General features: G+C 41.6%; 1 protein-coding gene across 7 annotated transcripts; it reads left to right on the forward strand.

Annotated features, from left to right (window-relative positions):
- Positions 1 to 24209: 24209 nt before the first annotated feature.
- Positions 24210 to 121693, forward strand: SHTN1 (shootin 1). 7 transcript variants are annotated; one of them, XM_080822963.1, is made up of 17 exons: positions 24210 to 24407; positions 38776 to 38828; positions 48983 to 49043; positions 55575 to 55669; positions 61068 to 61236; positions 63345 to 63442; positions 65716 to 65797; positions 68939 to 69033; positions 74750 to 74896; positions 77749 to 77902; positions 80063 to 80162; positions 85368 to 85450; positions 92145 to 92254; positions 95347 to 95400; positions 100653 to 100773; positions 104880 to 105072; positions 119901 to 121693. In XM_080822963.1, exons 1-17 carry the CDS (start codon positions 24350 to 24352, stop codon positions 120121 to 120123), a joined length of 1896 nt encoding a protein of 631 aa, XP_080679089.1. In that variant the 5' UTR covers positions 24210 to 24349; the 3' UTR covers positions 120124 to 121693. The 7 variants fall into 7 exon arrangements, with proteins under 7 accessions (XP_080679089.1, XP_080679095.1, XP_080679092.1 ...); XM_080822964.1 differs by having other exon boundaries at positions 24295 to 24407; positions 55593 to 55669; XM_080822967.1 differs by lacking the exon at positions 24210 to 24407 and adding an exon at positions 24961 to 25074.
- The last annotated feature ends 203 nt before the right edge of the window (positions 121694 to 121896 follow it).

A 121896-nucleotide genomic window follows, 5' to 3' on the forward strand; every position in this document is an offset into this window, starting at 1 on the left:
AAGTGCGCATACTATCTCCCTAGCTACCAAGGGTGTGGGCCCCGCCTTTTGGGGGGGCCAATTCTCACCAAGGTGATAGGCTAGTGCAAATGTCTACTATGGGGTGAATTGTAGTTCAATTGACCACCCGTGTGTGACCTAGCATGACTGTGCAGCTTTCTCTGTGTATTGCAATCTCACTGGCCACCTGTGTGTGGCCAGGCTCAACCACATGGCCTTTGCTCTATAAAAGTTAGTCTGTGAGGCAGGGAGGGGTCGCGCTCTCTGTAAGAGGTGTGGCCCCGGCCCTTGGGTTTGATTCTCCATGCTTGGCAAGAAATAAAGCTTTGCTTGACCTTCACTTTGTATCAGTCTCCCTCCTTTAATCACGGACCCATTATTGGGGGACCCAACATTGGGGAGCCAACACATGTAACTCAGCGATCCATTTTGAGTTAATTTTTGCATAACATTTGAGGTTTAGATTGAGGTGGTTTTTTTTTGGTTTTTGTTTTTTGGTTTTGCCTATGGATGCCAGTTACTCCAGCACCATTTGCTGAAAAGGTGATCTTTCCACCATTGTATTGTTTTTGCACTTATGTCAAATATCAGTGGACAAATTTGCATGGGTTTATTTCTGTGTTCTCTGTTCTTTTCTGTTGATCTATGTTTCTGTCCCTCCATCAATGCTTCCTGTCTTGATTACTAAATCCATATCATAGGTCTTCATATAAGATGGAGTGGTTCCTTTTGCTTTATTCTTCGTTTTTAAGATTATTTTAGTTAATCTAGGACTTGTGCCTTTTCCATTTTAAATTTAAATTTTACAGTGAGTTTTCCTATGTCTACAAAAACCCTTGCTGAGGTTTCAACAGGAATTGCATTGAACTCATATATCAATGTGGGGAGAACTGATATGTTGGGTTTTTTTTAAAGATTTTATTTATTTATTTGACAGAGAGACCACAAATAGGCAGAGAGAGAGGAGGAAGCAGGCTCCCTGCTGAGCAGAGAGCCCGACGTGGGGCTCTATCCCAAGACCCTGGGATCATGACCTGAGCCGAGGGCAGAGGCTTAACCCACTGAGCCACCCAGGCGCCCCGTGGGAGAACTGATATGCCTGCTCTGTGGAGTCTTCCAATCCATAGACATGGAACATCTCCATTTATTTAGGTCTTTGATTTCTTTTGTCAGCTTTTACTAATTCTCAGGATACAGATCATGTATGTGTTTCATTAAATTTATACCTAACTAATTCATTTTCTTTGGAGTGATTGTAGATTGTGTTGAGCTTTTAATTTTGGTCTTACATGTTTATTGTTATATGGAATTGATCTTTGTGTGTTCATCTTATTTCCTGCTACATTTTTGAATCCACTTATTAGTCCTAGATTTTTTTGGGGGGGTGGTCGAGTCCTGCCTTTTGGAGGATATTTTTTGGTAGTTTTATTTCTTCTTTTCCAGTTGGTCTGCCTTTTCTCTTTTTCTTGCCTCACTGCAGTGGCTACAACTTTCATTTCAGTATTTAACTGCAGTGGTGAGACAGAATCTTCACTTTGTTTCCAAATTTGTTACCAAATTCAGTCTTTCACCATTCAGAATAATATTAGCTGTGGGATTTTTTTTTCTTTTTCTTTTTTCTTTCTTTCTTTTTTTTTTTCTAAATGAAAATTGCTTGATTCGTCTTGCTGATCAACTCTGCAAGGGTGTCCATAGTGAACCCAGGTGGAGTTTGATTTTGTGCTGGATCATTTTCTTTACTTTAAATTTTATTTATTTTAACTGGATTTCTAAAAAGTTTTTATCATGGAATATTTCATAGATGTACACAAACAAACAGGATAGTTGAAGACATTTCATATACCCATCACCCAGTTTCAAAATATGTCAACACATGACTATATTCTTCCCTTCTTCAGTCATCATGAAACAAATCCCAGACACTGTGCCCCCTTATTCAAAAATATTTCAGTGTGTATCTCTAAAAAATAAGAACTCTTAAAATACATGACCATAATGCCATTATCATACCAAAATGTAATAGTATTATCAGTAATATCATCAAATATTCAGCTCACAAATTCCCCTAATTATCTCATATGTTTTTTGTTTTAGTTTATTTTATTTTTACAGCTCATTTATTTGAATAAAGAGAATAGTATGATGAATTGATACATCTCTTGAGTCTCTTTTTGGCTGTTAGTTTCCTTCTTTGTAATTTTTTTTTTTTTAAGAATTTACTTCTTTAGAGCAATTTTAGGTTCACAGGAAAATTGAGGGATGATTCAGAGAGACCCCTCATCCCCCGCTATATATAGCCTTCTCATCTCCCACCAGATGTCAATCTCCCACCAGAGCGGGACATTTATTATACATCATAATTATCCAAAGTCCATGGTTTATATGATCCTTTACACTTGGTATTGTATATTCTGTGGCTTTGGACAAATACATAATGTCATGTCTCCATCAATCCAGTAACCTATAGATGCAGCCACTGCCCCCCAAACACTCTGTGCTCCATCTACTTAATTCCCTGCTTCCCACCCCTGGCAACCACCGCTCTTTTTACCATCTCCATATTTTTGCCTATTCCAGAACATCAGAGAGTTGGAATCATACAGTATGTAGTCTTTTCAGATCAGCTTCTTTCACTTAGTAATATGCATTTGTTCATTCTATGTCTTTTCATGGCTTACAACTCAGTTATTTTTAGTGCATAGTAATATTCCAGTGTCTGGGTATACCTCAGTATTTTTCCATTCACCTACTAAGTGGTATCTTGGTTGCTTTCAAGTTTTGGCAATTATGAATAAAGTTGCTGTAAACATCTGCGTGCAGGTTTTGTTTGGATGTTAATTCCTTTGGGTGATTGCTGGATCTTATGGTAAGAGTATGTTCAGTTTTGTAAGAAGGCACCAAAATATCTTCCAGAGTAGCTGTACAGCTTTTCATCCCACCAGCAGTGAATGAGAGCTCCTGTTGCTCCACACCTTTGTCAGCATTTGGTGTTGTCGGTGTTCTGGACTTTGGCCATTTTAATAGGTGTCTAGTGATATCTCACTTTGATTTGCATTTCCCTGGGGACATGTGATTTAGGTGATTTAGGATTTTTGTAGATAATCTTTAACAAAGTGAGGCTTTCCTTCTTTGTTCCTATTTTGCCAAGAGTATTGGGTTTGGGTATTGGATTTCGTCAAGTGATTTTTCTGCATTGACTGACATGATCCTATGATATTTCTTCTTTAACCCTTTGATAGAGTGAGACATTACATTGATTGATTGGGGGGGGGCATTCATTTATTTATTTATTCCTTAAAATTTTTTTTTGTTTTATTTAAATTCAAGTTAGTTAAAATATAGTGTATTATTAATTACAGGGTAGCATTTAGTGATTCATCAGTTGCATATAATACCCAGTGCTCATTATATCAAGTGCCCTTCTTAATCTCCTTAATGCCTATTACCCAATTATCCCTCCCACCCACCTCTCCTACATTGATTTTTGGATGTTGAAACAATCTTACATACTTGGAAAAATTCCACTTGATCATGGTATATAAATCTTTTTATACATTGCTTGATTCATTTACCAATATTTTGCTGAAGATCTTTGCATCTATGTTTATGAAAGATATTGTTCTGAAATTTTTTTTTCTTTCTTTCTCCTTTCTTCTTAATTTTTAAAATTAATTTTTTTGCATTATCTTTGGTTTGGGTATCAGGGCAATACTGGCCTCATAAAGTGAGTCAGGAAGTATTTCTTTGTGTTAATTTTTTTTCATATGTTTGGTAGGATTATCCAGTGAAACTATCTGAGCCTGATGATTATTTTTTCAGAAACTTTTCAACTAGAAGTTCAATTTCTTTGATGGTTATAGGACTTACTCAGGTTGTCTGTTTCAACACAATTGAATTTTGGTAGCTTATGGCATTTAAGGATTTGATCTATTTCTTCTAAGTTGTCAACTTTATGAACATGAAGTTGTTCACAGTGTTCTTTTATTGTATTATTATTGTTGTTATTATTATGGTAAAATACACACAACATAAAATTTACCATTTTAACCATTTTATTTATCTTTTTAAAACAATTTTTATTTATTTATTTGAGAAAGAGAGAGAGAGAACACGAGCAGGGAGGGAGGAGCAGAGGTAGAAGCAGAGTCCCTGCTGAACAGAAAGCCTGACGCAAGGCTTGATCGCAGGACCCTGAGATCATGATCAGAGCTAAAGGCAGCCACTTTAACTGACTGAGCCACCCAGGTTTCCCCATTTCAACCATTTTAAAGGATACAATTTAGTGGCATTCAGTACATTCACAATGTTGTACATTCATCACTGGTATTTAGTTCCAGAACATCTCATGTCAAAATGAAACACATACCCATTTAGCAAGTACTTCCCATATCCTTTGTCCCCTTAGACTCTGGGAACCACTAATCTGCTTTCTGTCTGTACGATTTTCTCTTCTGCATGTGTCATAAAGATGGACCATGTCAGGCTTCATTCACTCAGTATAAATTCCAAGTTTCATCCATGTTGTAGCAAGTATAATACCCCATTCCTTTTTATGGCTGAATAATATTCCATTGCACGGGTATACAACATTGTAATTATCCATTCATCTGTTGGTGAAAATTTGGGTTATTTGCACCTTTTGACTATTGCGAATATTACTGCTATGACTACTCTTATATTCAAGATTTGTATTCAAGTTTTTGCTTGAACAGCTGTTTTCATTTTTCTTCTGTATATACAGGGAAGTAGAATTGTTGGTTCTTTTAGTAATACTATATTTAAGATTTTGAGGGACTGCCACACCATATTCCTTAGGATCTGCATCATTTTGTATTGTAACCAGCAATAAAAGAGGGTTCCAATTTTTCCACATCTATACCAAAAATGTTATTTTCCACTTTAAAAAAAAATCCTGGTAGGTATGAAGTGGTATCTCATTGTAGTTTGAATTTGAATTTTCCTGATGACTAATGATGTTGAACATCCTTTCATATGCTTATTGGTCATTTGTATCTCCTCTTCGGAGCAAGATCTGTTCAAGTTCTTTTGTCCATTTTTAAATTGGGTTATTTGTCTTTCTGTTGTTTAGTTGTAAAAGTTTTATGCAGTTGATGTACCAGACCCTTATCAGATACTAGATTTATGAAAATTTTTTCTCTATTTTGTGAGTTGTCTTTTCATTCTCTTGATAGTGTTCTTTGAAGCACAAAAGATTTTAATGTTGTCGAGGTTCAATTTATTTTTTTCTTCTGTTGTGTATATATTTGACATCATATTTAAGAAATCATTTCCAATGCTTTCTTCTAAGAGTTTTAGCTCTTACAGTTAGGTATTTGATACATTTTGAGTGAAATGTTGCACATAGTATGAGGTAAGGGTCCAATTTCATTCTTTGCCTGTGGATATCCAATTTTCCCAGGAGCATTTGTTGAAGAGACTTTTCTTTCCTCATTGAACAGTTTTGGCCCCTTCTGAAAATCAGTTAACTATAGATGAATGATTTTATTTCTCAGCTCTTATTTCTGTTTTATTGTTTTGTATATTTATCCTTATGCCAGTACCATATTGATTACTGATTACTGTATTACTTTAATTTTATAGAAAGTTAGGAAACTGGGAAGTGTGAGTTTTCTAATTTCCTTTTTTAAAAATTTTTAATTTCTTTTCAGTGTTCCAGAATTCATTGTTTATGCACCACACCCAGTGCTCCATGCAATATGTGCCCTCCATAATACCCACCACCAGGCTCACCCAACATCCCACCTTAAGATTGTTTTGGCCATTCAGGATCCTTTGCAATTTCATATGAATTTTAGGATAGTTTATCTGTTTCTGCAAAAAAAAAAAAAGCCATTGAGATTTTTTTAAAAATTTTTTATTTATTTTCAGCATAACAGTATTCATTGTTTTTCCACCACACCCAGTGCTCCATGCAATCTGTGCCCTCCCTAATACCCACCACCTGGTTCCCCCACCCTCCTACCCCCGCCCCTTCAAAACCCTCAGGTTGTTTTTCAGAGTCCATAGTCATTGAGATTTTGATCAGGGTTGCATAGTATATGTGTATATATATTTGGGAAACATATACACATATTACATATATATATGTGTATATATATTTGGGAAACTAACAACATTAAATCTTCTAATCTATGCTCATGGGAATTTTCTATTTATTTAGGTCTTTACATTCTTTCAGCAATGTCTTGTCATATTTAGTGTACAAGTCTTACATCTTCTTGGTTAAATTTATAGCTAAATATTTCATTCCTTTTGATGCTACTATAAAAGGAATTGTTTTCTGTATTTTTTCCAATTGTTTATTGATAGTGTATAGAAATACAACAAAACTGATTTTGTATATACAATTTTGCTGAATTTATTTATTAGCTCTAGTAGATTTTTGTGGATTCCTAAGGGTTTTTCTATATTTGTGATCATGTCATCTGGGAGTGGATCATTTTATTTCTTCCTTCTAATTTGGATGTCTTTTATTTATTTTTCTTGCCTAATTACTTTGGCTAGAACTTCCAGTGCAATGTTGAATGTAGGTAGTGAGAGTTATCATCATTGTTGTGTTCTGAAGGGAAATCTTCCAGTGTTTTGCTATTGAGTAGGATGTTAGTTGTCTTTTTTTCCATAAATGCTCTCTAACCTATTGAGGAAGTTTTTCTTCCATCTTTAGTATATTGAATGTTTTTGTCATGAAAGAATGTTGGATTTTGTCAGATGTTTTTTTCTGTGTCTATTAAGATGATTATGTTGTTTTTTCCCCTTCAGTCTATTAATATGGTGTTTTATATTGATGGATTTTCATGTTGAGCCACTCTTGCATTGCTGGGATAAATCTCCTTACATCATGAGGCATCATCCCTTCAATGTGCTGCCGAATTTGGTATCCTAGTATTTTGTTGAGAATTTTTGCTTCTATATTCATAAAGGATATTGGTCTATAGTTTTCTAGTGATGTCTTTGTAGGGCTTGGTATCAAGTTAACACTGGCCTCATGGAATGAGTCAGGAGGTGGTCAATATTCTCCTGTTTCTTTTAAGAGTTTGAGAAGAATTGGTGTTAATTCATTTTTAAAGGTTTGGTAGAATATACCAGTGAAGTCATCTACTCCTTGGCATTTATTTATTGGATGATTTTTTTATTACTGATTTGATCTTCTTAATTGTTAGAGGTTTATTAAGACTTTATATTTCTTCTTAAGTTAGTTTTGGTAGTTTGTGTTTCTAGGAATTTGTCCATTTTACCCTGGTTGCCTAATTTTTTGGTATATAATAGATCATTGTATGTATAATCTTTTTTATTTCTGTAAGTTCAGTAATAATGTCTCCTTATTTTTTGATGTTAGTCGTGGGATCTTCTTCTTTTCTCAGTTATTCTAGCTAAAGTTTGTTAATTTTGTCATTTTTTTCAAAGAATTAACTTTTGGTTTTATTGTTTCTTTCTATTGTTTTTCTAATTGTTTTATTTCTGCTATAATCTTTACTATTCTGTTTGCTAGTTCTGGGGTTCCATTTGCTCTTCTTTTTTAGTTCATTAAGATGTACAGTAAGATTCTGATTTGAGATGTTTTTAATGTAGGCATAGATAGCTCTAAATTTCACTCTGAGCCCTACTTTTGCTATATCTCATATGTTTTGTTATAGTGTACTTTCATTTCTATTCATCTCAAAGTATTTCCAATTACGTTTGTGATTTCTTCTTGAACTTATTGGCCATTTAATCCCGTATTATATTTCTAATGGATGTAGTGATATCCTCTGTTTCATTCCTATTATTGGTGTATCATGTCTTCTCTTTCTTTATCTTTCTCAGTCATTATTAGAAGTTTATCAATATTATTTTTTTAATGAAGCAGCTTTTTGTTTTGTTGATATTCTCTTTTGTTTTTCCTGTTTTCAATTTCATTTATTTCTGCTCCTAATGTCATTATTTACTTCCTTCAGCTTGCTTTGGATTTATCTTGCTCTTCTTTTTATAGTTTCTTAAGGTAGTTATTTTGTATCCTTTTAGATTTTTTAGATTTTAGATCCTTTGTATTTTTTTAGATTTTTGATTTGAGATCTTTGTCCTAATGTAAGCATTTAGCAGTATAAACGTCCCTCTCAGTACTACTTTAGCTGTGTCCCATGTACTTTGGTAAGTTATATTTTTATACTAAACATATTTTAAGATATATCCTGAATGTTTAGCATCCACACTAAAGGGCCCACGTTTCTTTAACTGTAGACCCTCTCCTTTATCCCTAGCTCTCTTAAATCATGGCACCTAGAACACAGTATTCTGGACCTGTCTGGCCATTGAAGAATAGAGCAGAAATGTCTCTTCATTCCTTGGCTCATTTCTTCAATCAACATTTACTGAATTCCTATAGTAGATTTTACGATCAATAGGAATATAGAGATGATTAAGACAGACGTAGTACCTCTTCTCATTACTCTCTATCAGAGAAGACAAAGAATAAAACAAATAATTCAAGGGTGGCCACTATCTCCTATATTGTAGAAATTCTACTGCCATTAACACAAAGCTGAGTTAAAATGCCATTAGGTCCTCCCCAACAAATTCTGTCATTTTCTATCCCATTTCCTTCCTTCCTTCCTTCCTTCCTTCCTTCCTTGACAGAAAGAGAGTGCACTCACACATACAAGCAGGGGTAGGAGCAGAGGGAGAAGGAGAAGCAGATGTCCCGCCAAGCAGAGAGCCTGACATGGGGCTCAATCCCAGGACCCTGGGATCATGACCTGAGCTGAAGGCAGATGCACAATAGACTGAGCCACCTAGGTACCCCTTCTACCCCATTTCATCTCCTTTTATTATCCTCTATGCTCATTTGTTTTGTTTCTTAAATTTCACATATGAGTGAAATGCTATGGTATTTGTGTTTCTCTAACTGAATTATTTTGCTTAGCATAATAGTCTAGCTCCATTTACATCATTGCAAATGGCAAGATTTCATTCTTTTTCATAGCTGAGTAACATTCCATTATATATGTATATATATAGATACACACACACACATACACACACACACACACACACCTATATATCTATATATCTATATCTATATCTCTCCCACATCTTCTTTATCCATTCATCAGTCACTGGACATTTGAGCTCTTTCCATAATTTGGCTATTGTTGATAATGTTGCTAAAACATCGGGGTGCATATATCCCTTTGAGTCAGTATTTTTGTATCCTTTTCTACCCTATTTTCAAAATTCTCTGCTAGGATAATCTAAATAATCTAAAATCTAGGATAATCTAAAACTGGTCTGCACTCTACAGGTTATACCAATTGCTTAAAGCTGACTTCTTTCCAATTAATTGGGGCTGTGGTTAAATATTTTCAGTATCACCCCTGGCTGAATTGGAACTGCAGGTATCTCTATCCGTCCCTTTTCATTGGCCATTCTTTGAGAACAAAATCTGAGTCCATAATAGAGTAGCAACTTAAATTTGGGTGAAATGATCAACTTTTTAAAGTGTTCTCTTGTTGGTTGAGCTTTTGATCTTCACCAAAATCCTGGGCAGATATACACCTCCACTGACAGATGAGGAAATTAAGATTTAGAGAGGTTAAGTGACTTGCTCAGTTGGGAAGGTCGAAAACATATGTAGGTTTCTAGACTCCTACTTAGGCTTTTACTCTTGCCTCAATTTCACTGCCTCTTCATAGCTGACCACTAAATATGCTTTAAAGAGGGCAGAGTCCAATTGTATAATAGATCTGCCTGTCTGAAACATGATTATTAGTGTTAATGGTTGGGTATTACCTGGCATGCATGCGTTGGGTTTACAGTAAAGAATACCTACTTTTTACTAACTGTCCTTTTAGATATATTAGCGACTGTCACACCTGAATTATAACAAAGAAGCACTAGCGAAAATTCAATGTGGGCGGCAAAATTCTTTGAAGAATAACTAGTTATAATTGGGGAGTCTGAACACATTTCAGAGTTGCACGTTTAATATGCAGTATGGTTAATTGCACTGTAATTACAGTGTTTTAGAATGCCATGCTAAGTGTTTAATCCTTTTCAGGTTTGCCCTCCAATCAGTGGTCTGCCTTCATTTTCCAGATTGATGAAGTCTGCCTCAGAGAAGGGGGTAGGTAACAGGATTGTGCTGATGTGGCTAATCAACTGGGAAAGTTGTAAAATGAATCTTTCCTGTCTGGAATTTATATTTAATCATAGTTATGTGCTCCTTATGAATGAGTGTTGATTAGTTAGTTGTCAGAATATGAAAACAATAAGAGCTTTTATTTACCCAGATAAGTTATTCTAGACTCATTATTTGGGTCTGATTGAGCTGATGGGGATATTTACATTACCTTGGCACATAGATCCACTTAGTGTTTTTCATAATGTTAATTACATACTGCAAGAGTTACTGCCATGCCCTTATTTATGGTGTTTACTGTTAGAATTTGTTTATACGTGTGGTGATTGTATGGCTTCCCTCTCTCTCTCTCTGGACTATGTCCTTTTTAAAGCTCCATCAGAGAAACCTGATCTTCAGTGGATGGTTCGTACTGATGACATCTAGTTCAAGGACGGCAGCTCAGTTCTGTTTCAGAGTTGGTTGGGGCTCTACCACTGAGCTGACTTTTAGTGGTCTTTTTAGTAGGCAAATACACCTTCACATGTTTGCATATTTTTATTTTTCAGTATTTGGAGTTTTTCTTTCTGTGCACATCCCCTGTAAAGTGCTATTCATTCTTCAAGACCTGCCTTGAAATTCGAATCCTCAAGGAATCACACCCTAATTCTACCAAGGAGGGTCAGTCGTTGCCTCTGTCTCACTCACTACCGTATCCGAACATTAATACCATCACGACTCCACCACACTGGACTGCAACTGTTATTGGATGTGTTTGCTTTCTTTCCTTAATGGACTGGTTTGTTTGAGAGTGAAGGCCAGATTGTATTCATCTCTCTTATCACCTAAGTCTAACAGTGTCTGGTACACAGTAGGTGCCTAACAACTTCTCAATGTTGAATGTTGTAGGTTGTACTTAAAAAAAAAATCTTTTTCATACTTAAAGACTACATATTAGAACAGTTTTAGGCTCACAGCAAAACTAAGAGGAAGCTGCAAAGATGTCCCATGTACCCTCTGCCCCAACACATGTATAGCCTGCCACCCCTCCCTCGCCCCCACCATTGTCAATAACTTTCACCAGAGTGGTATACTTGTTACAACTGATAAACGTACACTGACACATTGTAATCACCCAAAGTCCATAGTTTATTTAATGTTTCACTCCTGGCCTTGTACATTATATGGGTTTGGTTGCACAAATGTAGAGTGACATGTATCCACCATTATAGTATCATACAGTATCATATTCACTGCCCTACATTTAAAAAAAATATTTTATTTATTTATTTATTTGAGAGAGAGAGAGTGAGCAGGGGGAGGGAGCAGAGGGAGAGGAACAAGTAGACTCTGTGCTGAGCATAAGCCTCATGTGGGGCTCGATCCACAAACCTGAGATTATGACCTGAGTGGAAATCAAGAGTTGGACATTCACCCAACTGAGCTACACTAGGTCACTGCTGCCCTAGATTTTTAAAATTGATATAATATACATATACATGTATATGTACATATCTATCTCACACACATACACATATATAACATTAATTAGTTTCAGGTATACAACATAATGATTTGATATTTATGTATGTTACAAGATGATCACCATAAGTCTAGATAACATCTATTATTATAAATAGTTACAAAATTTTATGATTTTTAATTTTTATGTAATTATTTAACTACTTTCATTGAAGTATAATTAGCACATATTGTTATACTAGATTCATGTGTACAATATAATGATTCAACAATTTTATACATTTCTGTGCTCATCAAGAGTAGGGGTGCTTGGGTGTCTCAGTCATTAAGCATCTGCCGTTGGCTCAGCTCATGATTCCAGCTTCCTGGGATCAAGTCTCATATCGGGCTCCCTGCTCAGTGGGGAGCCTGCTTCTCCCTTTCTAGCTCCCCTGTCTCTCTCTGTCAAATACATAACAAATAAATTCTTTAAAAAAAAGATAAGTGTACTCTTCATCCCCTTTATCTATTTCATCCATCCCCCAACCCAACTCCCCTCTGGCAACTATCCGTTTGTTCTCTGTATTTGAGTTCGTTTTCTGGTCTCTTTTTGTTTGTTTTGTTTCTTAAATTCCACATATGAGTGAAGTCATATGGCATTTGTCTTTCTCTGATTGACTTATTTTACTTAGAATCATACCCTTCAGTTTCACCCATGCTGTTGCAAATGGCAAGATTTTATTCTTTTTTGTGGCTAAGTAATATTCCTGTGTGTGTGTGTGTGTGTGTGTGTGTGTGTGTGTAAATATATGCATCACATCTTTTTTATCCATTCATCTATGGATGGACACTTGAGATGTTTCCATGCCTTACCCATTGGAAAAGCTGCGATAGACATAGGGGTGCATAAATTTTTTTGAAGAATTAGTGTTTTCATTTTCTTTGTATAAATAGTAGGGAAATTGCTGGATTATATGGTAATTTTATTTTTAATTTTTTGAGGAACCTCCATACTGTCTTCTACAGTGGCTGCACCAATTTGCATTTCTGCCAACAGGGCACAAGTGTTCCTTTTTTTCATAACCTCACCAACACTTGTTATTTCTTTCGTTTTTTATTTTAGCCATTCTGACATGTACAATGTATATCTCATTAAGGTCTTAATTGGCATTTCCCTGATGATTAATGATGTTAAGCATCGTTTTATGTGTTGGCCATCCGTATGTCTTCTTGGGAAAAATGTATATTTAGGTTCTCTGCCCATTTTTTTTAAATAAGGCTATTTTGTCTTTTTTTTAAAAAAGATTTTATTTATTTATTTGACATAGAGAGAGAGAGATAGATCACAAGTAGGCAGAGAGGCAGGCGGGGGCAGGGGGGAACAGGCTCCCTGCTTAGCAGAGAGACTGATGTGGGCCTTGATCCCAGGACCCTGGGATCATGACCTGAGCCAGAGGCAGAGGCTTAACCCACTGAGCCACCCAGGTGCCCTTCTCTGTCCATTTAAAAAATTAAAAAAAATTTTTTTTATTAACATATAATGTATTATTAGCTCTAGGGGTACAGGTCTGTGAATCGCCAGATTTACACACTTCACAGCACTCACCATAGCACATACCTTCCCCAATGTCCACATCTCTGCCCATTTTTAATGGGAATTTTTTTGGGGGGTGTTGAGTTGTGTAAGTTCTTTATATATTTTGAGTATTAACCCCTTATTGGATATGTCATTTGCAAATATCTTCTTCCATTTAGTAGGTTGCCTTTTTGTTTCATTGCTGGTTTTCTTCATTGTACAAAAGCTTTTTATTTTGGTGTAGTCCCGACAATTTGACTTCACTTTTGTTTCCCTTGCCTGATGAGACATACCCAGAAAAATGTTTTCAATTATCTTGGGTATATATGTAGGAGTGAAATTCCTGGTTGTACGGTAACTCTCTGTTTCACTTTTTGAGGAGCTGCCAAATTGTTTTCCAAAATGACACTATTTCACATTCCCACTGGCAATGTATGAAGGTTCCCATTTCTCCACATTTTCCCCAACACATGTTATTGTCTGTCTTACTGAATATAGCCATCTCAGAGGGTGTGAAGTGGTATCTCATTGTGATTTTGTATTTACCTAGTGACTAATGATTTTGTGCATCTTTTCATGTGCTTATTGGCTTTTTTTTTCTTAACATTTTTGATATGATATTCCTAATCATGGTATTTATTCTGCTTGATAATTTGTCAGGATCCTTAACTACAATGTGGTGTCTGTCAGTCACTTTGGAAAATTCTCAGTCATGATTATTTCAAACATTTTTATATTGTTTCTTCTCTTTTGGTATTTCCATTACATGCGTATTACACCTTTTATAATTGTGCTGTATTTTTTGGATACAGTGTTTCTTCTTTTTTTTTCCTCTCTCATACTTTCCCCTTTGCTTTTCAATTTGGGAAATTTCTACTGATGTATCTTTAAGCTCATTGATTCTTTCCCCAGTCATACCTAGTTTGTTCATGAGCCCATAAAAGGCAAATTTGATTTATGTTACAATATTTTTGATTTCTAGCATTTCCTTTTGATTCTTTATACAGTTTCTATCTCTCTGCTACATTCCCCATCCATTCTTGCATGTTGTCCACTCTTCATTACATCCCTTCGGATTTCCAGTTTGAAATAGCCAACATTCTGCCATGTCTGATTCTGGTTCTGATGCTTACTCTGTTTCTTTAAGCTATGCTTTTTGTCCTTTAATATGTCTTGTAATGTTTTGTTTAAACCTAGAAAAGATCCACTGGATAAAGAGAATTGAGGCAAAGGGCCTTTACTGTGAGGTTTTATGTTTATGTGGCTAGGAGTTAGCCCGTGTTTGCTCTTTGCTATAGGTGTAGGTGTCAGAGGCTAAATTTTTCTCTGGTGTTTTTGTTTTTGTCTCTTCCATGCCTTTGGCTTTCCCAAAAGAGTTCTTAATGTCTGAGATGTGAGATTCTTTCCATTATAATTCCCTGTTTTTATAGAAATCCTGTGGATGTGGTGGTAATGGCTAAAAGGGAATGGAGCATTCCCTAGTCCTTGATTAGATCTCTGTCTTGTAGTGAGTCTGTATCTTCCCCAGAAGATGTATGATTTTTATTGTGCAATTTTGTGCAGCATGAGGATTTTTAAGAACACATATGTCATGTTGTAGCAGAAGTGACTACAAATTCTTTCTCCAACAGTGACAAACCCACCTCCTGTTACTGACAATTATTCACTTATTTATTCAACCCGAGTATATGTATTGAGGAGTTTCAGAATTGCTAACCCATATTCCAGTGGGAGGCACATTTGTCAACTAGGGTAGTGTTTGTATACAGTTCATTTTATCTTCAGCCATACAGTAGCCAGTCAAAATATTGTTAGCCAAAGGACTTAGGTCAGCTCCTTTTCCCTCTATCCCCTTTAGTGAGATAATGTCATACATTAGTAATACAGTTACACGTATTTAGCTCCTATACTTTGGATTTGATCCATTTTGAGTTCATTTTTAATGTGTTGTAAAATAAGGGTCTAACATCTTTCTTTTGCATGTGGATACCCAGTTTCCCTAGCACCATTTGTTGAAAAGACTGTCCTTTCCATCAACTGACCACATATATGAGGATTATTAGGGGCTCTCCTTTCTATCCCATTTGTTGATGTTTGTCATTATTTCAGTTCCATACTGTTTTATTTACTATAGTTCTGTAGTAAATTTTGACGTGGGAAGTTTCCAATTTTATTTTTATTCTTCAAGATTGTTTTAACTATTTGGGGCTCCTTGCTATTCATACATGTATGAATTTGAGGGTCAGCTCACTCACTGCTACAAAAAAGGATGCTGGAATTGCACTCAGTCTGTAGATTGCTTTGGGAATTACTGATGTCTTAACAATGTTAAGTCTTTCCGTCCATGAACACAGGATAGCTTTCCATTATTTAGGTCTTCTTTATTTTCTTTTAGTAGTATTTGTAGTTTTCCACATACAATTCTTTCACTTCTTTAGTTAGTTATTACTAAGTATTTAATTTTTAAGAAGCTATCATAAATGGAACTGTTTTCTTAATTTTCTTCTCAGGTTGTTCATTGCTGGCGTACAGAAACACAATTGATTCATGCACATTGATATTGTACTTTGCAACTGTGCTGAATTCATTTATTAATTCTTTCCTTGAAGCTTTCTTGTGGGTGTTGTTGTTGTTGTTGTTGTTATTGTTCTATTAATATGATGTATCACATAGATTTTTTCCTTATGTTGAACCATTTGGTATTGTTGTATAACCCTTGCAGTATGCTGTTGGATTAGCTTCACTAGTGTTTTGCTGTGGATTTTGTATCTGTATTTAAAAGTTATTGTTGTAGAATTTTCTTTTCTTGTGGTATCTTTATCTGGCTTTAATATCAAGTAATGTTAGACCCACAGAATGAGTTAGGAAGTGTTCCTTCCTTGTCTATTTTTTTTTTGGAAAGAGTTTGAGAAAGACTGGTGTTAATTGTTCTTTAAATGTTTGATAGAATTCTGGGGTGCCTGGGTGGCTCAGTCATTAGGGGTCTGCCTTTGGCTCGGGTCATGATAGCAGGATCCCGCGATTGAGCCCTACATTGGGCTCCCTGCTTGGCAGGAAGCCTGTTTCACCCTCTCCCACTCCTCCTGCTTGTGTTCCCACTCTTGCTGTCTCTCTCTCTGTGTCAAATAAATAAATAAAATCTTAAGAAAAGAAGTTGGGTAGAATCACCAGTGAAAGGATCCGGTTCTGGAATTTTCTTTGTTGTAACATTTTAAATTACTGATGCAATCTTCTTTCTTGTTATGAGCCTGTTGAGTTTTCCATTTCTTCTTGAGTCAGTTTAGGTAATCTGTGTGTTTCTAGGAATTTGTCCATTTCATTTATATTGCCTAATTTGCTGGTGTACAATTGTTCATATAATTTTCTTATAATCCTTTTTATTTTTGTATTATTGGTAGTAGTGTCTCCATTTTCATTTTTGGTTTTAGTTATTTGCATTGGCTCTTTTTTTGTTATTCTAACTGAAGGTTTGTGAATTTTGTTGATATTTTCAAAGAAATAACTTTTAATTTTATTGATTCTCCTATTGTTTTTCTCTTGTCTTTTATTTTGTTTATCTCTAATCTTCATTATTTCCTTTCTTATGCTAACTTTGGGTTTATTTTGCTCTTCTTTTTTTTTCTCTTCTCAAGGTGCAATGTTAGCCATTTATCACTATAAACTTCCCTCTGAACGCTGCTTTCAATGGATCTCATAAGTTTTGGTATGTTGTATTTTTGTTTTTAATCCTCTCTAGGTATTTTCTGATTTCCCTTGTGATTTCTTCTTTGAACATTTGGTTATTAAAGAGGATATTGTTTAATATCTATGTGAATTTTCTTGATTTCCTTCTATTATAGATTTCTTTTTTTCTTTTCTTTTTTTTTAAAATATTTGATTTATTTCTTTGACAGACAGAGATGATGAGTAGGCAGAGAGACAGGCAGGGAGAGAGGAGGAAGCAGACTCCCTGCTGAGCAGAGAGCCCAATGCAGGTCTTGATCCCAGGACCCTGGGATCGTGACCTGAGCCGAAGGCAGAGGCTTTAACCCACTGAGCCACCCAGGCACCCCTATTATTGATTTTTAACATCATTTCAGTGTGGTCAAAGAAGATAATTTATATGATAATTTTATGATTTCAGACTTTTAAAATTTACTGAGACTAAATTTTTGGCTTAACATAATATTTATCCTGAAAATGTGCCATGTGTACTTGAGAAGAATGTGAATTGTGCTTTTGTTTTCTATATATGTCTGTTTTATATATATATATACTAGTTTTTTAAAAGATTTTATTTATTTATTTGACACAGAGAGAGAGAGAGAGAGAGAGGGAACACAAGCAGCGGGGAGTAGGAGAGGGAGAAGCAGGCTCTTTGCTGAGCAGGGAGCCTGATGTGGGGCTTGATCCCAGGATACTGGGATCACAACCAGAGCTGAAGGCAGGGGCTTAGTCATTGAACCACCCAGGTGTCCCTATGTCTGTTATATTTATTTGGTTTATAGTGTTTAAGCCCTCTCTATCCTTATTGATCTTCTATCTGGATTTTACATTCCCTATGGTAGTCTCTATTATATTTGAACTATTTCTCCCTTTAATTCTACAAATGTTTGCTTCCTGTATTTTGGGAGACATATAAACATATGTCTGCATATGTTTATAATTGTGACGTATTCTTGATAAATTGATCCTCTGTGAATATAAAATGTCCTCTTTTGTCTGACAGTTCTTGACTTAAAGTCTGTTTTGTCTGATATTACTATAACCACCCCAGCTCTCTTTTGGCTACTATTTGCATGGAATATATTTTTCCCACCATTTTACTTTCAACCCATGTGTGTCTTGTATCTAAAGTGAGTCTCTTGTAGAGAGCATAGAGTTGGATTTTTTTTTTTTTCTTTTTCGGTATTTGCATTCTGCCAATCTCTGCTTTTGCTTCAAGAGTTACACATTTACATTTAAAGTAATTACTGATAAGAGGGTGCCTGGGTGGCTCAGTGGGTTAAGCCTTTGCTTTCCGCTCAGGTCATGATCTCAGAGTCCTGGGATGGAGCCCCGCATCGGGCTCTCTGCTTGGCAGGGAGCCTGCTTCCCCTTCTGTCTCTCTGCCTGCCTCTCTGCCTAATTGTTACCTCTCTCTCTCTCTGTCAAATAAATAAATAAAATCTTTTAAAAAAATAAACCTTATTAAGAAAGAAAAAAGTAATTACTGATAAGAAATAAGAAATGACTGACTTCTGTCATTTTGCTACTTGTTATTTATATGCCTTTTATCTTTTTTGCCTCTCATTTCCTACCTACTGCCTTGTTCTGTGTTTAGGATATTTGTGTATGTGTAGTTAACCATTTTGATTTCCTTTTGTATATATACTATTAATCTTTTGTTTGTGGTTACTATGGGGATAATGTTTCACATCCTAAATTTATAACATTCTAATTTGAATTAATGCAATCTTAACTTCAATAACTTTCAAAAATTCTGCTCCTACATAGCTCTGTCCCTGTTATGTTACTGTCAGAAGTTACATCTTTAGGGGCATCTGGGTGGCTCAGTTGGTTAAGCATCTGCCTTTGGCTCAGGTCATGATCCCAAGGTCCTGGGTTCAAGCTCAGTGGAGAGCCTGCTTCTCCCTCTCCCTCTGCTGCTCCCCCTGCTTGTGCATTCATTCTCTCTCTCTGTCAAATAAATAAATAAATAAATAAAAATCTTTAATTAAAAAAAAAATTACATCTTTATACAATGTGTGTCTGATGTCACAGATTTATAATTACTTTTAATGCACGTCTTTTAATAATGTAGGAAATAAAGAGTGAAGTTACAACCAAGAATACAATAATATTGGCTTCTGTATTTGCTCACATAACTACCTTTACCAGAGATGTTTATTTCTTCATATTGGTGTCAGTTACTGTCTAATGCTTTTTCATTTAAACCTGAAGAACTCCCTTTAGCATTCCCTGTAGGACAGGACAGGTCTAGTGGTAATGACTTCCTTTAACTTTTGTTAATTTTGTCAATTTCTTGCTCATTTTTAAAGGACAGTTTTGCTGGATATAGAATTATTGACTGACAGTTTTATTACTTTTAGGGCTTTAGATATGCCATCCTACTTCCTTGGGTTTCCACAGCTTCTTGTCTCTTTTTGTTTTAGATTTATTTATTTGAGAGAGTGCCCACATGAGTGGGAGGGGCAGAGGAAGAGGGAGAGAGAATCTCAAGCAGACTCCATGCTGAGTGCAGAGCCTGAAGCAGGACTTCATCTCATAACCCTGAGATCAGAACCTAAGCCCAAACATAGAGTCAGATGCTCAACTGACTGCACCACGCAGGTGCGCTGGGTTTCCACAATTTCTCATGAGAACTTTGTTGTTAATCATATTGAGGAGTCCTGTATGGAACTTATCACTGAACTTGAACCTGTAAATTCATCTTTCAGCAAATTTGATTTCTTTGTAGCCATGTTTTGTCACATGAAAACTTTTTTCAGGGGCACTTGGATAGCTTAGTTGATTAAGTATCTGCCTTTGGCTCAGGTTGTCATCTCAGGGTCCTGGGATGGTTGCTGTTTCTCCCTCTGCCCCTCTCCCCACTTGTGCTCTCTCTCAAATAAATAAAATCTTTACAAGGAAGCAAAAAACCATATTTTTTAAATATACCATTCTTTCATCTCCCTTCACGTGTGCTCAACTGCTTGATGTTGTATTTCAGATCTATGCTGTTTAATTTGTTCCATGTGTTTTATTTTGTATATGTGTTGCTGAAGCGAGCACCCATGTGTTTTATTTTGGATTGTTACTATTGTTCTGTCTCAAGATCATTGATCTTCTGTATTATCTAATTTGTGGTAAATCCTATCTGATGGGCATAGGGATTTTTAATTTTCTGATACTGTATTATCTTTTGTAGTTCCATTAGAATTTTTTTTAAAACTCCCAGTTTCCTCCCTCTTCTTGTTCATGTCTCCCTTTATAGCTTTGATATATCTTAAACATATTTATAAGACTTACAATATTGCTTATAAGGTTCTTGTCTGCTAATTTCATCATCTCTGTCATCCATGAGACATGAGATGGTTTCTGTTCACTCCCTTCTTATTCTGGGTCATATTTTTCCACTTTGCTTAGTGTAATTTTTAGATGATGAATATTATGAATTTTACATTGTCAAGTGTTGGATATTGTTGGAATCCTTTAATGATTACAACATTAAATAATAAGAAGTCTGTCATCACTCTTATTGTTCTCCTGAATGTAATATGTACCTTTCTTTTGCTGCTTTTAAGACCTGAGTGTTATGTTTACTTTTAACATTTTTGACTATGATAGGCCTTGGCATAGCCCTTATATTTTTGCTGCACTATATATAAAGAGACAAAAATTAGTAACACCTCAAATATCTAAGAGTCTGAGAATGGTTAATTATTCATTGACATAATGCAATGGCATTGAATAAATAAATAGGTAGATTATGTTGGTACAAGATAAAGTATATATGAGAAATAATGTTTAGTAAAACTTGGAACAAACTATTATATACAGTGAGGTTTGAAAAATGAAAAATACTTGTATAAGAAACTTTAGTAGAGGGCACCTGGGTGGCTCAGTGGATTAAAGCCTCTGCCTTCGGCTCAGGTCATGATCTCAGGGTCCTGGGATCGAGCCCTGCATCAGGCTCTCTGTTCAGCAGGGAGCCTGCTTCCCCCTCTCTCTCTGCCTGCCTCTCTGCCCACTTGTGATCTCTGTCTGTCAAATAAATAAATCAAATCTTAAAAAAAAAAAAAGAAACTTTAGTAGAGTTATGTAAGTTGTGTGTAAGTAAAACATTTTGAAGTTTTGAAGTAAAAGAAGTTTTGAAGTGAAACATTTCTTCTCTGAAAATCTGTTTTCATAACAATTTTGAGATGTAATTCACATATCACAAAATTCTCCCATGCGAAGTGTACACTTAAAGTATACAATTCTAATGGTTTTTAATATATTTTAATATATTCAGTATATATTTAATATATTCAATTAATTATATTCACAATTAATTTTAGTAAAATGTCATCACCACAACAAGAAACTCCATACCAAACCACTTCCCAATTTCCCCAGTGCTACCCACTTTTCAATAACCACTATTGAACTTTCTCTCTCTCTGGTTTTTGCCTCTTCTGGACATCCTATATAAATGGAATCATATAATATCTGGTGTTTTCTTATTGGCTTTTTTCACTTAGCATAGTGTTTTCAACGTTTATCCATGCTCTAGCAGGTATAGATACGTCTTTTTATCATTAAATAATATCCAATGTTATCAGTCTTATATAATAATTAATATTATAATAAATAGCTTTAAATATAAAGACTTTGAAGCGAATTCCCTAAAATGGAATTAGTAGATCAAAGAAAATGAACTTTAATTTCCTGAAAATGAAAATGAGCATTAAAGAGAAAATCTTTTGACCAGTGCTCTCTCCCAGTCCACTCCTCACTGCTTGGGCCATTATCCTGAGTTTGGTACCTATCCTTCTAATTCATTTTTTAAAAGTCTGTCCTGTTCCTCTCTCTATTATATATATGTATATGTATATAGATACATATACATATGTATATATATATAAACACCTATTTAAAAAATGCTTTTAATTATATGTTATATGGAGGTTAATAATTCCATTGTGATGCTTGCAATAGAAATCCCTACGTGCATTATTGAACAAAACAAAAACTAATTATATCACTTCAGTCCTCTCCATCAATATTCATATCATATAAATAAACCATAGTGTAATGGGAGATCTGAATCCCAATAATTGGCTCTAATAGCCATCCTAATAATTCATTCCGTGCCCTGAAGATAATACCATATTGTATTTCAGGAGGCTATTTTAATTTCAAGGAAGGTAAACAGGATTGATTTCAAGGGGCTTCAGATTCATCGTGGGACCAAAGCACTCAGTTTGATTATAGATTCGATAATTAATTAACTCATTCTTAAACTCCAAAAGCGATACCTAATCACTGTATATTGGAGTCGATGATTAAATCAGCCATTAAAATAATGGAATTTTGTGAACTAACTCAAATATTTAATAGGCACTGTGCTGATATTTGGTTGAGTATAAGAAAATATTTCTGATCAGTTAGTTTTGGAGGAGGCCTTTGGGCATTGCCCGCCAGTCAGGGTGACCGGTCAGGTTTAACAGGTTTCCTGGCTGCCTTACAAAAAAGCCAGGTGGCCATGGTTTGTTGCCCAAATCTCTTGATTTTTTTTTTTTTCTGGGAAGAAATGATTTCTCTTTATACAAAATCCTGGCAGCAGCACATATCATTCATATTTTGTCATAATTGAATCTGAATTGTCTCACGTTCCTGGCACTTCTTTGAACTCCGCGGATTAACACATAACCTCAGGTAATCTCAGGACAAAGGCCTTTTGGTTAATCTCTTGTGGAACTTCATGATGATAGTTGATCTGCAAATCTTAAACTATTTCATGAAAAACTAGGGAAAGGATTGGATAATAAAACTCAATATACTAATAAACTAATATCAAAATTAGTTTTGAATCTTCAAAATTCTAATTCACTCTAGTTTAAAAAATACTGTGCTGCCCTTTCAGATCATTCTGCCTCTAAATCACCCATCCTAAAATATTATATCACTCTTCTAGGAGAAAGCAAAGCTATTATTTTTTTTAAAGTTTGTTTTGACTTAGAATTTAGTAGGAGTATCAGACAGATACTAGTTACAGCATTTATCTGTTATCCAGTCCCCTCCCCTACCTTTCACAGGGAGACCCACCTGTAGATGGAGTTGGACATTTGCAAGTGAGTATAGAGTAGAAGCCCTGTGCTGGTGTAGTAACCACAGTAGGGGTTTGTTAGTGAGAAAAACCAAGATGTGCAACGAGCCTAATTCATTTTGGATTCTTAATGATCAGTGCAAAAGAACTGTGCCTGTTTTAGCCTAAAATTAGCATCCACAACCGCCTTTTCCTGACCTGTAATCTTAAAAAAAAAAAAAAAAGAACACCTACGGAATGTCAAATTCTAGATTTGGTGCTTTGTATTTTCCTGGAGTAGGTATGGTATTATTCCTATTCTTCAGATGACGTTCAAAGGGGTCAGGAGACTTGACTAAAGACTAACTAGCATCTGGGGCTTGAGGAGAGCCACTTTGAAATCTGACAGGCCTGCCACACCTCTTCGGGTCAGGGTCTAATCCGGACCGGGTTTACACAGCGCAAAGGGCAGTGAGGTGGGCCAAATGGTGGGCTTCTCTCTTGCCAGATCTGTTGCCAGGCAGCTCTGTGGCCTCGGACATTCGGCCAGCAGTGGCAGCCTCCCCAAGGTCAAGGTCCTGACACTGCAGAGCAGATGCTCCTTAAGGCCCAGCGATCCACGTGCTGCAGGACCCACGTCCTGCCCACCTTCCAAACCCCGCGCCGCTGGGGCCCCGGGCACCGTCAACTGACCACCACGCCCTCCTTGGCTCAGGAGGCGTCAATTCAGCGGGCGGGCCTGTTCAGTCCCTGCCTGCGTTCAAAGGTGCAAAACGTGGACACTGAGCTTGCCCCGACGGGCACCTGATTTCCAACACCGCCCCCAGAGTCCACTGGGTGAGAACCGAGTTAAAGCCTCGGTGTTCATGCCCACCACGCCCCGCTCTCCCTTGGTGGCTCGCGAGGGGCGGCCCGCGGCAGCGCTCCAAGTGCGGTCGTCAAGGACGCAGCAGCCCCGAAGCCGACTTTCCTCTCCGATCGCGCGTCGGGGTGTCCCGGGGGTGGGGCGGAGGAGGGCTGCAGGAGCGAGCGGGGCGCACGCCCGCGGGTCCCACGCCCCGGGCCGCCTCGCGCCTCCCGCGGCGCGGGCCTCTGCGGGGGAAGGCGAGGCGCCGCGGCTGCTGCGGGCGGGGCACGGGCTGCGGCCCCCGGGACCGCCACGGCTCCTCCCGCCGCCCCACCTCCTGCCCCGGGCCGCCCGCCCGGCCCGCCCGGCCCGCCCCCGGCCGCCGCGCCGCCCGCAGGTGCAGCCGCCGCGGCCGCCGAGTAGGTGCGTGGGGATGATCTCACTCGCGCGCTCCGCGCCAGGAGGAGGAGGAGCGGGAGCAGACCCAACTTCCGGGTAGTGCCGCCGCACGCCACCGGCATCTTGCTTTTCCTCCCCCTCCCCCCCGCGGCACCCCTCGCCTCTCCCTCCTTTCCTTTATTCCCGGCCCCACCTGCCAAAATGAACAGCTCGGACGAGGAGAAGCAGCTGCAGCTCATCACCAGTCTGAAGGAGCAAGGTAGGCGGGCGCGCGGCCGCCAGGTGCGGGCCGCCGCGGCCCGGGGGCGGGGTCGGCTCCCGGGCGCTGGGTTTGGGCTGCGGCGAGCGGGGCAGGGGGCTGTCGCGGCCGCCGGGCTCACCCCGCAGCCCTGTCCCGCGTGCGGGAGCGTCCTCCGCGCCCCGCGCGCCTCGGGGAGCCCGGGGCCGAGGGTAAAGTGCGCGGGTCAGGGGCGTGGGGCCCGGCAGTGCGGGAAGCGCTCCCCGCACGTTGCCGGCGCTGGCGATCCGGGTTGGGGGAAGGGGCCGGGATTGGGGGCGGACGAGGGCCCGGGGCACCCCCTCCCACGCGGGAGAAGCGTGGTGGGGGGCAGATGGGTCGGGAGGAGGCGGTTCGGGCTGCTCGGCTGGCCCTGCTCCCCAGCCGCGGCCCCACCCTTGCCCAGGCGCGCGGGGAGGCCTGCCGCGCCGCTCCGCAGCCTTTCCCTGCTTTCCAGTCGGCCTCGGTCTAGTTCCCTCTTTTCCTGCCCAGCCACGATTCCGGGCCCTGATGTGTTTTACCGCTTTCCATTTTTAACTGTGTGTGAGCCAGTGAGCCAACACCCTCTCACGGTTGGGCCTCCTCAGTGAAGATTTGGCTCCGGCCTGCAGGAGAGCCAGGCCGTGTCCTCGCGTTGCCAGGCCGCCAGGTAACGGGAGATGACCTCCTGCTCCAGAACTGTTCTGATCAGTCATTTCCATCTCCTCCCGCACTTCTCCACAAAGGCAAATTAGCGATCAAATGGGAGTGCGACGCTCTCTCCGTTGAAAATGACTGTTACTACCCTGGCCAAGGGTGGCCTGAGACTGTGGATCAAGACAGAGAGGAACTACTGCACAGATTTAGGAAGTGAAAATGGGGAGGAACCTGGGCCTTTCTGAGTCACTTGGTGACACGGCCACAGGGCGGAAGGGTCCTTGCTGTTCTCTTGCTCTTTCGCTTCTGTTGACTCAACTTACCAACTTTGGGAACTTGGAAGAGGCTCTTCCCTTCCATGGGTCTTGTGGTTATCAGGCCTTACCGGAATGAAGACGTGGGCTAAACCAGAGGGTTTCATTAGGTCCTGCCGAGTGGTATGACCTGTTGCTCGGGGAAACCACAAACATACCATTTGCAGGGCTGTGTGGACTTCTCTGGAGTTTACATTCCTGGAAACACATCAAAGCAGATTGTTTACCAGCCCTCTTATCTTGCAGAAATTATTACCTCCCTGAAATGGACAGAGCACATGTCTTTGTGGTATCTAGCATTTAGGAAGTGTTGGATAAATGTTAATGGCTTTTGCCTTCCCAGTACCTTGGCTCCTATCCTAGACTAGCCTTAGGTCATAAAGTCACAAGCACCAGTGCATCTAGTAGGTGGGCAGACTGTCCTTACCTGACATTCCTCCAGTAGTTCAGTGAGGGACTAGGTTCTGTCAGCATTTTATTTCTAATAGCCCTCTTCCCCCCAATAACATAAAGATTCTTTATATTCTAGATAGTTAAAGCTTTAGTCATTGATAATATCTGTCAGTGGATACCAGAGCTTTTGATGGATGGTCAGTTTTCAAATAATACAGTTAAAAACTTCACTTCTTTTCATTCTGAATATAATAATGTCAATGGTAGATTAACAATGCAGATAATCCATAAGTTGTTTATATTTCATTTTGGAACACATTCTGTCTCTACGTTGGATTTGAGAACTGAGAAGAAAGGAGGAGTCTTAAGTTATTGGGTTCTTTCTTATTTATTGGAAAGCAAAGCCAGGGTATTGGTATTTTTAGAAGATGTATTTCCTTGATTATGGGCATATCAAAGACAATAGAACAGTTAGACTTTGAAATTTGTGTTTCGTAAAAGGTGCACTTGTTTTTTTAGTATTGAGTCTGGTTACACAAGTGTTGGGATTTTTTTCAGCCCATCTCAAAACCAGGGCATTTATTTGTCATTGGGTCATAGACTGATAACAATGGACTTACTTCGAGAGCATTTGATTGCTGTTTGACTCATGGAACTATCCCAGAAGCTAGGGATTTGAGATGGAAAGACAGGCAACTAGGTGTTTGGGCTCTTACCAATATGATAATTAATTTTGTAAGCTGATGGTGTGTATGATTTATTTTTGAAAATAGACTTTTTTTTTTTTTACTACCTATAAACGTTGTGAATAATTCCATCACTTCTGTTAAATGAGGACAAGAAGAACCAATATTGATGAACACTCTATTTTTTTCATTTTCAACACTGGCTAAACATATTCATTCATTCCTTTAACAAATACTTAACTACCAGACATCTATCATATATGAGCCCCATGTGTTAGGCACTGGGGGTAGAGAGAATGAACCAGACAGTCTTTGCTTCCCCCAAGTTTATTGTCTAGTAGGCAGTCATGAATCAGACAGTCACACAAATGTGTACAATTACCAACCGTTTTTTTAGGATAGAGTCTTAGAAAGGGAATTCTTAGATCAGAGGGCAAACAGACATAAACCTCTGCTGGGCATCACCAAAGTGCCCCCCAAAATGGCTGTACCACTTCACATTCCTCCTAGAAGTGCCCATGTCCCCCCATACTTGTCAACGTTGACCAATAGCATTCTTTACTACCTTTGGCAGTCTGACAAGTTTCTTAATTTTTGCCAGTCTGATGAACAAAAATAGTACCTTTCGAAAAATTGTATTACCTGGTTCTCAGTGAAGTTTGAAATCTTTCTACATGTTTATTGGCCATGTCGGTTTCCTCATCTCATTTCTTCCTTGGTGAATTTTAAGTCAGAAATTGGAACCCATTCCCAAAGAGGGTGTTCAGAGAGAAGATTCCTATCTACTCTAAATGGCAGAGCTGACAGCAGCCTTCCCTAATGTGAAGGCTTCAGTGGTGTGGTGAATAAGGTTGCTTTTGACAAAAGTTGTGAAATGTAATGACGGAGTCTGTCATAATATGAACAATCTCTAATTTATACTTACCATTCCCTAAGCTCTGTGTCTTATAAATCACACCCACTCTTGAATTACTTCAAAACATTGTATGTTCCCTTCTCGTGAATGGTATAATTAGCTATATTATGTCTTTCTAGAAAGTTATATTATGTCCCTTTAAAAAAAATTAGCCAGTATGTGATTGCTTATGTTCAAGCAGATGTTGAGGTAATGAGGTAATTCTCTTTTTGTCCTTTTTGGAGCTTTATTTTATTGGACTGATTGATGTCTTTAACACACTGACAAATGGCAACTTGGGGTACTATTTCCGATGCATATTTCCTCGCTCCTAAAGTGGACATTTCCCTTACAAAACATCATACAATTTGCTCCCCCTCCAGAATGCTGCTGGGAAATGATCGACTTAGCTCAGCGTTTGTTTAAGGTACATGATTTTCTTTGTAATGTATTCATCGCACAAGCACTGAATATTCATAGCCAGGCACTGTGCTAGGCATCAGTGATAGAGCGATGAATAAAACCTTGTCCCTGCTGGTGAGGAATTCCTAGTCTAGAGATGGTGATAGGCACGTAAATTCCAGGAAGAGTGTCTAGGTGGCCTAGTTTGGGTCATGGGTTTAAGTCCTTTGGGCCAGGAAGGGCAGGGCACCTTGATTGGCAGCCCCCGCAAAGACCAGTGGATTGGAGTAGTTGTCCAAACAAGTACGGTGGGCCACAGGCTGGGCGGATGCAGGCAACAGCTGTCCACCGAACTGGTCAGCGTGGTCATGCCATGTCATTTGGAACTTGGTGAGGAAGTTTTGAAGGCAGCGATTGCCACCCAGCAGTGAGGATGCTATCATGGAAGACCAAAGCTCCAACCACCACACTGAAAATACCGTCCTATGGTGAGAAAGTGGGTTTTGAAGCAAGGTAGCCTCCTTTGATCTGTATTTTCCCCAAGACTATAGCGATAGTGCCCAAGGTTCAGATGGAAATTTAGCCCGGCTTATTCTTAGAGCGAAGTTAGTAATTAAAGAGGCTCCCAGTGTTCCCTTGACTGCAAAGCCAGAAAGTAGCTTGAGCATTATTTTGACAAAAGGGGCCAAACGCTTGCCTACCACCATGATCGTATCAGTCAGGAACAGCCGAAGCACTGTCGGTCTTGGACACACACGAAGTCAGTCAGTAGAAAGCGGTTTGGGATTAAATGGTTGCCATGGTGTCAGGTGCCAACTTGGCTTTAACATCGTTATTTTTCCAAGTGTGGATCGTGGCCACCGGTCTGGGAATAATTGGGGTCCGTATGCACTTTCTTACCTGTTATTTATAGAAAGGAGCCTGGCAAATTTATTTTTCTTCCTCTGGGTCTATTTTTGTAAAATCGATACTTTGAAGTGTTTTGCTTTTACAACAAAATACCACATAGGTTGAGAAAAGTGCACAAACTATGAATGAACAACTCAAGGAATTATTGAAAAAGGTGTTTTTAACAACACTTATATTAGACCATCTCCAGAAACCCCATCATAAGCTTTCTAATGAGGATCACCTGCCTTTCCCTGATGGTATTTTTGTCACCCAAGCTAAGTCTTCTGAAAGCTGTGTGAATGGCATCACGCAGGATGCAGTATTTGCTTCTGTCATCTTTCCCTCATCACGTGTGACATTGAACAGCAGTGTGGGCTGTCGTCGGAGTAGTAGTCCACTGTGGGAATACACCAAAAGAAGAAGTTTTTAAGTGAAGATGCTGCAGAGTAGAGGTCAGCAGACTTGTCCCGTAAATGGCCAGATGGTATTTTAGGCTTTGTGGAACACCTGGTGTTTGTTGTAAACCAACATCCTGATTAAAAATGCAATTTCCTCCTAAAGTTTGTGAGCTCCTGCCCAAGGGACACAGGTGGGGCGGGCAGTCCTCCGTGAGATGGACCCTGAGCCCGGGCTGAGGAACTCCGTCTTGTTGTCAGAATTCCCCAATTCATGTAACGCTTCCAAAGGGTAGACAAATCTTTTGTGGTTTTTAAAAAATTGAATTTCAAAGTAAACATATGCTCATAGGAAGACGAATAAGCATAGGAAATGAAAAGTACGATGAACTGTTCCCTGTAGTTCATTTCTTAATCTTTATTTCGTGATACTTTCTCAGGGAGTCTTTTTAGACACTTTTTCCCCCCTAATCGTTCCTGCTTCCCATGAAAAATTTTTAAAAAGATTTTACTTATTTATTTGACAGAGAGCAGGCAAGCTTAATCAGGCGGAGCAGCAGAGGGAGAAGCCGGCTGCCCCATGAAGTTTTAATACCTCGGTGCCACGGTGTATCTTTTTATGTACCGTGATCCTTTGGAGGTTGCAAACCGTTGTCATACCTGCGCTTGTATTCCTCTTTGAGGTGGTGTCACCCCACTGATAATGCATGCTCTCACCCCCTTTCTGTTGGTCAGATGGACTGCTGACCTTTTGTTTATTTTGTTTTGGAAATTGTGCGCTTGTATGTAGATAGGTAGTTATCACTGAATGTATATTACAGAATTTATATCAGTCCATGTAGAATTAAATTTTTAAAAATTGATTGGTTAGGAGCACCTTTAAAAATTGAGCAGTTAAATGTCTGACTTTGGCTCATGTTGTAATCTCAGGTTCTGGGATTGAGCTCCACACCAGGCTCCCCGCTTAGTGGGGTGTCTGCTTGTTCTTCTGCCCTTCTTCCTCCGCCCCGTTCATGCTCTCTCTCTCTCACACACACACACACACACACTATCTCTCTCTCTCTCTCAAATTAATAAAATCTTTAAAAAACCGATTTGATAGTGTTCCACTCTACAGATTCGCCACATGTAGTTAATGTCCTCTGGATGGACACCTCTGTGTTTCTGTGTCTTTGCTATTAAAAATAATGCTTTGGGCAGTAGATAATAGTTGAAGACATCAGGATGACTTCATGTTTTACTTAATCTGGATGCAGATGATTACATATAGAGATATTTATAGTGTATGTCTATGTAGTGAAAACTGTCACAGCCAGGAGGTGGGTAAGGAGACCTGACAACTAATTGTAATGTGGTACCTGAGTGGAATCCTGGAAGGAAAATGCAACATTAGGGAAAAACTAAGGAAATATGAATAAAGTGTGGACCTTAGTTCATAATAATGTGTCAGTATTGGTCCATTGATTGTAATAAATGTGCCATACCAATATAAGATGTTACTGATAGGAGAAACGGTGGAGGGCTTATGGGAACTATCTGTATTATCTTTGCAATTTTGCTGTAAATCTTAAGTTTATGAAATTAAAGTTTATTAAATAAAAATGTTGCTTACATCCTTGTACACATTTATCTGTAAGTGTAGCTGTGGGAAAAATTCTCAAAAGTGGATCCAAAAAGTGGGTATATTTTAAACTTTGTCATTCTGTAGATTTTATTCTCGTACACAACCAGGCTTTGCTTTAAAATGTAGAAGGAACATAGCTATTGTTGTTTGTCTACCATGCTGGTAAAAATTAAATATTAAAACACGAGTCCTGAAATATTTTGTATGGTACACAGAATAGTAATATATTAAGATCCTTTTAGTTGCTTGATTCTGTTCAAATCTTCTGTGGCACAAATCAGAGTATGATTCCATTACATATATATATGGATGTGTGTGTGTTTATGTGTGTTTGTGTATACACATACACATGTATACACATACATATGTTTGTTTGTTTGTTTGTTTAAGATTTTATTTATTTATTTATTTATTTGACAGAGAGAGAGAGAGAGATCACAAGTAGGCAGAGAGGCAGACAGAGAGGGAGGGGGAAGCAGGCTCCCCGCTGAGGAGAGAGCCTGATGCGGGGCTCAATCCCAGGACCCTGAGATCAGGACCTGAACCAAAGGCAGAGGCTTTAACCCACCGAGCCACCCAGGCGCCCCATATGTTTGTTTTAAATAAGACTTTTGGGGAGCAGTTTTAGGTTTATAGAAAAACTGAGCAGAAAGTACAGAGAATTTCCATGTAGCCTCTTACCTTCCCTCACTCCCTGTTTTCTCTATTATTATCATTTTGAGTTAGCGTGGTGCATTTCTTAGAATTGATGAGCCAGGGGCACCTGGGTGGCTCAGTGGGTTAAGCCGCTGCCTTCAGCTCAGGTCATGATCCCAGGGTCCTGGGATCGAGTCCTGCATCGGGCTCTCTCCTCGGCAGGGAGCCTGCTTTCCTCTCTCTCTCTCTGTCTACCTCTCTGCCTACTTGTGATTTCTCTCTCTCTCTCTGTCAAATAAATAAATAAATAAATAATCTTTAAAAAAAATTGATGAGCCATACTGATCTTTATTATTAATTAAAGTCGATAGTTTACAGTTGGGTTCATTCTTTGTGTTATATACATCCTATGGGTTTGGACAGTTGTATGACACGTACCCACCATGACATTACCATACAGAATAATTTCACTGCTTTGCTTGTTCATTGCTCCCTTCTGAACTCCTGGCAGCATCCCAGATCTTTTTACTGGCCTGTCGTTTTGCTTTTTCCACCATGTCATAGAGTTGGAATCATTCAGTATGTAGCCTTTTTATATTGACTTCTTTCATTCAGCAATGTGCACGTATGGGTCCCCCATATCTTTTTGTGGCTTGATAACACATTTATTTCTTTGTATCACTGAATAATACTCAGTTGCAGGATGTACCACATCTTGTGTATCCATTCACCTGTTGATGAACATGGTAGTTTCTTCCAAGTTCTGGCAATTGTGAATGACGCTGCTATAAACATCTGTGGGGGGTAAGGCACGGGGGAGAAGTCTCCAGCGGTCCTGTGATAAGGTCTCTGTCTCTTGATGAGCCTGTGCCCCCGGGCTCTGACTTTCACTTGCGCTTCTTAGTTTTGTTGTTTCTTCCTTAGGTGAGACGGGAAGGCTTGAGGGGCCTGGAGTTGGCTATTACCTTCCGCCATATTTGTTAGGCTCTGGGGAAGTAATTCGTGCCAAAGGCAGGCCTTGCCCTGAAGAACAGAGGCTCCGGGCATATTTCAGAGTGGCTCCTTTCCCCCCTTCCCCTGTCGGAAGCAGTAGGGAAATTTCCCCTGATATTTTCTCGAAGCTGTGGTAGCACTTCAGGAGATAAAACTCTCAAAAGATTGGGACCCTCCTAAGACTGGCCCACTCACTAGGGTTTTTAACTCAATCTTGTTAGCTCTGAGCCTCCAGCAATTTGCCAATGACGGCTTCGGTTTCCCCTCGGTACTGGTCTCTGAGCAGGCTCCACACTGCGGCTTCTGCTCCAGGAAGTTGTGATGGTCTGTATCTCACTTGTCTCTCCAAGTGTTGAAATAGCCTTTTGCCCTGTGACCTCAGTTCTTTGGTGGATCTAAGAAGAGTCGTTGATTTTCTGTTTGTTCCGCTTTTCTGTTGTCGTGAGGACAGGAGCGGTGAAAGAAAAGCTCCCTGCCAGACTGGAAACCAGACTTACACATGCATTTTAAACATACTCAGTTTCCTTCCCTTCTGTGGGTTAATTTGAAGTCATTACTCTAGTTCGTTGGGAGTAGTTCTTAAGCATCATTAATTCATTAGCACCGAACTGTGTGTTCTACCAAGTAATGCGTAAATTTCAGGTTTACCATCATTTCTTTTCAGATGCAAAATCTGTCATCTTTGTTTTTTGATCAGGTTTTCCAGCAGTGTTTTTTGTTTTTTGTTTTTTTTTCCCCCAGGCTTTTCTAATGCTTTAATTAACAAGGGAGGTATAAATGACTTCTCTTTCTGCTCTGGTTCTAAAAGAGGACCCACTGGCATATGTGCAGAAGGGAATAATGTCCTAATTGAACATTATCTCTTATGACTCATGTCCTCGTTCCCCATTAGTCAGAGATGTTTCAAGGCTACATGAGTCTCAAAGATGCAGACTTAATGGATGAGAATCTACATTAGAAGATCTTATGAGGCACTGTTTTTCTGGTTATATTTGATGGCTATTTAAAGCTTCACTTTTATTAAGTATCTTGTAACACGTGATGTAAGAGACCCTTTTAATATGGGGAGGAGGGTACGTGTTTTTTCACAGTTTCTTCACGTGAAGACCTCGATCCATTCTTCCTTCTTCCTTAATTTAACACACGTGTACCCAGTCCCTGCTGTATGTCAGGCATTGTGCTAGATGCTGGTGTCTGTGTGCGTAAACACATGGTCCTTGCCCCAGAGCATTGTTCCTGGTCCAGTGTTCGCACATTGTATACAGTAGTGCCCAGTAATTTTTTTTTTTTTTTACATGAATGACTTTGGAAATCAGTAGACTGGTCCTGCCTCCAGTAATTCTTACTATGGAACTTGACTTCTCTATGTATTTGTATCTTCATTTTTAAAATGGGGGTGTTCATATTTGGCTTAATTGCTCCACATCACAATTTATATGAACCAGCCATTCAGTCAACAGAGGTATCAACTCTGCTTCGAATTCTATTGGGTATGAGGTCTATAGCAACGAGTTGAATAGGAGAGAAGACGAGAAAACAGACTTAGGCTCAGATAATTTGTAATGTTACCCATAGATGCTGTAGTAGAGATACGTATGAACAGGGCGCTCTGGTAGTATATTAGAAATAGGAATGTTGATTTTCGTCTCAGGTATGTGGGGAGGGTTTTTTACAGAGAATGACAGTTGAATTGCATTGTCAAGGAGGAATTAGGGAAGATGGGGAGGGGAAGACTTTGCAGGTAAAGGGAAAAATGTTTATAAAGCTACCTGGGTGTGAAAAGTCTTAGAGGTATGACGGCTTGAGTGCTGGAGTCTAAGGTTGAATGGCAGGAGGGGGGATGGGTATCCCAGGTTGTGAGGTAACTTCTTGGTGGGGGCTACAGGAATGATGTAACCAGGTTGCCTTGTTACTGTGCTAACCATCTGCTTTGTGAAGAATGAACTTGGGATAGAGGGAGGCTAGAGGCTACATGAGAGGACTTTACCATTATTGAAGATTAGAATTAGGGCAGACATACTGTAGAGGAAGGGCAGACTGGGGAGACATTTTACGAGATGGGAGCTGTTTGATAATTCATTGGAAGGTGGGAGAAGGAGAAGAATCAAGGGTGATCCTGAGGTGCTAGCTTGAGGACCAGGTCGGTGATGACCCCAGAAGGACGTCATGCATATGGGAAGGAGGAGGTTTGGGTGAAAGGGAGTCTGATGAGTTCACTTTCTAACATGTTGAGTTTGAGGTGCTCATAGGCTGTCTGGTTGAAGAGATCCAGAATAGTACTGCCTAGCAAAACTTCCTGCTGTGATGGGAATGTTGTGTGTCCACTGTCCGCCATGGGAGCCCCTAGCCACATGGAGCTGTGGAACACTTGAAATACAGCTAATACAACCGAAGAACGGAATTTTAAGTTTTCTTTAATTTTAATTAATGTACATGTAAGTAGCCACATGTAGCTAGCAACTCCGTATCCGACAGTGCAGGTCTGGAAGGTGTTGGGTGGGAAGTACTGATCCGGTGCTTATTCTTGAGATAGTGTGATCCACCTGAGAGGTGTCCAGGGACACTGGGCTCTTCAGTCTAAAACTGGGAAAGTCCTGGGCAAACCGTGATTGTGACTCACCCTAGCTGGAGGTGTTGCCTGTGTTCATGAACTTTAAGTGTCATGCTTCTGGAACGACTAAGTCTACTCATCTGACTTCTGGGCTGACTATGTCATGATTTGCAGCTTAGAAAGAAAGCTCCCTTTCTTGGCATTAGGGAGCTGGAAAATGGAAAACCAGCATGATTCTTGAAGCACGTGCTCTGCCTGATATTTTCCTTGTTTTCTCCATGTCTTCCTTTTTCTTCCATTCTGTACTCTTACGGAGTGATTCCCCTCCCTGGCTGCACATTGGAATCACCTGGGGTGTTCACTGCTCAAACAAATATGGTGCCCAAGGTCCACCTTAGACTAGTTAAATTAGAATCTTGGGGCGGGGTGGGTGGAGAGGGGGCCAGACGTCTGTCTGACTTAAAAGCTCCCCAGGTGATTCTGATGTGCAGCCCGGATTGGAAAGTACAGCTCCCAGACATGCTTCCACTTCTTTGCCCTTTTTTTTTTTTTTTTTCTAACTACAACACACTACAACTGATTGTTAGTCCCCTTCGCCCTCCTTTTATTTGGCAGAGTAGTAGGGTTTCAGAGATTTTCTGCTCTGCCAGCTTTCAGGTCATGTGCGACAGAAGTCAGCCTGAGACAGACGGCGTTAGGGAGCGCCTCATCTCTTATCGCACACGAGATCTGATGTGCTGTATCAGTAACAGTAAGCGAGGCTGACGTATTGCACATGTAACATACCTAAGCACTCTGACACCTTACGTGTTAGCTCACTCTTAATCACCGCAGCATGAGAAAGATACACGATTTTCCTTCTTCCTTTCCAGAGGAGGAATCTGCGATTTAGACCAAAGTCCCTTGGCTGCACTTTTTAATTACTGTGCGATGTGACCTTACGGTACGTTGAGATAAACTGTACCTGTAAAGCCAGGAGAGGAAGTCTTCCCAAGCGATGGTTATCTTTCAGATGACAGAGTGCCAGTCCAGTGCCTCTCGACTTTTGCCTTGGTTACTTCAAGATTTGGAGGCTCTGTATCATCCAGTCGCTTGAGTTGTGTGACTCACTTAAAAAATTTCCAAACTCGGAGCCAGCTCTGAAACAAAGAGAAGGCTTTCTCTGTGACCCTTTAGCGTTGCCAAAAAAGAAGTAGCTGAATGCTGTAAGTCACTTCAGCTTTCGCCAGCTTCGCAGGGGACGGGGCTACTCATCCTCATGTAGAACACATCACGTGTATTCACTGTGGTGTGTGCGCGCGCGTGCATGCGTGTGTGTAAATCTCGTTTACGACAGTGAGCTTAGTTTTCTAACTACAATGAAATAAAAATACAAATAAATGTTTTGCTTTCCATTTGTGCCCTATTCCCCAGGTGCTCCCTCGCCACCGGGAGCTCTTCTCATATTTCCCCCATACTTTTCCTCTCCATTCCCTTTACCTGGTTTTATTTTTTTAAGTTGCACAAAGTCACAAGAAAGCACATTGTCTGTGGTTTCCATTAAGGCATGATAGGTGAAGGGTTCTTAATTAATGCTCTTCATGAAGACCCTATAGTTGGGAATCTGCAATGTTTCATCTGGATTCTATTGGCTATATAATGGAAGAATAGTATCGGTATTTGTAAAAAGCCTTAAAGCTGTTATCTAATGTTTTAAATAGAAAAACATTTTCTTAATGTCAATATGAGATCATGGTTTTATAAGCCTTTATTGTTCGTACGTCTATAAAGTAGGTCATCAAGAATAGAGTGGTAAATCAGTCTTGATTTTCCAACTCCAGGTACAGATACTTTTAAATGTCAAGTAAACTAAAGTCTCTCGATAAAATATATATTTATTTTTTAAAGAATATTAGGTATAGTAATAAGACTTGAGACCATGACCACAGACGACCCAGTGCCTAAGTGCATATTTTTAGAATCTTTTAGTTTTGTTTCTTTCTGTTAAAAAAAAGGAGAGGGTCACTTTATTGATTTTTCATAACCAAGGACAGTCTCGCTTATACCCATCGGTTGGTCTTTGTGTGGTGGAGGCTGATGAGGGGCCGGTGTGCGTAGGGCTTCATTCTGTGGTCACTCTGATGTTTTCTGTTGAAAATATAATTATTTTTAAAAAGGCTCTATCTTGGGGCGCCTGGGTGGCTCAGGCCATTGAGCGGCTGCCTTCCGCTCGGGTCATGGTCTCAGGGTCTTGGGATCAACCCCGCATTGGGCTCCTTGTTCCCTGGGGAACCTGCTTCTTCTTCTCCCTCTGCCTCTCCCCTTGCTTGTGCTCTCTTACTCTCTGTCGAGTGAATAGATAAAGTTTTCAAAAAAAAAAAAATACCTTAAAAAAAATCTATCTTTCCATGTATACATTCAGCTATTTTATGGGCTGTCTCATTTCAAAGGATTCTTTTTGGGTGTGGCTTCAGTAAAATTGTTCATTAACTCTTATTTAGATGGTCATGAAGTGCCAATAAAACTTAGGGGTGTTGGTGGTGTAATCCCATAAATATTTGTTCATTTGGTTGGATTTTAAGGTTGTGGTCCTACAATCACCATAGCTATTCTAAATCCTTTGGATTGTGGTTAGAGGACACAAAGGATATGCTTCACCATGCGAATTGTTTGTTTTTGGGGTGTTCTGTGTTCCAGCGGTTAGAATCCTACACTTCTAGAATTAATGACCAGATTATCTGGGATGTTCTTGAAGCCACTGGTTTCAGATTCCTTTTTTTCTGTCTTCTGGTTATTCATGGAAATAGGAAACTCTGTTTGTCTTTTTTTTTTTTTTTAAAGAAAAACTGAGCTTTTTGTAGATAAATCCCAATTACGTTTTTTAAAGTACAAGTATAAAAATCCCAACTCATAATGTCCTGGCTCTGTGGTACAAGTCGAGGTGCTGGTCTGGGAGTAGGCCCGCCTCGCACATCTGCTCCGACCTTAATCCTGGGTCATGCTCGCTCTTCCCGTCACATGCTGTGAACATCATATCCTCAACCGTGAGGTTATCTAAGAACGGTGCTTTGGCTGAGAAAGGAACGTGGGTGTTCAGGCTACTTTATTTGTATGGTGATAGAAGCTTTTAAATAATAAGCTGCTGTTTTTTCACGTAGTTGGAAATATTTCCAAACGGTTCACATATTTTTCCAACTTAGTGAAATGAATCTGGCTGGTATCCGGTCATGGGTTGGTAATGGATGACCTTGAAATGCATGAAAATAGTTGTTGTTCGCTGAACACTCATGGCATCAGCCTTTTGCTCTGCGGACAAAGCAGATGTGGGGGGTGGCTGGGTGGCTCAGTTGGCTAAGCATCCACCTTCGACTCAGGTCATGATCCCGGAGTCTGGGGATTGAGCCCCACAGCGGGCTCCCTGCTCAGCAGAGAGCCTGCTTCTCGCCCTGCCCCTCACCCCACTCATGCTCTCTCTCTCTCAAATACCTAAATAAAATCTTAAGGGAAAAAAAAAAGCAGATGTGTGACACTGAACTGAATGTGTAAGCCTACATTATTTTCTGGAGGCTGATTTTAAAAATAAACCACCTCTGATTACAGCACCACAGTCTAACGGTGCTAGAAGGAACTTGAGGGAGCACCCGCCTGTCTGCTTTCATGGGACCAAGTGTTGAGCACCAAAGAGAAGTGATTTGTCATAGGTCACTTATGGCTCCGAGGTCTTTCCGTGACCTAGGGAGAATCCGAAATTCGGCTTGGTGGGCTCACACCTGCTGTGGTCTCTTTTTCTTTCTTACTCTTAAAAGCAGAAGCCCTTCTTCCGTGGCCTTTTCTCTACCCCACTACCAACCTCAGAGACAACAGAGGTGAGTTGGATCCTAGGTTTTCCTACAGTAAACTTTTGATAGTGTTCTAACGTTGCTTTCCTTTTTCTTCCCCCCCCCCCCCCTTTTAGCCATAGGCGAATATGAAGACCTCAGAGCAGAGAACCAGAAAACAAAGGAGAAGGTTTGTACTTTACCCTTTCTTCCCTTTCTTACATGTGTGAAAGCCGGGACGGCATGGTGCATTGTTCTGCCACCAATTTCAGTTAAATGCGATTGAGAGTTTTTTTCTTTTTTCTTTTCTCCTGCATGTGCGGTTCAAGCTAATATCAACTCCAGGCTCCAGATGGTAAAGAATAGCAGGCATGCCACAGTGGGCGCTGCTCCGGGAGATTAACTACACAGCTAAATGTGCAGCAAGGCACCAGGCCAAGCAACTCAAGCCCCCAAGAATTGTACTTTTTCCCTAACAACCAGATTGGGGATTCTAGTGATGGAATTGAAGGGAAGACACGTATCTTTGGGGCTTAAGACAGAGTAGATTCTGGAGAGAACTCTTTGGTATTCGTCATTGGTGTTTAGCCCATCTTCTTTCATAAACCCTTTTTTATGCTCGTGTCATCTAAGAATATGAAAAATATACTGAAAGTTGAAAATCAGCCACTACGAAGATAGTAATGCCTGGCGAATATTTTCAGGGGCCTTGGCACAAGTTTTATTTTTAAACTGAAATCACTGAATTCAGCTAACCTTTATAAACTACTTACCTTTTGTCTCTGCACATAATCCATCTAAGATTTGTGAATATTTGTTTATGTATCTTTTTTCTCCCCTGCAAATTAGGGAGGGGACAGAGGGAGGTCTAAGTTAAAAAAAGAGGAGTGCTAAATTGAACTGAAAAGTAGGAGAGAGAGAGCGAGCAGAGCTGCTCATTATTGTTTTTAGGTAGAAACAAAATTTGTGTTTAGAAATTACTTTGATAGACTAAATATTTCAAATCATAATGTCCATGGTGGAAAATTTAAAAATAGGTCCTTCATAGTTATTGAAGTTGATGGTCATCATGGCTGTAAATGATGAGACCTTGTCTTTAAAATTTAAGAGTAAGATCTGTAATGAAAATGGGAAGTGAGCCAAATATTTGTAAAACCTTTGGCATATTTGAGGCTATTTATTGGGTTCTTAAGAGTCATATTTAAGTTTTTCGCTCATATTTCTTGGCTACCTATATTAGCTGTCACAGGGTTTGTGATATTAATGGTATGATATAGAAATGGTTTTGAGACCATTATTTTTCAGTTAGTTTTCAGGCTCCTCTGCTCATTTGCAAATAAATCTTTGATGTTCTGTGACATCTGGAGTTTCTTCTCTTCTTTCCATCCAGTGATCTAGGGAATGGTGGGTAGGTGGGAGTGGTGAAGACGTCTGTGATAGACAGTGGTTGCTGCATGCATCTCTAACGTGGTAAGGAAGTCCCAGAAGAACAGTTTGACAAGGTTCCTAATTCTAATGCAATAACCACCTCAAATCACAGATGTCCTGAGGATGCCAGCAGGTGGGGAGTTTGTGCTTAATCCTGGCTCCCTGAGGCCCCATAATTTCAGAGAGGAACCAGCAAGGGATGCTCGGGCCTGGTCGCTTGAGCCTCTTCTCCCAGATACGCAAGCATCTTGCAGCTGTAGGAGAAGGAGCCAAGAAGTTACAGGCTAAGTCTCTTCTGTAGGTGTCCAGACTGGTGGGGAGAGCAAGACAAGTTGGAAGGGTTAATTCAGGAGAACTCTTTGACTTAACCTAGAATATCAGAGGGGAGAAAGCAAACCCGTGTCTTCATGTGATGGTGAAGAAAGGATATAGAAGGAAAGGAGTAACATGAGAGGCAGAAGAGTAAATTTTTTGTTTTCTTTCTTCTCCTCTAATCCTTGCTTACATACAGACCTTGTATTGCCCTAAAAGTAGTGATGTTCTATCAACATCCATTGCTGGTGGTGTTGATGGTTATTTAACCGAGAGCCACTTTCTGCAGGGAGGTTTTTAAGTGAACCATCTGTTACACAAGTGGAATTATAGGTAAAATGGATTTGGCAAAAGGAGGACTATAAATTACTTTTGCCCATTAACTATTTGCATGTTTCTCTACATGGCCTAATATTTTTGTAACATCTGTATGCATTACTGACCCTCTTATGTGCTAATTCTTTAAAAAATAACTATTAACAGAAATGCGAAGAAAAGAAATGAATGCGGTATGGAATGCTGTGGTTGGGTAAAACAAAATAGAGTGGTTTTAAGTTCACTCTGTTCTGTTTATTAAAGGACTAACAAGCTTATTATTGCAGATTTTTCCCCCCCAAAAGAGGGCTGAATTACAAAAGATGGAAGTGTATAATAAAAGCCTTTTATACAGCATAGAATGAGAAAAAGCAGCTTTAGTTCTGGAGGTGGTAAATGGAGAACACCATTTTCTCTGGCAAAGCACTTTCTTATTCCTGGCTGAGGGAGCTTTGCCTAGGTCATACCTGCAAATATGCATGCCCATCCTTCCCTCGTAGGGGAGTTTAAAATTAGTCAAGGAGAGAAATCTAAAGTAGAAGTCCTTTTGCCATAGTTAATTTGATCTGGGAGAATTTTGCACGAGTGGAAGGGACCAGAGTAAATTCACTGCAAGTTATCTCTCCCTTCTACATGTCCACATTAAGTCTATCTTTGTTGCTAGATGATGAAACTGATCAACGAGAAGAGACAAAGTGTTTGATTTCTTTGGATAAGAGCTTTTGATGCTCTGTTTGGAACCTCCTCTGGGGAGACAGTGATAGGACATGAGTTTATGCTTAAGTGTCTGTATTTATAAAGAAGCTGCCATGCGGCACACACACACTCAATTATGTTCCTCGTCTGATGCCCCAGGCAGCCCCGTGTCAGCTCCAGTGCACAGAGAACAGAACCTCAGGGCCTAACAGAGTCAAGTTTCGTACACAGGTCTTCTGAGCACAAATGTTCTTTTTAAAGCCAGTAAACTCATGGGAGCTGATTGACTTTTTCCACCAAGGTCTTGGTGTTAATCTTTGTTCATTGTTGTTAGCTCATGAATTTTCCATAGCAAATTACCAGACTCAGGACTTCTCTGAATCGCTTGTCTTGACCATCTGTAGGTTTGTACTTAAAAACTGAAAGTTAAATATCAAATCAGTCTGGTGTCGGAAACATCACGTGTGTGTGTGTGTGTGCATGCAGATTCTGATGTAGGTGTGCAGGAGAAGAGTAGACTTGGAGGGTTGGGCCGGTGTGTTAATGATCTTTTCCTTTATAGTTATCCCTATTTAAGAAAAATGTAATGTTGATCATTTTGTGGTTTTCCTCATTGTCTTTGAGGACGGAATCAAAGTCTTTTTGAGTTTGTAAGGAAAGCTTTTTTGAAGGGAAGACTGTTGAATGCCTTCTGAGTACTGGAGTATTAAGAAAGATACACAAAGGTCCCCCTCTTGAGTAAAACCACTCTCATGAGGGGTACAGCCACGTGGACAAATGATAAATTGTGCTGTTTAAGTGAATGTCTGGAGTTTGGGGGTGGGTTGGGAAAGGGACAAAAAGATAAGGATCCTGTCCTAGACCATGTGATAAGTTCTTATTAGCTCTTAATGCTTGGCTCAAATGTCCCCCCCCCCTTTTTTAAGTCTTCTCCAACCTTTTCTCAAGCAGGATAGTTTACTTCTTTGTAATAAAACATCTGTTTATTTCCTTATATTTATCACCTTTTATTAATCAATTATCATCAAAATAGTAGGTAGGGTATGAGTAAGTTGTATGGCGTTGGATTGTAATGTAAAAAGTTCAGTTTTTTTTCTTTTTTTTTTTTTTGTTAATGTCAGGGTAAGGGGAGTTTATGGAAAGAGTGTTACTTTCTATTATTTTTTGCCTAGTTTCTAAGTGACATTATCAGCAGTATGTTAAAAAGCAAGAAAAGTGGGGCTCCTGGGTGGCTCAGTGGGTTAAAGCCTCTGCCTTCAGCTTGGGTCGTGATCCCAGGGTCCTGGGATCGAGCCCCGCATCGGGCTCTCTGCTCAGCCGGGAGCCTGCTTCCTCCTCTCTCTCTCTCTGCCTGCCTCTCTGCCTACTTGTGATCTCTGTCTGTCAAATAAATAAATAAATAAAATCTAAAAAAAAAAAAAGGTAAGAAGGGCTAGCACATTGAGGTCAACAAGACTTCCAAAAATGTTTTTTGACATATGGAAAAATAGAAGACCATATACTTTGGAATCAACCAAAGAAAATGTGATTGTTTGCCCGTGAAGCAGTCCCCCACATTCAGAGGTTAGTCATGCTTCTACAATTGAAGGGCATTCCCCTTATGACTCATTCAGGATCTTTGTCATAATTGTCTGGGGCTTTTTCCTATATGGGGGCAAAGCCTCACTGAGCTTTTAATGGAATAGCTTTCACGTTTCTCAGGGTGGTAGGGGGTGGGTGTGGAGCGTGCCTAAAAAGAAGGGAATGTGTATAATAGAAGAATATCTGCCTTTACACAGTATTTATATTTAATATTATGTCTTGAGATTGAGTTTTGAAATGAATACATGTTTAAGTGGCTGATTAGAAGTCGTCTGGATGAGCTACTGTAACAGTACATCAGGCGGGTCTGTCAGCTTGCCAGGAACAATGAATGAAAGGGAACGAGGCAGACACTTTCCAAGACTTACGTTTCAAGAAGCAAGATATATGATACTGTTTGCATCTTGGCTCCCCTTGTCTATTGTCAGAATTTCTTTCTCTTGTGTCAGTTTCAGAGGTGAAGGTCCCAAAGTATTTTATTTAAAAAAAAAATCAGTAAAGAAGCCACTTTAAAGAGCAAGATATGCATCCATTATGCTAAGCGTTCATGCATAATACATCCACATACATGCAGTTTCTTTAGAACAGAGTGGCAAGTGGTCGTGCCAGAGAAAAAGTAATTACTTAGCAGTTTGAAAGTGAAAATGAGTCTCTTATTAACAGCAATCTATCCAGAAACAAAGAGCAAGGATCTCTGTTCTGATGACATGTGTTTCCATCTAACACACAATACCTAGAATTTGGAGAATGCTGCAAGACAGCTTCAGGGGGCAGCTACTGAAAATTGGAGGGAAAGAACTTTGAATTGGAAGAAAGAACACCACCAAAAGAGAAAGAGAGTGAAAGGAATTCCATCTAAGTGGGAATGATTTCTTTTATTGTGTTCTTTAAGGACAGGCACAGTTGAGGTCTAGCTGACCTTCCATAGGTGGAACTATGGGATTGTCCGGCATTTTTAAAAATGATTTTGATGGTCCTCTGAAAGTATCACCAAAGACCCTAAAAATAGATAACTGTGCGCTATTCCGATGCTGTATGTTGACGTTTTTAAACGTTGTAACCGGACACAAAGGGAGTGAACTTCAGGAAAAAGCCGTAGAAATGGTGGCAGGCGGAGACCGTTTCGGGTCTGGGGTGAGAGCCTCTGTGATGTGTCCCTGTGGTACAGCACTTCCCCCTTCGAGCCGGTGTTCTTATAAATTGCTTGCTTCGTGGTTGATCCTTCTTGGTTGATCGTAAGCGTTGTTGCGAGCACCCTGGCTGTTAGGTCCCCCCTGGGTCCCCCCCGCCCCAGGGTTAACACAGTGCCTGGCGTGTGTGGGTGCTGTGTCACTAGGTTGTTCAGGGCTCAGAGGAAGGAAACCGAGGCATTCAGTGATTACAGTAGACTCTCTGAGCGAAGGTCCTTGCCTTGTGCACATCATCTGCTTTGTTGATGGTGTGTGTATGACGGTGTGTGTATGTGTGCACGTCCTGGGCCTCAAACTGGCCTTTCCCAACCTGGCAACCCCCGCTGCATTCGTGCACCACGGAGATCAAAACGAACGTTCCCGTTCGTGGGGGCAAGACACAATTCCAAGTACTGGGCTTTTCCTTGCGGATGCTACACACACAGCAGCGTATAAAGAAGTCTTAGTACCTACAGGCTCTCTGTCTCTCTGCTGAGACTGCGAAGCGGACACTTTTGTCTGCACAGTAGTGGCTGTGTGAGGGGGAAGGAAGGGAGTCTTGCTGGTGCACACGGAGACTACCCCGCAGGTCACTCCACCGGTGTGGTTGAGTTCGGGAAGCCAGGTATCTGCCTGGGTGAGGCTCTGAGAACAGATGAGTCTTCTCCTGCGGAGACCAGGAGACCAGGGCCTCTGATATTCGAAACCGGCGAGGCCAACCTCTGGTGGATCCCCCACTTCACAAAGAGCCCCCATCGACTCTAGAAGAGACCTCGTGTTATCCAGCTAGTGGAAAGCAGCCAGCACTCAAGCTGCCGGGTTCCACCCTGGCCGCAGGCTCTCTAGAGAGTCGCCGGGCATCCTAATTCAGTGATGTGGGCCGTCACATCTGTTGCCATTGCAAAGTCTTCCTGGGCAATTCTCACACAAAAAGAGGCCGTTTCCACAAATGCTGCAGCTGCGTGGGCAGGGTAGAGGAAGGGGCCGGGTGGGTGAGGGGTTTCTGCAGGACGCAGAGACGTAGCGCTCTCCCCTAGAAGCCCAGAATCCTTGCTGACTTCCCTGTGTTGGTTGAATGAGAGGAAGGTCGCAAGATACTTTGCTGGGTTCACCTAAAATGATGAAATAAGCGGATGTCTGGATTTCTGCTTAGTAAACGGGTACGTCCTTCATATTTTGTTCAGCTGTGGTTTGGGAATAAGTCAGCTGCCTTTGCCGTATGCATAGATTCCCCCCGCCCCCCTCAACACACACCCCTTTCAGCATCCATAGCAGATGGTAAATTCTGTGGCTGCCAGTTTTATCATAATGTGGTTGCAGAAAATAGAAAGCAAAGCACCATGAAGACCCCTGGGAGAATACAGCTGGGGTTGGGTGGCGGCTTCTGCATTCTCTGGTGCCGTCTGCGGGTTCCTGTACAAACGTACGGCTGGTGATGGGAACCGGTTAGTGGCGTGATGGAACAGGACTGCGATGTCGGGACCTGTCATTCCCGAGAGCCCGTCTACCTGGGCCTTAGCAGGAGAGAGCGCGGGCATAAGGCTTTGCTTCTGGGAGGCTGGTGTGAGCCTCCCTAAAATTGCCACATGGTGTTCGTGACCAGCGAGGGGGAGCTGCGCGGGGGGTCGTGTGTGGTGTCAGCCCGAGGGCCTTTTCACACGTGCGGAGGTGGCATCCCCTCCTGTTCGATGCTCTGGTCAGGCAAAGGGTCAGTGAAAACTCTAGCTTTTGATTTAAGTAAGAATTAAGTTAAGCTCTGGTTCCTTCAGGTGGAGCTTTGAGAGGTCCCGGGAAGAATCCAAGCGGTATTAAGTCAGGGGCAGCGCTCCCAAGCACCCGATCAGAGGTGAAGATAGTTTCTTCCGAGGGCGTCATACACCTTCAGAAATGAAGATCCGCGAAGTTAATTTGAGAGTAAAACAGCAGATACATTTCATTTGGCAGTCATGCCTCAGGAGTGTGAGTCTAGTCAGAAATTACGTTTCTTTTTGTGCTTTAGACGAAACTGCCTAGTTGGAGGTGGGTGTGCAGACTCTAGAAAACAAGAACATTCCTGAAACTGCTGACCAGAATCTCGTAAAATTAAGGGTTCTACTGTCTGGCCGGGGAAGGATCTCCACAAGCTTATTCGAGAATCCAGAACTCCAGTGTTTAGAATTTTAAACACCAGAAATCAATCAAGACAGTTTATCTGTTAAGTTGGAACTAGAAACTGTATTAAACAGCATTACTTTTTTGGCAGAGGAGAGATTCCTCGAGAAAACCTTGATGAACGAATATGCATCCTCCTTAAGGAAATAGTCCAGCCTGACCTTCCTGTGGAGGGTCCAAGTCAGGAGCTGGTAAACAGCCTTGCTCATGTAGCATTAGGACTTGTTCCATGTTCTTTTGCGGGAATGGATTTACCCGCATGGATGGAGATAGGCTTTTTCAAGTTTCAGTTCTTGAGACATTGAAGGGGAAGACTGAGCAGTTGACTTAATTTTTTTAAATTAAAAAAATATTCTAAAGCCCAAAGAAGGGCAGAGAATAACAACAGATATGTAACCGACAAAATTAACTGTCATTCTGGGACGGCTGCGGGGCTCAGTCAGTTAAGCGTCTGACTCTTGGTTTCGGCTCAGGTCATGATCTTCGGGTCATGGGACGGGGCCCCCTGTCAGGCTCCACGCCCAGCAGGGGATCTGCTTGAGAGTCTCTCTCTCTCCCTCTGCCCCTCTACCCACTCTTATGTGCGCTGTCCCTCTCTCCCAAATAAATAACATTTTAAAAATAAAGAATTAACTTAATTTTTTTAAACTTAAAAAAATGCTACAGATAAAAGTGAAGATCTTCAGTGTCACCCAGTCCTGGGCCCTTGCCCTTTCCCCGTATTTTGAGAGATAACTCCTGTGATAAATTTTGTATGTATCCTCCTATCTTGGGTTTTTATATTTTTATGTATGCCATATATATCATGAAATATACAATTACAGCCCAAGTCCATTAAGTGATTTTATTTGCTTAAGGTATATATTGACATGGATTCTCCGATTCCTTTACTCACCATTATGGCTTTTGTGGTGTAGGTTGACACAAACAGCTTACGATCATCGAGTCATGGTTCTCTAGCATGTTACATGAATATAACATGATTTATGCTGAACGTATCTGTAGAATATTACTAGAGATTCCAGTAATAGAATCTAGAAATGGACTTGCAGGGGTGCCCCGCTAGCTCAGTCAGAAGAACATGCGACCCTTGATCTTGGGGGTGGTGAGTTTATACCCACGCTGGGTATAGAGATTACTTAAAACTTGGGAAAAAAAAAAAACAGTGGTGGAATTGCTGAGTCATAGGGCATGTGCACTTTCAGTTTTGATGGTTTATTTCCAAACTAGTTACGTCTTTTGACGCTCCCACCAGCTTCCACATGTCACTGTATGTGACAGTTCTCAACTGACAGCAAACTTTTTCAGTTTTTGCCAGTCTTAGATGAGACTATCTCACTGTCTTAATTTGGGTTTTCCAAATTATCAGTGGCATCATAATTTTTTAGCCATTGAAATTTGAAATAATAAATATCCAAAGGCATGAAATCCTAATATATTTATATGGCACAGTAGGATTAAAATATAATTTAAAGTCGCGTTTTACTGGAGTGCCTGGGTGGCTCAGTCAGTTAAGCATCTGACTTTTGCTCAGGTCATGATCCTGGAGTCGCAGGATCGAGCCCCATGTCGGGCTCCTTGCTCTTCAGGAAGTCTGCTTCTCCTTCTGTCCTCTGCCCCTCTCCCTGGCTCATGCTTTCTCTTACTCTCTCAAATAAATAAATAAAATCTTAAAAAAAAAAAAAGTTGTGTTTTACTCACATGACTCTCTTGTTATAGTATTATAGTATTTCCAGAAAAACTCAGATTTTAATTATTGCTTTCATAGTTAAAAATCATTTCTTAAGATTGTAGACATTTTTGATGAAAATCTTTCTAAAATGTTTTATACTTAACCTGCTTTGTGAAATTCATAAGTTGAATCAGTCCTCATAATGAACATGAAGTTTTTATAAAATTCATTCATATCTCGAGGGCCTGTTAAAATATTGGATACTTGTGTCTCTGCCAGATACCCTGAAGGGTCCTCATGCTTTAGTAGTTATTTTTGCCTTTTATGGTCTTCCCTCCTCCTAGTGTTTTCAGTGAGTCCTCCCACCTTTTAAAACAAAAAAGTGGTTTATGTAAATGGTATACGCTTATTGTGGAATATTTTATCTTTTCTCATTTTAATTTGCTACCTTCTCTTTGGAATTCTAAGGATATGAGGATATTTTCCCCTTAACTGAGGATTTCAAGGGGTGCATGACAGCAGTTTGTCTTCAAGTCGGAGTCACTTCCGGCTGTGCACCAGTGTTCTGGATAGTTCTGGGGAGTTCGTCGCTACCCAGTTTCAGGGAATCTGACTGCGGGTGCATGGGGTGTTCACTGTATCACCGAAATACCTACTTACTGAAAATACTACTGAAAACACTGGGAGGAGGGAAGACCGTAAAAGGCAAAAAGAGGCACATATATTCTCTTAAAGAATGAGTGATTTGAATGCAAGGATGTTAAATTGGTCTGTTCCTGAGGAGATAATGAGCAGTAAGATGACTCATTGTCTTGGACGGTCCAAGACAAGTGGCCAGATACAGATGGTGCAAGACCATGCTGGTTGAGTAGCCTAAGTATCATGTGACAGTTAATGCTTTTTAAAGATTTTTAATTTTTGTTTTCTTTTCATAAAACTGCTACTGTTTATAGGTCTACTCTTTCTTGCCTTCACAAACTTGTGAAACAAATTTAACATTTGTGTCTTTTCTCCTTTCAGTGTGACAAAATCAGGCAAGAACGAGATGAAGCTGTTAAAAAACTGGAGGAATTTCAGAAAAGTATGTAAGCATTTCATTGGAATTATTATAATGCACATAACTGTGTTTGGGAATTATGTGGGTAGACACGTCCCCTATGTTTAGTTGCTGCTGCATTGGGCATCCAAGAAAGCAAGAATTGTCTTCCTGTTTGCCGCTCCCTCCCCAACCAAAAATGTCCTGGCATTACATTATTGTTTCATGAGTATGTTATTATAAAAGACAGTTTGCACTTGTTATAAAAAAAACTTTGCTATGCAGAACAGTTAAAGAAGAACAAAAATTACTTGTTATCTTGATTCTTTGAGAAAAGGCAATGTTAATATTTTATAGTCCTCCTTTCTTGGTCTTTTATCTGTGGGCAGTATTTATGTCTACAAAAAATAAAGTCACGCTTTTCATTCAGTTTTACAGCCTGCTTTTTTCAGGGAGTGGTGTATTGTGGTCATCTTTGCATGTCAGTAGAGATATATATTTTTTTCTATATTCTATTACATGATATAGTACCCTAATTTGCTTGAACATTCTTTCAGTGATAGATGGATTATTTCTGAGTTTTAGATATTCTAAGTAATATCAAGTATTCTTATACATCTTTACAGTGGTCTGATTTGTTTCTTACATTAATTCATAGGAAAGGAATTGTAGTTCACAGAACTGTCACATTTTTAAGAGTCAGCATGTTTGTAATGGCCTTCTCACCAAGGAACGTTGTATTCCCACAAAAGCTGTAATAATCTTCTAAATGTTTGCTATGGCAATCTTGTATGCCATGCCAATCTGTCATTACCTTGTCTACTAAGATAGAATGTATCTGATCACACTCAAGGATCAGAAGGAAATAGGTCATGGGAAAAGGACCAGACTTTAGCAGGAAAAGTTGCCCTTCCCCTTGGAAGCAGGGTCTTTCTCCAACTTTCTGCAGATGCTGTGTTAAGCTGTTTGATTATATCATAAAGTGTTGACTTGGTAACTATGCAACAGAACATTTTATTCTTGTTGAAGGTTAAACAGCCATGAAAATAGAGCATTATAGTTCATTTCAGTACCCAGTTTATTTCAAGTGTCTGGCTTTAACAAATTCTCGGGAATGTTGTTGATGGTACTTTTCTTTGGAGGCCAATATGCTATGACAGAAATATCTCTTATTTGTGAATATACAAATTGCGATTGTGTAGAACTTTCTTGTTCCCTAAGGCAGGATTAATTTGATACTCTTAACACTTTTGCTGACACTGGGTCACACTGAAAGAATTATACCATTTACATTGTTACCAATTCATGTTAATTATCAAATTAATTATTGATAGTGGATTGGAATGCTGTGTGTAGTAAGAATAGTTCAAAGTTTTATGGTTGGACTTAACATAAAATGCTTTGGTCAGGCAGGTAGTAGGCATTCTGCCTCGTGTTCTGCAGAAATGGAAGGAGCTTCTCCCCAAATCAACCGACCTTTAGAGTAACATATAAACTTTCCCCTCCTCCTTCCTTTTCCCCTTTCTTTGTCTCTTCCTCTAAATATCTTTGACAGTTTTAAAAATTCACATTTTTCCTTACAAGCAACTCAGAGCCTAAAAGAATCGGTTGAAAGGTTAGTACAATGATCTTTATTGTTGTATGCACTGAATTTTTGACTTTCCTAAGTCTGCTTAATTAATTTAAAGTTTGGACAGCAGGAGAACAGAATGCCGACTCTCTTCTCCGACTCAAAAGAACAGAAAGTGGGGATGATGAAAATTCTAAATAGTTGTTCAAACATTGTGTCTGGGGTAAATGGTTGATGACTTCTGAACAGGGAGCAGGATTTCGGATTTGGAAGGGAGCGCAGCGGTTACCGGCAGGAAAAAGCAGCTGTGCTGTGAATCCACGTAGTCCTGAGCAATTTCTGCATTAGTAAAATTGGGATAAATGACCCTGCCTCCGAGGCTGTTCAAGGAACAAATGAGATAATTCATGGAGAAAGTGCTGAACCCAGTGCCTGGCGTTAGAGTTCAAGTGCTCAATAAACGTGCAACGCCGCCGCCGCCGCCATCTCGTTGACTGTCCGGTCCAGAGCCCGAGCGCGCTTCGGCATGAAGAGTCCACGAGCCCGCTCACGAGTTCGCTTGCAGAGCCTGGTCTTGGCGCTCGGACAGCCCTGGGGAAACGTATTTTGGGTGCTAGGCTGAAATCTGCCTGCCTGTCATGTTTACCTGCAAAGCCCAGATCTCAGAGTGGGGGGAGAGCCCCGTGAGGCCAGAGGGCTCTCCTCAGCTCGCCGGTCATGCTCTTCTTGGCCGGTTTCGTCCATATTTCCCAGTCACTTTCGGCCTCCATCAGCTCTGCCCGGGCCTTCCTCCTGTTCCTGCACAAAGAGCCCCGCTGCAGAGCAGAGCCATGGTCCCTAGGAAGACAGATTCACGTGAGAGAAGTAGTCACTCAAGGCCTTTCAAGTGCTTCAGCCAGAACCTGAGAGCCTTTGCGGGGTGTGAGGACACACCCGTTTCCCCCGCACACCTGCCAGCTCTCATCCGTGTTTGCACGCACGTGAAGACCTGTCAGGCGATCCGACGTGGCCGGCGAGCGGACGGTATGTTCTCCACATGAGCTGCGGAGACGTCCTGCATCTAGTCGTTGCTGAGAGTTGGCTGGATGGAGAGGAGTTTCGCTCAGGGCAATCCCATGGGTGGTATCACATTTGAATACAAGTTAGAAAGACACCTAGAAAATCAGAGTCATCTAGAAGTTGGTTTAGCTGGGCTTTACACATTAGAACTGTATTTTCAGATGGACGTTACTTGACTTTTTTGGGCTTCAGTGTTCTCCAATAGGAAATCGCTGTGATGATACCTACCTCGTAAGACTGTCGTGAGGATTCATGACAGAGCACATAGGGTTTAGCACAGGCTGGACACAGAGTTGGCCCAACAGTGGGTGGTAGTGGTTGTGTCCGAAGCAGTTCTGTTCTAGAGAGAACATTCTTGTAAAGGGGTGTTCACAGACGAACATAGGCCTGATAGATTTTTCCAGTCACACACAAACACAAACACAAATGTGACTACGTAGTGCCTACCCAGCAGTGTGCCAGGTGCAGGATGGTCAGACATGAGTAAAGCTATGATGCTCGAAGTTAATAAAAGACAAAAACAAGTCAAAAAGAGAAAGCCCCAGTTGCCCTCCATTCTGTGATGGCAAGTATGTCAGAGTGTTTTGGGGTCATGAAGAGGAAAATCAGACTTTGCTGATTCAACTGGACTGTTGGAAGCACTCATTGATGGACTTTCAGGTTATGCTTCTGAGTTGTGAGAGTCATTAAAAACAACTCTGATTATGGAAAATATCAAGCTTATACAAAAGTGAGAAGATAATGCAGTGAACCACCATGTGTCCATCATCCAGCTTCAACAGCTATCAGCTCGTGGCCTGTCCATTTCATCTCTGTCCATACATCCATTCTCACCGACCTCAGATTATTTTGAAGTGAATTCAGTCATCATATCATTTAATGATAATTTTATCGTAAATATAAATATTTCAATACGTGTTTCTAAAAGGCTGGAATTCATCTTTCTTCTTTTTTAAACCTTCCTGTCATCCACATTAGAGATATGTTAGGTGTAGTGGTCATTCATGGTCTGGATATTATGAGACAAGCCTGAATTTGGCACCATAGGGCCAGTCACTAAATGAACAAATTAAAGGGTTTTTTTTTTTTTTTTAAACTTTCATCCTTTGAAAGGTGCAAATAAAATTACATGTTGCAAAAACTTCTGTTTTGTGTCATGTAACCTGACTTGTAGTTTTGGAAATGAGGTCTGCTTTTTAAAGATATAAATGCCCTTTGAAACATGTTCTTTTCTTTTAAATCTAGAAAGTTAATAGGTGGGTGTCTTTGCTCCCTACTTAGCATTGAGATAATTTTTTAAACTAGAAATCAAAGCACAACTTTTGATTTCTACTGTTCCCTCTTGGAGGAAAAGAGAAAAAAAAACCTATCTGATGGGGCCTGCTCTATGAGAATTGGAGAAAACTGTGGCTAGTGCTGCCTATGTAAGTTTATCAAGCTAAGTTACAGGGCAGCTTTTTACAAAATGTTCAGAAAATAAGTGTGTGTGTGTGTGTGTGTGTGTGTGCGCGTGTGTGTGTGTATTTCTTTTTGCTGGGCCTAAACCTTGCTATGTGGAATGATTTTTCCTTACTCTTCTATGGGCAAGAATGTTATTGAATAAAAAGTCAAATTCCTATGAAACATGCAGAGTGTTTATGTTTTTGTTATGATGGTGGAAATACCAGATTGTGGCAGAAGAAGTCAAGTAGTTAAGGCTAAAAATTCAAAGTAATATTTGATGTTGTAAAAATTGTATAGGTTTCTTTTCTCTTTCCTTCACATTTTTGAAGAACCTACCTTGTAAACATAGTGATAAAATGCCAAGAATATTAGGATTTTAAGGAAATAATAGAGCCTATTATTTAAACTACAATATAAAAGGCAATTATATTGATGAAGAGCTACATGGGCTTTGTGTGTGTGAATAAACTTGGCCTGTGTTCAGCTTCTATTTGTTCTTCTGGCATAAACACATATTGTGTGTGATTCCAGTTTAATGGGGACCCGTTTGTATGCCAAGCAGCTGCATTTTAGGACCTATTGCGTGATTTCATAGCTCTCTGAAAATTGGTTCTATTCAGAACAAGAGATAGAAGAGGAGAGGGGGGTGGTGTGGAAGGGGGGGGCAGAGCCTCAACACACAATCATTTCTTTTCAATTGGAGCCAGAAAGGTTGATGACAACATGACCATTGTGTTATAATGATAAGACCACTAAGGCATCTGTACCTCTCATCAAGGCTTTCACACAACAGCAGATACAATTTAATTCACTGCTCTGTCAGCAGTGCTGATACCATTATGCCGTCTGTCTCCACAGTTATAATCACTGTCCTCTGAGAAATGCAGTTGAAATGATCTTGAGCAGTCAAAGAAACTCTCAATTAAGGCTGCCACTTCCAATGTGTCAGATTGTGTCTTATGCACTTGGTACAATTTTCACTTCCAATCCTGTTTATTTACAATGTCTACCAGTAATTACGCTTAACGTGTCATTTAGTGAGGGGGGCCCCTGCCAAGCCGATTGTTGGGTGCTGCTGTACCATTGAGTGGGAGTTTCTCGAAGTCAATGCCATCAGCAGCTTTTAGGCCCTGATGGGATGCAGTAGTAATGTTGATAATGCAAGTATCGTGCTCATCAAGTCATAATTAGATGCCACTCAAATGTGCCACTTGTAATAACAGTGTTGATTCATGTTTTTCTCGGTGACTGCAACTACTAATTAGTTAAGTGGTTTTTGGTTGGCCTGCATTTGCTGCAGATTATTATTACCCCTGAAAAAATGTCAAGGTTAGAGATGTTTCTGGCCATTTAGTGCTGCTTTATGAATTTGAATATTAACATAATAAGAACTTTGGACAGACTTAGGAAGTAATACATTTTTGTATTTAATTTGGAGAGAAATTTTTTTCCCCCGAGTTTAATCATAATTGCAGGTTAATTAAGCTTAAATGAAGCAAAAGTAATCTCTCTTTGTGTTATGTGAGCCCCAGTGCTTTTTGCCTAACTTCGTTGGGTTTCACATTTGGGTGTACTTCATTTTTCCTTTTTAAGCCAAACAAATGTCAATAAGTATACACGTCCACAGTGAAGTTTAAGATTCTGAGCATTTTCTTTTAACTAAAAATGTGGGGGAAAGGAATTGGCACTTTTCTCTCAGATGATCTTCGAAGTATAATTCAGGTTCTAAATTACTTTGTACCTTTGAATCTCAGTCTGTATAAACCAGCTACTGAAAGAGCCTGAAAATTACTATTTTTCAAGCATTGGTAAAGTGTCCAGTAAAATTGCATTTTTCTTCCAATTTTCCTGACAGTCTGTGATGCAAGAAGGCTCCACATTCATCGTCATCGAGTACATAACTGGGGTTGCTATACTTTTCTGCCCCGGAGTTTATTAAATCATAGTAACTACTTTGTCTCTCATAGAGAAGGCTGTTGCATGCTGACCTGAGCTAAACTGCCACCTTGTTATTCTGGTGAAGGAGATCAAGTTAAGATTTAATTTTAAAAATTTCTCGCTAGCTGATTTTCCTTCTTAGATCCAGGGGTTCTGTCTCGCTTAGAAAAGGAAATCGTGTTTGCCACTTTTCATTGAGGAGAGATTTCTTTCGTCTAAGTTAGTGGACGTGTCTAAGACTCTGTGTACAGCTACATAGAAAAAAGACACTTAAAGGCAGCCTAACTAGCTTTCTTAAAAATGTGTGCATTGGAAATGAAGGCTCTTCATTGCGTTCTTTTATTCCCCCTCCGTGTCCAAATATTAGCTAAGATTTAATCAGGGCAGCAGCTTCAAGACCATTATTTTGTTTGTTTGTTTGTTTTTTGTTTTTCCCTCCTCCATGCCCGCTGAAGGCCTGGCGAGCTTAAGAAGTGAAGTATTCTGAGTCATGGGACACAACGTGTGGGCTTCTGGAATCGCTGACTAATCTCTGAATGCTGAGACTTTTTTCCCCTCATTCCTAGTTTCTCACATGGTTATAGAGGAAGTCAATTTTATGCAGAACCATCTTGAAATAGAGAAGACTTGTCGAGAGAGTGCTGAGGCTCTGGCGACAAAGGTGAGACTCTTCAAATAAGGGAATTCTACCTGTGCCTTTTAATTTCAACTTCTTTTCTGAAGAGTGGCCTCCTATCTGCTTTTGCTTTCCTAGTCCACTGCCTCCGCTCTGGTGAGGAGGAGAAGTGTCGTAAAGTGCTGTAAATTATCAAAGCCCTGGAATAGGGTTATGTAAATATCTTAAAGCCTAGGTTCTCTCCATTGTCAAAGGGGCATTTGCATGTGTGTATTTCAGCATTGGTGCTTTCTGCCGCTAAAAAATGGCCCAGAGTCCATCTTTCAGCTGGACTTTCTAAATGTCTGAGCATTGGGTGAAAACGTTCACCAAGTTTAAAACGAACCGGGTGTGGCATAAAGGGGGCAATGAGTGTTTCACGTTTGATTTAGATGAAAAAGTCAGCCTCCAGCCGTACATTTCAGGTGATTATTTGTGCAGGCACAGTGAGGGCTAAAGGTGACCTCGGGGGCTCCACTGATTGCTTCTCGCTGATGAATTTACCAAGAGTGTAATTTTCTATATTCTATCTCATCAGAAGTACATTATTATTAAAGAAGGTTTTTTTTTTTTAATCTCTGTCTTACGTATTTTGGGTCGGGTAAAATGCATCTGAACCACTTCATCAGAAAATGGATTACAGCAGTTTTTAACCAAAAATCATTAGTAATGCCGGTTGTGTGCCATTCTCTTCCCCATCACCTCCCTCCAAAGTATGTCTTTGGATGTGACTGAAAGTCTGCAAATCAATCAGCCAATCTGTCTCTGTATCTCTCTGTTTAATTTGTATGCATTAGCAGTGTGCTTGCTAGAGGTATTTGCTTAATTGTTTGTGTAATGACACTACATTAGAATTCATAAGATAATGCAGTCAGAACCCAAGAATATAAACGTGTACGTGCAACTTCTCTTCTGTTATTTCTTTGAAGAATACACAGCACTATGGGCCGTTGCTTTAAAAAACAGTGATCGCGTGGGTGCTTTCCTATCATTTCTTCTGCGCTACCCTTCATTAAGTGTTCGCTGGTCTGCAAAACTGGGTGAATCCTCCTTTTCGTATCCTTTATTCCTTCTTTGGGAACAGATAGAAAAAAATGTCTTGGGAGCATACTATACTAGCTGCTCTGAACCTTGCAGTGGCTAAAGATAGTCCTTGGATTTTCTCTTGCTATCCATAAGTATCCCTGTTGCCAGTAGTACATTGCAAAATGAGAACAAGGACTACCTCGCAGGACTGGCAGAATTAATGGAAAGCAACAGTTTGGGGGTTTTATTCCCAGTCATGTCATTTTGGGCATATGTGACTTTGAGCAAGTTACTGGTTCTGGTCTCGACTGCTGTAGTCTCATCTCAAATGACAGGATCGACTAGGGTTAGGACGGCAGGGAGAATGGGACAGACTCCCCTTTTTTCATGATGCACTCCACTCACAGGTCCGTACAGACCCCTTTAAAAAAATGATTTGAGCTCCCCCCCCGCCCCCGCTTTTTTTTAAACAGGTGACTTTGAGCAAGAGAATGAACCTCTCTGGGGTTCTCCAGTTGCCTTGTCCTAAGTGTCAGGGTGGACCAGCATTGATTTCTTAAGAATATCCTAGACCCACTGGTGCTGGGAATGTGGCCCAGGCCAGGTGTGTGCTGAGAAAGCTGCCAGGGGACTGTTGTTTTCGTCCCTGTTTATGTACCACTGTATTAATCTCAAAGGTCAGTTTTACAATTTAGTCTTGACAATAGGATCCTTCACTTACACGTTTTGTCCTCTATTCATGAAGTCTTTCGAAGTGGCCATATGGTTTGTTTTTGAGGCTACAATGTGGCCTTGTGGGACTTGGAATAAAAACAGGTCAGAAAGCCTATGGATGTGCTCATTGGATCTGGAAGATACTACAGCTTTGAATGCAAAGTTTGGAAGCTTCATTATATGCATGATCAATAAGTAGCACATCCTGGGGTGCCTGGGTGGCTCAGTGGGTTAAGCCTCTGCCTTCGGCTCAGGTCATGATCTCAGGGTCCTGGGATCGAGCCCCTCATCAGGCTCTCTGCTCAGCAGGGAGCCTGCTTCCCCCTCTCTCTGCCTGCTTCTCTGCCTACTTGTGATCTCTCTCTGTGAAATAAAATCTTAAAAAAAAAAAAAAGTAGCACATCCTGATTTAGGTATCCCAATTGTCATTTTTGAAAGTAGACTCCATTTTTAAAGCAGCAAAGTTTCTGTAAACTTCTTATTTTTCTAAATCTTTGCTCTCAAATTAATGACAAATGGGATGTTCTTAAGATACAATTTGCATAATTTTCTTAAAAGCAAGGGTGGATGCTTTGGTAAAATGTATAGGTTAAACTGATAAATGTAGACCAATTATTTAAACCATATGGTCCAAATCTGCTTAACTTGCTTACTTTGTATCTTTAAATATTCATTAAGCTGCACCCAATATAAAAACTATTTAAATTTGAACATAGTAGAAGATTCTGGTACTGTAGGTTTATAAAAGATTTATCTTTGCTTTGTGACTTAGAATCGTTCCAAAAGACAGTATGCTGTTAACATATAACTTGATGAATAATAACTTCAGTGAAATTGCTTTGCCAAAATTTGTGAATTCAGAGTTTTCAAAAATATCCAGTTAGTATGGTCATGAAATCTTTATGTACATAAATCTTATGTTTCTTCCTTCAGAATTTGAGAATGATGTTCCAGAGAAATTGTGGTTTGTTTTTTTTTTAAGTGTAGGCTCCACACCCATCATGGGGCTTAAACTCATGACCCTGAGATCAAGAGTCACATACTCTACCAAATGAGCCAGGCAGGTGCCCGGTGTGTGGCTTTTTTCTTGAGTTAGTAACTTTGTTGAAGAGAGTAGTTGTATTATAGCCACATAGTGCTGGCAGATTCTGATTCCTGGCTTGATAGAAAGAGGCACTAAACTCTTTTGAGGGTAGAATGATTAATGAACAAGTTATTAAGTATTATTGTGACAGTGGCCCAGGACCGAGCCTGTTAAACACCAGATGACAGAAATTAGTGTTTTTGTGCTTTCATGAGGATCCTGGAAGAAGAGAAAATTGCACAGATGTATATGTTGGTTGAAGAAAATTAGCTGATAAAGTATTCCCAAAGAAGAATCAGACACACACCCCGAACACCTTTTGTTCCTATCAGGAGCAGACACTGGCTTTTTCTTGCAAGTCTGTCACTGTACGAAGCGCTTCCCGTGTAATGTCTCACTCTGCGCACGTTATGGGGCAGAGGCTATTTTTACCCTTAGTTCGTGGAGGAGGAGACCACCGCTGTGAAAGGTGAAGTTATTCTAGGGGCAGAGACGTTGGATTATAAAGCAGGATTCTTGCCTCTGGTTTTATAGAAACAGATACAGAAGTGTTGCCTTTCTCTGTGTCAAAGATTCTTTGTAGTGATGTGCAACAGAGTCACTTGGGGACCCGGAGAGGGTGCTCTGCTGGGTTCCACCGCCAGAGATTTGGGTCTGGTGAGAGAGCCTGTGCATTGGGATTTTGTAAAAGCTCTCTGGAGATTCTAATGTGGAGTGTTGGAAACCATTCGTTTAAGTATTATTAGGAGGCAGAATTACAAATGAAGGCTTGACTGTTTTCACTTTTTCCTTCAATTTTGATTTTTTCCCCGCCATTCAGAAAAGGTGGCACCGTCTGAGTATCAGGTGGGATCCTTGAGCCACTCTTGCCTGCTGTAGTGCCTATGGTGTCAGGAACCTACAACAGGCTTTATGAGAAAGTTTCGTCCTAGGGGAGAGAGGCTTGGAAATCATGGGCTCCTGTCTTATCCCTGATCCTCTAATGGACTGTCAGGAGCTAGAAGCTGGAGCTGTGGGCTGAGCACAGGGAAGAAAGGGGCTGTGTGGGATTCCCTGAGTAGAGCTCACGAGGCTTCCCAGGGGGAAACTTTGGAAGGGTTCAGAGGTCTGGGAAACCTCTCGTGCCTGCATCAGACTACTTGGGTTATAGTTAGATTCAGTGTTCTCGGGGTGAGAATCAGACCTCCCTATTTGAAATGGTCTGGACTTTCCCCTGAGGGAAGCCCTAAAGGGTCTTAATTATGATCACAAATGAAGGACCAAAGCTGGGCTAGTACCAGCATGTCTTACTCTGATGTAAAGTTGTAGTAGAGAAGGTAGTTATTAGCTTTCCAATGAGTTAGGTTTCTGTTTCTATTTATTTCCAGTGTCAGTTATTTAATTCAGGACTTGTCTTGGTCTCCATTAGCCCTGAGTGAAAGAAGAGAGGTTGCATTTCTATATGTGCATGTGTTCATAGGAGACCTTTTATTTTTTAGTCTTCAGAAGAGAAAACATAAGGAAACCATACTTTCCTTCTATGGGCTTTGGACCACGTTGAGTCTTTGTGCTTTGCACTAATACTGGTACGCACATAAAAAGGGGACCGAAGAAGACGATGGTAGTTGAGTGACTGAAACTAAAGAACAATTCATTTCTGCAAAGGGAATAACAGATACATTAATTAATTAAGATTTCTTCACTTTGCTATGAACTAGAACTCTTTTTATAGAGAAAACAGAAACATACCTTGTACTTTCGTCCACTGTCAAAAGAAAAAAAAGTAGGAATTCGTTAGTGAGGGATATTGGGGAATCCCATGGAATCCATGAGCTAGGAGCATTTTGAGAATGGACCAGAGTCTTGTGGGAAACCCATCTCCATTATTTTTCTCTGTGTGTCTCTATACATAGCTCCATTTTTGGCTTTGCTGGGGACTACCTTCCTCTGTTCCTCAGTTCAGTAGTGAATCATGATTGCCTACAGCTTCTGTACATCTGGACACGTGGAAGGAAACTCATCCCTGTTCTAGCCTCCAAATTTCTAGAGGAGGAATTCGACTGACCACGCTTAGGCTCACGTGCCTGATCCCCGGACTGATTAGCTACAGCCAAAGGGATGGGGTATGCTCTGGGGGAACACAGTTGTTCCCATAGGAATGCTGTGGAAAAATGAAGAGGAGTAGCAGGTGTTCAGAGAAGAGGGAGGGCTGGGCTCACAAACATTTGAAGGGTGGGCACAACAGCAAAGAAAACATTTTCTTGAAATGAAGTGCCTTAATTAAGACTATTAAGGATGGAATAAGTTGAAATTTGATTAAATCTATACTGGTGTCTTATCTTAATTCTTCTTACGTTATCAGTTAGAACTAGCATTTCCCCATGCTGCTGGCTGTAATCCAGGCATCAGGTCTTACTTTAGTAAGTTTAATACTAAAAAGTGTAAATAAAACCTTACTTCATGAATCTTCTAATTGTTAGTTCATGCTGTGGGTGTTGATGAATATGTAAGACAGAAACACACTCAATCTGTCTATTGTTTAAAAATGCAAGACACTCATTTGACTGCTGTTAAAATGACTGTTTTTATATTTTGCCTTAGCTAAATAAAGAAAATAAAACATTGAAAAGAATCAGCATGTTGTATATGGCCAAGCTGGGACCAGATGTAATCACCGAGGAGATCAACATCGATGATGAAGATGTCAGCACGGACCCAGAAGGCACTGCGGAGACCTGTGTCTCTGTGCAGTGTCAGAAGCAGATCAAAGGTGGGATGCTTGGCTTCATCACTGGGCACATTTTGGATAATGCTTCTCAGCCCTGGGTGTCCATTGGAATCACCCGAGAACCTTAGAACTTGGGTCCTGCTTCAAAAAGTTTCGGATTTAAATGTCCCAGAGAGCAGCCTGGTTGAGAATCATGATACGATGTGATGTTGGTGCATTATGAATTACTTTCTCATTTGCGATTAGACACTTTTGAAAGCGTTGTCTTGATGGAAACAGTCGGTTTGTAAAAATTCTTAAAAATATGGACTACACGTTGAGATATTTTTGTTAAGCGAAAGAAAGAATGGATAAAAATATATGTAGCCCATGCCTCCTGCTTGTCTGGTTCTTTTGTGGAATCTTTGGGGAGGATTCCTCCCCAGATGGCTTAAGTCTCTGCCCTCAAAGGACTTCTCATCTGATTCAGGCACTGAGCTGTAAGCAGTCTGCGGTGTTCAACTTAGATGCAGTTAGACCACTCACTGTGTGGGTCAGCGGCACGTGGATATCACAGGGAACCTCTATTAAATACACTTTAATTTTATTCTTGATTATATATACACGTGATTATATGGACACACTGTTTATGTTACAGATGGAGAAGAGCAGTCTGGGGCTCAATGACTTTGAGGGTATTTTAGCATCAGGCGCATGCCAAAAGCAACACTTACTAGCATGTTGGGTTGGATAAAACTGCAGTTGGAGGAGGGAGGGCGAAGGAGGTATAAAGAAAGCCATCGTTACTTGACTGTCCACCCCCCGACCTAAGACAAAATAATATTTGTATGCGTGGGGAGGGAGTAGTTTATAGGATTTTCTCCTGTTCATGATTCTCCCCTCCTCTTAGGTCTGAGACAGTATAGTCTCTCGTTCCTCCTTCAAGATTAGCCAGCCAGTGGAGAAAGAGGTTTTGAAACAAGATCTGAGAACTCTTCCAGGCTGGCCTCCTGTAAAATCTTGATTCAGTTTATAAATAACTCCAGAGAAGGTTTTTAATTAAAAGCAGTTCAAACCTGAGTAGCAAACCTGGAGGCCTTGGATATCCATTTAAGGACGGACTCTGTGCTAATCTGTGTATATATGTTTTTTAAAAGATTTATTTATTCGAGAGAGAGAGAGAGGTGGAGAAAGAGAGAGGAGAGGCAGAGGGAAAGGGAGAGAGAATCCTCAAGCAGACTCCCAGCTGAGTGTGGAGCCTGACTTGGTGGGATCCCGACTTGGTGGGATCCCAGGACCCTGACATCACGAGCTGATCTCAGGCCGAAGTCAAGAGTTGGGCGCTCCACCGACGGAGCTACCCAGTCGCCCCTCTTGTGTACTTTTTTTTACTGTTTGAGCGGTGGGAGTAACTTTCATCTACTACCAGAAGCTTTTGCACTTCATGGTTGCTAATATTTTCATTTTGGTAATACAGTTTTCATTAAATTCCAATAAGAACTAGGAAATAAATTAAGAAACAAAGCACCAACAACTCTGGAGAGAAAATTACTAGAATTAACCCTTTTGCAAATAGGTTATATTTTGAGTCCATTCAAATAACGCTTGAGGGCTATAAATTGGCAGCAGGTCAGGATTTTTTTCTGCAAATCAAAATCTGCAAATTATCAACTGCCCCATTGTTTGTTATATTTTATTGTGACAAGAGCCCATGGCCATTTTAAAATAAAAAGGAAATTAGTAATATGCCTTAATTTGTTTTGCTGAAATCTTAAAAACATTTACTTCTAAAATGCCAGATAGTTTCCTAAAATATGGGCTGATAGCATGCAAAGAAAACATGATCTGGTACATTTAATAACACAGTGAGATTGCGTGGTATAAAATTATTAATAACTGTGGCTGCATACAGGGGCAAAGAAGTGAGATTTCCATCATTCCCTGCTTCTTTATTTTCATTTTATTTGTTTAAATAACCTTGATCGTAAGCTAAATATGGACTGGCATTTTCAGTTCTTTTGACAAGATTAATTTCTTCTTTTAAAGATAAGTTTAGAAGTTACTACATCTGAAACTAATGATGTACTATAAGTTCACTAATTGAATTTAAATTAAAAAGTAAGTTTGCTTATATTGTTTCCCTCCCCTTGTTTTTTTCTTTAAAAATGCAGAACTTCGAGATCAAATTGTATCTGTTCAAGAGGAGAAGAAGATGCTAGCAATTGAATTGGAAAATCTCAAGAGCAAACTTGCGGAAGTAATTGAAGAAGTATGTATCTTAGGCCTGAAAAGCAAGACTTTTGGTGTTTTTAGGGCGTTTGGCTAAATTAAAAACTTGCTGTTGGAAGTTGTTTTCAGGCATGAGAACCATGTACCAATTCTGACCTTCTCGTCTACCCTCCATTTCAAATATACGGAAAGGTGTCGAAAATAAGATCATGAACATTCGTATACTCACTACCCAGCTCAGTATATCAGCAAAATAGCAATGAAGTGTCCCTGTTGTCCCCGTATTTCACTATGGGAGGCAGATTTGTAAGAATGCTCCCTGCAACTTAAGTCATCGGCTTTATTGCTGTTGGGGAAGAAGTATTTGGCTTCTCCATCAGATGGTTTGGCTCATTTGGGAAGGGCTGTCTTCTTGTGTACCAGCAACATAAGCATACAGATGTCAGAATGGGTTCAAAGTGGGTGCTTCAAAAATCTTTTTGTTTTTCCCTTTGAATGGTCTTTAAGAACAGAAGCACATAATTGCCTTTCTGCGTACGATGCTTCAAGAAACTGCCTTTGCAGTCATGATTTAACTGGTGTCCGTGTTCCCAGATTCTACAGCCCATGCTTCTAGACCCATCCCTCAGGTGGCTTATGGGTTATGCTGAGGCCCTGAGGCATCGATACCTTCAGTGGGCCACTGTATCCAGCTACCTCAGTTTGCATACCTATCTCACAGTTTTCCTAAGGGCCAGAATGTGAGAAAGGTTGGGAGGTGGTGTCCACCGTCTTCAGCCTCACATTTACTTAGTGTTGCAGAACATGCTGAGGCATGGGAAGGACGATGCTGTTTTGGAAGTGGCATTCCTGGGGAGTGTACACCGGTTATTAATTTTATTTATTTATTTATTTTTTAAGATTTTATTTATTTATTTGACAGAGATCACAAGTAGTCAGAGAGGAAGGGAAGCAGACTCCCTGCTGAGCAGAGAGCCTGATGCGGGGCTCGATCCCAGGACCCTGAGACCATGACCTGAGCTGAAGGCAGAGACTTTAACCCACTGAGCCACCCAGGCGCCCCAACACCGGTTATTAATTAAGACCAAACCCAGAAACGGAGCTTATGCTAAAAGCATCCAGTTCACAGGCTCTCTGGCATGCCGATGGATTCAGAGTCCTTTTCCGGGACCATTATCTTAGTTCCTTTCTTGACTGAAACCCTAGGAGAGAGACAGACATGTTTTGATGCACTCTCTTCCTCAATTATGATTATTTACTGATGATCCTGTCCCCCTCCCACTTAGAGGTGTTATTGGAAATCCTTTCAGAAGTTCCTTTTATTATGACTATTTCAGACATGTGAAGAGTATAAAAAACAAAATAAGGAACACCCATATGTCTACTACCTAGCTTAATACGTAGTCTTGACAACCCCATTGTCTCTTTCCCTGACTATATTCCCCTCACTCCATGCCCTATTTCCCTACACAACCATTATTCTGAATTTGGCTTTTATCATTCCAGTGCATGTATTTATATATATTTTTTGCTACAATACATAGGATTTTGAGTGTTTCTAAATGATGCAAATGTACCTGCTTTTTATTTTTTAATTTTTTTAATTTTTTTTTTAAGTAGACTTCGTGCCCAGTGTGGGGTTTGAACTCGCAATCCTGAGATCAGGGGTCAAATGCTCCACTGACCGAGCCAGCCAGGCACTCCTGTACCTGCTTTTTAAAATTCAGCATAGTGCATTTGAGACTTACCACTTTGATACACCCAACTTCACATTCTTTTTTTTAAACGGTCCTCTGATAGTCTCTTCCCGTTGATTGATGTCAAAATTATCTCAGAAATGTAAGTCTTTGGGGAAGATTTTCGTATGGGTTTTATTTAAGCCAGAAGTCATCAAAGTTTAAAGTATTTTGTATTTTAAAAATTCATGCATTGTTTTCCTTAAGTTAAATGTCATCAGAATTTGAAGTGAATATCAAAGTTGAGTATTGGATCTATGACTACATGATTTGTCTATTTTCTGGGTGCTTTCTCCTTGGATTTTTGCCTTAAAAATATCAACCATTTACCTGGGTAGGGGCCAGTGCCATTTGGAATTTGTAAAAAAGTTCTCTACCAAAGGTATATCCTAGCTTAAACAGCTACCCCCGAGGCCTTAAGAACAACTTTACTAAAAGCCCAACACGGTAAAGCCATTACTGCCTGAAATTGTAACTTCATGTTGAATGTTGAACAGCAGTCTGTGTGTCACACATCACCTTATGTCATGTTTTATAATGTCAGGTGTTTTCTAACCTCACAATTTCACATTTTTAGGTAAATAAAGTTAAACAAGAAAAAGATGCTTTAAACTCAGAAGTTCTTGAACAGAGAAGAGTCTTAGAAAAATGCAATAGAGGTAGGTGTTTCCAGTCTTTTTTTGCAGGTACATATGTAATTTATTTGGTTTGCATACATTTTGTGTTGTTTTGTACCTGTGCCTGAAGAGTCTTGGAGCAAAAATATCCTGTCTTGGTTTTCCTGGTTTCTAGCCACGAGTCTCTCTCTTTCCGGTTATTTGATCACCCACCTTAGGGTCTTGGGGCTTCTAAAAGTGACTTCATATGAGGAGCATACGACCTGCCTCAAACCAAAACACTGTTCTGTCTACATGGATCCTGGGACCATGGCCATATTGGCACTCCCCTCAGTATTTATGTATTTGGTAGGTGATTTTTAATCCAAAAGAGAGAGGATATGTACACAGGTAACATGTGACATGATATGAAAAAATTTTAAATTACGAGAATATACAAAATGGGGCAAAGCAAAAGTACAATTAAATACTGCTCTACAAGGTTGCATGCTTGCCGTGAGGTCTCGTGCAGTCCTGCCCATGTGCAGTCAGGTCTGGCTTGGAGCTGTCTAGCGGCCAGAGTGATGAGAGATTTACGACCATCCATATGAATCATATTAAAATGATCCTCTTGATCAGGAGAAGCAGGCCTGGTCTCGTGGTGAGAAGGAGATTTCTCCAAAGAGTACCTCTAGAGAAAACGGAATCCTTGTTGTAAAACACAGCATCAAGTCCCATGGGGGCTGTGTTTTTTCATCCTCTGGTTCAGGACAAGGGAGTGGTGCCTGAGTGCAGGAAACCTTTGAACTTTCCCTGTTGGCATTGGTGGTAGTTCTCCCCCTTTGGGGGATGAATTGAGATTTTTGAATAAATAAAGGACCTTGTAATTCAGTGTGGGAGACGCAGTAGATTCTGACATGTCTCAGCTCCTTCCACATTTAAGAGGATAGAAATGGTTTTGATGTACTGTGCTAGACACAGAGGGTTCTATGAAGGTCGATCAACGTGGATCTTGCCTTCAGAGAGCCCTCTCTGTAGGAAGAGAGAGAGATGGTATAAATAAATGCATGGTGAGGACCAACCTAATTTCTTGCAGAAGACAAGTCAGAAGGGCCAGGACATGTGAAAACTCACTTTTCGTTATGCTGTTCTGGACTTAGAAAAGAGAGTCAGTTACGCTGCCCAGGGCCTTCAGATAGTCATAGTTGTCTTTGTTTCCTTCATGAAAATTTCTTTTTTAAATAGGTTTGAAAATAATTTGGCTCTCAGGGACCTATAATTCACATCACAAACCACCACTTACATTGCTTCACTGGAGTAAGACTGTTCGTCTTTTCCTCCGAGAAGGCAGGAGATTTACAGAGTACAGAGTTTGAAATTCTATGTCATTACACAGCAAACCAGTCCTTAGTCAGTTAGGGCTGAAGTGTCCTGGCGGAACATTGTGTGAAAGCAGCCATTAAGAGCGCCTTTTTAAAGATTTTATTGCTATGACTCAGCTCAGGATTGCAAGTGCCTGTGTCGAGGCAGATGGAAAGACCAGTGTGAGATCTACCTATGTTGTGCCTAATTCCTAATGGCGTCATCACTCCCTCGGTCCTGCCTATGTCATTATTTAACAAAACAGGCCACAGAATGTCAAAAAGTAGCAAAGATTTCATGTTTCTCCTATTGATAGACCTTCCCTTTGAGATTTCTGTCCTACAGTGATTCTTTAATTCAGAGCTCTGACTCTGGGCCTCAGTGGATCTAAGGCCATTTCTCTGGTAAACATGCTTAAACATGTAAATAAGCTTAAAAATAACATATATATATATTTTTTTCTTTTTATTCAGGTAATACACTTTTTTGCTGGAAAACATAGATTCAAATGGAAAAGGAAAAAAAAAATTTCAATCTTTATAGTCCAAAGATCAGCACTACTAATGTCATGTATATTCTTCCAACCTTAAGACAACGATATCTGTAAATATATTAAATCATTTGTTAAATGTGTTTATAACATTTATGGAAGCTGAAAAAATACCAGCAAAAGAAATATGTCTTTACCCATTGATACTTTACAAGCCCCTGAATATCTATGTCCACTTATATCCCCTCACTTAGATTTTTATCATTGCTTTTATTTATAGTTCTACCAGGTGTGTACAGATCTCTAAGCAGCATGTTGTTTAATTTTGCATGTTTTTGAACTTTATATTCATGCTATCACCTTAAACATGTCCCTGTGCATTTTTTGGTTTGTGAGGTCTCTATTTGCCCTGGTATGTTGACTTTCCCCGCTGGATAGTGTGTCATTCACTGTCTATCACAGAATTCATGGTCTTTTCTGTGGCAGTTTGAGTTTTTTCCAGTTTTCTGCTATTCCAAGTCCTGCAGTTACGAAAATTCTTACATGTGTCTTCCGGTGCACGTGCCCTTACATAACATGCCGAATGCCAAAGTTCATCTTCAACATCAGCACGTAATGCCAGCTTCCTTTTAGGTAGATTTTCACTCCTGTGAGCAGTGTGTCTCTTCCCATCGTCCTGTGTCCTCTCCAAACTTGGTGTAACTCTGCTTCTTGATTTTTGCCAGTTCCCTCTCTGCTGAGTCTAAAAAGGTGCCTGTGTTTTTTACTTTCCGTTTCTCTGATTACCGACGAAGATGAGTATCTTCGCGCATGTTCACCGGCCTTTCACACGCTTCCGCTTCTGTGAAATGCCTCACCGGTGTGTTTTGTGTGCAGCTTGTAAGAAACAGAAATGAAGTCATTTAAAAAATATATATCATGACTATCTTTTGTTTCCACAAACATGCTTCTGCAGTGTCATTTCGATGGCAGAATCCTGTTTCCCGTATATACCATGCTTTCCTGGGTCTGCCGTGGGACACCATCTGGGTCATTTCTCTGTTTCAGCAGCAACGCCGAGAGCGCTCTTGCGGCTGTGCTGCTGGATGTGTTCACGATTTGTTCTCTTGGGGGAACTGGTACGTTCCTAAAAGCGGAATTCTCCAGTCAGAGGGTATGAATGGTTTTAGATTTTTGATTCACGTTGCCGAGCTGCTCTCAAAAACGTTTGATCCGTTCATACTTGAGTCAGCAGTGGCCGAGGGAGCCTGTATGCCAGTACGCAGAATCTTTTCAACACTGCTTTCATCCATGTTCCTGACCGTCTGTGTGGTCACTGGTCTTTGTGCATTTCTCTTCCTTGTCTTCCGAAGTGTCCATGCTGGCGGTAGAAGAATATGAGGAAATGCAGGTAAACCTGGAGCTGGAGAAGGACCTTCGAAAGAAGGCAGAGTCATTTGCGCAAGAGGTAAGCATCCACAGAGACCTAGTTTTAGATTTGTGTTTCTTAAAGAACTTTGCAGGTGACAAAATGTGTTTGTTTTTTTTTTAAGATTTTATTTATTTATTTGACAGAGAGAGCGAGAGAGCACAAGTAGAGCAGCAGAGAGAGGGAGAAGCAGGCTCCCCACTGAGCAAGGAGCCCGATGCAGGGCTCGATCCCAGGACCCTGGTCATGACCTGAGCCAAAGGCAGATGCTTAACTGACTGAGCCACCCAGGAGCCCCAAAATATGTTTTGAAGTTGAAAAAGAACTTAACATTTAGAATTAAGGGAGGCCAGCTATGGGATAGTGTCAAGTTCACTAAAACAGGTGTTAGAAATCTGGGTTCTTATTTTGGCCGTATCAGTCAGTCGCTCATTGTATGACCTGAGAGCAGCCCTTTTAGTTCCTTGGGGCTTCACTTTCACCATCTGTACAATGGGTGATGCTATCAGCCCGACCAAGTAGATTTTGAAATCTGGTAGCACAGTTCTGCAAAAGGATTTTGTACTATAGAATGCTGTTAATAGGGGAAAGAAATTATATTTAGGGATACCTGCCACTTGTGATGCAAAGTCCAGCTTGAGTACAGGATTTCTGTCTGTTTCAACAGCCTTAGGAATCTAGGTTACATCTCCAAATACCATCTCAAATAACAGCATCATGGTGTTAGTATTTTTCCTCACCTGCTAGACGGTGATCTCATTACGTGAGCTGATCTTTCTGCTTGCTGTGGAACATTGCCGTGGTGCGCGTCCATCATTGTAAGCTTTCACCAGAGTCCTCGTTCTCCTCTCCTGTCAGAGATAAGCTTTGAGCTTCTCATGTTCCGGCTTCCCTTTGTTGACATGTTGTCTCTGGATATTCTGCGGCCCGGGGCTGGTTTACAGGGAAATGGTGAGGTACTGGTTGGCAGAACTGTAACGGCTTGTGACGGGGCACTGGTCTGCCTGAGATTTCCATCATGTCTCAGTATTTTGAATCTGAATGCACACCGTAGGTTGCGAGGGAAAGTAGCTACGGAAATGTAAAACATCCGTAGGTAGAAGTATCCGAGGTGCTAGAGGAAGACAAAGCGTGGGGCTGTGGGAATGACATTTGAAAATCAGATTACGGTTTTGTGTAGGAGTCTTTCTGCACCTGAGTATAGCTGTGCTAGCAATGAACTCTGGGAAAGGTTTAGTCCAAGATGTGATTTGAAATATTCTCATTCATTTTATTCAGAGAGCTTAATGAAAGGTGAGTAAAAATTGTTCTCTCGTTACTCGGAGGAAAGAAAAGAAATTGAGGTGTGTCAGAGCCCCTTGGGAAAGCTGCAGTGATAGAAACAGTGGAGGGGGAGGGAGACGGGGGCTCATGGGAAGATGCCTCTGCGGTCAAACTGAAAAGGTGGGCTTGTTTTGACCCGAATGCCAGGGTCTTATTTTGAGAGACATTTTCAGTTTTCCATCTGTTGTTCATGGAATGATGTTAGAATACAAAGCCACTCGAAGAAGACTTGAAGGCCACACAGTAGCAGAGAAGATAGACGCAAGATTCTGCCAAGAATCTGAAGACGAGTGATTTACTCTGCCCTTCACCGCCATGTGATCAGTGACCATGACCTTGACACCGGCTGAGAAGCCAGAGGCGGAGGAGGGAAGGCCAGGGTGGCCACTTGCACTCTTCCTATGGGGAGCCTCAGCGTTCGCAGCCGTGCTGGATGGTTTTACAGTATCTAGATTCCATCTGCACAATTGTGAGAAGAAAACTGTTGTTGTTGTTTTTTAAGATTATTTTCTTTTTTTTTTTTCAAGATTTATTTATTTGACAGACAGAGATCACAAGTAGGCAGAGAGGCCAGTGGGGTGGGGGGAGAAGGCTCCCTGCCGAGCAGAGAGCCCGATGTGGGGCTTCATCCCAGGACCCCGAGATCATGACCTGAGCCAAAAGCAGAGGCTTTAACCTGCTGAGCCACCCAGGCGCCCCTAAGATTTTTTTTCTTTTCAAGTAATCTCTACACTTAGTGTGGAGCTTGAACCTACAACCCCATGATTGAGAGCTGCATGTTCTACAGACTGAGCCAGCCAGGCCCCCCAGAAGCTGTTCTGTAGAATAACGTTAGGCTAGAACCCATACACTTTCCCTTTTGCATGGTTTACAGACTCGTAGCTGCTGCTGCTGGTGCTGGTTTTTTGTTTTTTTTTTTTTTTTTAAGATTTATTTATTGATTTGAGAGACCATGTGTGTGAGCCGGGAGAGGGGCCCAGGAAAGTCCTACAGTCTCCTCATGGGTGAGCTTCGTGACCTGAGTGGAAACCATGAGGACTCAGGTGCTTAACCGTCGGAGCCACCCAGGTGCCCCGACTCTCAGCGTTTCAGTGGAAAACTGTTGCTAAAATGTGGAGGTCCTGGTTTAACAGGAGAAGAGCCAGTCTTGTACGTTTTGGTTTTTCTTGTTTTCAGCAAACGTCTTCATAAGCCAGACACTGTGCTGACAGTGGGAATATAAGGGTGAAGAATTCAAATGCAATCCCTGCCCCTTTGGAGCCTATAGTCTGGAGCCCTAGAATTCAATAAAGTAATTTGCTTTATATTTTTAATTACAAAAGGAATACATATACCTTGTAAAAGGTATATATCTTTTTACAAAAGGTATTTGTAAAAAATATAAACCGTTCTCAGATGTGGAAAGGAAAACATGGAAACTTTCTCCCACACTCCTGCTTCCACTTGTCCATTTGAAAAACAAAAGCTGCAGGGCGCCTGGGTGGCTCAGTGGGTTAAGCGTCTGCCTTAGGCTTGGGTCATGATCTCAGGGTCCTGGGATGGAGCCCCGCATTGGGCTGTCTGCTAAGCGGGGAGCCTGCTTCCCCTGCCCCTCTCTGCCTGCCTCTCTGCCTATTTGTGATCTCTCTCTCTCTCTCTGTCAAATAAATAAAATCTAAAAAAAAAAAAAAAAAAAAGCTGTATGCGTGTGTGTGCAACACACACACACACACACACACACACACACACACACACACACACACAGGAATATTACTCGGCCATAAAGAAGAATGAGATCTTTCCTTTTGTGACAGCATGGGTAGACCTAGAGGGTATTAAGTTAAGTGAAATAAGTCAGACAAAGACAAATGCCATATGATTTTGCCTCTTTTTGGAATCTAAAAAACAAAGCTAAACCAAACAAATAAAAAGCAACAACAGACCCATGGATACAGAAAACAAATTGGTGATTGCCAGAGAGGAGGGGAGGGTGAGGGGATGGGAAAAATGGGTGAAAAAAAAAAACCCGGCAGCATGAAAACCAAAGTAAAAACTGTACCCCTCCCCCCTTCAACAAGGGGGAAGCAGCCAGTTGCCTTCCTGCATTTTTGTACTTCTGCAGTGTTACTTCAGGTTTCAATGACAAATTTTCCTTTACTTTTTGAATCTGTTTTTTCTTGTTGGTCATTGTAGTTTTCTTTGCTCAAAGGTGTGGATACCTCATTCAGTGTGTGGTCTGGATATACTGTGAGACTGTTTCGTGAGTTCTCTTTTCTTCCCGGACAATGCATATGACGTTTTAATATTCTTCTGGAAAGAATGAATCCTAAAAAGTGACATAAGGTTTTCTTCTTCTTCTTCTTCTTTTTTTTTTTTTTCATTCTTTGAGAAGATTTGTGACAGTCCTTGGAAATTCTGACACCCCTGATGTCATTTGTGTGACAAGAGACCACCTCCCTAACCCTAGCTGTCAGGTTCTTATCATAGTTCAAAGCCAAATCCAGGGGCGCCTGGGTGGCTCAGTAGGTTAAAGCCTCTGCCTTTAGCTCAGGTCATGATCCCAGGTCCTAGGATTGAGCCCCGCATTGAGATCTCTGCTCATCGATGAGCCTGCTTCCCCCTCTCTCTCTGCCTGCCTCTCTGCCTACTTGTGATCTCTGTCAAATAAATAAATAAAATATTAAAAAAAAAAGCCAAATCCATCAGTGGTCACTAATTTTGTTTTAGGCCCATCTTTAGAAGATGTCATGTTAGTATCTTAAGTTCTAGAAAACATAGTCTAATGAGTAAGTTTTCCAAGTTACCATGGTTATCTAGATGTTCTTTTCATCTTACACTATTACTATTTAGGAATTGTTAAAGGGTTTTGCGAAAGAAATTAACATCAGTAACATCCCCAAGATACAATCTTTACTATTTTCTTTCTAAAACAACCAAGTTGAGATAATTTATAATCATGTAAAGTTGAACAAGTTTTCCTGAGTGCTTTGTGGAGGAGAACTGTTGCTTTTTCCCAAGAGTGACCTGAAGCTGGGAGAGGCAGTGCAGTGAGGGACACAGCTGCGCCCTGACCGACAGTCTGTCCTGGTCTGCACGCCGAGGGGCTTCTCCCCGCCTCCGAGCATTGGGGAAACGCCTCACTGGCCGGGAAGCCAGAGGACTCACTGAGGCGCTGCTGTTTGCAGGCCGCCTTGTTGGCTGCGTGAGGCATTTGCTAAGACATTGGCAAGGGACCCCAAGCAAGTTAACCTTGAGAGGGGGAAAAAGTTGTTTAGAAAATGACTACTGTGGTAATAATAACAACTCGAAACAGTTGTTTCAGTGATGCCATTGGTCTCAGATGTCAGAGACAAGATGAGATACGGATGGCTCCCTCGCACGCTGATGCTCGCAGTCTCACTGTCCTGGAGCTTAGCACCCGTGCATGCGCACACACGCTCATTCCCTCGCCCCTTCTCAGCACCTTTCATTCTTACACGGAAGTGAGCGGTCAGGTGGAAGAAGAATGTACATTTTCCTTTAAAATGCAATTAAGAATCTGAAACTGTGAAGCTCTACTATAAAATGGGCTTAATGTCAGAGTTTATAGAACATTCCACTTGTAGAATCACCCACTGGCTGACTCGTGTAAGGTATTAAGGAAAAGAAGTAACAGGTTAATAGAAAATAATGTTGTATTTGAAAGTGTGAACTTACAAAGACTGAATAATATATGTAAGTTGCACAGTAAAGTGCCCAGTCAATATTGATGTGCCTTTTCCCAGCTCTTGGTGTAAAACAAAACGCTAGGTTTAGTAAATACCAGAAGAAGAAGATTAGCCAGATGGTTAAGAGCTCGGGCTTCTAAATCAGACAGATCTTGGTTTAAATCCTGGTCTTGCCACTTTCATGTGTTCTTGGGAAAGTGGCTTAGCCGCTTTGGACCTCGCTTACCTTCTTAGTAAAAATGGGATAATAATAGTATCTACCTGACAGTGTAGATACTATATTAGATACATCTAATCTAGGGATTAGATGATACACGTAAAATCAACGCTGTATCTATCACAGGATGTTAGTCAGTTTTAGCTGTTCAAAGCAGAAGTATTCATAGGATTGATGTAAGGGTTAAAATAATACGTAGAAACTATCTAGCAGAGTACCCACTATAAGTGCGTGATCGGTAGCAGCCAGTATCAGTATATTTCAAAGCAATAATAGAGCATTAAAAACTGAGGCATAGGACGCAACTATCGCACATATACCTCTCTGGGGCAAGGGTGAATGAACATCTTTGAAGACTGCATGAAAGTTACAGATGAAGTCGTAGCAGTTGTTACTGTACTACTGCGCAACGCAGAAATAGCCCTTAACTTCTCCATGAAAACCCCATGCACTTTCCTGTCGCTCCCCTCGCGGCTGAGGACGTACGTGAGGTGACTGGTCTGTACGTTTCTGTCCTGAACTCTTGCAGATGTTCATTGAGCAGAACAAGCTAAAGAGACAAAGCCACCTTCTGCTGCAGAGCTCCGTTCCTGACCAGCAGCTTTTGAAAGCTTTGGAAGAAAACGCAAAACTCATCCAGCAGCTTGAAGAAGAGAGAATTCAGCATCAGAAAAAGGTAACAGATTTTCTTCTGGTGTCTTAAAACCTACCCACAAACATGAGAGGGTCACTGCGGTCATTTGTAGCTCCCTAGTTGGCCTCAGTTAAGTCCTTTCCGTCTTTTTACTTTTTAGTAGAAAGTAACTACTGCCTGAACCGTAATTTAGTGCCCACGTAAAATCTAGAGCACAGCGTCGTAGACGCATCATGATCTTTAACCTGTCCAAAGGTCTGAAAAAGCGAAGGAAGGAGAACTCAAAAGAGGGCTTGCATAGCGCACATAATGCACAGTCGGGGCACCTGGGAGCTGATTGTGTTTTCGGAGCCCGCATACACCGGGAGAGTACGTTGGTCTCCGAGAACTTACTGGAAGGCACAAGTTTGATTCAAAGAGGGATGAAAAGTCCACATTAGTAGTCATTGTTTGCTTAGAGGAAATTTCTGATTTTGTAAACTTGCACAAATATATGTATTTAAAGACTTCCTAAGTGGTTATTTTTGTTTGTTTGTTTGAGTGGAGCTATTCCAGCTGACACAGCCCACCTTGGTGCGCCAGGCAGAAAAGATAGTCATCGCGGTGGGTGGGTGAGAGGGAGGAGGCGGGAGGGGAGGGGAGGCGAGGAGGTGGAACAAAGGCTTTGGAGTTAAAGAAACCACTTAAGAGAAATCACATCAATATTTATACTCCTTACAGTGTACCTCATTTGTGAAGAAAGGGCTGTTAGCTGCTGTTTATTATCACCTGTCAAAGTCTCTTGAAGCAATAATACTGACATTTAGTCCTTGGAAGTTTCTGAAGTTTTTATGAAGTTGGTCCTGAGGCGGAGCTGATTTTTCCCCCCCTCAGTAAGAAATGCTGGTGTATATGCGCAGAGCCTCCAGAGGAGTGGGTGGTGACAGCGGTGGCCCCTGGAAAGAGGACTAGGGAGTAGACTAGGGAGGAGAGAACTAACTTCTTCCTTCCTTCCTTCCCCTCACTTGTCCCTTCCTTCGTCCTCCCTTCCCTTCTCTTTTTCTTTTTCTTTTTCTTTTCTTTTTTTTTCTTTTTCTTTTCTTTTCTTTTCTGTTTTTCTTTCTCTCCATATGCAAGAATTACCATTTAAAATAAAGAGAAAATAAAGGAATATTTTTAAAATGTAGCTCCTGCTAGAATTTTTCGGTTCTGAAAAGTCTTAGTTGTAGTTAACCTGTTTAGTAAACAACACGGGCGTAGGACCTACTGAATTGAACTGATGTGTGGGACTTAGTCGTTGGATATGTTCCATGTTGGGGTAGGAGGAGAGAGTAGTTGACACTGGAGATTAGCTAAAAGTCATGAATTGCTACGATCAGTATTTCTAAGACTATTCTACTGTACTCTGCAGTTGTTCTGTGTAATCTTTCTTGTGTGTGGTCCTAAATAGTTCTCACCTGTCTGGTAACTATTCTCCGGCTGTCTTTTTTAAACACTGTGTTGTTTCCATGGTGATAAAAGCAACATATGCTGCTGCTTATAAGCAAATATTTAAAATACAGTACAAGTTAAAGAAGAAATTAAGATTACCCAAGAATTCTGGGTGCCTGGGTGGCTCAGTGGGTTAAAGCCTCTGCCTTCTGCTCAGGTCATGATCTCAGAGTCCTGGGATCGAGCCCCACATTGGGCTCTCTGCTTGGCAGGGAGACTGCTTCCCCCTCTCTCTCTGCCTGCCTGTCTGCCTACTTGTGATCTCTGTCTGTCAAATAAATAAATAAAATCTTAAAAAAAAAAGATTACCCAAGAATTCCATATTTTGGTACCTATCCAAACCTTACACAAATGGATAATTTTATGAATGTAGTTGAAATGGGATCATATCATACATCCTGTTCTACAGCATGATTTGTTTTTAGTTGATAGCATATTGTTCCCTGTCAGCGTGTGGTGAGCTTTGTGATTTTATTTTATCTTAATTTTTTAAATAGATTTATTTAGAGAGAGAAAACACAGGTGGTGGGGGGGACAGAGGAAGAGAGAATCTCAAGCAGACTCCTTGCTGAGCATGAAGCCCTACGCGGGGCTCCGTCTCCAGACCCTGAGATCTCGAACTGAGCTGAAACCACAAGTTGAATTCTCAACCAACTATACCACCCAGGCATCCCAACTATGTGATTTTAAATGGTTGTATGGTATTTCAGTTAGTGAAGACAGGATGACTTATTAAATCCATAATTTGGTGGATATTTAAGTTATTTTCAGTTATTTGCTGTTACTATTTCCTTTTTTTTTTTTTTAAGAGAAAAAGTATGTGAGTGGTGTGGGGGATGGACAGAGGAAGAGGGAGAGAGAGAGAATCTTAAGCAGGCTTCATGCAGGGCTCGATCTCATGACCCTGAGATCATGACCTGAGCTGAAATCAAGAGTGATTGGATGTTTAACCAACTGAGCCACCCAGGTGCTCCCTTGCTATTTCTTTAAATCAAGTTCTAAAAGTAGTATGGCTAAATCAAGCAGTCTTTCCGTCTTTATTTCTTTTTTTTTTTTTAAGGTTTTTGATACTTGTTACCAAATTCCTCCCCCAGCAAGTGTTCTTTTCCATGTTACCTGAATTTTCTCTTAAAAATGGGTACAAAGGTAATAATTTGTTTTAAATTAATTTCTTAGATATTATTTTACCTTTTGGACCCATATTTCAATACCCAGTTATCTGGGACATTATGTCTCCAGTAAATTTATATTGGCTTAAATAACTGGTATTTTTTAAGTATCGTCTATACTCCAAAATTTGCATGCTTTTTAAGATGGATTGGTATCTCTTTGCTCTGAAATGCAAAGTAAAGGGAAACTGCTTTTCCCCCCTTTATTTTTCCTTGAGAAAGGAAAAGCTGCAAAAGTCTGTTTGTGAATTACAGGTGAAAGACTTAGAAGAGCAGCTCGAAAACACAGCCCTCCACAGAGAGATTCGCAGCCTCAAACAGCAGTTGGGGCTTCTGGAAGAAGACAAAAGAGAATTGGAGTTAAAATACCAGAATTCGGAAGAGAAAGCCAGAGATTTAAAGCATTCCGGTAAAAGCGTCCAGTGGGCTTCTGTGTCTGAGTAGTCTGTGACTTCCCCGTGCCCAGCACAAAACCTGGCCCGTAGCTAGTCCAGAACACTCGCTGAATGCTGTACAGAAACACGAAGATCAGTTCAGCTGAATGGCCACCGTACTCTAGGGAGTCACAAGCCCTTGGACTTCTTGGTGGACTCAGAGCATGTGCGAGCTTTCCATACAGAATGAAGAGATAAAGATACTGCTGGTCTGGGAAGACCAACATTTCAGCATTTCTCAGGGCTTCCGATAGGATAGTTAGGAGTATTCATTGAGTACTTATTTTGTTCATTTTAGGGAGTGGGTTTTTCCCCCGCTTTTCTTTTTTAGAAAGAGAGAGAGCATACTAGCAACCCAGGTTGGGAGGGAGGGGGAAAGGGAGAAAGGGAATCCCAGGCAGGCTCCACACCCAGTGCAGAGCCCAATGTGGGGCTCAGTCCCATGACTCTGAGATCATGACCTGAGCCAAAATCATGAGTCTGATGCTTACCCTACTGAGCCACCCAGACCACCCTTAGGGTACATTTTTAGAAAGAATTAAACTTTCAAGGTTCATACAACCCTCATCTGTGGTCTAATTATACCTATGAACTAATACTTTCAATGTCACACCTAACAATAAAATGGGCAACAATATGTATATTAAGTGGAAAAACTTTTAAAACACCAGGGGATATTTAAATCAAAGGATTTATTCATTCAGTTCCAGAAGGCTTGACAGGAATGTGTGAATTGAATTATTACACAGGGATAAGTAATAAGTTTCTGTTGGAAGGGAGGTGATTTAAGGAGGCAGGTTGTTCCCTTTTATAACAGCTTCAGTATTCACTTGAGATATTTTTGGTTAATTTTATACTAGAATTTTGAAATCTGTATAGAAGAACTAAGTAGGTTTTTTTTTCCCTTTAAAAAAACATCCAGTGCTTTCTAATCCACAATGAAAATGAATTGCAATTTACTTTTTAAAAAATTGATTTAAAATTAAGAAGTATTCTATTCTTTTTAGTGAATATCCAGGCAGCCTGTGGCCAAAGCCTTTTTTTTTTTTTTTTTTTTTAATGGAGGAGACAGACACTAGAGAGAACCTGAGATTCAGTTTTGAGTATGTTTTATTTAGGATCTGCTGTGTGTGTAGCCAGCCATAACCTAGGGTACTACAAGAAATCTAGAAGAAAAGAAACCATGCCTTTTGTCCTTGAGGAACTCAAACTCTCTTTGAAGAGACAGACACATGCACATGAATAACAAGAGGACTCTTGGCCATCAGAGAGCGTAGCCCACACTGCTTATTTAAGTGTTGAGAGTAGAAATAAACAGTCATTCATGGAGAGAGGAATGGCTGGAGACAGAGGGGGCCATTCCTGAGTGCACACAGTATTCAGTACCTAGAGCCTGTTGGCGCCCCTCTGAGAGGTATTCACATCTGCAGAATACATAGAAATCGAGCTCCTGGAACTCAGAACCTGTGTCTTGAACAGCACCAGGCATGGACCCTTTCACATCGCTGGTGCCAGTATACCTGCTTCATTCAGGACATGAGTGAACTGGGTGGATAAATTCTGTTTCCAGAATGCTCCTTCAGAAGAGCGAGATGTTTCTGAAGCTACAGACATTTGAGAGTCTGAGTCTGGTTAAAACTAAGAACACCAGGATTTGCAATTTTTGAAGGAAATTAGGTGGAGGAGGAAAATACGTCATTAAAATTCATTGCTCTAAATGTCATCTTTAAAATTAATTCCTGGTCTGTACCCTTTAAAAGTCAAGTATTCACAATTTCTCAGTGTTCTGAGTAATATATGCCATTGTTCACAAATATTTCTTCAACCAACTCAATCCCTACTTCCACCCATCCAGCAGTTGTCCTGAATTATTTTTCTTTTCCATAGCTGTACATGCAGCCACAAGACAGTAACCTTTCCTTGTGACCTGCGTCAGACCCCTTCTTCCATTAGTGGTCGCAGCCTGGATGACGAAAAGGTTAAGACTTTCTGCAGTTTCATACTGAGATTTCTAACTTTGCCTTAATACCAAGAACTTGACTTTGAGAGAGGTTACCTTTTTTTTTCCTTTATGTGTGTAAAAGGTGCTAAGTGGCTTGTTTCAGCTCCTTTCTGAATGCTTGTTCTCCGTGCAGTTGATGAACTCCAGAAACGTGTGAACCAGTCTGAGAATGCGGTGCCTCCGCCTCCCCCACCTCCACCACCGCTCCCCCCTCCTCCCCCCAACCCCATCCGGTAAGTGCGGGCCATGGGGTGCGGGGTGGGGGGGTGCTGGGAGGCAGGGGTAGGGGGACTGCTCTGCGGGTCTTGTCATTCCTCCTCACAGGACCTGAAGCGTATGCTAGTGGGTAGTGGGATCCCTTCCTTAAATGCAGAACCAAAAACCACTGCCTTAGATTGCGTTGCTGGAGGGACGGGCGGTCAAAACTCTGAAACATACTAGCTGGTATTTCTCTCAGAAAATTTTCTTTTTTAAAAAAAAATTTTTTTTATTTTTATTTTTTAAGATTTTATTTATTTGAGAGAGAAAGATCACGAGAGAGCACAAGCAAGGAGGAGAGAGAGAAGCAGGTTCCCTGTTGAGCAGGGCATTCCCTGCGGGGCTCTGTCCCGGGACCTGAGATCAGGTCCTGAGCCGAAGGCAGCCGCTCAGCCGACTGAGCCACCCAGGCGCCCCTCTCAGAAAATTTTCTAAAGGCCGATGAATCGCTCCCTTCTCCTAATGTATACAGAAAGGGCCCTACGACACCCCTGGCAGAAACACTCCTGGGGCCGCCGCCTTGCTCTGCTCCATGGAGACGTTCAGATTGCACGTGGATGTTCCAAATTCAGGAGCTGGACATGCAGTTTAGAAGTGTGTTACTGGGGCCCCTGGGTGGCTCGGTGGGTTAAGCCTCTGCCTTCCCGTCGGGTCATGATCTCAGGGTCCTGGGATAGAGCCCTGCATTGGAGGGGGGGGGGGTCTCTGCTCAGCGGGGAGCCTGCTTCCTCCCTCTCTCTCTGCCTGCCTCTCTGCCTACTTGTGATCTCTCTGTCCGGTAGATAAATAAAATCTTAAAAAAAAAAGAGAGAGAGAGAAAGACGTTTGATACTTCAGTGTTAGGATTTCGGCCCCTGATGTTAGGATTTCCTTCAACTGGAAGACCAAGGAATTTTGAGCTCTCCCAGAATATATTTTTTTAAATCTTTTCTTGCCTTAATTTGAATTTGAAAAGCTCTGGTTTGTTCACTTACCTTAAAAATAAAAGTACTAAAGGAAACAAAAACTTATCAGGACTAATTGTTACACACTAGTAATTAAACTCAGAGTGCTAATTATGTTTTGTCCCTAACCTCATATTTAAACCTTTATTAATGCCAAGAGAAGAACCTTCCATAAGAAGAAGAAGAAATTGTGTTTACATTCTTGTGACAGGGAATCACATATGCAGACAGGAATTCACTTTTTCTGAAGCCTGAGGTGACTGGGTGGTATTGAGTGCCTGAGGTAAGCACGGTCCACCCCAGGAAACCTAGGGGCATGTTTCGCCTCCCTTGTGGTTCTTCCTTCCTCCATCCAGAGTTATCCAGCCTGCCTGCGGTAGTGACGGCTTCCCTCTTCATATCACGATGTTAGCTGCTTCTGTATAATTTGTTTTTGAACAAAGGGAATTTCAAATTTTGCTGGATTTTTTTACCTTTCATTAACTCATGTAATTTGTTTAATCCTTTCACACAGAGGCCGTTTTTTCCTACTTTGCACCTTTGCAAAGTCTTTCCGTGTTAATAGAATGTGTAGTATGTTCCTCCCACACAATGATGAAAATGGGACTTTGCCTTTTAAAAGATTCTCATTAGGTTGTCTTACTGAGGGTATGACATAATCTGCTTTGAGCCATTGAAGTAGTCAAGGCAAAATAATTTTTACACGTGATGGATCCAAGAGTCCATTGAAAGAATTTCAGGTATTTTAAATTCTTTCTGTCCTGGATAGCTGAAATCTGTTGGAGATATTCTGAATTTGACATTTAAAATAGGAAATTCATCACTTTGATCTTTCTCTAAGGTGTAGAATTTTGAGCTGATAAGATAGATCATTTCTGGGGTGCCTGGGTGGTTCAGTGGCTTAAGCCTCTGCCTTCGGCTTGGGTCATGATCTCAGGGTCCTGGGATCGAACTCCGCATCGGGCTCCGGCTTGGGCTCGGGCTCAGGCTCTCTGCTCTGCAGGGAGCCTGCTTCCCCCCTCTTTCTCCCCTGCTGCTCTGCCTACTTGTGATCTCTCTCTCTGTCAAATAAATAAATAAAATCTTAAAAAAAAAAAAAGGTCACTTCTGTCTATGAAGAGGGAGGACTATAAAAAAACACGATTATAGTGTTGCTTTTGTCTTTAATTTTTAGTCTCACAAATCTGGAAGTCCTTGGAATTAAAAGTAAAGTATAACCTAAACAGAATACTTTCCCAAAGAGCACTTTCCAGTTTTACTGAGAAATGAATATAGGGTTCAGATTATGTATGTCTAAAGCATGAACTCTTTCATAAGGCCCTTTGAAGAAAATTTTCATTGAATAACATGAATGATTTTTATTTTAAGATGAATTTAAGTAGTATAAGATGTAATTTCTCAGAGTTTTCTTTGTTGGTTTTTTTTTTTTTTGGCAAAGAGTACTTTCTTGTCAAAGAAATATATTTGCACATATATGGAGTTTCAGTGGACTTTGAATCTGCTAATCAAGCTTTTCTAACTTCGGTCCTGAGCCACATTTGTTTTACCCTGACAGAGTCCTTGGATAACATGAAAGCGGAGATTGGCGGAGGGGGCAGTCTAGGGCCTTGAGGAAGTAGGCAGACATTGGTCGTGTTGTACCAGCGGTAGTGAACACGGGAGAGGTCCTGGGCAGGTGTGGGTCAACGGGGAGGGGGCGGGTGTATTGGTGTATTAGTCAGCATTCTCCAGAGAAACGGAACCAGCAAGGGTGTGTGTCTGTACATGTGTACATACATGTGTGTACATCATGTCCATTCACATACAAGGTTTATTCGAAGGGATTAGTTCCTATGATTATGGACTGTGGCAAGTTACAGGGTGAGTCGAAAAGCTGGAGCCCAAGGAGAGCCTATGGTGTGGTCTCCGTCAGGTCAGCAGGCTGCAGACTAGGAAGAGGCAGTATTTCAAGTCTGGAAGCAGGGAAAAGCAGATGTCCTAATTTCAAGGTAGTCAGGCAGAGGAATTCTCTTTTATTTGGGGAAGGGTCATCCTTTTGTTTTATTCAGGCCTTCCACTGATTGTGTGAGGCCCACCCACATTAGAGAGTAGTCTGTGTTCCTCAGGCTACCATAAATGTTAATCATTTTCCTCGCCGGGGGAGAACCCTCTCCAAGCCCCCACTGAATGTTAGCTTGTAGACACTGAAGAGTTCTGCCTTCAGTGACAGAATGGGGAACATGGGCAAAGTTTGCATGATTTCATTTCTTCCAACTTCTGGAATAAAACATGCTTGTACTAGAAACCTCCCAGGGTAGAGCATAGTGCTTGCTTTCTCCTGTGCTTTGTGAGAGATTGTTCAGTGTGTTTGGGAATTTTAAGAAAAGGCAGTTAGAGAGGGAATTAATCATAGATCTCAAGGCAGAAGTAAGAAATAAAAAAAAAAATCTAAAAATTACGGTGATTAAGAAACGCTGAGTTGTTCCGTCCTCAGCCAGGTATTGCTGTGTGCGTCCAGGTGCCGCTTTTCTGGAGGCAACGTTATGCCTTCCCAGCGTGGCTTCCTTAGGACTATACTTTGTCAAATCCGCTTTACCACACTGAGAATATTTATAGTGAATACGTACAGTTCCAGAATTCTTGGTTCATTTGGTTTTTTTGTAAACTTTTTTGGGGGGAGACTGATAACATGTATGTACGAGCGTACACCGACTTTAAAAGTAATAAAAAGTTTAAAAGTAATACAATGTGAACATCATGTGTTCACTGTCCAAATCAAGAAGCAGAAAAATACTGGTCACAAGAAAAAATTTTTCTTCCGTGTATATCTCTAAACTCCTATAAATATGCGTATGGTTTTTTCCCTAACTATATAATTGGAATTTTACTATATTCATTTGGGTCTTGTTCTTTTTACTCTACGGTTTTTTGTAAGATTCTCACATGTTCTGTTGTGTAGCTCAAGTTCATCCATATTCATGGATATATAATCCATTTTACAAATGGATTATGTGTGTTTATCCACTATGGCCCTTATACCTTTTGAGTTATTACCAGTTCAGGGAAGTTCTGGAAATTCCACATGAACATTCTGGCAAATGAGTCCTGGTGCACAGGGGCTTGGTTTCTGTATGACGGTCAGAGGTGGAATCCCTGGCTCCTAGGATCGGTGTGTCTTCTGCTGCACTGGATAATGCCAGACATGTTTTCCAGAGTGGCACCATCGGTCTGTCCGCCGTCTTCGGTCTGAAGTTCTTCCGCTGTCCTCCTGTTACCCCCACAGACCTACCGGCACCTGATAATATCAGACTAGAAATTTCTTGCCTGTTTGATAACTGTGTAGTAATATATCAGTGTGGGTTTATTCATGTTTTCCTAGTAGCTAGTGAAGTCAAGTGCTTTTTTTGGGGGGGGGTATGGGTTTTGGAGATTTGGACATCTCTTAATGGCGTTTCAAAGTTTTTGTCCATTTTCCTGTTGCATTATATGCTTTTTCTTATTGGTCTATAGAGTTTCCTTTTATTCTTTTTTTTTATTTTTAAGTCTTTTTTGAAAAGTTTTTGAAGTTTTTTCAAGTTAAATAATCTCTACACCCAGCGTAGGACTCAAACTCATGACTCCGAGATCAGGAGTCACATGCTCCTCTGACTGAAGTCGGCCAGGCGCCCTTTCTTTTTATTCTTTATGGTGTCTTTTAATATATGGAGGTCATAAAATTTTAATGTCAAATTTATCATGATTTGCCTTTTATACAGATTTTATAAACATAGGCCAGAGAGACTATGGTCTAAATGTATTTTGTCCCTTAGGTATCTGCTCTGTGTCACTCAGATTCAGATGTCTTTATGCCCATGTCTCACAGATAAATATTTACTGAAAATATCCCCTAATTCTTTGATTCTTCCCTCTCCCTCAAACGTATTACATAGATAGCTCTTTCTGAATTGTAGGCATGGATATTGACTTTTTTTTCCTGTTTTTTTTTTTTTTTTTTTTGCACAGTATTGGTCATGATAGCGGCTCCCTTAGAGTAATGAGTTCGATTCCACACAGAAAGGGATGAGACATCTCTCTCTTCCTTAAAGTGCTGAAAATTTAATAATTTATTAAAAATGGAAAGTAGACTCCTAAGTTCTATCCATTTATGCACCTAGAGAAGAATTGGATTTTTACTGATTATTTTGAATCAATACATGTTATTCCTTGAATTTTCCAGCACCCAATAATCTCCTTTCATTCTCTTTCTTTCTCCCAAAGATCCCTCATGTCCATGATCCGGAAGCGATCCCATCCCAGCGGCAGTGGTGCTAAGAAGGAAAAGGCAGCTCAACCAGAAACAAGTAATTCTCACCCCGCTTTGGTTTTACTCTCCGTGGTTTCAGTACAGGTTTTCAACAACACCCATAGTTTTTGAGTTCTTTTACTGTGAACGGACTGGGGAGAAATGTGAACCTAGCAGCTGATAAGAAACAAGAAAAGGGTCCCTGCCTTCGAGCTGCTCCTTGTCTCGGGCAGGTCACCTGTAAGATACAGTCTGCTGGGGTGTGACTGCTTTCCAGGGTGAGGCTACAGGAGAAGGTATAAAGGAAAGAGAGGAAGTGATTGTAGGTGAGGGGTTAGAGAAAGACTTTTTAGAGTTGATAGCATGAGACTTGATCAAGCCCCTGCTATGTACTGACATCGTGCTGTGTGCTGGAGACAGAAGACATAGAGTGACATTGAGTGGGGGAGCAGTAAGCAAGAACGATTTCCTGGGGGAAGAACACATGTTTCTAGGAGAGTATGGAGAGGGGGATGCGGGTGTCAGGAAGCAATGCTTAAGCTGAGTAGTTTAGATTTAGGAAGTCAGGATGGGGGCATTTAGAATAAAAGTAGTTCCCATAGGGGGGCAACCAAATCAAAGTGAGGAAGGAGCTTGGCGTATTAGGAAACTGAACAAAGGTTGGTATTTACTGGAATGTGGGGTACAAGAGAAGGAAGTCTGAGCCAGACTTAGGATGTGGTCAAGATTTTGAATTGTATGTTAAGGCCAGGAGAAGTTTAAGTAGGGGTGTGGCATGGTGAGATTGGTCTTTTTAAAGAAATCACACTGTTTGCAGCGAGAGGACAGGGAGCAGACTGCGGAGGAATGAGAGGGGATGAGCCGAGATTGTCATTCAGAGGCGCGTGGCTCAGACGAGGGTGGTAGCAGTGGAGACCGAAAGAAGTGGGTAAATCCAGGAGCAGCTCTGGGAGGGGCAGTTCACAGGAGTCGGACTGGCTGTCTGAGAGGGAGAAGTTGAGGATGATGTGATGACGGGAGTGGAGGGAGGAGGGCTTTCCCCTTGAGCAGAGGCGTTGGCTGCCAGGAGCTGCGCAGGCTCCCGGAGCTTCGGGCTGACCAGTGGAACCCACATTAAACTCAGCACCTGCTACTCGCAGAGCACGGCGGATTTGCCCAGGCCCAGCCCAGGCTGCTGCAGACTTCTTGGCCCCCTTTTCCTGCCCCCAGGTTCATCGATCCTGTCCAGCCACTTCCTACCATTGGCCGACTGATGTCCTCAGATTGTTGTCCCGTGTCCGGTGACGTTGCCGTGTTCTCACTGCATCAGAATAGAGTCCAAACCCTGTTGTAGGCTGCTTAGCCTCATTTCTGTGCGTCTGCTTTCCCTTATGGCTGGACAGTGACCTTGAAGCCCCCCTCTGCGCTTGCTCTGGGTTTCCTCATTCCAGAATTGCTCTGCTGCCTTCCTCTGGTCGGCGCTTTCTGGGGCCGGAGGCTCGAGCTACACGTCTCCTGTGTAGGCTCCAGGCTCTGCCTCTACTGCCTCTTGTTCGTCAGTGTTAGCTCCTTAGTATGGGCCCATTGCTCTGTGTGGCTGTAGCATTTTGCTTCAGGCTTTATGATGTCCCACCCCACAGCCCCTGCTGTGGTGTTTGGGGGTTATTTCCACATCTCTCCCCCTGAACTGACTGCAGACTCTTTGAGGGCTTACTCCTGCCTGCAGGTCTCCCGCAGCTTGTGTGCACCTTCAGTGAATTCAAGTTTAGACCTACCGCTAGCCTTGCTCCGCAGAACCTCGCAGCACCACTACAGAGGAAAGCTAGTCGATTTCATCTGTGTATGTCAACTTTTGGTGCCTGCCTCCTACAATGCTTTGGAACCTAGTTCTCTCGTAGTCCTCCGGAAAGGGACATTCTACTTGCCACAAGGCATCGCAGGATTCAGACCTCTTGTCTTTGGTGATTGCAGGATAGCTCTGCTGTGTTACTGACTGTAAGCCTTCCTGACACTCTGATTAAACTTAAAATTTTGTTTCAATCTTGTTTGGGGGCAATTGGTAAGACTTAGAGGGTCAGGAGGGCAGTCAGAATAAAATGATTTCCCCTTCTAAGTAAATGACATTATTGGCTTGTCATCCTCGACAGCACCTTTAAGTTTAAATTAAAAACAGTATTCTAAGCTTACTAACCCCAGTGTTAGAAACCGTGTAGTTTTCCTTATGAAAGTGATGTATTCCTGATGTGGGGCAGTGTTCTCTCCCTCATTCCTGAGCTATTGGGTTGTCACCTGGGATAATTTAAGTTGAGTGACTGGTACATGGGATTTTAAACTGAAGCCACTCTAAACTGTACCACCTGAAATGGTACGGACCACAGACACCCATGCAACCTCTGTCTGTCTGGCAGGGTCGTTACTTATAGTGTCTCATTAACACTTCGCACTAAACGGAGTTGTTGAATGAATAAATCAACAATGATTAAATGCGTGATGAATGAACGCAGAGCATCAAACATTGGGGTTGTCTGTGACACTTTAGAGTTTACATTTTTTCTTATGATTTTATTAATTTATTTGACAGAGATCACAAGTAGGCAGAGAGGCAGGCAGAGAGAGAGGAGGAAGCAGGCTCCCTGCTGAGCAGAGAGCCCGATGCGGAGCTTGATCCCAGGACCCTGAGATCATGACCTGAGCTGAAGGCAGAGGCTTTAACCCACTGAGCCACCCAGGCGCCCCTAGAGCTTACATTTCTAAGCAGGGATCGGTCTTGCTGTCACAGTATTATCTTTTGTTAGCATCTTATGGTGGCTTTCACTGGCCAGTTGGTATTCTCAGAGCTGATGAATGAAAAAAACTGTTATGCTAGGGTATGGCTCTTAACTTTTTATTTTCTTTTTAAGATTTTACTTATTTATTTGACAGAGAGAGAGATAACGAGAGAGGGAACACAGCAGGGGGAGTGGGAGAGGGAGAAGCAAGCTTCTTGCTAAGCAGGGAGGACGTGGGGCTTGATCCCAGGACCCTGGGATTATGACTTGACCCAAAGGCAGAGGCTTAAGGACTGAGCCACCCAGGTGCCCCTAGGGTATGGGTCTTAAAAAGCCTAATTGTAAGGGAAGGTCTGTGGAATATTTTAGAAGTAGCTTTAAGGTCTAAATGTAAGTAATAATTAACAAACTTTGAATTAATAACTGTAATTTTGATAAGCATGCATTTATTGGACAAGTTCCGAGATTTTAAAGGTATGCTTGCTGTTTATCGGATATTTAGGCCGTTGATATGTTGACATTTTCTTACCTCAGTTTGCTAACCTGTTGAGTGGGCATAATCATAATCCCTATTTCATAGGGTGGTTGTGAGAGTTAATGAGTCTCCTAACATGTTAAGTGTTTAGAGAAGTACCCAGCACGTTGAAAATACTCAAGATGTTAGCTTAAAATAATAATAATTTTAAAAAAAGACAGGGTTCCAACCACCCTTTGAGGGGCAGAAGTCCTCATTCAACAGGCTCTTGTGATCATTGTAGTTAAGGAAATATCCTTAACTTTATGACCTTACGTCAAATTCAGACTTACTCAACCATGATATGTTCTTTAGAAATTTTGTACATCAAGGTGGCATAAGATTCTTTTTAGACGCCTTTTTAAAAATGTTAATACAAGAGAAAAGTAACCCCATGGAATTTAGAAATTCATTTTCATTTCCCCTAAGTAATAACAAAAGGTTTTATTGAGCAACAAGGTGATGGTTTTGTCAGTGGGTCTTTTCTTTGAGGAACGAACTAATTTTTCAAGTGGGTCTTAAAATTTAAGCCTCAATTAATTACATGTAGCTTTCTGATCTAAGACTGACCTTGAAGCACTAACTCAAAGAACATTTGATTTGATTTTCCTGTGGCAGTTCAGTGACATTAGACCTGTTGTCTTCATTTGTCCCTTTTCTTTAATCCCCAGTATCCTGCATATTTCCATTGTCCTTCTGATTACATGCTTTTGTGAGACAATTACCAGCTGCGTGATCGCAGAAAGAATTACAAAACATACCATGAGCTCTCTGTACGTGATTCTTGCAGATTTATTAGAATTGCTTAATAGTTTAGAAGTTCGTATAGATTGCTTTTTGCTAGTTCAAAAGCAGGGTTGGTGAAAGAGAAAGCTTGTGTAGCTAACCTAGCGTTGCCCTCGTATTGTGCCTGCGCAGGGAATCTGATAAGAGTGATTTTTCCTTAAGACCAATTAAGACTTTACATTTGAAAAAGACTAAGAAATTAAAGCCTGGTTTATAATCTGTACACAATACAGATAGTGGCACTTCTCTGAATTATCACTATGATTCTGGCAAGCAAAAATAAGAAACTACTTTAAATTCCTGTTATGTTAGATGCTGCAGCAAATTTGAATGGTGTCGACCATAATTCTCCATCTGTCTGCCTTAATTAGTTTTTGTATGGTGCATTTAATTGGGTTCCAGTCCTTCCTTACAGAGCGCTAATCTGTTTGTCGGCCGGGTTCCTGTTGCCATGCAGCTCTTCTCAAGTCTCACTCAAAATGGCAGGCTTTCTGAAAAAATCACGTCTTTTTTTAGGAATTTAAAAAAATTTTTTTTTTCCTCAGGAATAAACTGCATACCCTTACCAGGTGCTTGCATGGCAGATCTGGGTTTTATCTCCCCTGCTTGGAATAGGTTCGGCACACACGCCCTGTTGTGCAGAATAGGTATTCTGATATTGAATGAGTGAGTGAGTGAATGAATGAATGAATTTCTCTCCATGGTAATTTTCTCGTCTGTCCGCTTGTTGATGTTTGGGAACATCTGCAGAAGCTGCCCGAGAAAATGCTGCTTATGGGCACAGAGTTGATCAGCCCACAGTTTTGCTTTCTTTCATTTACTGGTGGGTGAGTTCTGACTTCGGTGCCATGTTTCCCACGTTGCCCGGCAAAAGATGCTTTCTTGCCATCTGGATCTGAAAAATGCTGTTTGGGTATGGAGAACTTTTCATTCCCCGCATATCAATGGCCCGCAAAGATAACAGGGCCCTAACTGAAGTTAGGACCGTGTCGGAAGACTTGGGTTGTACGATGAGTGTGGTGGTGATCCCATCACTGTGGTGCTGCCTAGGTAAGGATGGTGGAACCTTCTGGATTCTTTTAGTTGCTCCCCTGGGCATAATGAAATAGCAGTAGCTACTCAGTGTTAGCGTGAAGTCCACATGGCAGAAAAAGAAGCCACAATGTAGCCCTTATTAGTGCAAAGCCCGATACTCCCATCCATTGCCTTGGGGACATTGTTGTGATGGCTTCCATTTAGAAGCTGTCCTTTTGGGCATTAGCTATTTCTGCTCCAATAAAAAAAATATTAACAGCCACATAAAGCCAAAAGTTTAACAAGTCAGTCAGCGGGTAAGTACTTGCTGAGTGCCTACTGTACGCCCCGCATTGTAGAATGTGCTAAACAGCCTAAGAGGAAGGTCTTCGTGAGTTACTTAAATATATTGGTTGCAGTGAATGAGACAGATGTAAATACGAGATCTAGAATGGCAATGATGGTGATAAATGTTCCAGAAACGACTGAGTGCTTTTGGTCAAGCTATTGTGCAACAGGCAGATATCATTATTCTGATCAATAGCTTTAAGCCCACCTCAGCTACATTCATCTAATTGATGTATATATTTTTTTCCTTCAGATTTTATTTATTTATTTGACAGAGAGAGATCACAAGTAGGCAGAGAGGCAGGCAGAGAGAGAGGGGGAAGCAGACTCCCTGTTGAGCAGAGAGCCGGATGCGGGGTTTGATCCCAGGACCCTGAGATCATGACCTGAGCTGAAGGCAGAGGCTTAACCCACTGAGCCACCCAGGCGCCCCAAATTGATGTATATTTTAACAGCTTTATTGTTTTTGCAGCAAAATAGTGCAAAGTTTAAACAATAGACAGTTGAAATTTTTAAAATCAAATTTAATTACTTAATTGCAATCATTTCTAGGTGTATGTTTTCTTTCAACACTGACAATTTTAAAAGACTTGAAAAGGTTTGCTTAAATGTTTCCTTCCATTGTGATTCCTGAACAAAAGATGGCAATTTAAAAATAGATTTCACCTATCTGCTGTTCATCTTCTGACTGTGGGTTTCTTCCAACAAGTTAATGGATCTCTTTTATCTTTTATTTCCAAATGGCTTTTTAATAGTTATTCCTTCTTTGGGCTGATTTCTTTGACATAGGATGTTATAAGTTATAAAAACATCTCTGAGGCAAAAACAAATGATTATTTGGGGTTAGATAGAAAGCTGGAGAAGTTCAGGTCTGTCATTATGCTGACATGGAACCGAATCCGCTTGAATTGTTTAACAGAGATGAATGAGTATTGATTTCCAGGCTACAAATTAAACCTTAAATTTTGCAACTCTAATTTTTATTTTATTTTTATTTTTATTTTTATTTAAGTGGAGCCCAACATGGAGCTTAAACTCAGGACCTTGAGATCAAAACCTGAGCTGAGACCAAGAGTAGGACACTTCACTGACTGAGCCACCCAGGGGCCCGTGTAACTCTAATTTTTTTTTAAAAAAAAGGTCTTCTATTGAAAGATTCTTTTAATAATAATAATAAAAAAAAAAACTGTGGCTACCTGGTAGCTCTTAACCTTAGTAAATTGTTTTGTGATGTCTTGTGATTCTGTCTGAGAAGCGGTTGTGCTTAATTACAAAGCGCATCAGAATAGAAAGTAGCTGTTTTCTTGTAACATAAGATGATTTCTGTGTGTGTTCTTTGATAGCTGAAGAAGTCACGGATCTGAAGAGGCAAGCAGTTGAGGAGATGATGGATAGAATTAAAAAGGGAGTCCATCTTAGACCGGTGAATCAGACCGCTAGACCGAAGGCAAAGGTATGGAATGACTAAATGTTCCCTTTCCCCTGATGCTTCCTTTTTCAAGTATAGAAGTTTGAAATTGGATGAAAGCGACATCAGGGCTGACTGAAATCTTAGGATAAGGCTAATGTGTCATAAAAGGCTCTCCTCTCATACAAGCGTGTTTCAGGATTCCTGTTTGAGCCGCTGTTAACCTAAATCCCTATAGAAAGAAAGTCCCATTGTTGGAGACGCTGTCCTCTGCTTGATACGAATCTCTACACCCAACAAATTATGATCAGACGCTTTCTTTTCTTTAATTCCTTTTGTACAATTCAACAAGTATCGATTGAGTATCTCCTGTGTGCCGGGTACTGTTTCAGACCCTGGGGATAAAGCAGGACACAAAAGAGACAAAAATCCTTGCCCTTCCTGAGGCTTCTGTTTCCGTGTGAGGGGGAGAGGGGCCAGGTAGACAGGGGGCATCGCACGATAGTGTCAGCACGGACTAAAGACAGCTTTGGAAAAATAGTGAGGTTCGTACAATTCCATTATTTTACAAACCTGGTCCAGGCCACTGCAAGGAGAACGTTTTCTATCTGTATCTGTATCCTCAGCTGCCTTCTGAACTAGACCATGGGGAGCACCGAGATCTGGCGCCTGGAGCCAGCTCAGTGCCTCTCCCTTCTCTCGTGGGCACGTCCCATGGAAATAGACCAACAGTAGGGTTTTGATATTTTGTGTCTTGAGAAATGATTTGTTTGTTTATTTGTTTTCTCCCTGTAATAAAGCATCAACAGATGGGTCCTCTTTCTTCTTCTAAACCAAACTTTAAGGTTCATTCTTACTCTCATGGATGCTCCTCTTCCGCTGCTTCGGTGACCCCAAGAATCACGACTGTTGAGTACAAATTCTGCTGGACTTTAAAAAGTTGTCACTTGGTCACCGGCCGGCGAGGTGGCCAGACAGGGCAGGAGCTGTCGTGGCGGGAGGGCTGTCTGTGGAAAGGGGGAAGAGGGAAAGAATACCCAACTGCAAGCAGTGGGTTGACAGAGCGTGAAACGGACGCTTTTGCAGCCACTGGAGTGCTGGTCTGCTAGTGCTCTGAGCAGTTTTCCAGGCGAGGGACAGAGCGTCCTCCGTCTGGCCTGTGGGCTGGGCGCCTGAAGCTCGCTGCTGCGGGAGCTGGGGCCGGACGCTACCCACCTCCCGCTTGCCAGGCTCCTCTCTCCCTGGACTGGGCGGAGCGCAGGCCCTCTCCCGCTCACGGGGTTGTCGTCAGGCTCAAGTGGATGATGGTGTAAGACTTTCACGTTCACAACCGTTTCAGAACAAATCAGCGAAACCAAACAGACTAGAGAAAAACGCAATGTCATGAAGAAGCCAAAATTAGTTTAGAGAGAAAAGTGTTGAAAGCTTGTTGAATCCTAAGCGATCAGTGTTCTGTATGTACTTTGCTTTTCAGAGGATCGCTTTGTCCTTCTTCTTCTTGCCCTGAGTCTTCCAACAGTTACTCGTTATTTAATGTCAGTGCAGAGCTGGGGAGCAGCCGAACAAGGAGAGTGGACGCCTGGGTGTTTCGCGGGTAATCGTCCAACCATGTAGCTGTAGTGCTGAATGATGCAGTCAGTCACCTTTGAGCAAGCGGCCACTGCATGCGCTAGACTCCCCGCCAAGGTCACGGGCCGAGCGCTCGCAGGCCGAGCTGTAGGCGGTGCTGCAGTCCGAGGCGGTGGAGTGGCATGGGCACTGAGTGGCCTGGAGCCAGGGCACTTGCCCAGACATCACCGCTTGTCCCCCGAACAGCGCACCTGCAGAAGTCAGGCCTCCCTGGAGAACACTCATTTAACTGCATACTTTCTAAATTCCTTGATGTCGTCGCTGATACTGTTGCAGTTACGATTAGTGTCTTGGAGCTTTGGGCTGGCACCTGTGACTGGCGCTGTTGGCACGCGTGTTTCCCAGAAAGCGTAGCCTGTGAAAGTGGAATGTTTTCATCCAATTTGTACATAAGCAGCAAACCTCTCTCCCTCTCCCTGCCCCCCTCCCTCTCCTGCTTCCTCTCTCCCTCTTTCACTGTCCATTAAAAAAAAAAAAAATGGAACGGGATCTTACTCTTTTATTAGCTCTTGGAAGGAAAGGGTTATAGGTCGTTATCAATCCCTTCCCACCTCTCCATGACAGAGAAATTACCTTTACCTCTTTTCCCGGAATGAGAGGCCAGGGAGTTCCCTGCATGCCCTCTCCTTCTCTGTCCTTGTGAAAGGAGGTGGTATGGGAGACATCAGAGGTCTTCTTTTGAGGACCTCCTGCTAGATTTTCCCTCCAGGAAGGTAGTCGAGGGAACCACAGAGACTTTTAGGTATTGTGGGGTAGGCGAATATTCCCCAGAATTTCATTTCAAGTTATTTTGTTCATGGCGTAGCCAGAAGCCAGATTCCAACGGGGCCTGTCATCAAGACTCCAATACAGCCCTTCTCAAGGTGCACCTTTCCTCCTAAGTAAGACGGAGGGATTGGACTGGGCGCCCTCCATGGCCTCTCTTACTGCTTCGGTGGCCAGTGATGCTAACATTCTCCTGTGAAGCCAGGTTCTTTGCTGATCCCTGCTCCTGACTCAGTGCTGTTGTGAAATTCCTGCAACCAGACGTGCCATCCCCTGTCGGCCGGCATCCGCCTGGAGCTAGCGGAGCCGAGAGAGGTTTCTGCCCTGTCGCTTGCCGCCTGCCCCGCGCTGCTGCCTTCCCTCCCCGCTCTTCGCTCACGGGTGCCCGTCCAGCCATGCCAGCGGAGAGCCGCTTTTTGTAAAAAGTGAATAATTTGAAATAGAATCCCTGAGATCTGGTGTTTCCCAGACCTTTTCTCTGTATGATGATAACAAGAAGTAACAAAATGGCATTTAGAAGATGTGAGCTTGAGTCCTCTTGCTTTGACTGCCTCTCCTAATTTTCTGTTTCATTGCTCCTTGGGAGCACTAACCCGTCTAATCTTTTTTCCTAACCGTAAGACATAGAGCTAATTAAAAAAAAAAAATAGTCAATAGAAGTTGCCAGTATTTTGCCATGTGAAAATCTCTGTTGAGTATTTTTAAACCGAATCATTAATTGTCCTTTCTTTTTAAAATTGTAGCCAGACTCTTCAAAAGGCTCCGAGAGTGCCGTGAACGAGCTCAAAGGCATACTGGTAAGAATGGATCTGGGTTTTATTCTTTAGTTTATGGGAAACTGAGAAGAAAATATTTTTTAAATCTATTTTTACAAATAATTGGTTTTGATATGTTTTATTTTTGTTCACAATAATCCTCAGTTCTTATGATAGTTCTCTTGATCGTGCCGTGGACTGCTCCATCGGATATGTTAATACGTGTTATGCATCCATACCGTGCTGTTTCTATTCTAGAAGAATGGTTACACTTTCACCAAAATCATTATTTCCTGTTCTTGCCCTCCAGTCCTTGCCTTCAGCCTCAAGACAGAGTGACCAGATCTGAGGATCAGGGCGTGCTTGGTCATAATGGAAACACAGTAGTCTTTTACATGGATGGTGCTTGATTTGGGGGCGCGGAAGTGGAACTGTTGGTGCCAAAATGTCCACCTGAGCTCCTACCCAAATACGTTAGTGTCAGGGATCAGGGCCACTGTCTGCTCTTCCTCACAGTTTAAAAAATTATGTGATGATGATAAGTTGGGGAATAAGATAAAAGTCTCTGTCTTTATGTTGCTGATTTCATTTTCTTTTTTCCTAAGATTTATTTATTTGAGAGAGAGAGAGCGTGCGCGTGCACACACATGAGCATGCACAAGCATGGGGGGAAGGGCGGGGAGGAGCCGAGGGAGAAGGAGAGAGAGAGACTGTCAGGCAGGCCCCCTGTGGAGCCCAGAGTGCAAGGTGGGGCTCCATCTCACCACCCTGAGATCCCCACCGGAGCCACAACTAAGTCAGATGCTCAACTGACTGTGTCATCCAGGCGACCCATTACTCATTTCATTCTCTGAAGGTAACTCCTATCCATTGGAGAACAGGCCAAATGCCCATCTCCAGCTGTTTTTTTTTCCTTCCAAACTATGAGCTTTTGCCAACAATATACTGCCCTGTCCAACAGTTGCCGCCTCACTTAGTGACACCTCACTGAGAAAATGTCTCAGGCACTAAGAGCTCTGTTCTCAGATAATGTTACAATCCCAGCACCACTGGTTACGCATAGTCAGTCAATGACCGTGGGGCGGAGGTGGAGAACTAATACTCCCATGTTTGTTGTTACGGTGCTGATTATGCATTGCATGTAGACATCCGCATAATTGTGGCAAACAAAATTATTTTCATCAAGCATGAAACAGCAGACTGAACTCAGAATGGCTTAATTAGTTTGCTTTAGGTTTAGATGAGTGGAATTAGTCCTAGAGAGAGGTATAGCCTGGTTGGCAGAGGTATAGCCTGCCAGCCAGGCTATACCTTTATTCCTTTATGCCACAGAATAAAGGATGACAACCATTGGGAAAGTATGTGGTTATTATCTAATGGATTCTTTGAAGAGAAAACCTGGTTATCCAGTGAGAACTCCCTATGCTGGGCTCTTTCATTGCTGCACATCACGGTGCTAATTCTTCTTCATGAAGATCCCCCAGAGTAGGGTTCTGATCATGAGTGAAAAAGTGCACTGAGGTTGACTATTTAAAAATGAGGTTTACTCAAACAATCAGACATCTGTCTAAGATACAGATGACATTTGATTAACCAAGATGGCCCACTCCCTGATAATGCTGTATGGTAACAAGTTTACTGAATGATAGTGCTTAAAGGTCACATTCACTATCCAGTCATGTTCAATATAATTTTGTGCCACTTCAAGGAGAGAAATTTGCAGAATAGAGTTTTGGGAGATAATTTACACATTTAAAAAATTGTCAAAACCTCTGTCTTTTCTGCAAAGTGCCCCCATCCTCTTCCCTTTGGATTTGTCATTAGATTTCTGTATGTCATCTGGCATTAAGGTATCCCTAATAGCCATTATTCCGGCAATGTTTTTACTTTGCATTTAATGTTTTTTAAAAAGTGGAACTCATGGTGCTCTACCCTACTCTTCTTTGCCAAATGGCAGCTCTCTAGGACTCCCGTAGAAGTCCCTTTGAGGGATGATGGATCATTTGGGGCCCCCAGTCACTTGGGGCCAAGAAACCATACAACTTCTTGTAAAAGGGAGAGAAAGGAAGCCCCTATTTGGTGAGGCTCTGTTGGAGCTTTTTGCCGGCATGCAGGCTGTTGGGGTTATCAGTTAGGACCCAGCAAAGCACACGAGCGTGGAAAGCCTTCCAAGGGTACACTGTGGTGGAGAGTTGGCCCCTGTGCCGAGAGAGGCCAAGAAACCTAAGAAATTCCATGTTTAGTTTGACTGTAGAACAGAAACCAGGAAAACCAGCAGAAACTGGTGTTTTTGCTGAAATCAAATGTGACCCGAGTTGTAGGGACATCACCACTTGGAGACTGGGCCTTTTGCTGGAAGTTAGCACACAAGTAGATGCACATCTCTGGTTTGGGATTTAGAAAATCTCCCTCTCTTTGGATGTGGACCCTTCCCAAGTCAGTTGCTATAGTCTCAGTGTCAACCGAACTTATTTATCCAAGCCTGTGTCCACGGAATTTTTAGAAGCTGTATGTCTTGTAGATTAAAGAAACCTATAGTTTATTTCTCATAAACTCATAGTCACACAAGGGGGTTTTTTGGAGGTTTTGGAAACCTCTTGAATCACCCCAGTCATGTAAAAGTCACTATAAGTAGGAAGAGTGATTTCTGAAGGATAAATCCATAGAAATTATCTAAAAGTCTCTTTAAAGCTCAGTTGCCTCTAAATCAAATAAAAACAACTCCTAAGAAATTATCTTCTAGGTTTTTCCTGAACATCTTCAGTTTTTCCGAGGAAATCATCTAATAGTTGGTTTTGCTTCCTGACCATTAGATTAGTCAGTGTTACGAACGTTTAACCAATATGGGGACTGAGCCCTATCACTGACTTACTGTGGGGCCCGGCCCAAACCCCAAGGCTCGCTGTGTTTGAATTCTCTTCTCTGTAAAGTGAAGGAATTCCGTGTACTGCATGCCTTCTAAGTGAATTTCTGACTCTCAGACTTTATGACTCATACATAAACAGACAATTTAGATAGTCTTGGTACTTTATCAGCTGAGCTCCTTGAACATTTCAACTGAGAGTCACATAGAATCTTTCTTTTCTCCACGAGTGCCTGCATATTTAAAGTTTACTCATATATCAGTCACCACAGTCAGTGGATGGGGAAAAAAAGGCTCGAGATTCAAAGATTAGAACTTGGGAAACGAAACCTCTCAGTATCCGGTGTGATGAGAAGATGGCCCAGCACCATCAGAATTTGGGGAAGTTAATGCTGTTATTCAGATGAAAAGTCGGGATTATGGTGAGAGAGAAATTCTTCCTTAAAAGATATCCTTGCAAGGTATATGTGTAGGCTTGCGTACACAGACACAGATCTCTTTCTCGAATTAACTCCAGCCTGGGAAAATCAAAGAATGTTCTTGACATTCAGACAGTGTAATAGTTTCATGAGTTATTTTAATAGCAATGGCCTTACATTTTTCAGATTATCTATTTACAAATGATACCACTGGTAAGTTTTTAAAAATTATAAATGCATGATTTGGGAATAGTTATTCTAGTACATTTTTTTCACATTTGTCTCATTTGGCTTTAGTTACATTTTCTTTTCTTGCCAAGTCTTGGTCCTATTTTATTATTTAAGTCTTTGATGAGTAGGTTATAGATCTGCATTAATTATCAAATAAATAAACCACATTATCCAATTTTTAAAGTTCTAAAATAAGCTGTTATTTTGCATATGTGACGTGTAATGTGATTTTCCTTTGAATATATTTTATGAATTTTTGCAATAAATGAAAAGCAGAAAGAGATAACTTGGGGGGTGGAGTACTATATGCGTGAATACAGTCTGACCCTTACCTACATATTTTGAACCTAGTCTTAGCTGGGTAGCTGATAGAAAAAGAATAAAATCTCCTGATCTTGTTAGTGGGGAGGGTGGGGCATCCCCACAGGCTGTTTCTCAAAGACTTTACCCAGTTAGGGAAGAGACCTTCCTAAACAAAACCTGATAACCTGTATCGTGTGAGATTTTTAACTACCTAAATATTACAGCTACTTTTTTTTATTGTTTTATAGGCTCAAGAAGAAACATGAGTTACATTTTTAGCAGGTAGAATTCTTCGAGGGCTTCAGGTAGTTGGCAGGGGGCAGGAGCAGGATTAAGGCAAACCCCCAGAGAGCTGAGGTGACAAAGGCTGGCCTGGTTGTCAGCCTTGGGGGACAGAAGCTGCCTCTGACTCTGGCATGAAGCCTGGCAAGTTATGCCAGACTTGAAGTTCTGATTTGCTGAGATCCAGAGATTGTGGATCTCCTGGCTTCCCCCTGCCCAAGCACGTGGCCCGGCGAAGGAAGGCCATTTCAAAGAAATAGCGGGCATTTCTTCTGAAAGAAAACGGACCCCTAGTAATGGTGCAGTGCCGAATCCTTCCATACAAGATGTGAAGTGTGTCACCCAGCACTCCGTACAGACACGTGGCTGGCCCTGGGAGGTAGAAAGCCACAGTTCTCCCCCCATAACAGGCTGAGCCAAGGCAGGGAACCAGCACCTGGGTGTTTCTCTGTTGTCTTGAAAGTCAGTACCAAGTTCAGCAGGCACTCGGCTGTATGCCATCTCTTGTTTTCCTTCGGTATCTTCTGGGCCCTGGATGATACAGTCACCGCATCCTCTGTTAGGGATATGGAGTGACCATGCCGGCCTTTCTTTGGTTCCCTGTGTCCTGGTAACCCTTCCCATTCGCAGTGGAATCAAGGTGCCCTCAGGGCAGCCCTTCTCTGGCGCTGTCGCAGGAGAGCAGCCCGCGCCTCCGGTGAGCCAGGACACCATTGCCGCCAGGTGTGGGGTTAGGGTCGTTCTGAAGACTCAGACACACTTGTCAGTGCCACGAGGATTGGGGTTCAATAGCTCGTGGCCGCTGTGTCAAGAAAACCTTCAAAGGTGAGTTCTCTTCTCTTCTCCCCACGATCGATCAACCCACATCCTCGTCTTCACCATCGACCTACAGGTACTTCCCGCCACTGAGTCTCAGTTAGCTCATCGAGAGGGGTTCTTGTGCTGTCCTTCCGGTGTGAGAGCTGACATCTCACTCCCTTGGTAGCATCTTCTTAAAGGATCCAGCATCGTGTGTTGCTGAAGATACACGCATTAAAAATTAATATATGTATATAGAGAGATACACAGCACATTCATTCTGTTTCCTAATTCCATTCAAATTCTGGTAATGTTTTGTTGGTTTGATTTTTATATTTTGTATATTGTATTAAGACATTAACCTTTTTGTTTTTGTTTTTGTTTTGTTTTCACTTTAGGGGACACTTAACAAATCCACTAGTTCAAGAAGCTTAAAATCCCTTGACACTGAAAACAGTGAAACTGAGTTAGAAAGGATTTTGCGTCGCAGAAAGGTGACGGCAGAAGCAGATAGCAGTAGTAAGCTGGTTTGAATTCTCCCCAGTTCTTCTCTTCCTCTCTGAAACATCTGCCTCTAAGTCCCTTTTTAACATGAAATGATCTTTTATAATTAGTAATTTTTTTAATGTGAATGAGAAGTATTGGATTGGCAGAGGTGCTTATGTATAGATATCTCATAAGTACTTAGGTATTTTTGTTTATTGGTATGTTTGTTTATCTGTTTATTTGCAGGTAATCAAGGTTTTAGAGATTGGGCCTGCTTAGGGCAAGATGCCCCCTGCGTGCAGATAATCAGGATGGGCTCCGACAGACAGTCGTGTAGCAGTGAGGACGGGCTCTAGATCCAGACCACCCAAGTCTGATTCCTTTATGAGCGGCTTGCCCTTAAATTGCTCAGCCTCTGTGCCTCAGTTTCTTTATCTCTGAGATGAGGGTATTAAAGTGCTGCCTCATCGGATTATTCTAAGGGTCATAAGTCAGTGAATGGAAAGCGCTGGATGTGTAGGGCACCAAGTCAGTGCAGAGGGACCGGCAGTCAGAGTAGGGATCACACATAGGTTACAGAGGCAAAGGGGTCGTCTTCTTCCTTCATACACAGTTTGTTCACTGTCTGCCTGTGAACCAGGCGAGTGAGAAATGTCCGCTCTGTTCCCAGCCAGGACCGACCACCTGAGCAGGTCTGGAGCTCAGAGTCTGCATATGTGTCCTGATAGGCATGTATGAGACCTCAAAACTAACTTTGCATGTGTTCCGGTTTTTTGTTATTGTTGTTGTTGTTTTTTCCCATCAGCTTGGTCGTAGGAATTAGCAGAAACCCATATGAGCTCTTTCCCTTGTGGCCAGGAGGCTGGCTTTGAAAACCTACTCCAAAGTAAAGTAAAGTAGCCACCCTAGCTAATGGGCTGAGTCTTTTAGATTCGGTTCAGTCAACTCCAGTTGGTCCATTGTAATGGGTCAAATGTGCACTGAGTCATGTTTACCAAGTTTAAGTTTCTAGAATAGGAGGGATTTGGGTTTTTGTTAATCAAGCTCTAGTTTCCATGTAGGGATTTTACTCCCAACAATTTAGTAAATTGGTTTTTAGTATTGGAAGCAGCGGCCAAAGCTTTATTATAAAAAGTTGAACCTTTTGTTTTCTTCTTAAAAAAAAAAAATCAGCCATTCAGGTTTTAGTTTGGTCTAGATATTCTACTGTTAATATCCTAGAAGAATTCCTTCCCCTCCAAAATAACCACCTGTCAGGAAAATTAAGCAGTGCTGTAGGAGATTTTTTTTTTCTTAGAATTGCTTTATAAACATTTATCAGCCTCCACAATAAATTATTGTTCCTGTTGTGATAATCACTTCTTCCAACATTTCGTCCTTGAAGTATTCATATAGCCATCATTATTGTTTAGGGCTTGGTGGATCCCATTTTTGTTCTCTGTCATTTACATTTTGAATTTTGTTCCCATGGAAGCATTCTTACTTCCCTCGTGAACTCGAACTCGATTAGATGTACAGCACTATTTCAGAGTTGGTTTTCAATGGAAGAAACAAGGAAACATTTTCATTTTAGTCAGTATGGGAATTTGAATATTGCAAAGAATGGAGGAAGAAAGGTAGGAATACATTGTACAGGCATGGCTGAGAATCTTTCATTTTATTTATTGTATCCCACTAATGTATACATATTTAGTGTATCATTTGAGGGATATTACAATAAGGTATATTGTCAACAGAATCATTAGCATTTGGATAGAGAAACAAGAACTCTGGCTGAGTGGAGAGGAACCATACTGGGGAGAGCAACTTGCAACTGAATAGAAATTTTCTTTTGAGCTCCCTAGTAGCCAAAGCAAAAAAAAAAAAAAAAAAAAAAAAAAAAGGTGGAGGTGTGAGGGGAGGAAACAAACTTAGTCTATCATCTAGAAAAAGAAACCATACCTTTTTTTTTTTTTTAAGATGGTACCAGTGTTTTCCTTGCATTGATCTAGAAGGGGTGTTTACCAGATAAATCTTTTTATAAGGGTCACAGAATGACAAAGTAAAAATCCAGGACGGTTCAGGGAGTGGGGGAAGGGAATAAGAAGCTAAAGTTAGCACAGTTGCACCCTGCATGGTGGGAGCAAATTACAGAGATGAATTTGACAGGTTTATGGCTTCAGGTACACCTGAATCTCTGGAGATTTTTTCCTTCTGCCCACAAAGGCTTACGGGGAAGCTAATGTGAGGTCACAGAGTGGAGAAAGGAAGTGTGGTAAGAGAGGCAGGGGCAGCCTAAGGTTTGTAGACCTCAGGTCCCAGGATAGTTAGTGTCTCCCTCCCGGGCCAGTGAAGCACATTTCTCTTTAGGGTTTCTCTTATCAGACCTAACTGATACTTTTGCTTGTGTCCTACTAAGCTGACATTTCCAAGACCAGCAAGTACCTCTTGGAAGACATTGGGCAGCTTAAACAGGATGCAATAATAATAATCCTAAACATTATTTATTTTTCTTTATTTCTTTTCATATGTAAGAAAAACCAGATCTCAGGTCAGCTCACGCACTTTCTGTCCTTTGTAGCTGGCCTCATTGACAGAAGCAGCAGCCGACACTGGTGTTGCAGAAGCAGAGCTGCTTTCCTACAAGGGCAGATTGCTTAGAGCTGTCTAGCATTACAGTCAGCAGCTACCCACAGGCAGAATGGAGTGGCTCAGAAGCAAATCTTGAATTCAACTTCGTATTTTTTCCAGATCTTTCTGGGCTTCCAGCTCTTCTCTCTTTACGCCTACATCCCCTTGCACCAAGAGGCTTATCCTAGGTGGGAGGGAAAGATCTTTGGAATCAGGTTAGTCAGTGATGTCACACGCTCCTCTGCCCAGCTGGTAGAGGTAAAATAAAGGGGGAAGACAGCTCTGATGTTTTGGGAGCTGAGGCTGCCTGCTGGAGCTGGAGCGGGTGTGTGTCTCCTCCAGTCCTCCAGCGAGTGAGGCCAGGGGAGGCGGGACAGCAGAACCAGAACGCAGAGCAGTCTCCCAGCCCCTCTTTCAGGAGGTTTTGCACAGCAGAGCTTTGGGCTGGGAGCTGATAAGTTACACTGTTGGGATCTGCAGACCCGTGCACATGCAGATGTGATAAAAACATGCCAGAGCTTAACATTGACGACCAGGGATCAGCTAGCATTTGGGATTGTGCCCACTGGTACTTCCCATCTTAGGAGATGATCTGACATTTCTGAAGGAATCGTAGACTCCCAAGTTTTGTCCCGTTTTCAGTGGCGCCTTTCAAGGTTGTCCTCCAGCTTAATTTTTAGACATTCTAATTTCGTCTGTACATTTATGACTTATTACATAAATCTCTGTGTTTTGTGAAGATTTCTTCTGAGGTTTCAAGGAAGACATGTTGGAATCTTGCTTTGGAAAAAAGCTGGCTAGGACAGTGTCTTTCTGCCCAAAGAGAGAAAACAAGTAACGAGAGAACTGTTTCAGGGCCCGGGAGTTTTGGGTTGGTACACCAATAATTTCGGTAATAAGCCCTATTACAGCCATTTTAGTCTGATCCCAAAGGGCAGAAAGGTCCAAGGGGTAAACAGCCAAACTCTTTGCCATTTAGTTTTTAGAATCCTGTGTCTGTATTTTAACAGGAAATAAATCCACTTACTTCTCAATCACATTAAAATGAAAATGTTCATAAAAGCTGTTTAATGCTTAAGAAGCCTTTATGAGCCTTTTTGAAAAGAACCTTTTGACATCGTTCCATTTGCTGTTTAAAATGCAGAGCTGAGTTTTGGGAAGAATTAACTCTTGAGAGGCCAAATGGTTCAAGTAGGGCTGTCAGAAAGCCATACTCTGAGAAAAAAAGAGTTTTCACAATTCTGGTATTAATAAGGACTCCGGTCAGTGAGGGAACCATGGCCTGGGGTTTTGTGCTTTCTTAAAGGTCTGTACATAATTTCTCAGCATGGTTCTGGTGCACTGAAAAGCAGTAGTACCACCCAAACAGAGCATATTTTAACAGGAACATTTTTCAGCATGCTCTCGAAATTTTAACAAAACTTGGCCTTCTCACTTCCTGAGGGATTTTCGGCTAATCTGTTTTTCAGTACCATATTAATAAGCGTTGCACAGAATTATTAAACTTGAGGTATGTGTTTGGTTTTAAGGTCCAACCGGGATATTAGCCACCTCAGAGTCCAAATCCATGCCGGTGTTGGGTTCTGTATCCAGTGTAACAAAAACAGCCTTGAACAAGAAAACTCTGGAGGCAGAATTCAACAGCCCGTCCCCCCCAACACCTGAGCCAGGTGAAGGGTCGTGTAAATTGGAAGGATGCACGAGTCCCAAGGTTACGTTTCAGTAAGTAATGATGCTCTTTACTAAGTAAGTGTGTAGCGGAATCTGTGGTGCCTGAACTGTGTGTTGCTTTGCTTTGTTCCTCTCTAGTGAGATTCCGATCGGGTTAGCCAATAGCCACTCTTGCTCCTTGGTTCGATGAGCCAACTTGTGATTCTAGGCTCCTAGCTTCGAGGTCTTATTCTGATCCAAAGCGGACGTGGGTAAAGAGAATTCCTTCCCCTAAACTGGTTTGGTAATCAGGTTCTTCTTCCACACACACAATTCACCTGGATGACAATTACTCAGCATCACAAGACACTTAACCATCCTTTCGGGCTTAAATGCTTGGGTCATCCCTCTTAATGATTTATGAGCAGTCACGGAAGATACTAGGTCTTCCGGAAGATGCTAGATCTTCAGGCTTTGAAGAGGACAGTTTTAGAAGCTTGTTTCCTAGCCCTCGGTGAAAGACGTGCCTTAATACACTGCTCTTTCTAGAGAATGAAGAGATACTGCGGAAGGAGTTCTCGCCGCAGACTTGCTTGGGGAAAGTGGCACTTTGTCCAAGAGTTAATCTTGCTGTTGAATGCGTTCAGAGCGATCTGGTGAAGGGTCAATTTGTTTTATAACAGAGGCACGCTCTCTCAGAATTAGTCTAGTTTTGCTGAAGTTCTGTTGCCAGGATGTCAGCCGGTTTGCCGCTTGAAGAAAAGAAAAAGGTGAGACAAATCAGATCCGCCGAATATTGTAATCATGGTTAATTAAAACCTCTGACTTCCTGTTCTCTCAGGAGAGAAAGAATCTTTTTTTTTTTTTTTTTTTTTTGGTAGCTCTACCTGTCTTAGTTTAAAAGGTAAAGCCTGGACAAACGAAGTTGCAATTCAATTTAGATCTATTTTTGTCAACTGGTATTTTCTTCCACTCTTACATTTCTCTCCCTGACCCTATTAACTCCCCCCCCCCCCTTTTGGAATGAATGGCCTTCTTTGCTGATTTACAGTTTTATCTAATTTCTTTGTGTTTAATTAAAAGCACACTTTCTCCTGCGGTCATGCATTTCCTTTCTTTTGACTGGAGTCATTTGAACAATTCTAACAGAAAGATGATCTATATTCATTCTTCATCTTTCCTATTAAATTTGTTTAACACCTAATTTGACATCAACAGCCTGGCTACATCTGAACCAATATCCAGACACAAAAGCAATTTGGCTGAGACAGGTTAGTTGCTGAAACTGCTTCAGTGTGTGCGTATAGATTTTTTTTTCCTTTACCATTTTATACAGATAATCTTAATCAGAAAATACTGCAACTCCTTCCTCCTTTTGTCTGTCTTTTATTCTCCAAAAGTAAGTGGAAATTACATTTCCAAGAAAGGAAATGAAATAATTGCAGGCCCAAGGTCTGCAAAATGTGTGTTGAATTGACAGTGAAAAGGATCCGTGTGTTGACAGACACAGTTGTTAGATGCCATAAAGGCCTAAGTGAAGCTCAATTTATTTCTCATCTTGCTTGTTCAATGACTGCTTAAGAGGCACATTTCAATTTAATTTAGCTACTTAAAGCACTAATACAAATACTCGGGGCTGCTGTATTAACTTTTAAACTTCGTAACCCATTGCTTGATGATTCGGTTCCTGACATTCTTTAGCTGAAATAAATAACGCCGTGTATTTTCATATTGACAGTCATTTAGCCAAGACGAGTGCCTTTCTGAAAAATCTGTTTCTTAAGCATAATTAGACTATCCAAATAAATCCCAGTATTTCGTGTATGTACCTTGTAATTACTCATGTCCCAGACGGGCACACACACTTCATTCATTTATGATCAAACCTAGTTTTTTTTTTAATGAGTAAAAGAAGTTTAACTTAATGTAGTTACATGAAAGCTTTGAAAGCAAAATCTCACATGGTACATCAGGATTCCTTGAAAACCAGCCTGTCAGGACTGAGAAGGGTTATCTTGAAGGCTGTTTCTGGTGGGTTCTAAGAAGTCCTCCCGATTAACACCAGCCTGAAGGTAGAGGCTTATCTCTACCTTGTCTTATCTCAGAGACCCGGATGGTCAAAGCACTTGGAAATCACATCAGCTATCCAAAAACTGGAATATTACTTTTGCTTTCTAAAACCCGCTCTACTCTAATCTTTGTTAGAGATTCGCATCTTCGTTTTGATCTGTGGCTGCACCATCCTGGTGTTTGAGCCTGGTGGCCACCCCACCCCACCCTACTCCACCCCCAGTCCCTCCCATCCTGACCAACCCTCCCTCTTCCTACTTTGGCCCCTCTGGCCACGTATCACTCCACCCTAATGCTTTCTTTTTGCTGTTCCTACTGGCTCCTCTGTCCCTCTGTCACTCTGTCCTTTCCCACTGACCTTCTTCTTTATCTCATCTCCGTCCTTTTTTTGTTCAAATGTCATCTTTTCAATAAGGCCTATGCAGACCACTCCATTTAAAATCGCAATTCCTCTTCCTGTAAGCTCTGAACCCATGCACTGAGTTGTTTGTTTGTTTTTTGTCTGCCCGCTGGAGTATCTCAACACCTGGGAAGATCCTGGAAATTCTGTAAACACTTGTTGAATAAATGAACGAATGAGTACATTTTTAGTATTACTAAAACAACAGAATGTCAGTTAATTAGAATACCCAGATAGCCAGCATTTCCTCTGTTATTCACAGTCTCACATATGCATAGGCTAAATAATGGAGATTTTTGAGTGTTCTGTGGTTGGCTTCTTTGGTTTTGTAACATTTTGTTTTGTTTTGTTTTAATGCTCTGCCCTCATTTCCAGCCAGCTCAGTTTTGTGTAACTTCTGCATCTTTGTACCTACATGAGATAAAGTCATCAGAGACAGTAGCATGCACAGTTTTAAAGGAAAGATTCAGCTATGCTCACTTGTATGGCCTCAGGTAGACAAGAAAGATTGGAAACCTACTAAGAAGGGTTTTAAAAGAGTAGAAACAAAGGTGTTTTGTGCATAAGATCTTCACTTAATCAGAAAATTACAACACCAAGCTATTCCTGGAAAGTTTTTTCCTTTTAATAAATTCCTAAAATCAACATATATATATGTGTGTTCCAAATAATTGAGTTAACTCCAGTCCGGTGGAGCCAGAAATATATGGATTTATTTCCTAGGGACTCATGACATGGCAAGAGATATCTTTAATACTTAATTGTAAGGATTAATTAAAATTAACATTCTTGTCATCAGCTTAAGCAAAGCAAGGGTTTTATATTTTTTTTAAGATAAAAGAAAAAGGAAAAGATAATCCAAGACTTGGAGAAGCCTAATTATTTCCATTTTAATAATAGCTTTAGAAATATTTGTGTCCTGTTAATTATTTCTAATAAGTATAAATTATCTAGTAATAATATCTTAAATCTAATAGTGAACTTGAATTTCACTATTTCTGATTAGTTATAATTCAGACAGGAATGATGATAATAATCTCCCCTCATGCTATGAGGGGTGAAGAGTTGGCCAAACAAAATAAAGAAAGAATACACATATAGGTGCATAGCCAACAACCAACAAACCTGATTTTTGCTTTCATACTCTTTCCTATTGATTGAGAGTAAAAATCTGGCCTTGTTAAAATATGTAAGACTCATTAATCCACGTTAATCCATGCATGGGATGGTCAATGTAAAATAGAGAAAATTCCAAATTATAGACTTGTTTAAGAGAGTTATTTTATTACTTTCAGACAGCGATAATGCCTAGAAACAGACTGAGTGTTGCACAGGGTCGGAAAGATGAGGATGACTTGTATTTTCCCCTGTAAGAGCCTGTAGACCAGGGAGTGGGGGAGCAGGGAAACAAGGTGTGACCCCTTTTCTCATCCTGAGCCTTTCCATGTGTGCACAGGGTGCCCAGAGGCATCGGGTTGTTGCCGGAACCGGAGCTCTCCCTACGCCGCCAGATAAATGAGCGTCCTGAGCTTGGGTTTGCCATTTGTGGCCGTTGTGACCTTAGGCAAGTTATCGAGCCCAGGATTCCAGTTTCCTCGTGTGTAAAATGAGAGCGATAACACCTGCCTTGTAGAGTCTTTATGGGAGTTGGAGAACTTATGAGAACTATTTCAGTAAATTCCTCTCCCGTCTTACATTGAAAATGCGAGGCCATGACTGCCTCATCCAGGACCAGAGCTGAGTTCAGAGCTTCGACATCGGACACCTATGTTCCTGACCAGGCCCGGTTTCCTTGAGAAGGTCGTGCAACCTCACTGTTCTGTTTTTGTTGTGTTTTTTTCTTATCTAAAATCGGGGCAAGTGGATGAGGCACTCTCCAGAGTCCCCCGAGAGCTCTACAACCTCGGTCATTTCTCACAAATGTGGTTGCTTGGGAAAGAAGTTCACAGTTAAGATAAGCAACAAGAGGCAAGCCCGTATTTTCTGCCTGCATTGTGTCTCTCAGTACAAACTGACGGTAAAACACACACAAACCCAGGAAAGTAAAATAATTTTTAAACTACGTTACCAGAACTTACAGATCCAAATCAAAATGATTGTCGTTGTTCAGAAAAGTGCTCCTGGGTGTCAGGAGACTCACTCCAGCCCTGACACTGTCATTCCAAATGCTCGCGGACCTGCCTGGGTTAGAGATTCCTGATCCCACGGGAGAAAATTGGACAACTGGTCCTGCAGGAGAGTTAGTGCCAGCATCCATTCCTCCATCCATCCATCCATCCATCCATCTCTCTATCTGTCTAGGTTTTATTTATTTATTTATGCACAAGCAGGGGGAGGGGCAGGACAGGAGGGAGAAGGAGAAGCAGACCCCGTGCTGAGCAGTGGGCCCCACACAGTTCTCAGTTCCAGGACCCTGAGATCAGGACCTGAGCTAAAGTCAGACGTTTAACTGACGAGCTGCCCAGGTGCCCTGTGTGTCAGCATTTATTTTGGTAAAAAGTGATATGGTCTTGTTTAATCTCCACTGTATGTTCGGTGCTTCCAAATCACTTTGGCTTTGGAAAGTGAGTTCAGTTTTTAGAAATAGCCATCAGTTTGCCACGATTGCAGCTATAGACTTTTTAATGTGACACAGTATACGCAGATACGGGTGAAGCTGTCTTTGTTCTAAGCCTGTGTGAAGTCCCTGAAACATGTTAGCTCTGTTATCAATAGAATGCAGGGGCCTGATGTCCTCCACTGTTACAGGTGGTGGGGACTTAGAAAACAGTTTGGGGGAAACGCCTACGACATTCCATTGTATATGTGTTTTCTCTTTCTTTAGTTAATACTTTTTATTCTTTACAACATATATGTAAGTATATATTCATATTATAACAATATCTATCCAAGGGGAGAAGTACTTTAATTGCTCCCAGTGGGAGATATATGTTGATTATAGATAAGACAATGAGTAATGGCACCAGTTTCCATTTTGGAAGTTCTGGATGTTTTGCTGTTGTTACTCTATTTCACTAACATTTATTAAGTCCTATACATTCATGTGTTATTTTATTTCTTCTAAACGTACAGATTGGACATAGCTCCATTTTACAGATGTGAAAACTGAGGCTTGATGAGGCAAACACTTGGCCCAAAATTCTGTTCCTCATCGAGAGTCAGGTCAGATCTCACTGTACCTCCAGAGCCCATGCTTCTGAACTGTATTGTGTTGTGCATATTAAGAGCTTGAGGGATGGAGGGGAACCTGCCTGAATGATTGTCTTCTGTTAGAAGCAGTGATGCTGCGGTTAATCCCTCCCCGCCCCCAGTGATGCTCACGTCCTGCTCCTCTGACCCTGTGCCCTCATGGGTAGGTCAGCCCTCTGCCCCTCCCGCTCCTGAGGCTGACCTCACCAGTCACAGAGTCTCTTGCCAAGGGAAGAAAGTGTTAGCCAGTAAAACAATTCTGAAAAGAGGAGCCAATCTGAATTAGCATGAAGACTTAAAGAGTAGGTGAAATAAATCATTTTAATGTGTCTTTTTTGTGTCAAATGTCCGGTAAAAGAGGCAAGCTTCACAAATTTTGCAAATTTTCACAAAATATCACAAAACCAGCCCAAGTGACTTTAGAGTCTGTGGCGTAAGTTTCATTTACACATTTTTTAAATTTCTTTGACATTTGCAAACATTTTGAAGAATAATTTATTCCCCCGGGAGTCAAAATCTTGAAATATCTAACTCATCGTTGCATTCAAAAGGTGCTTTCTATTTAATCATAATATAACATGGCAATATAAAGTAAACGTGAGTCACTGCTGTGATAGTTTCAAAAAGATATATTCTGTAGCCCAAAATAAATTTTGTTGTATCGACTGTGTGCTGCACCCTTTTGAGACACCTCCGTCTTTGGTCAGTTCCCTGTTAGCTCCTTTGAGTTTGTGCATAAGTGTCCGTTGGTCGTCATGTTTTTAGGACATCTCTGTTATAGAGAGAGGCAGACCAGGTGGGCCTTCAGTATGGAGAAGGAGCTGAGCAGATCTTCAAAGAGTCTTGCCTCCCCGTCCGGCAGGGCCCACGGTGACGTCATGCGCTCTTGTCCGCTGGCTTCTCTGTCTCTGAAGCGCGTCGTGAACGGGTGTGGTCCTCCCCATCCGTACTGAGCTCTATTCAACCATGCTCACTTTTCCTATGAACGCTTCCAGGAGGGTCAGTGTCTTGACAGTCACCGCTAAACAGGGCAGTCGGCCTCCAAGATGATTGTTCATTTCATCTAGTTACTCCTGCAACACCTAGCTTCCAAGGGGAGAACCCATTTGAAAGTGGACTCAGGTTCCGTCATCACTGGTGTGCTTCTCAGTGATTGCATAGCTGGGTCTTCATCTCTTGGCCCTCAATCGCAGAGATACTGTTAAAGCCGCATTTGCCAGAGACCCACCCAGAGAACACTTCTCTCACTCATCATGCTTCTTTTCAACCCCAGATCTCCCCCCAAAACTCTAAGCTTTACCAAACTCTTGTACTTTTTAGCCATGAGACAGGCAGCTAGCTTGCCTTTTTTTTTTTTTAATTTTTTTATTTATTTATTTGACAGACAGAGATCACAAGTAGACAGAGAGGCAGGCAGGGAGAGAGGAAGGGAAGCAGGTTCCCCACTGAGCAGGGAGCCCGATGCGGGGCTCGATCCCAGGACCCTGAGACCATGACCTGAGCTGAAGGCAGAGGCTTTAACCCACTGAGCCACCCAGGCGCCCCTAGCTTGCCTTTTTTTGTTCAGGAGGTCAAAACAGGCCACACCATGCCCTACAAGAATTTAAAAAACAAAAGCCCAGGTATCAATGACCAGAATTCAATTTCAAGTAGAAAAATGTCCATTTCCATTGAAACCATTTTTATTGTAATTTGCATTTAATTTCTAGGTCTGTGGTATCTCTAAATACATGTGTCTTTTGTCCCCACGCAGATTTATTTTTGTAAGAGTTCATCTTGTTTGAGCCATTAACTGAATGGCAAAGGGTAGTTGATAAAAGACTAACGTTAGATGTCTCTAGGTTACTGTGATCAAACATTTCTATGAAAGAAAAAAACCTAATTGCCTTTCAGGTTTTGAATTAAAAGTAAGATTGATTTTATCATCATTTGACCTCTAACTGGTCTCTTTAGTTTTAGGTCATTATTTCTGGTATAAAACTGTTGTAGAAAAATGAAATTGAAAGTGCTGCTTTTTTGGGTTGGAGCTGGAGAAGCTGTGCTTTTGCAATAGGTTACCAAATAGAACTCGAAATTCTTCACTTACTTTTGGGGAAGCTTGGCATAAAATGCTTCTCTCAAACATTGACCTCAGCTGGAAATGAATTTGGCTGGTCATATACCTACTCCTTGAGAGAGGTTGGGGTCAACATTTTGTTCACATGGAAAATGGAGTTTTTAGTCCCCATGGTGGAAGGGGCGGGTTTTCTTCCTGTTCTTTCATCCGACACCATTGCCTCATCTCTCTCTCTCCTCCTCTCTCTTCCTTTGTGTGTGTGTGTGAGTGTGCGCGTGTGTACGTGCATCTGTGTGTGTGTGCATGGCGTGGAGGGGAGAATGGAGAGCCCCTTCCCTATCCTTAGTAAACATTTGCTTCTGAGAAGAGGCTACTAGCCAGCAGAATGAACCGCATGGAAGTTACTGCTTAATCTGATGCTCTTATACAATTAAAGGATTTGCTGTGCCCTCCACTGTAATCTTAGTGCTGTCGAATTGTGTACTCACACCGCAGGAAACAGCTCTGCTCAGCAAAGCCCCGCTACAAAGGTTCTCCTTGTGTGCCTGTACATGGATAATTAAGTCTTAACAACAAAATTAGCAGAACAACTGGATGTTCTGGAAGTTGAGATCCCCTCACTTCATCTTTTTTTTTTTTTCTCCACCCTGCCCCCCCACACCTCGCCCCGGGAGTTCTCCTGTGGACGGGCGGAGAGGTCCGCCCGGGGGTATTGTCTAACAAGTGTTCTGAGTCGCTGTACGAACACCTTCTTCCAGGTTAATTGTTGAGGCTGTCTGACATCTAGTGTGAACATTCTGTTGAGTAAATTGCAAAACGACTGTGAAAAATGCTACCAAGTCATGGTTGATTCTCTCAAAGAATTAATTGCCTCCTAACATTTGCCTCTGGTTGTAAACACCTATGATTTTAAGAGACTTAGCATAAAATGTATCATTTCTGCAGAGAGAACCAAATTGCCTTTCGTACTTTGCAGTTTTTTTCTTTTAAGCATCTTTTAGTGGTTTTGTTTCCTTTTTGTTGTGTATGGTGATGCTGAGGGGAGATTTTTAATCTCTTCAAACAGAAGTCGCAGATTAAAACTTAAATGCAATTTCAGATCTCGGAATAAACTGACTTCACTTCTGGAACCTGATAAACACATCTCATTTGAAATATACTTTGTCCTGTGTATGAAAAGTGGCACACTGAATTCGCTGTGACCTCCCATCTTAAAATACATAACAAAGTAAATGTAAGGTGAAGTGTTTGAAATTTTTAAAATATTGTTCTGAAAGCCTAAAATAAAAATGCAACACTGTATGCATGATAGCCCTTTGGAGGAGCCAGTGGTATATATGGTAAATTTTGTAGAAGACTATGTCTCTTAAAATACTTTTAAATAACATTCACTTTTTAACAGCTGGGATCTGGATGGATTTTTCATGGTGACTTAAAAGTGGTGGAAAATTACAGAAAGCTTAAAAAGGAGCCCAAAAAAGTATCACACATGTTTCAAAATCTTTGCCTGAGCTGAAATCAATCTTAGTTCCTGCTTTATCGGTGTTGGTTTTGCTGGTGAGAATGGCCTTGGGTTCCTCCCTGGGGCCAGGGTATTTCCGGATCTGTGAATGTCCACGTCCCGCTCATGTTAGGATCAAGGGAATTGGGACGAGTCTTCGGGGTGCCCACCGCGTCTGGGCCAGAACCCATGCACCGAGATCCCTGTGCTCCAGTAACTCCACTAAAGAAAACACGGCTCCGTGTGGACACAGATGTCTTTGCCCAGCCATTGTTACTTCTTTTAAGGAGGAATTCTTGTTAGTCTTTAGGGCAAAGCAGCATCTGATAGCTGATGTCAGATTTTCAAACCACGGTGCTATGTTTTTGGGGGTTTTTTCATACTTTAAAATTATATCTATTTTTTTCATCAGATAGAGAAGCTGACCCGAATCGAAAAACTATTCTTTGACCCAAAATGGAGTTTTGAAAAGTACACAAAGCCAAACGAATTCAGCTTTGTTCTACCTTCCTTATATTTGAAAGTATTAAAATTGGAAATCATTGAGACAGTTGCACCTTCTATTTGAAACTCTTCTGGGAGATTTTGGACAAGTGTATTAAAATCTCCTGGAAAAGAGGGTGCCTGAGGGAAACAATAAACATTACGTCTGCTACAGAGCCGCCCCTGTGCCCTGCCCTAGTGACTGTATAAAGGGCTTCGAAAACAAAGTAAGACTTCTTATTTTTACACCAGGGAAAATATAAAAACTGACTTCCTCTTTGGAGTTTTCCCAGGAAACTACTTTATAAAGACGAATTTAAATCTTTCCGTTTTCTGTCCTTGGAGGTGGTAAATATGATTGCGGCTTTATTCATTTTTATTGTAAATGAAACAGAGTTCAGACCGTCCGGCTGTGCGTCATTTGCTGGATGGCTGCCACCGACTAATGCAGACGTCCCACTGGGAGACCAGAGAAGAACTATACTTTGATTCACCAGATTGTGTTAAATAGTCCAGCTGTTGCGATTTGAAAGATAGTTACCTCAGAAGTGAAGTAGAAATGAACTTGGCATTTATGCCTCAAACCATTTTTATACTGTTTGGCAATCAGCTTTTCAGAGGTAGCATTTTATAAAATAACTCTCGCCGCTTAAAAGTTTCATTCACTGTAATGTTCAAAATGTCCCACCTTTATATTATCAGTAAAATTAAGCTTGAGTGATATGCAGAATTTGCATGAAATAAGCATTTCCCCCTTCATTTCATGAGCTTTGATTGTATTCAATTGAGCTCAGAACCACGTCTATTAGGGCTCTTTTGGGCATTAGTTAATTTGAATTGCAGCCGAAATGTTAGCTAGAATGTTGTTGAATATAATTGGAATGTGGAAAGTTGATTTTGAAAGGAGTTTCATTGAATGCAAACAATGATGTGCTTTTTTTAAAAAAATTAGAATGCTGCTCTTTCGTCTCTTGTAATACAGTCTGAGAAATCACCGAGTCCCTTTCTGGAAGCTCAGCTTTGGCAGTGCTGTCTCCTGTAGTTCGGGTGCTCCTGGTACCCCTGTGCTCTGGAGTTGGGTCCTTCTTCCAACCAGCAAGCAGCCCCACGTGCCCAGCCCTGCACTCTGGCTCCCTTGCAGCTGCTTTCTAAGAGGGCACCCATCCGGCTTCCTGGAGCGGCACAGATCACTGTGTTGCCTCTTAGCTCTTAATTCGCTTTTTTTTTTTTTTTTTGGTTTTTCTTTTTGTCTTGAAACAGCTCTTGAGCAAACCTTCTAAAATGATCCATGAAAATATTTTGAATGGATCCTAAACGACTACCAGTATGTTGTGGTAAGAAAGAAACCCCCGGAAATCCAGATTCCAGGATTTTAGTCCCGTGTCTGCTCTTAACAAGGTGTGCGCCCTCGGGCAGATCGATTAACTCACTCTTCTTTGGTGTCTTCATCTGACAAATGGAGAGGTTAGACTAGTTCCTGTCTGTCATGCCTTTCAACCCGAATGGCACGTGAGTTTAGTCTTACTTTCTGGAACACCCATAACATTTAAGTTTTACTTGGAGATTTTGTAGCGTACAGGAGAAGATCTGCCATACTTTTCATGATTGCTAAATATTATTAATTCCTTATTTGTGGTCACTGCCCTTAGGTGAAGAATTAAAGCAGGAAAATGGAACTGAATGATAGTCTACTGTAATTCCTATTGGATTGTTGCATTTGAGCCCCTGGGACTTTATGTTAGGGGAGAAGCTTTGACCTGCTAGAATCTGCCACCGTGACTGCCCAGAGCAAGAGCCTGGGTTCTTGGCACTGTCACTGATGGTACTCTCTCGCTCTTCCTGTGAAATGGGGATGGAGAGAGATGGGGGCTGCAGAGGAAGGTCTCTCTTTCCGGAAGGGCCCGGGGCAGCTCCCTGTGGGGACCAGGCCCAGGCCTAATGTGTCAAATCCGGAGGAGTTACAAGATAACAGAGGGGAAACCGGCAAGGCATAGCTGAAAGGGACAGACTCTGAAACATACATCTGAAAACAGATTCAGAAAGACATAAACCAGTAAGCATCCCAAAATTAACCTGTGACATCATTATCCTGTTTCTGGAAGAAGCCCTCTGGGGTAAGCCTCATGGAAAACGCAGGAAAACAGAGATGGCTCCTAGCTCTTGACCTGACTCTGCCACGGGTTCTCGCCTCCCAGCCTCGTTTTGCTCCTCGGTTAAAGGACCACTTGGACTCGATGATGGCTGCAGTGCCTTTTAGCCTTAACCCATTGGGATTCCAAGTCCGTGGTCATTATCCTGGAGAAATCAGTTACTCTGACTCTCAGTGCAGAGACTCAGAGAAATTGCCCACAGCGCCAAGTTCAGCAATAATCAACAAAGGAAAAGAGTTCTCAAATTGTAGGCTGTGGGTGACTTAATAATAGATTAATCTGCAGTTGAGAAACTTACTTCAGGAAAGAAGAACAATTCTCTAGACGGAGACAATTCGGGCCAATTTCATCCTGACCACACAGGGTGTCGGAGTTTTCAGTTCAGTTGACATCCAGTTATCTTTTTGTATCTGTGCCCTGAGAGCATCTCCTGGAAGTTTTCACTTCCAGCCGAGGCAGAAAGCTTTTTTCAGATGTGTTCATCCCCCCTTCACTTGCAGACACACACGGGCTTGAAAACATTCGCGGTGGTTCTGCGGGAGGAAGATCAGTGTGGGTGGATGGAAGTTGCTCACCTGGAATGAGGTGACGCTTCCTTGCCATGCTCAGAGCGGACTGGCTGGCTTAGCTAGCGGTGGGCTCCGCGACAAGATGGCGGAGCCGGGCTGGTGGCCGACCTACGGACGGTTGTGTCTTTGCCTGGAACGACCTCGCTAGGCTGGCGCTTCATTTCCTAAAATCCCCTTGCCCCTTTGTCTCCAGGTTAGGGTTGGCCACCAGAGAACTCTGCATGAGATTGAGAAGGCAGCAGAGGCCTAGTAGTCATCTGTTTTGTTTTGTTCTGAAGGCCCGCAAAGTCCTCGTAGGGCGGGTGCCACTGTGGTTCATGTGAGGTATCACCTAGTTGGCCCACAGTTTTCCCAGCTCCCCCACCTCCTCCTCCAGCGTTTCCAAAGTTTAGACTAGGAGTGTGTGCGGTTCCCCGTGTCGGGCTCAGGGTGTCCTGCAGGTGGTCTGCATCGCGCGGTTGGAGACCGGGCAGGACAGATGCACCTCTGGTTTGTCTTCCATCTCTTGCCACTTTTCGCCCACCCTCCAGTTCCTTGCTGGAACTGCAGACTTCCGGCCCAGCCTCCAACACAGGGGCCACAGACTTCCCTACACGGACTGGCTCTTTCCCTTGCCTGACAACTAATTCGGATTGTAGAGCCCACGTCTCTCTCATAGTGGTTCGGCTCCTCTGCCTGTACCCTAGTGGACACTGTCTTCCAGGTGTCACCTGGGTCCAAGAAGGTCAAACCAGGTACCACTGGGGAAACTGGGGGGAAAGTTCCCAAAGCATAGCAACAGATGACCTGAGAAGTGGATCTTTGGCCAAGGTTGACGGGTAGAGTCCTGGTGTTTGCTAGTGACAAGGGTGTTGCCGAATCTGGCCTCCCTCTCACGCTTCCGGCCGTCCCAGTGCTTTCACCGCTGCCACAGGAGACCCTGTGCGTTTGTGACCTGGTCGTCATCAACAAATGACAGTATAATCGGGCAGCCAGGGGGCGTGGCTTCCAAGCTTTTGGACAGGTTCCGTAGTGCTGGTTAGGAAGGGGGAAGACCCCGGTTGTGGGGTTTGAGTTTGTGGTACCTGGGGCTGGACCCTGGGGGCTGCTTTTTCTCAGTTGTGCATCTGTTCTGCTATTTTTGTTATAGAAGAGAGACATCCAGACCTATTCACACCAAAGCCTGGGTTTCTGAGCCTCTCAACGCTTCATTAGTATCCACCCATTTACGCCACAAGTGGATTCGTGCTAGGTGCCGGGGTAGAAGTGTGAACAAGGCTAACAATCCCTGTTTCGTGGCCGCTTACGCTTTATTTGAAGAGACAGACGTTAGGCAGCTAATTACCCGGTGTTCCATAATGACTCTGGGGAGTCCGGCAAGGGGGAAGGAGCAGGTGGTAAGGGAGTGTCTGGCCAGTGGTTCAGGCCTGCTCCCGGGGTCGGGGAACAGTAGCATCAACTCCTGCAAGGAGCAGGAGTTGTACTGGGCTCCCCAGTACAAGTCCTGGCGTCCAGAGGTGGGACGGGGGTGGGCTGGTTCGTGCTTAACGTCCTAGCATTTGCCAAGAAGACCAGATACATCGGAAGAGCCCCTGCCCTGCCTGCTGCACACCCCTCCAGCTTCAGGATCAGGCCAGGTACCCCAGTACCTTCAGAGGGTGGCCTCTGACCAGGACTCCTGAGAGGAGTAGGTGCCAGCGGCCGGGTTTCCTGACCCGTGGCAAGAGAGCACACGGACAGCTCTGTCGCAGAGACGGTCACCCATGTCACTTGAGAAGCGGAAGCTTCTTGCATCAGAATAGAAGGGAAGAGCGGAAGCCTCTGTGGAGAAGGAAACAGCTTCTGAAATTCCTTAAGACGTTTCTCAAGGAGCACGATTCTCCTTTTTAGAAAGAGTTGATGGTCACTTAGCGTTTTAGCTTATTGCCTGGATTCTTCCATCGGCCCTCACTCCTCCCTGAGCCTCCCCGGGCCTGACCAGATTTCTTCTTGTCCGTCCTGGCAGGAGCATCTCTCGGCTCTCCCTCCATGGTGGGGGTGGCTCACTTCGCTCAGCGCTGTGGTCTCCTCAGAGCTAGTCTGCCACCAGGTGTCCCCAGGGACGCCCAGGGGGTGGGCTTGGGGACTGAGGGGCTCCTGGCTAAGTGAAGGTGGGACAGGAGTCTGGGGGGGGGGGCTGAGGCGCAGGGCACCCAGGAGCTTTGCACTTCTTGAGAAGAGTGTGTAATTAACAGGTAGGTGCATTTGGCTTTTTAACACTTCCATAGTTAATTGCTCTGACTTTTTCCGCCTTCTTTCTTCTGGCCTCGCGCTCCTAATGTCATCTAATAGCTCCTTTTTTCTTTTAATGGCTGGCACCTCAAAGACCACTTTGTGCATGTTAATTAGACTTAGAGCATTTGGGGTTTTTTTGTTGTTGTTGTTGGTCTGAATCCAGGAATATGAAAGCCAAATATTTTCTCTGTCTGCTTTTTATTGTTTTGTGTAACTGTTCTTCCTCCAGGCCTCTCAGTAACACCGGACACAGGAGTGAGAGCTCTGGCCACGAGCAGCGAGCAGGACCCGTTGTAGTTTTAGATCCTGTTTCCACACATGAACCCCAAACCAAAGACCAGGTCACTGAAAAAGATTCCACTCCACGCAAGGATGGCGAAGAGGAAATAAAACCGGAACACCAAGAAGACGGCATTGAGAAAACGAGAGACGCAGACAGCTCCCACTGCTGATCCGTACCCCGGAGGGCTGATGGGTGCACAGACCCTTCCCGGAGGGGTACGCGATCAGTTCTGGTGCTTTGGCAAGCGCGTAGACATTCTGTTCTTGTCACTGTACTCAGAATGCGGGCTCTTTTCTGGTGTCACTTTTGTAAGTAATTTACCTATAAACATAAGTAAGCTCAGCAAAATACACATCCTCTGTAGGTTTTGTTTTTCTTCCTAGGGATAAGATATTTTTTCGAATTATTGTGTTAAGTGTGACTTCTTTTAGAAGGCCACAGAAAATTCGGGTGTCTGTCTTTTTAGGTAACGTGCATACCACTCATCAAATGTACTGCTGAAAGTCTGCAGCGCTGTGGATGAGTGGACGAGTAGAACTGACCAACTTAAGGAGATTTAAAGCCCCTTCTCCCCAAAGCAGCTTCTGTTTTCGGTCTGATCTTTGGAGAGAGAAACTGTAGCAGCGTGAAAATTGTGAGGCACTGTGGTGTACAGATCACTCTCTAGGATATACCGAGATAAGCTTCAAAGTCAGGAGCTGCAGACATCAAACCAGCCCTCCCAGAGACCAGGCTAATTGCATGCATTGTCAGCTCTGGGACGGGGCATGTGCACCAGTGACTGTGTCCAAAGTCTTCCAAGGACCCCGGTGGGAATGCGCTGGTGGCCCAAATGCAGAATGGAGGGGAAATCCCAGCCTGGGATTTCATCGGGTACTATCTCAGTAAACCGTGAGCCCTGTGCTCGGAGCTCCTCGGGTTTTCTCCCATACGGAGCAGCACCGGTACCGTGGTTTATCGTGGTTTATCGCGATTTGTCGCGATTTCTTCTGCACAGTGACGAGAAGTGATAAGCACACAGTTTTCTTGCTTCAGTGCTGTTCTACATTACACAGGTTTGTTGTGTGCGTATGTGTGTTTTCTTAAAGAAATTAAGTGGTAGTTAGTCTCTAAAAATACGTTTCAGTCTACCACAGTGAATAAATAGAAATGTAATCAGGGATTTTTAAAAAAGAAAAAAAAACTTATACAGCTTTTTCCACGTTGATTGTTTCCAAATTGGTGTTTATTTAAAATAAGTGGTAATGTACTTGAATGCATTTTTTATGACAATGATTCAGTAATGGTAATTTTACTATTAAAGAAAGTGGAAGGTTTAGTTTTGTTAGCGTGGCTCAGCATGTAGCTGTCAGGTGTTTCTCACCTAAGGGCAAAAGAAAATGATAGTAATAATGTCAGTGGTTGTGTTTCGTTTTTGCACGTGTGCTAAGCGTAGGCTCGAAGAGGCGGGTAGGCAGGGAAATCAATGTACTTCCTAAATTTGGAGATAATTACCCTTCTGTAGCTTTGTTATGCTTGCCTGTTTCCATGTTCTTCCAGTGATGATTTTACAGTTACTTATCGGTTTACTCACGGGGAATTAAAATGTAATGTTTTCCAACTGTAATTTTCCTAATGGAATAATAGTGCTCTAGGATATACTGACTACAGACTGCATTAGCTCTGAGACAAGTTCTGTTATGCTGTGATTGGAACTCTCCTCGCCACACTTATTAAAAAGCACTGACAGTTTCCCACTCAAGGTCAACTGTGGTTATTGACAGTTTTGGTTGAGTTCCCCAAACCGGTCACTCTTCAGCAAGAAAATTGCCCAAGAGTCGATGACTTTAGTCATTGTTCGTAATCGGCACCGTGGTTTATTCTGAGGACTTTTACCCCGTGTTTTCTTCATGCTCTCCTTTCTGGGTCTATCAGGAGACTGCTGGCAACGGGTTTTACATAC

Source organism: Martes martes (genome assembly GCF_963455335.1).
Source record: "Martes martes genome assembly, chromosome: 14".
Classification (NCBI taxonomy): domain Eukaryota; kingdom Metazoa; phylum Chordata; class Mammalia; order Carnivora; family Mustelidae; genus Martes; species Martes martes.

Bases quoted from the DNA above. Each gene is read 5' to 3' on its own strand.
- SHTN1 (XM_080822963.1), top strand. From the start codon at position 24,350: ATGAACAGCTCGGACGAGGAGAAGCAGCTGCAGCTCATCACCAGTCTG. The intron at 63,443-65,715 runs GTATGTATCTTA...TCACATTTTTAG, and splicing joins TTGCGGAAGTAATTGAAGAA to GTAAATAAAGTTAAACAAGA. The intron at 85,451-92,144 runs GTAATTCTCACC...GTTCTTTGATAG, and splicing joins GGCAGCTCAACCAGAAACAA to CTGAAGAAGTCACGGATCTG.